General features: G+C 49.4%; 3 protein-coding genes, 2 long non-coding RNA genes and 1 other non-coding gene across 9 annotated transcripts; 3 read left to right on the forward strand and 3 right to left on the reverse strand.

Annotated features, from left to right (window-relative positions):
* The first annotated feature begins 2,904 nt into the window (after positions 1 to 2,904).
* ASAP3 (ArfGAP with SH3 domain, ankyrin repeat and PH domain 3) lies at positions 2,905 to 54,019 on the forward strand. The gene is given in 27 exon segments (XM_061393553.1): positions 2,905 to 3,084; positions 4,105 to 4,260; positions 27,869 to 27,941; positions 28,024 to 28,169; positions 31,124 to 31,198; positions 32,769 to 32,818; positions 40,419 to 40,530; positions 40,778 to 40,863; positions 41,281 to 41,356; positions 41,538 to 41,624; positions 41,806 to 41,915; positions 43,051 to 43,120; positions 43,439 to 43,526; positions 45,396 to 45,444; positions 45,576 to 45,766; positions 45,848 to 45,981; positions 46,263 to 46,357; positions 46,542 to 46,719; positions 47,889 to 47,974; positions 48,142 to 48,257; positions 48,873 to 48,940; positions 49,034 to 49,141; positions 49,270 to 49,465; positions 50,417 to 50,642; positions 51,187 to 51,215; positions 51,218 to 51,276; positions 52,634 to 54,019. Coding segments are annotated over 27 exon segments (2,808 nt in total). The 5' UTR covers positions 2,905 to 3,057; the 3' UTR covers positions 52,751 to 54,019.
* LOC133236435 (U6 spliceosomal RNA) lies at positions 23,047 to 23,153 on the reverse strand. The gene has a single exon (XR_009732891.1). It is a non-coding gene; the product is annotated as a U6 spliceosomal RNA (small nuclear RNA).
* LOC133233647 (uncharacterized) lies at positions 48,050 to 59,569 on the reverse strand. The gene is made up of 2 exons (XR_009731792.1): positions 59,174 to 59,569; positions 48,050 to 48,508 (listed from the first exon to the last, which is right to left on the reverse strand). It is a non-coding gene; the product is annotated as an uncharacterized LOC133233647 (long non-coding RNA).
* On the forward strand, positions 58,188 to 103,859 carry TCEA3 (transcription elongation factor A3). 3 transcript variants are annotated; one of them, XR_009731788.1, is made up of 13 exons: positions 58,188 to 58,342; positions 60,116 to 60,178; positions 64,833 to 64,895; positions 65,661 to 65,766; positions 66,217 to 66,361; positions 74,404 to 74,466; positions 88,399 to 88,562; positions 88,735 to 88,790; positions 92,781 to 92,936; positions 99,358 to 99,504; positions 100,881 to 101,037; positions 101,177 to 101,248; positions 103,746 to 103,859. XR_009731788.1 is itself a non-coding variant. In XM_061393624.1 (12 exons), exons 1-12 carry the CDS (start codon positions 58,274 to 58,276, stop codon positions 103,752 to 103,754), a joined length of 1,113 nt encoding a protein of 370 aa, XP_061249608.1. In that variant the 5' UTR covers positions 58,188 to 58,273; the 3' UTR covers positions 103,755 to 103,859. The 3 variants fall into 3 exon arrangements, 2 of the variants coding, with proteins under 2 accessions (XP_061249608.1, XP_061249620.1); XM_061393624.1 differs by lacking the exon at positions 100,881 to 101,037; XM_061393636.1 differs by lacking the exons at positions 60,116 to 60,178; positions 100,881 to 101,037.
* Positions 103,860 to 106,356: 2,497 nt separating this feature from the next.
* Positions 106,357 to 112,128, reverse strand: LOC133233644 (uncharacterized). The gene is made up of 2 exons (XR_009731791.1): positions 111,937 to 112,128; positions 106,357 to 111,171 (listed from the first exon to the last, which is right to left on the reverse strand). It is a non-coding gene; the product is annotated as an uncharacterized LOC133233644 (long non-coding RNA).
* A 165-nt stretch (positions 112,129 to 112,293) lies between these two features.
* ZNF436 (zinc finger protein 436) lies at positions 112,294 to 121,433 on the forward strand. Of its 2 annotated transcripts, XM_061393601.1 has the most exons (4): positions 112,294 to 112,778; positions 114,087 to 114,179; positions 114,967 to 115,093; positions 117,708 to 121,433. In XM_061393601.1, exons 2-4 carry the CDS (start codon positions 114,147 to 114,149, stop codon positions 118,958 to 118,960), a joined length of 1,413 nt encoding a protein of 470 aa, XP_061249585.1. In that variant the 5' UTR covers positions 112,294 to 112,778; positions 114,087 to 114,146; the 3' UTR covers positions 118,961 to 121,433. The 2 variants fall into 2 exon arrangements, with proteins under 2 accessions (XP_061249585.1, XP_061249595.1); XM_061393611.1 differs by lacking the exon at positions 114,087 to 114,179.
* The last annotated feature ends 10,939 nt before the right edge of the window (positions 121,434 to 132,372 follow it).

Consider the following 132,372-nt stretch of genomic DNA (forward strand, 5'->3'; position numbering starts at 1 on the left):
TTCTGACTTTACACAAATTAGCAACCCCTCTAAGCCTTGGTTTTTTCCATCTCTAACACAGAGACAGGAAGAATAATGTTCCCCACCTCCTTGGGCTGCTGTAGGTATTGAGTGAGGTATTGCTTGTATAGCCCTTGGCTCTGTCACTAGTACATAGTAGAAAGAAAGTAGCAAGTGAAGTTGCTCAGTCGTCTCCGACTCTTTGCGGCCCCATGGACTGTAGCTTGCCAGGCTCCTCCATCCATGGGATTTTCCAGTGGGTTACCATTTCCTTCTCCAGGGGATCTTTCTGACCCAGGGATCGAACCTGGGTCTCCTGCACTGCAGGCAGACTCTTTACCATCTGAGCCACCAGGGAAACCAGAGCATATAGTAAGTGCTCAATAAATAAGTGGGCCGGAAACCCAGACCAGCAAATAGATGATTACAGCGGTTTGCCATTTCCTTCTCCAGGGGATCTTCCTGACCCAGGAATCGAACCTGGGTCTCCTACATTGCAGGCAGATTCTTTACTGACTGAGCTATGAGGGAAGCCCCAGTACCTAGTAAGTGTTCAATAAATAAATGGGCCAGAGACCCAGACCAGCAAATAGGTGACTACAGCCTTCAGTGAGAAGTGCTGGGGCAAAGGGTACTAAGTCCAGTGGGAGTCCCAGGAAAAACATTAGGGAAGGCTTCCTGGAGGAACTGACATCTTATCTGAGCAGCTGAAAGGAGGTTGGGATATGTTATGGGAAGAATAATGAGAAAGCTGGGTTTCCCTGGTGGCTCAGATGGTCAAGTGTCTGCCTGCAGTGTGGGAGACCCTGGTTCAACCCCTGGGTCTCAGGAAGATCCCCTGAAGAGGGAAATGGCAACCCAGTATTCTTGCCTGGAAAATCCCATGGATGGAGAAGCCTGGCAGGCTACAGTCCATGGGGTCGCAAAGAGTTGGACATGACTGAGAGACTTCAATTTCTACTGTCTTTTCTTTTCAGTTCATGGCAGGCGAGGAGAGATGAGAGGTAAGGCTATAAATGGCAGGAGCAAGAGATCATATAGGACCAGATAGCCATGAAGAAGTTTGTCTTTCACGCAGAGAGCAATGGGGGTCACTGGAGAATTCTAAGGAGGGGAGCAGCTGACCAGATATGCAAGACTGGGGGCAGAGAGACTGGTGAGGAGATGAGAGGTGGTGTGATCTGAACTAGTGTTGGCCAGGAGATGGAGAAGTTGGCCATGTTTGTGAGACATTTAGGAAGTAGTGATAATGATTGAGTGAAGGCTGGTGGAAGGAGATGGGGAATATGGTTTTCAGGGGGCACAGTGGTGCCTTCCACCAAGACAGGGAGAGAAGGAGTAAGGTACAAATTGGCCAGTTTAGTTTTGGACACATAGACTGTCTGTGAGATAGTCACATGAAACCATCCCATAAATGGTTATATACATAGATCTTAAGCCAGAGAAGGTTCCAGGCTGGAGAAGGAGTCTTGCAAGATGTGATAGGCTCAGTAATGGCCCCCAAAGATACCCAGGTCCTAATCCTTGGAACCTGTTATAATCTATGGCAAAAGGAATATTGCAGAGGTGATTAATTTAAGGATCTTGAGAAGGGGACATTATCCTAGATCATCTGGATGGGCCAAAAATGTAATCATAAACATGCTTATAAGATGGAGATCAAGGGAAATTTGACCACAGAAAAGAAGGTAATATGACACAGAAGCAAGATGGCCTTTAAGATGTGAACTTTGCCACAGGCCAAAGAATGCAAGGAATGTAGTTCTAGAAGCAGAAGATGAGGAAACAGATTCTCCTCTAGAGCCTTTGGAGGGAGTATGGCCCCACTGATACCTTGATTTTCAGTCCAATAAACCTCAGACTTCTGACCTTCAGGACTATAAGAGAATAAATAGGTGTTGTTTTAAGCCACCAAATTCGTGGTAATTTGTTACAGAGGAAATGACTATAGAAGACATCAACATTAATGGTGTAAGGAGAGCTGTTGGGGTTGCATGAAGGTGTCCAGGAAGCCTGGGTGGAGTGAGAAGAGCAAGGGGTCCAGCCTTTAAGATACACACAGAGGGATTTCCCTGGTGGCCCAGTGGATGGGAATCTGCCTGCCAATGCAAGGGACATAGGTTTGATCCCTGATCCGAAAGGATTCCATGCAGCATGGAGCAACGAAGCTCATGCACCACAGCTACTGACCCCATGTGCTGCAACTGCTGGCTAGCTAGATAAGCTTCTCAATAAGGCAGTGGGGTGAAATACCATGAAGTCATTTCAAAAGGGGGGAAATTCAAGCTTAGAGAAGCAAGCAATTTATTCAGCTGTATACAGCTTGGTCCACAGCAGTGCCAGGATGGGAACTGAGATCTGACTCCAAAGCCAGTGTTCTTCAGCGCAGTGCTTCCTGATATTTTCTAGAGGACCTCATGCTCCAGAACTAAACCTAAGTGGATTTTTATCCTGAACACCATCCCTCATCCACCCAAACATATTCGTCCTTTCCCAAGAGGCAGAGTTTAGTGGGTGCGAAGGAATGGTAGTCTTGAGCCTGGTCGGGATGGTGAGTCGGTGAAAGGCAGGAGACTGAGCCCAGAAAGAATGAAGGTGTGGGTGAGAGGGCTGGGTAAGGGGTGGTGGGGAACCAGTTCCTGAGCGCCTATTGTGTGAGGCTCCCTCCTCCCCAAATCACAACTAAGTGGCATTAGACTTCCCATTCTACAGAGAACGAAACTGAGGTTCCAAGAATGGACGTACTTTTCCTTAAATCACAGCTAGCTAGGTCACGAAGACACACAGACCCCGGATGCACGGTCCACGGTTAGGGACGGAGCCAAGGGGCGGGTGTGGGCGGTCCTGGCCGAGCAGAGGCACAGAGACTGGTGTGCCGGGCAAGGGAGGGGTGGGGCGATCCGGGGCGCAGGCAGGGCATCGAGAGCCCTCCGATCCCGGGCTCGAGAGAGAGATGACGGGCCGGGTGGGGGATAAGGCTGAAGGGTGATATCGTGAGGGCTGGGAACCAACAGACAGGAGAGGAAGACACAGGGTGCATTCAGGAGGGGTGCGGAGATGGGGCCCCGGGCTTTGGGAGCGAGGGTAAGTTCAGAGGCCCGACAAAGGGGCGGAGCCCTAGACGCGCCGAGAACGAGGCCGGGCGGAGGAGCTTTAAGGGAGGCCGAAGGACCCGGCAGAGAGGCAGGGAGAGGGGACGCGGAGCCCTCTGAGGGGCCAAGGGCGGGGACGCGAGCCAGGGGCGGGGTTCTCAGGAGCAAGGAGGCCAGGGGGCGGGGTCGATGGACCGGGGGCGGGGCAATGAGCCAGGGGCGGGGCTCTTAGGAGCCGGGAGGCCAGGGGGCGGGGTCGATGGGCCGGGGGTGGGGCAGTGAGCCAGGGGCGGGGCTCTTAGGAGCCGGGAGGCCAGGGGGCGGGGTCGACGGGCCGGGGGCGGGGCAGTGAGCCAGGGGCGGGGTTCTCAGAAGCCAGGAGGCCAGGGGGAGGGCCGATGGGCCGGAGGCGGGGCAGTGAGCCAGGGGCAGGGCTCTTAGGAGCCGGGAGGCCAGGGGGCGGGGTCGATGGGCCGGGGGTGGGGCAGTGAGCCAGGGGCGGGGTTCTCAGGAGCCAGGAGGCCAGGGGGAGGGCCGATGGGCCGGAGGCGGGGCAGTGAGCCAGGGCCGGGGCTCTCAAGAGCCGGGAGGTCAGGGGCGGGGCCTATGGACCAGGGGCGGGGCAGTGAGCCAGGGGCTGAGCTCTCGGGAGCCGCGAGGCCAGGGGCGGGGCCGATGGGCCGGGGGCGGGGCAGCAAGCCAGGGGCGGGGTTCTCAGGAGCCAGGAGGCCAGGGGCGGGGCCTAGGAGCCCGGCGAGGGCCGCGGCCGGGCGGTCCCGGCTAAGGTGCGGAGTCAGGCTGGAAGGCCGTGGGCGGGGCTGAGAAGCGGGCGGGGTGGGAAAGGTCTGGGCTCCCGGGACGCGAAGGGGAACGCGGCTGTGCCGGGCGAAGGGGGCGGGACGGGGCGGCACGGAGGGGGCGGGGCGCGCCGAGTCCCGGACGGCTCTCGCGGCTTGCGGAGAGGCCAGCCCCGCGCAGTGCAGCAAGCGCCCCCCGGGCCCCATTCCGACAGCCCCGGCGCCCACACCTCGCGCCCGCCATGCCCGAGCAGCTCAGCGTCGCCGAGTTCCTGGCCGTCACGGCAGAGGACCTCAGCTCCCCGGCCGGGGCTGCCGCCTTCGCCGCCAAGATGCCCCGGTGCCGCGGGGCAGCCCTGGCACGGGAGGAGGTGAGAGGAGGGCCGCGGTAGGAGGGGTCTGGGGTCCTGGCAGGGCCTTTCCTTGACCTTCACAGGCGTGACCCGAGCAGTGATGGTCCTTACCGCGCCCCAGAAACCTGCCCCTTCTCTAAATCTTTGAGAACCGAGTGCATCTCTAACATCTGCGTCCTCCCCGTCGAGTGCCTGGGGCTGGGGCCGGGGGGCGAGGAACCATTTGCGGCGCCTCGCAGTCACCTCGACGACAGACTTACCAGGTCGAGGGACATACCCGCAGTGTTCTTGATGACCTGCAGCCCGGTCGCTTGCGGGTTTGCTCAGCGCCTCACTGCATCTGTTTGGGTTTTCATCTTTGGAGCCCCACAAGTTCGGCTCCTAAGTCACTCCCTTTCTGGAAAGTCTACCTTCCCGCCACAGTCCGGAACGAAACTTCTCCCTGGGAACAGGGAGGCCCCCTCTCCCGCAGACTGCTGGTTCTGAGATTTGGCTGGTGTGTGAATGAATGCGGAGGAGAAGGCGCCAGGAGCTGGGGTTCACCTTGGCCAGGCTGTTGAGGAGTTTACAGTCTCCTCTCCCCTCCCCTCTCCTCTTTGTCTTTTCCAGCATTGCCGTCCCAGGCCTTTCCTTTGGCCTTTGCAGGCTGCCCCACCCCATTCCCCTGCTCAGAGGAGTTCGTTCGTTTTCTCCAGACCCACCGCACTTTCCTGGGCCTCCTCTGCCGGAATATTCTAGGGCAGACACCCTGAGGCTTTGGGCCAAAGGAGAATACTGTGTTTTTGCAGCTCCCTTTCAGAAGATGCCCTTAATTTAGGTGGCGTTTTGGATCTCAGAAGTGGCTCTCCCCTTCCATCCTTCACCCTGAGAATATTGAGCACCTACTGTGTAGCAGATAAAAAGATTAGTAGTCCTCATACTCTGGGCCAATGTCTTGGGGAATCTCTCCTCCTCCTCCTCTCCCCTGCAGTCTGAACCCTCATCCTAGAGTAGTGATAATAGAGGACTGTGGAAAGATCATCCTCTTTGGGGAGTGTGGTGGACCTGCGTTCAAATTCTGGCTCTGCAGTTTGCCAGCTGTGTGAGCTTGGGCATGTGACCTGATCTGTTTGTGTCCGCACTTTTGGCATCTGTAAAATGGGGATAATAATGTTTGCCTCACAGGACTATGGTATTGTATGAGGCCACGTAGGTAACGCATGCATTTTGATTAATGAAATGATTATAGGGTTAATTGACAGACCTCTTTAGACGGGGATGGGTCTCTTTTTGTCCTCATGTCTTTCACAGTTCAGTTCAGTTCAGTCTCAGTGGTGTCTGACTCTTTACAACCCCTTGGACTGCAGCACGCCAGGCTTCCCTGTCCATCACCAACTCCCAGAGCTTACTCAAACTCATGTCCATTGAGTTGGTGATGCCATCCAAGCATCTCATCCTCTGTTGTCCCCAGCCTAGCCTAATGCTTTGCTATATATAGTGGAGGAGGGGCAGTACCTGTTTGAAGCAGCGATGACCTTTGGCTTCTTTCCTTGAGCAGAACCAGTAGCATGGAACCTAACACCTGTGAATGTAGGATGTATTTTACTGGAGGCTTACAGGGAAACTGCCCAGAACCTCCTCCTGAGGAGAGAGAGCCTCCAGAGGATTGTCTTCATTTTGTGACCTGGAAGAGGTCAGTGTGATCAGCATCCTTAGGGCTTTCACAGTTCATACTCCTCTTGGGGTTGTTCATTAAAATGTTAAATCAGAGCAGGATCTGGAGAAAGGGCTGTACTATGAACCTTTCTCCAGGGACAGAAATGCCCATTTATGCCCGTGCATCTGGCCTTGCCCAGCTCCGTGTGGGTAAGCACTTGTGTGTGCCTGGGGGAGAGAGTCCTGAGAATGGATCTGGAGGCCACCGCAGGCTCCTATCAGGACTCTGCCTTGGCTCCAATGTAGGCCTGACAAAACTCAAATTTTTGCCTTTGAGACTTTAGTTTGGTGCATGCAAGGGTTCATTTTTGCAACAGAAAGGTTTCTGACACCCAAATTCAGCTTTTCTCTTCAGCATGTCAGTGCCTCAAAAGTTAGACTCTGACCTTTGGACTTTTCTGAGGTTTCCTGTTTGGCTTTGCGTTTGTGTTTATATTTACATGCAGTTTGATGCTGGCATTTCCCCAGTCTCAGTTCTGGGCATGACTGACCCCCAGGCTTGAAGTTCCATTTGGCTGAATCCAAATTTGACCGATTCTCAAAGCAAGTCCTCCAGCTGGTTTCCTGGGAATCACTAAGGGCTCTGCCCTGGGACTTGCAGTCTTTTTTTGCTGTCCTGCTAAGAAGCATCCTGGGTAGGTTACAGGAAACAAGAATATCAATGCTGAGAAGCGCTTGAAGGTCGAGATCACCTAGGAACTCCCATTTAAGATGCGGAGGGGACACATGTATACCTATGGCTGATTCTTGTCAATGTTTGACAGAAAACAACAACATTCTGTAAAACAATTATCCTTCAATTAAAAAATAAATAAATTAAGATTAAAAAAATAATAACTCTGAAAAAAAAAAAAGATGGGGAAACTGATATCCAGAGAGTACTATAGACTTGTCTAAGCACCCACAGCTAGGGAGTGGAAGAATCAGCATTTCCACCCAAATGTTCTAACCCTTGGTCCTATTCGCTTTCCTTCTAAAGTCCCTATGTAATTTCTCTGAACCTCAGTTATTTACCCTTAAGATGGGTCTAATAATCCTTCCTTGCTTGCCTCTCTGGGTTGGTAAAGGTTTTTGTTTTTAATTTAAAACTGTTCATAAGGGAGTATTAAAACAGATACTCATTCTATCAACCACCTTCTTCCTGTCCTGGGCCATTGTTACATTGATATTCACAGTAATACAGGTGAAAATGGACCTAGGGAGATTAAGGCAGTTGCCCTGTGTCACAGAGTGGATCTGTCTGACTTTAAGGCTGTTCTGTGTAAGTTCTCCATGCTATTTCTCTGCTAGGCACCAAGAACATAAAGATGCTGCTCAGGTTTGCCGACTGATAAGTGGAACCCCAGGAGTCTATCCAGAGTACACAGAGAAAGATAATGGTTAGTGCCATAAGAGACCAGTGGAGCAAGGCAGGGAGAGAGACTGATGTAGTCAGGGACAGCTTCCTGGAGGAGGTGACACTTCCAGATGAGTTTGGAAGGATGGAAGAACTCTACTAAGTGGAGAGGACAAGTGAATGAATATGGAAACAGATGGGAAGAAAGCATATTCAGGAAGCAAGTAGGCCACTATGACTTGTAGTGGGCCACTAAGTTTCACTGTGACGATGCCGAGACTTTATGCTATGTCATGTGTCTTAAACTACCAATGAACTTACAGTGGGTCTTGGATGAATCAGTCCACCACACATGTGCTTGTGTTTTGTATATGTTTTTGGAAATGTAATGAAGTTTTCATTGAACAAAAGACATACTGATTTTTAATTTAAAAATTTAAAGACAACAGAAAAGGCTACAGTCACCTCTGACCATGTCTCATGATTCCTGTCCTCTCTCCAGAGGTAACTGCTATGTAAATGTGCGTGCTTCCCAGTATCTGTCCTCAGAAAATGTGTTCTCAGTAAAGGGGTGGTGGTGAAGAGGGATATTTACCTAAATCAGTATCATGTCTTATAATGCATAGTTTTAAGTTTCCTTGGAGTCAAATCAATCTTTTCCTTTGTAACTTTAGCGTTTTTGAATCTAATTTTAGAAAGGGTTTCATTCTTAATTCTCAGTATTCTTGTGAATTCTACATTCTGCTTTGTCATGTGTCGATACTTGTTTCACCCAAATAATAACATTTTTGTTTTTAAAAAAATGGTAAAAATTATGTAATCTTAGAGATATTTTTTGTTTGCAAGAACCAGAAAGCCTCTTAAGTTTATGCTGAAGGTAAACTTGTTTTAAGGAATTAGAGGTGCTTTGTGGTACTGAGCATCAGTAGACCTTACCCAGGCCTCACCAAGGCCCCACTTGAGGCTGAAAAGTCGTCAGGAACAAAAGTAGCTGCTTCATCCTTCCCATCGCCTCCGGCCTCTGTTTCTTTCTGCACCTCTGAGCAGTGCTTTTGCTCACTCGTCACCCAGGCCCCCAGGGGCATCACACAGTCTTCTGGGAGGCCAGGCATCGTTAGCCCCCACCTTCACATGACCTCACTGGTCCAGCTTCTAAAGGGAACCACGCCAGTCTTGTGTCCCACTTCCAAGTTCCTGGTAGGTTGGTGGCCCCGCCCACCAACTCTCTGGACTGGTTCCAGAAGCTGGGTCTCCACCCCTGGTTTCATCAGCAGAGGTCATGAAGGGATAGACCCAGGCAGGGAAACCCAGCCACAGAGACCTACACTGTGGGAGGAGACATTTCTCAGAGAAGAGGAGCAGGACCTGGAAAGTCCCCACCCAAACCCTACTTGTCCATGGCAATCCATTTGGCACAATTTAGAAGGCAATGGCACCCCACTCCAGTACTCTTGCCTGGAAAATTCCATGAATAGAGGAGCCTGGTAGGCTGTAGTCCATGGGGTCGGGTTGCTAAGAGTTGGACACGACCGAGCGACTTCCCTTTCACTTTTCACTTTCACGCATTGGAGAAGGAAATGGCAACCCACTCCAATGTTCTTGCCTGGAGAATTCCAGGGACGGGGGAGCCTGGTGGGCTGCCGTCTATGGGGTCGCAGGCTCCAGGGAGAGGCGCTGTGTTCATCCTGTTTTGTGCCTCTGGTTATCCAGGTGAAGAGGAACCCCAGTTTGGAAAACTCAGCCGTAGTACAATTAAAAAAGATGGTGAGCTGAGGCTTGCAGCATGACTTGGAGGGTCTTGAGTGTCATTTAGGCATTTGGGCTTTTTGCTGGACAGTAGAGACAAGTGGACCAATCATGTTGTCTAAGGATTGGATGAGGTTGTCCCTGCCGAGGGACACAGTGGCCAACATGGTGCAGGGAAACTGCTCCGTGCCAGGCCCCACATTAGGCCCTGGGTAGACACATTGCTCATTAAAAGAGACACAGTCTCTGCTCTGCTGAGCTTATAGTCTTCTGGGAAAGACAGACAGTAAACAGGTCAGTAATTGCACATGTCATGAATGTCATGGAGGCTCATCGTCCCTGTCTAGGCCTGCCCTGAGGTTTGGTTCTGGGTCCTCATCTCTGCAGGCAATCTCATCCATGCACATGGGTTCAGTCTTCTGTCTTCAGGTGACTCACATAAGTGTACCTTTAGCCCAGACCCTCATGTCCAGCTGCTCACATGGCTGTTTCCCTTTCACTTGGTCAGTGTGTCCAAAGCCATGTCACAACTTCTGCCCCAGGCTAGCCTTTCCAGTTTTCCCTTTCGGAGAAAGGTCCTTCCCTCTCTTCTGTTACACAAGCCAGAAGCTCCATGTGCCTCAGCACCAAAGGTCATCGGTGTTAGCTTCTAAGCATCTCTGTCCGCTTCTCTCCATCGCGCCCCTGGTCCACGTCACTGTCGCCTCTCCCCTGGAATGCCGCGCTGCTCTCCTAACTTGTCTTCCCACTTTACTCTGGCTCTGCTCTCCCTCACAGCCCTGTGTCACTGTCTTTGGCAGCATACACCCTAGATACATTTTACATTTCTTTGCATAATTACTTGGTTAAAATCTGATTTTTCACTAGATTTCAACTTCCGTGAGACAAGAACCTCCCTCACCACTGGATCCCTAGTGTTGACCGTAGCACCATAGTAGGAGCTCAGAAAATATCCGTGGAATAACAATGAAAAGAAGAAACCTGAAAAGGAGCATTACTAGAGAATGATGGGGTGAGGGTGCTCTAGTTGGAGGGAACACCTTAGGGAACATCTGAGTTAGTAAAGAGCCTAAAGTGTTTGTGACACTGAAAGAAGGCCAGAGGAACAGAAGCATAGCCTGGCAAATGGAAGAGCCACCCCAGATGAGTTTGGGAAGCAAGGGCCAGATGATCTTCAAGGTTGTAGGTCCTGGGGCAAGTCTGGATTTTATTTATTTTGCAGGCAAGCAACATGACCCAATTTATATTTTTTATTTATTTCTTTTTAATATTTGCTTCTTTTAATATCTGTTTATTTATTTGACTGCCCTGGGTCTTAGTTGCAGCATGTGAGCTCTTAGTTGCTGCATGTGGGATCTAGTTCCCTGACCAGGGATTGAACCAGGGCCCTCCTGCATTGGGAGCCAGGAGTCTTAGCCACTGAACCACCAGGGAAGTCCCCCTCAACTTGTATTTTAGAAAGATCGTTATCAGCTGCTGCATGGAGACTGGATTGGAGGAGTCAGGAGAAGACCCAGGGAGGCTGTTGGCAGTTGGCAGTTGTTCATGGAAGAGCTGATGGTGGTTGTGGGGAGAAGTGGTTGGGGCTGTGGTTGGTGGAGAAGTGGGCAGATTCTAGAAGGATTTTATAAGCAGGATTTGTTGATGGAATGCATGTGGGGAGTGGTCAAGAATGGTTCCCAGATTCCTAACAGAAGAATGCCATTGCCCCTTCCTAGGAAGAGAAATCTGAGACAGGAACAGGTTTGGAGGGTAGTCAAGAATTCTGTTTTTACATCTTATAGGTTTTTGAAGCATTCAAGTGGAGAAGTCAAAAAGACATTTAGATATATTCATTTGAAGGTCAAAGGACTAGGCAGGAGATACACATCTGAGAGTTGTCAGCACTGAGATGGGCTTCCCTAGTAGCTCAGATGGTAAACAGAAGACCTGGGTTTGATCCCTGAGTCGGGAAGATCCCCCGGAGAAGGAAATGGCAACCCACTCCAGTATCCTTGCCTGGAAAATTCCATGGACAAAGGAGCCTGGTGGGCTATCAATCCATGGGGTTGCAAAGAATTGGACATGACTGAGTGACTAACATACACACACAGCATTGAGATAATGGGTTTCAAACTTGGATCTGTGTAAGCATCACCTGGCATCATTCCCAGAGAGTCCTACTGAATAGCTGTTTCTTACTTAGCCTTCTTATTGCAAGTAACAGAAACCAACCTGAGCTGATTTAAACAGAAAAGAAGTTCACTGAAAGGGAATATTCAGTAGTTCACAGGATTTCTGGGAAGCTGGAGAACTGGGGCAAGGCAGCAGACAGGATCCCAGCCAAGCCACTCTACTGAGCCAGTTTGGCGAGGACGCTGCTGACATGCATTAAATGCCGCAGCTTGTACCACTGCTGTGCTCTGGGGACTGGGTACCTTCGCTGTTGCTGTTGTTATTCAGTCGCTCAGTCGTGTCAGACTCTTTGCGACCCTAGAGACTGCACTATGCGATGCTTCCCTGTCCTTCACCATCTCCCGGAGTTTGCTCAAACTCATGGCCGTTGAGTCAGTGATGCCATCCAACCATCTCATCTTCTGTCACCCCCTTCTCCTCCTGCCCTCAATCTTTCCCAGTATCAGGGTCTTTTCCAATGAGTTGGCGCTTCAAATCAGGTGGCCAAAGTATTGGAGCTTCAGCTTCAGCATCAGTCCTTCCAATGAATATTCAGGGTTGACTTCCTTTCGGATTGACTGGCTTGATCTCCTTGCTGTCCAATTTTGCCATCAGTATCAGAATGATCTTCCACTTTCTCTGCTCCTGATTCAGTCTGCATTGAGTGCCTCTGATTGGCCAAGCCTAGCTCCTGCATTCCTGTACCCTAGCTTCAAGGGAGTCTGGAAATCATGAATTTGGTCTTGGCAGCTTTTGTAGAAGGCAAGCTCTGCTGAGGCTTGCGTAGCAAGTAATTTCCCAGGTGTAGGAAAGAGGTTTAGATACCAGTCTGCAGAAATGAGAAATGTCCTTGGCAGGTTCACCAGCCTGCAGGAGAATGTCTGGGAATCTGCTCTTAATCAGCACCCCAAGGAGATGCTCATGTAGGTGGTCTATGAACTACATAATGCATTTAGTGCATTTAATGCATTTAGTGCATTTAGTGCTTAAAGAAGTGGGAGTAGGTAAGATCACCCAGGGAGAGGAATGAAGACAGTCTGGGCTCAAGCTCTGGGGAGCTCCAGGTCTGACAGGTTAGGATGGGAAGAATAGTTAATAAGGGAGCTAGAGGAGCTGCCAGGGAGGAAGGAAGGAAATCAAGAGAGTACAGTGCCTCAGAAGCCAGGGGGAGGAATGTTTCGATGAAGGAGCAATGCTCAGCTCTGTCAGATGTCCAGAGGTCAAATAAGAAAACGACAGAGACATGACTCCTAATGTTGGCAGCTTGGAGGTCATTGGTGACCTTAAGAACCTTAAGTGCTATTTTAAGGTCACCTTAAGTGACCTTAGTGCTGTTTTCCCCTCCACACCAATTTTCCTGAGAAGGGAAGTAGAGACATGGATGCAGACCAGGGACCTGGGCCAAGAGGGTTTTCCAGGCCACACTTAGAACCCGGCTCCGTCTGAGCCCAGCCTCTTCCCACTCCAGGCTGCCTCTGCACAAGGACACAGGGTCCTTCTGGAGTGTCAGCCTCAAGCCCAGTCTTGCAAAGTCTCCTTGCCTCCCCAAATTTCAGTCTTTGGGCCCAATTTCCTTGCTTGGTATTCAGCTGTTTCTGGCCACCAAGGTGACACAGGCAGGTTTGGGGACAGAAACTGGGGTTTTAGGTCAGAGTAGAAGGGCAATGCTTTCTGCAAAATCAATTTGGTAGTATAGTCCTCAGATATCTTTGCCAGAAGATTCCTTTGATAGGCTCAGAGTATATGCAGCAGTGAAGCCCACAGGGGCACAGTGAGTTCCCCAGACTCTGGGGCAGGGCTTTGGGCCCCCTTTGTCCTGGGAACTTTGGGAGTGGGCCTTACCGTGAAGGTACAGGAGGCTAAGCTGGGAACAGCTGCTAAAGGTTTTCTTTTTTAAAAATTATTTTATTTTTTTGGCTGCACTGCATGGCATGTGAGATCTTAGTTCACCAAGTGGGGATCAAACCAGCACCCCTTGGTTTGGAAGCACAGTGTGTTAACCCCTGGACTGCCAGAGAAGTCCCTGCTAAAGGTTTTCTAACTGGGCTTGGTTTTGACTTTGAGCTTTCAAGAACTTCAGATGCTGTTGGCTCCACCCAGACCTACAGATCAGAATCTCCCAGCGGTGAGACTTGGGCAAGGGAACAGTCAGAAGTTCCCCAGGCAACTCTGATGAGCAGTCAGAGTGGAAACTATTATGGTGCTCACTTAAGGTTTGTTATTCATTAAACACTATTTATTGAACATCTGCTGTGTACGAAGGTGAAATGGTAGTCTCTGAAGGCATAGAGATGGCAAGGTACCCACCTGGGAGGGAGAAGAACTCATGCCCGTGGAAGGATGACCGACAGCCCGCAGCATAAAGAGGTGTGGCTGAGATCAAAGGAGCGAGTCCTGTAACTGAAGTCAAGCAGACTTGGGTTTGAATTCTCATGGGTTATGTGACCTCAGGCACATGACTTGAATTGTCTGAACCTCAGTTTCCCTATCTGCAAATCAGGATGATGATAACTGTCTTACGGGGTTTTTTTTGAGGGGATTACATATGAAGCCTCTACATCTACCTGGCACATAACAGATACTTAATTTTTTAAAAATTTCTTTTACTGAAAACGCAAGTATCCCTGCTTATAGAATAGTTAAGTAGATTAGTAGCCACAGAGAAAAGGAGAAGATCATTGCAATAGGGATGAGGTAATTACTGTGAGTAAGCACTAAAATTGTGTAGTTCTGGCACCGGAGCAAAATGAGAAATCTTGTGTACCTTGCGGATGTCCGGGAATGAGTAGCTGAGCCTGATTCTGGATGAGACGGGTTGTCCCCTCAGCTCTGCCCTTTGCTCTTTCCCATCCATTTCTTTCCACATCAAACATTTGTTGAGAGCCGTCTCCATTCTCAGTCCTGGCTGCACATTACAATCCCCTGGGTTGCTTTTAGGTCGTTTTTTTTTTTTTTTTTTAATAGAGATAAAATTCATATGACACAAAATACACCATTTTAATCATTCTAAAATGTACTGTTCAGCAGTCTTTATTCACAGGGTTGTGCAATAATTGCCACTGTCTAATTCTAGAACATTTCCATCAGGCCAAAAAAGAAATACTGTGCTCATTAGAAGTCATTCCCCACTATGACTCCCTCCAGCCTCTGGCAACTTTCAGTCTCTATGGATTTGCCTATTCCAAACACTTCACGTCAGTGGAATCCTACAGTATATGGACTTTTGTATCTGGCTTCTCTCAGTTAGCTTACTGTTTCAAGGTTCTTCCATACCCACCAGGCAACGTTATAAGCATTTCTCATGTACATATTAACTCTGGTAATCCCCATCAGAGGCACAGACAGATGAAATAGCCCAGGAAGCAGAATTGCCAAAGCACATACAGGATGTGCATGCAAGATTTGCAGCATACTTACAGTAAGAAGTATTCACTGATTATATGGAATTCTAATGTAACTGCATGTCCTGTATTTATTTTTGATACATTTGGCAACTCTGCTAGCAGTAAGTGGCCAAGCCAGTTATTTGGACCTGAGCAGTTCAAAGCACGTGGGAGTGCCTCACCTCTCACTCCCCCGGGGACTCTGACTTAACAGGATATTAAGTCTGAAGTGAGGCTCTGGCTCCCTTATTTTTTTAAGTACTCCAGGTCTTTCCCCTGATAGCCTGGGGTTGTGTCTCAGGCCCTGGGAATGCGGAGATGTCTGCTTTCGTCTTCCATGCCTCTTCTTCCTGGCTGTCATGCAGCCCTCCTTGTGTGCCTGACACTGGGCTGAGTGCTTAAATGCCTGATGGGATTCAGCCTTATGAGCTAAGTACTATTTTTATCGAACAGATAGGGACATGGAGGCTCAGAGAAACTGAGTCACTTGCCCCAGGTCACACAGCTAAGAGAATTAGAACTAGAATTTGGACCTCAGAACAGTGTAATGTCCTGAGTTCTTAAGCCCTGTTGCCTTTTCTGTGTTCCCATAGGGCCCTGCTAGTATTCATTTAGTCATTCATTCATTCCACGAAGGTTTACTGCTGCTCATGTGCCAGGCCCTGTGCTGGGTGCTGTGGATATGAAAGCAAATGAGCCCATTCCTGCCCTCCCCTTGTAATTAATTGATTTTTAAAAAATTCTGGCGGCCCTGGGTCTTCACTGCAGCGCGCGGGCTTCTCATCACAGAGCAGTCTCTAGAGCGGCTGTTCAGTGGTTGCAGCAAATAGGCACTCTAGTTGTGGCATCCTTAGTAGCTCCAGGCGTGTGGGATCTTAGTTCCCTGACACCAGGATCAAACCCCGGTGCTCCCCCCACCCCAACCATCCCCCACCCGCTGCTGGCAAATTCTTATCCTTACCCTTTTAGTGTTTTCAGTGTCCGTAGAGAGTCAGAAGTGGTAAGTAAGGGCCATGATTGCTCTGACAGAAGCCTGTGGTGGGCCTGGGGTGGCATAAAGTCAGTTCTGTTGTGGTGGGGGGCAATGACCTGTAAGCTGAGTGGGGAAGGATGGAGTGTTTGCTAGGCAGCATGGCGAAAGGTCTAGCAGCTGGAAACAGCCAGAGCTGGGGAAGACCGGGGTTCAGGGGGTTCGTGGTGACCGTCAGGTGGGGGCAGGGGAGGATTCACTCAGGCCCACAAGAGACCCCAGAGGATGGGAGGCATGGGGCCCCTGCTGCCCTGTCCCGGGGACAGGCTGCATTCTCCTCAGGGTTGGGTGGAATTCAGGGCTCAGAGCCAGAGGTCAGATGGGATCTACAGCGATCCTCGGGCAGAGTTCCTGCTATCTTAGCTCATCTCTGCCGAGCAGTCTCCCGAGGAAAATCCCAGCCAGGAAACTTGGGGTTTGTGGAGGGCTCGGTGCACACAGAGGGTGCGGCTCCCTTCCTGCAACCCCTTTCCCCCCCCCAACCCCAACCCCGCTTCCCATCCCACCACCCTTCGGCTCTCTTCCTGCAACCCCTCTCCCCCACCAACCCCAACCCCGCTTCCCATCCCACCACCCTTTGGCTCCCTTCCTGCAACCCCTCTTCCCCCCCCCGCCCCAACCCCGCTTCCCATCCCACCACCCTGCAAGGGGCAGCTCGTGAGGCTGAGTTGGCAGGGCTGGCCAGGTGCCCGGGCTGGGGAGACGGCTTCAGGGGCCCGACCGTGGGGGCACACGGCCAGCCACAGTCTCCAGCAGCGCAGGAAGGAAAACAGCGAGAGACTGAGGGACCCTGAAATAATAAATGTCGGAGCTGGCAGGAGCCTTCCATGTCACCGCCCAGCCCCTCGTTCCAGACAAGGAGTCGGCCCAGGGAGGGAAGGAGACTGACTGCTCGAGGTCACAGCGGGGGCCGGGGCAGACCTGGGACTGGCAGTGGAGCCCCTCCTCCGGACCGTCCCCGCCCGGGTGCTCGGGTGCTGGGGATGGGGGCTTATCCAGATGAAAACCATTTGGAGACATTTGCTCCTGCTGGTGGGGCTTCCCAGGTGGCGCTAGTGGTAAAAAAATAAAATAAAAACTCATCTGCCAATGAAGGAGATGTAAGAGACACAGGTTTGATCCTTGGGCTGGGAAGATCCCCTGGAGGAGGGCATGGCAACCCATTCCAGTGTTCTTCCTGGAGAATCCCATGGACAGAGGAGCCTGGCGAGATACAGTCCATAAGGTTGCAAAGAGTCAGACAAGACCAAAGCTGACTTAGCACGCATGCATGCTCGTGCTGGGGGCCAAGCTTGGCGAAGCCTTACCGAAGATGCTTAACTCAGCTCTGAGTCCTGGAGCTTTGACCAGGAAGGGTCATGTCTGCAGGTGGGGAAACTGAGGTACAGACGGAGGGAGGAATTTGCTCAGAGGGATACAGAGGGGCTGATGGCAGAATTGAGCCTAAAATTCAGTGCCCCCCCACCTCCTTTCCCTCAAAATGTTTCTGCATCACTTCCAAAGATGCCTGACATCCGCCGTTAGAAAAACCACGACCTAATTTATTAATATTCTTTACAGCCATCCTTACAGAGCTGAGTGGAGCTCAGAGAGGGGTGCAAGTGAGAGAAGGCTCTGGAGCAGAGGGCACTACTTACATGACTCTGAGCCAGTTGCCTCGCTTCCCCCAGCCTCGGTTTCCTCATCTGTAAAATGGGGAGTATATTAACTACCTCACAGGAATAAACAAGGAAACAGAAATAAACCAGCATTCTGTAAGTGGGGGTGGTGGCTGGATTCATGTAAGTAGATCCCCCGGGAGCTTGGAGCCCAAGTGTTTCCTGTTGGTGATCTGCTTTGGGCCGGGCTGGGCTGTGCTCTCCCATCACCTAGTCAAGCCTGAGGTTCAAGGTTGCACCCCTTTTCTCCCGCTTGGGCCTGGGTCTGCAGATGTGTCCCTGAGTCAGTCTTTCTACCACAATAATTTTTGTTTTGGCTGAGTCGTGCGGCTTGCAAGATCTTAGTTCCCTGACCAGGGGTTGAACCCATGACCTCTGCAGTGGTAGCACAGAGTCCTAACCACTGAACCACAAGGAAGTCCCATCTACCACGAGAATTTATCGGGTCACTCTTCTCTTGTTCAGAACTCTGCAGAACCTCCCCATCACTCGTGGGCTAAAACCTAGAGGTTTGGGTTAAACGCATGGATTCTGAAGCCCGATACCCTGGGCCTGAGTCCAGTCACACCACTTACCAGCTATGTGAGCTGGACAAATGCCATAACTTCCCCGGGCCTCAGGTTCCTTATCTGTAAAAGTTTCTGGGGATGTTGACAGGATTGTGTGAAATAATGCAGAATCTGTCACGTTCTTAGAAGAAGCCTGGCACATGGCAGTGATGTAAAACCATCCCCTGGCTTCTCACTAGGAACATGGGCTCCCAGTGGGTCACGCAAGGTCCCGCTTAGCCTGAGGCCTCACTACTCGCCACTTCCCCACCCAGCCTGGTGGGTGCCTGCCACATAAGTTCCAGGCAGTTCCCCAAATGTGCTGACGCTTCAACCCAGGGACTTTGCCAAGGCGCCTCTCCCCTCTTTTTTTTTTTTTTTAAGTGAAGTAATTGGGCTGTGCCGGTTCTTCCTTGAGGCACAGGGGACCTTCGATCTTCATTGCACCATGTGAGATCTTTAGTTGTAGCCTGTGGGATCTAGTTCCCTGACCAGGGATCAAACCCAGGCCCCCTGCACTCGCAGTACGGAGTCTTAGCCACTGGACCACCAGGAAGTCCCCTCTCCCCTCTTAGAATGGTCTTCCCGTCCTGCTTTTCTCCACCAGTGTCTCCTCATCTTTCCAAGGCTCTGGTGAAGGCTTCATCCCAGGGTAGGGTGGGCACTCCTGTGCCCCCCTCCCCCCAACAGGCATCTCTTCTGCTCCAGCCTCGTCCAGGCCGCCTCAGCCCTTGGCTGAGCACATTCTTGTCTACGTTTGGCCTGACCTCCTCTCCCCAGCACTTGCACAGTCAGGCAGAGCACAGCTGGACGCTCAGTATGTGTGGACAAGCCCCTACTGTATACTGGCGACTCTGTTGGAGACCTTACCCCAGCCCCTGCCTCGGCCCCACTGGGCAGAGAGGGGCAGCCTTCAGATTTGAGGTCCCAGAGTAGATGCTGTTCAGGGAGTAGAACTGAGCTGGGATTGCCTGGAGGTGGGATGCTATTTGAATACTTCCCAGTCCCACCTTGCCCCTCCTTGCTGGCCACCCATGAAGGGCCCTGTGGGGCTCCCTGCCTTTCTCTGGATCTGCTGGTTGGGCAGGTGGGTGAGCAAAAGCAAACTTAGAGCACGATACGAACAGGACAGCTCACATTTGCAAGGGCTACAAACTTAGCCAGTCTTTATGATCCAAATCCCAATGGAAAGTAGCTGAAGCAGGAGTTACTATCATTCCCATTAAAAAAAAAACTATTAATTTATTTAATTGACTGCGTCAGGTCATGTGGGATCCTTCATTGCTTGGACTCTCTAGTTATGGCACACAGGCTCCAGTTTGGGTCCCAGGTTGGTCTCTGCCACTTTCTGGCTGTGAGCTCAGGCAACTTTCTTCACTTCTCTGAGCCCCACTGACATCAGCCAGATGGGAATAAAAGCAATACCTGCCTTATCGGGATGTTGTGAGTCTTAAAGGGTGGATGTCAACTTGCTTTTCAAACTGTAAAGCCCTGTGCAAGTTTTGGATTTATTCTTCTCTTAGTTTGTTTGCATTTCCAGTGAGAGCTGGGGCCAGAAATCACCTGAGCTTTTGTTCTGCAGTCTGTAAAATGAGGAGATAATGTTAGATTATCTCCCATATTCTGTGATTTCGTCTCACAAGGGACGACATCATGGTCCAAAGCAAAGGTAGAAAATGGTTTTCATCTCCTGTGCCAATTATAGTTTGATAGGTAGAGGCTACCTGAAGAACTGCCTTAACAGAATGATGAAACAAAGCCAGTCAGTGGGGAAAATACTGTGGTGGATTAATCATGGCTCCAGCGGTCATGAAATCCCACAGAAGAGGTGCCTGTGCCCTGTACTATAATAGTCCAAAGGAATGAATGTCCAATGGTGAAATTTAATCTGCAGCTCCCAAGGCCTTAGCTTTAGCAGCTCTGCCCCCTGGATTGGGTCGCCATGGTTACCGCAGCTGGTTCTGAGAAACCACAGGCCTGAAGAATGGCTCCTATTGATGAATCCTGACCCAGGAAGGGGACATGCAGAAGGCCCTTCCAAGCAGGGAAGCTGGGCACGGCCCTAGTGCTGCCGTCTGTGGTCTCTTGCTGCAGTGAGGGAGAGCACAGTGTGTGTGTGTGTGTGGGGTGTGTGTGTGTGTGTGTGTGTGTGTGTGTGTGTGTGTGTTTATGTCTGGGTGGGGTGGGGAGCAACATGGAGCTGTATCACCAACTGGAATTCAGACTTTGTCCAAGCCCAGCCAGGCAAGGCTGCCCGAAGGACTCTGGTTGATTTTCTAAGTTCAGACTTGTCCCTGGTACTCTGAGTTTCGCCTCCCTTTGCCCAGTGCCTGCCCAGACTCTTGCGTGAACTCTTAGCTTTGAGAGAAATCTAAATGGCCATCCCTGCTGATCCAAAATCTGAACCACACTCTTCTACCACCCGAAATCCCTGAATACTTCAAGCTTACACCTTCCAGGGTAGCTTATTCTTCCTTAGGAACTTCTTCCTCTGTTTGAGCTGATGTCTGTTTCTGTCTCTCTAACTTCTACCTGTCAATCCAGGGAATCCTCTTCAGGGCCAACTTCAACCAATCTGTTTTCTCTCTAGTAGGACAGCCCTTGGAGAAGGCAATGGCACCCCACTCCAGTACTCTTGCCTGGAAAATCCCATGGACGGAGGAGCCTGGTAGGCTGCAGTCCATGGGGTTGCGAAGAGTCGGACACGACTGAGCGACTTCACTTTCACTTTTCATTTTCATGCATTGCAGAAAGAAATGGCAACCCACTCCAGTGTTCTTGCCTGGAGAATCCCAGGGACGGGGGAGCCTGGTGGGCTGCCGTCTGTGGGGTCGCACAGAGTTGGACACAACTGAAGCGACAGCAGCAGCAGCAGGACAGCCCTTGGAGTATTTGCAGTGGGGGTCCAGCCGCTATTGTCAACTTCCTTTTCTTTGGACAGGTCTCCCTCTGTCGCTCCCTCCTCCCCTCCTGTGTTGAGGGGATGTTGAGGGGATATGATAAAGATGCTTGAGCTGAGATTCAGGCTCAAAGGCAGATCCAGCTCCAGGATCAAAGGAGCCGTGTCTCGGTGGGGCTGCTTGGTCGTATTGATAGAACATTGGCCCTGGACTTGGCCAGACCTGGGTTTAAATTATGACTCTGCTGCTCTGCAGTGTTACGTGACCCGGACAAACCTGGACATGCTCCTTCCCCTGGCATTTTCATCTACAAAATGCAGATGGTGATGCCTACCTCAAAGGGTGGCAGGAAGAGTGACAAGTGAGAGCCTGGTCCCGAAGGCTTCCTCAGGCACTCAGGACGTGTAACACCTTGCACTCTGGCTGCCCAGTGGCAGAGGTTGCACTGTGGTCCCTCGGCACTGTGGTTCCCACATCTTGCTGAGCAGGCTCATGGGTCGAGGGGAAGTATCTTCAATTAGCTCAAGGAAAGTTGAGAAATCCTCAATCAAATTCAGTTTCATTTTGAAATGGATGATATTATTATCAATCAAATAATAGTATTCTAAGCATTTTACCTATGTATGTTCATTCCATTTCCCCAATAACCCTAAGTAGTAAAAACTATTATCATCCTCATTTCATAAATAGGGAAATTGAGGCACAGAGAGGTCACATAGCAAATATCTAAATGGAGCTAGAATTCAAGACCGGGTAGTTTGGGGCCAGCCTCATGATTTTGCCATGATGATTTACTGCATCTCTGAAAGGGTAGAATTAAACCGGTGATCCCCAAACTTTAGCATGTGTCTGAATCACCTGGAGGGCTTGTTGAAACACAAATTGCTGGACTCCACCTCCAGATTTTCTGATTCAGCTGAAGAATTTGCATTTCTAACAGGTTCTCAGGTGATGTGATGCTGCTGACCCCACCTGAGAATCACTGACTTGGGGATTAAATAGACCCCCTTGAGTCCAGAGGCTAATTTTTGTTTTTTTCCTAACCTATCCAATCACAGGAATGAGGAAGGAGGGCTGACCTCATACAGAGGCAGAAAACAAACCACTGTAAAAATCATACTCATATTTTCCAACTGCCTCAAGCCTTGGCACATGCTGTTATGTCTGCAGTCTCATCTGAGCCTTACAGTAACTCTGTGAGTGAAGTGGAGAGTGGATTTTTTTCCCCATGTGATACGATCTTTCTCCTATTTTAAAGAAGGGGGGATGTGGCTGGGCTAGTGTCACCCAGGGAGACAGTCTCCAGGAGACTGGGGCTAGAATCTCAGCTTGTGTCTCATCATACCCTGGTAGCCTTGTTACAGGAGCTCAGAAACCTCTGTGCCTTTCTCCAAATCCCATCCCATTCCTAGGCTATGATCAGAACTTCCTCCTTAAAAATGGGCTTCCCAGCTGGTAAAGAATCCACCTGCCAATGTAGCAGATGCAAGAAATGTGGGTTCGATCCCTGGGTGGGAAAGGTCCCCTGGAATAGGAAATGGCAACCCGCGCCAGTATTCTTGCCTGGGAAATCCCACGGACAGAGGAACCTGGCGGGCTACACTCCAAGGAGTCACAAAGAGACATAACTGATCATACACATGCATGACAGAGGTCACACTTCCCTTCTTTTTTTTTTTTCTTTTATTAATTCTTTTTTCTTTATTTCTTAGAGCAGTTTTAGGCTCACAGCAGAACTGAGTGGAAAGTATAGAGAGTTCCCACATACCTCCTGGCCCTACACATGCACAGCCTTCCCCGCTATCATCACCATCCCACACTAGCATGGAACATCTGTTATAATCGGTGGACCTGCACTCACACACCATCATCACCCAAAGTCCACAGTTTGCATTAAGGTTCTCTCGGTGGTGAACATTCTGTGGGTTTTGACAGCTGTACAGTGAGATGTGTCCACTATCGTAGCATCAGGCAGAATGGTTTCACTGTGTAAAACTCCTTTGTGCTCTATCCACTCGTCTCTCCCTCCCTCCAACCCCTGGCAACCGCTGACTTTTTACAGTTTCCATAGTTTTGGGTCTTCCAGAAAGTCATATACTTGGAATCATATAGTATATAGCCTTTTTAGATGGGCTTCTTTCCTTTTAAGTTTCCTTCATGTCTTTTGTGGCTTGATAGCTTTTTTTTTTTTTTTAATGTTTTCTTGACTTTTTATTGTTCTATTTTCAATTTTCTTGACTCATGTACAAATGGTAGCATTTCTATTTTTTTTCCTTTTAAAAAAATTTATTTATTTTAATTGGAGGATAATTACTTTACAATATGGTGATGGTTTTTGCCATGCACCAACATGAAAAAATATGGAACACCTCACAAATTTGCGTGTCTTCCTTGCGCAGGGGCCATGCTAATCTTCTCTGTATTGTTCCAATTTTAGTGCATATGCTGCCGAAGCGAGCACGATAGTTCATTTCTTTTCAGCGCTAAATAATAGTCCACTGTCTTCCAAGTTTTGACAGTGATGAATACAGTTGCTATAGACATCCACGTGCAAGTCTTTAAGTGGAAATAAGTTTAACTCATTTGAGTAAACACCAAGGAGAGCTGTTGCTGGATCATATGGTAAATGTCTGTCTGGTTTTGTAGGAAACTGAAACTGTCTTCCAAAGTGGCTGTGCCATTTTGGGTTCCTACCAGCAATGTGTGAGCGTTCCTGTGGCTCCACTTCCTTGCCAGCATTTGGTGTTGTCAGTGTGTTGGGTTCTGGTCATTTTAATAGGTGTGTAGTCATCCCTTCCTTTTAAAAAATACTTGCTGAAAGCTAACTAATGAAATATCCGTTACATACCATTGGTCAGAACTCTGTCACATGACCACATTTCGCGGCAAGGTAGGCTGGGAAATGTAGTCTTTATTGTGACTGGCCAAGTGGCCATTTGAAAAATCAGGGTTCTAATTGCTAAAGGAAGAAAAGAGAATGGGTTGAGAGCCAACCAGTAGCGTCTGCCCTACTGCAGGGAAGACAGACCCTCTTAAACTAATTTGAGCTGTCAAGGGAATTTGTTGGGTAGATATGGGGGTATTTCATGGAGGCCTAAGGACAGGAAGTATGGAAGGGCCTCTGAGAGTGAAGGACCTGGAAAGTTGTTGGAAACCAGGGCAGCTCTTTTCTTGTGCCTCTCTATGGCAGGGTGGGTCTCATTTGCTTCTTTCTACACATCTACTTTGTTCTTTTCCCTTTGCCTATGGTAGGGAAGGTGTCCCAGCTTAAACACTTCCAGTCAATTAGCTAGCTTTCCAGAAAATGAAAAAGTGAAAGTGAAGTCGCTCAGTCGTGTCCGATTCTTTGTGACCCCATGGACTGTAGCCTACCAGGCTCCTCCATCTGTGGGATTTTCCAGGCAAGAATACTGGAGTGGGTTGCCATTTCCTTCTCCAGGAGATCTTCCTGACCCAGGGATTGAACCCTGGTCTCCCACATTATAGGCAGATCTTTACCATCTGAGCCACCAGGGAAGTTCAAGCTTTCCAGAGCTGATTCCAAATTTCTTGGAAAGAGAATCTGATTGGCCTGGCTTGGGCCAGGTGTCCACCTTGGTCCAGTCAGCTATGACAAGGACAAACAAGGCAGCAAGGGCCCACCTGTAGGGAGGTTGTCAGACAATATGTGTCAGGGGATAGGAGGACTCCCCAAAGAGTAGCTAGAGCATGGACATAGACCGCTCAGGTCTGTGTCCCAGGGCTTTGTAAACCATCACTCATTTAGATAAACAGTTACTGAGCGCCTTCTGTGTGCTTGGCACACAGATCTGCCTTCTAGGGAGTTTTCTAAATCTCTCTGGAATTTGTTCATATCTTTGTTGTTGTTCAGTCAGTAAGTGGCATCTGACTCTTTGCCACCCTATGGACTGCTAGCATGCCATGCTTCCCTGTCCTTCACTGTCTCCCAGAGTTTGCTGAAATTCATGTCCATTGAATTGATGATGCTATCTAACCATCTCATCCTCGGCCTCCCCCTTCTCCTTTTGCCTTCAGTCTTTCCCAGCATCAGGGTCTTTTCCAGTGAGTCAGCTCTTTGCATCAGGTGGCCAAAGTATTGGAGCTTCAGCTTCAGCATCAGTCCTTCCAATGAATATTCAGGGTCAATTTCCCTAGGATTGACTGGTTTGATCTCCTTGCTGTCCAAGAGACTCTCAAGAGTCTTCTCCAGCACTACAGTTTAAAAGCATCAATTTATCGGTGCTCAGCCTTCTTTAGGGGCTTCCTTGTGGCTCAAATGGTAAAGAGTCTGCCTGCAATGCAGGAGACCCAGATTCGATCCCTGGGTTGGGAAGATCCCCTGGAGAAGGGAATAGCAACCCATTCCAGTATTCCTGTCTGGAGATTCCCATGGACGAAGGAGCCTGGTGGGCTTACAGTCCATGGGGTTGCAGAGAGTTGGACATGACTGAGCAACTGATTCTGTTTCACTATTTTCAGCCTTCTTTATTGTCCAGCTGTCACATCTGTACGTGACTACTGGGAAAACCACAGCTTTGACTCTGTTGGCAAGGTGATGTCTCTGCTTTTTAACATGCTGTCTAGGTTTGTCATAGCTTTCCTTCCAAGGAACAAGCATCTTTTAATTTCATGGCTGCAGTTACCATCCTCAGTGATTTTGGAGCCCAGGAAAAGAAAATCTGTCACTGTTTTCACTTTTTCCCCTTCTATTTGCCATATCTTTAACCTGCACTGTCTTTTGGAGTGAAGTCCCAGTTCCTTACATTAATCAACTCTTATCTTTCCCTTTTCACATTTCAAGGTGGGACTCAAGGACTTTGGCGAACACGTGTCTCCCAGCCTACGTCTTCAGGAACTACAGACCTGTCTGCGTTCTCTCCTCTTGTCTTTGTCTCTCAAGTAGAAGTGTCTTAGTTCTTCAGCTGAGTCAGTTATGGCCTCCTCTCCCAGTCTCCCTTATTCCTCAGCTTGCTTTCTTTTTTCAGCCCTGGGATGGGCCTCTACTGGTCCCAGACATGAAAGTTATCTCAAGGCCATAGTTGGGAAAGAGACTATTTGGTTTATATTACCTGGAGGAAAAGTACCTAGAATTTGATGGGTACTTTCTAGCATCAGAGCGACTGCTGACTGTTCATTGAGGACACAGTCTGTGCTTCACACCAAAGTGAAAGTCACTTAGTCGTGTCCGACTCTGTGACTCCATGGACTACACAGTCCAGGAATTCTCCAGGCCAGAATACTGGAGTGGGTAGGCTTTCCCTTCTCCAGGGGATCTTCCCAACCCAGGGATCAAACCCAGGTCTCCCGCACTGTGGGCAGATTCTTTACTGGCTGAGCCATCAGGGAAGCCCAAGAACACTGGAGTGGATAGCCTATCCTTTCTCCAGGGGATCTTCCCAATCCAGGAATCGAACCAGGGTCTCCTGCATTGCAGGCAGATTCTTTACCAACTGAACTATTAGGGAAACCCAAACTAAACCCTTTATGTGCATCCTCTCATACGTACAATCCTCATAATTGTCCTGAGAGGTAGGCATTATTTCCTGCATTTTACAGATAGCTGATCAGGGAGCTCGGAAAGAATAGGTGCTTGCCCAAAGTCACACAGCATTTGGGCAGTGGAACTGCACTTCAAGACCAGACCCCTCTCCCTCCAGAGGCTACTCACATCCCCAAGGCTTCCAGAACACTCTGTTGCCTCCAAGATCTGCCCCGTGCGTGTCCTATGAATTTCATTTAGAATCTTTGCAGATGCCGTTCCAAATATGTTTGCTAACTCTTGTCACATTGAAGTAACTCTTTGGAGATCACATTTTTATTCCATTATAGTCACTGAGGAAACGCAGGGGCCTGGGGTCAAGATGGGGCCATCATGTGCGGATGGAGCACTGTCCCAGGGCATCCCCTGAAAGCCCAGCTCAGCCGTTGTCCCACTGAGCACTGTCCCAGGGCACCCCCTGAAAGCCCAGCTCAGCCGTTGTCCCACTCTGACTCTGGGCAAGACTCCCCCGTCTCTGGGCTGTGGTTTCCTCACCTGTGGATCTGTGGGCCCTTTGCAGCCCTAATTCTGTCTTTTCCCACTTCACTCTGCATTTCATGAGGGTTTCATGAGACTGGCAATTTCTCTACCCCACTAAAACAGGAATGTGTCTGGGAGGTTTCCATCTGGGTTGAGCCCCCAGGAAAATGTGACTCCTGCTTCTCCCCATTACATCTTCTGGTTTCCCTACAGTCTGACTTTGTTCTGCAACCCTTAGGCTTTGGGGTTGGGTTGCCTGATACCATCCCACCAATTCTGTCCAGAGGGGGCTCAGTGTCCCCTCTACCCTCCTCATCTACCCCACTCCACTGGTATCCTGGCCTCTTCCTCCTCGTCCTCACATGACTGCTTATTGAGCCTGGGGTGTGGGGAACAAGTGTTCCCCAGCTGAATCTTTCAAGAAGATAAAGATGTCGGGACTGCCCTTGGTAATCGAGTGGTTCAGAGTCTGCCTTCCAATGCAGGGGATGTGGGTTCAGTCCCAGGTCGGGGAACTAAGGTCCCACATTCTGTGGGACAACTAAACCCACGCGCCACCAACTAGAGAAGCCGGCTTGCCACAACTAGAGAGAAGCCGGCGCACTGCAATGAGAGATCCCACGTGATGAGAGATCCCACAAATTGTGATGCAACAAAATTACCCACGTGCCACTGCTAAGACCTAACCCAGCCAAATAAAATAATAAATAAGAATATAGAGATGTCCACGTTCTTTCCTCTGGTGTTTTGCTGTGTCATGTATATATTCATCAAATCATTCATTCTCTTAGCAACTCTGTAGTGTCATCCTCATTTTGCAGACCAGGCATCCGATGCTCAGAGAAGTGAACAGTGTGTCTAGGTTGACACACTAGTTAGTGTCAGAGCTGACATTCAGACCCAGCCTGGCATACCCCACGACGCCATGTGCCTTGGCATCACTGCCTTTACTTGTCCCGCAAGTCTTCCTGGAGGGGTGTGACTGGCCCGTGGCTTCCTGTGTGGTCTGGGTGAGGGAGGGTGGTCTGTTTATGTTTGGTGAGGCTGCAGGGGGCCCCTAGGGAGGAAACTCTGTATGTGTTTGGAGGGCGGGATCACAGAATCGGGCAGCCCTCCCAGCCGAGCGTCCCTGAACCTCTGTCCACATTTGCTTCCAGATGCTGGAAGGAGACCAGGCCATCTTGCAGAGAATCAAGAAGGCCGTGCGTGCGATCCACAGCTCCGGCCTTGGTGAGTGAGCCTACCGGGAGCAGCCTGGCCAAGGCAGCCCCGTCCCTGGCCCCAGCCTGGACCTAACTCTGCGCCTCCACAGGCCACGTGGAGAACGAGGAGCAGTACCGAGAGGCCGTGGAGTCCTTGGGCAACAGCCACCTGTCCCAGAACAGTCATGAGCTGTCCACCGGCTTCCTGAACTTGGCCGTGTTCACCCGCGAGGTGGCCGCGCTCTTCAAGAACCTGGTGAGGCCCTGCGCCTCCCCGTCGGCCTCAGCCCGGGCTCAGGGCAAATCTAATCTGTGGCTTAAAACTCTGGCTGGGAAAGGGCTGGTTTCCATCCTTCTTTCAGCTTGTCCTTGACCTCTAGTCCCCCTTGACCTCTGACCCATGACCCGAGGTCCCTTTCCACTTCTGACCTCCCGTTTGCTTTCTTCGTCCTCTCTGACTTCTTGTCGGTGTCTCCCCTCCCCTTTCTCCCTCCCTGCCTTCCTCCTCCTCCTCTGTGGTGAGCACCCAGGAGCAGAGAGGTCTCACAGCGGGGAAGAGCCCACGTGAGGGAGGGCTCCCTGGAGGAGGCCTGAGAGAGGGGAAGGCCAGCTCTGCTTCCTGTCTTTGCACCACCGCCTCTCCTTCACCTGCTTTGTACTCTGCTTTCCTGAGCACACCTACTTTGCCCTCAAAGCCTAGAACGTGCCTCCTCTCAGTAAACTTCTCACTCCTGCACGTGGCCCAGTGGCCTCTGGTTCCTTCCTGAGATGGCTTTGTTCCCTAAGTCCGCACCTCGAGGCCACCCCAAGACCCCAGCTCTTCCCGGGCACAAGCACGGCTCTCGGCACTTCACGTGTGTCCACATGCACCCTGGCGCACAGCTCTGTGGGGTTGGTTTTACCACTGTCCCCTCTGCACGGGCTAGGAGACTAGGATGTGAGGTTAAGTACCTCCCCTGAGGTCACGCAGGTGGATTTGAACCCAGCATCCGAGTGTAATTAGCCTGCTGGTACTGCCTACCAGGAAAGCCCCTCTCCCCGCCCTAGGCTCCATAGCTTTAGGGCTGGCTTTCATGGCTGAAGTACCACCAGGGTCCTCCCTGGCAGGCGAGGACCACATCATCTCTGTAAGGCAAGCTGCTTAGTGATCAAGCACCCAGACCTCAGGCTTAGACTCGGGCCTTGAGTCCCTGCTTTGCTGCTCACGAGGTGTATGACTCTGGGTAAGTCACTCAGTCTGCCTGAGCCTCATCTGTAACAGGGGGATGAAAGGGACCTCCGTGGTGGTCCAGTGGATAAGACTCTGTGCTCCCATTGCAGAGGGCCAAGTTTCAATCCCTGGTCAGGGATCTAGATCCCACATGCCACAACCAAGACCCGGCAAGCCAAATAATAAATAAATATTTTTAAAAATTAAAATGGGGATAACCATGGTCTCCACCTCACAGAGCAGGGATGAGGATTTCTCAAGTTGAGTGCCTGCTCCAGGGAAAGCACTCAGTACACATTAGCTGATGCCATCTGTCATCACTTTATCTCTGGGTAGCACTGCCTCGTGGCCTGTCCTGCAAGTAGAGGCCTTTAACAGTGTTTGGGTTCAACTGAATCAGTGGACAGGGGCTCCTTTGTCTTCACTCCTCTTCCCCTTGTTTTGGTCAGACTAATGTTTGTTGAGGCTCTACTCGGTGGTGGGCACTGTACCAGGGGCTGTGACACAGGGAAGAGTCAGGCTCTGTCTTGGAGAGCCATATAGTCCAGGAGACGGAAACTGAGGTGTGAGATGACACCAAGCAAGATTAGCAGCGTGGCACAAACTCAAGGACCCAGCAGCTTGGGTCAGAGGCCTTGAACTGCCATGGCTCAGAAAAGAGGAGATCAGCACAGGCCATGGGAAGAAGTAGTCAGGAAGGCTTCCTGGAAGAGGAGAGACTTGAGCTGTATCTTGAAAGGTGGGCTGAAATATCAGATAGGCTGTTTTGAGTTGCCAAATGACAGAAATTCAACTCAAACTAGGTTTTTTGTTTTTGTTTTTTTAATAAGTCTTTTTCTCTCTTCCAATCTTTTTTACTTCTTTTGGTCATGCCACACGACTTGTGGGATCTTAGTTCCCCGACCAGGGATTGAACCTGGGCCCACCTGGCCCTGGCAGTGAAAGCACTGAGTCCTAACCATTGGACAACCAGGGAATTCCTCAGGTTAATTTTTTGTTTTATTTTATTATTATTTTATTTTTGGCTGTGCTGGGTCTTTGTTACTGCACTGGCTTTTCTCTAGTTGCAGAGAGCAGAGGCTACGCTAGTTGCTGTGCCTGGGTGTCTTACTGCAGTGGCTACTCTTGTTTCAAAGCTCTTAAGCTTCAGTACGTGCAGCACCTGGGCTCAGGAGTTGCGGCTCCCAGGCTCGAGAGCACAGGTTCAATAGTCGTGGTGCGCAGGTTAGTTGCTCCGGGGAATGCCTGATCTTCCTGGATCAGGGGTCTAACTCGTGTTTCCTGCATCGGCAGGCGGATTCTTTACCACTGAGCCACAAGGGAAGCCCCTCGAGGTTGATTTTCAAAAAGAGAATTCACTGACCCCTGTAATGGGAAGATCAGACATGCAGCTGGTTTCAGGCTCCTTCTCTTTCTCTTAGGGTTTCTCTCCGTCTCTGCTCAGGGGGCAGGATGGCCCAGCAGGCCCAGCTTCACACCTTGCAGGAGAAAGACAGTCTTTCTCTCCTGACTTTGGTAGAAGAGTCCCAGAAGGTATCCTGATTGGCTGGCTTGGGTCACGTGCCTGTTCCTGAGCCAATCACAGTGGCCCCCCATGAAGCACTCTGGTCAGCTCTGACTTCGTGTTCACCCCATGTGACCATAGGGAAAGGGTTCTCACATTACAGGGGAGTGGAAAAACAACAGGTGGGCCACACAGGTGGACCTCGGAGCGTCAGAAAGGAGACGTGAGGGTGTCCCTCTGGCCAAGGAGCAGAGAAGGGCTGACCGTGGATGCAGTGGAGCGGGCAGTGGAGGGATGAGGCCCATCAGTCAGGGGAAGGCAAGAGCTTTCCAGGGAGGCCGACCCGCCACCCCAGTGTACCCTTCCACCTTGTCTTTCTCTCCCCTGCCTCCTTCACCCCAGTGCTGTTCTGGTGATGCCTCACTGTACCCTGAGCCCTGTGGGGCTGGACAGGCATTCGCTCAAGGTGGGGTGTGGGGGTCTCTGCCTCTTCCAGGTTCAGAACCTGAACAACATTGTCTCTTTCCCCCTGGACACTCTGCTGAAGGGGCAGCTGAGGGACGGACGGCAGGTGAGTTTCCATGTGGGGAGGGGTGCCCAGAGGTGGTGAGATGGAGCGAGAAGTGGGGCAGGCAGGAGACCATAGTGCGGGACAGGGCTGGGCTGAGGACGGAGGCCAAGTGAAGCTGTCATAGTGGGTGTGCTGCTGCTGCTGCTAAGTCGCTTCAGTCGTGTCCGACTCTGTGTGACCCCAAAGATGGCAGCCCACCAGGCTCCTCTGTCCCTGGGATTCTCCAGGCAAGAATACTGGAGTGGGTTGCCATTTCCTTTTCCAGTGCATGCGTGCATGCTAAGTCACTGCAGTCGTGTCCAACCCTGTGCAACCCCATGGACAGGAGCCCACCAGGCTCCTCTGTCCAGGGAATTCTCTATGCAAGAGTACTGGAGTGGGGTGCCAGTTCCTTCTCCGTCACAGTGGGTGTGCTGTCCTCGTATTATTGATCCCCAGAAAGACAGGAGGGCCCGGGTCTGGGGTGAGCCTAGGTGAGCCAGGGCCCTTTTGGAAATAGCTCATGGAATCTTATAACAGCCCCATGAGGTGTGTCCTGTAGGTGCGGTCATCCCCGTTTTGCTGTTGAGGAAACTGAGGCTCAGGCGTTTGATAACCTGCTTACAGTCTACCCCGGAGAAGGCAATGGCACCCCACTCCAGTACTCTTGCCTGCAAAATCCCACGGACAGAGGAGCCTGGTGGGCTGCAGTCCATGGGGTCGCTAAGAGTCGGACATGACTGAAGCGACTTAGCACTTAGCAGTACAGTCACCCAGCTGGTCAGTAGAGGAGCCAGTGTGAGGCCAGGGCTCCTGACCCCCCTATGCTTGCTGCGCTATCTGCACCAGGCAGCCCCTGGCTGGAGGCAAACCGGAGCTCAAAGTAACAGGATAATCTCCCTGGGAAGTCTGCTCCAGAAGGCCCAGGGGAGGAGCCATCACCCCTGGCTAAGCACCAGCCTGGGAACCACCCAAACCAGACCGGCAGCTTTTCCACCTGGCAGACCGAGACACCTTGAATGCCGGGGCTGACTGTTCTGAAGGGTGTGAGCAGCCCGCTGGATGGGGCCTGGGATCAGCCAGGTCTCTCTGGCTTGCTGTGTGGCCTTGGGTAGACTTCTTGGCCTCTCTGTGCATATGTCCCTCAACCTGTACCTTCCTGTTGAAAGGATGAGCTAGAACCAGGCAGGAGAACCAGTGGGACAGAGTTAGGGGGAGGATTCTGATCTTTATCCTCCCTCTTCTTCCTCATGGTGATCTCCATCTTCTAAGAGAGGGGACTCAGGGCAGACCTCCCCCCAAATAGCCCCAATATCCTAGGCCTGAGCCTACCAGTTCAGACTGATTACTGGCAACTGTGGGAAGAGGTCAGTTGGCAGGAGGGCCTCCGCTCTGAGAAGTGGGGTCAGTAGGGTTTATTTTGCTGATGACGTTTGCAGTCAGGGCTAGTGTGAATACGGGCTGGTTGGAGGGTGGCTCTCAGCCTGCAAACACAGGGTCCCCCTAATTGTAACACAGTGTCCTGTTGATTCCAGACCCCAAGACCCTCTTTGGGCAAATTGTGTTTGTTTGTTTTTTTCCTGAACTACAGGATTCCAAAAAGCAGCTGGAGAAGGCATGGAAGGACTACGAAGCCAAAATGTAAGTGACTGTGGCCAGGGTGGTTGGTCTAGGAGAGTGATGCTTCTGTTGCAGCAGGGGGCTGGATGTGGGGAAGAAACCAAGCGCTACCAGGGCGTGTCACCCGGAAGTGCATGACATCTCGCTCTCCAGAAATGTTTACGCGAGGGGGGTATTTATGCCCAGACCTTGAAAGGAGTCTGGGGGCTTGACCATGAGACAACCAAGGAGGAGCTATTGTGAAAGGACCCCAAGATGCTCCTCTCAGAGACCCTTCTGCTTGGTGGTGCCAACATGGGTAGAGAGACAGAAAGGAGCATCCATTTACCGAACACCTCCAAGTGCCAGACATCCACCCTCACACTCACCCAGCCTCTGAGGGACATATTGGTATCCCAGTTATCAAAGGAGGAATTAGAGGTTCAGAGAGGTTAAGTTACTTGCCCAAGGCCACACAGTTAGGCAGAGGCAGAGCTGGGACTCATGTTTGGTGATCCTGATTCTGCAACACCAGGGAGTATCTGTAAGCATTTAGTTGGACACAGAGGAGGAAAGGCCATACCCAGGCCTCTTGTGTGCACCAGCCGGGTTTCTCACTAGCTACTGGGACATTATGGCGACAAGAGTCCCAGGTGCCCAGTGACCAACTCTTCCTGAGTGGGGACTCCTCGGGCTCTGCCTTCTAAAGTCTGTCCAAGTCCCGACCCCAGCCCTCTGCCCCGGCCCAGCCGGGCCCACTGAACCTCAGGGCACTGTTTACTCTTCTTTTTAAAATGTTGGCTTCTCTTGCAGTTTTCAAAAGCAATATGTGTTCATTATGAGTAACTTTGAAAAATACAGGGAGGTAGAAGAGGAAAAAATTTAAGTTATCCTTAGGAGATTAGGGTCCTGCAGGGGGATATCTAGTACTTCTCTATTTTTAGAATTTTTCCCATAGTGTGGGTAGCACTGTAATTTCATCATTTTTAAAAAGTGGAGGAGGGGGAGTTCCTGGGTTGGTCCAGTGGTTAGGACTCGTGCTTTCGCTGCTGTGACCCAGGTTCAATCCCTGGTTGGGGAACTAAGATCCCACAAGGAAATAAGATCCCACAAGTTGTGTGGCATGGCCAAAACAAACAAAACTTGTGTGGGGAGAGGAAACTACCGAAAACCAGGAAGAAGAGCCTTCATTTCTTTTCTTTCTTTTTTGGACATTGATTTTTATTTATTTGTTTATTTAACTGTGCCAGGCTAATGAGTTTGCAGCATACAGACTCTTAGTGGTGGCATATGGGATCTAGTCCGTGACCAGGGATCAAATGCAGGCCCTTGAATTGGCACTGGACCACCAGGGCAGTTTTGACCCTTTATTTCTAAGCTTAAAGTATTAACATCTATCTAGTCATTTTTCTATGTATAAAGAACTATTTTTACAGAACCAATATCATAATTATACTGGGGGAGGTTGCTTAAAAATACATCATGACCATCTTTCTACATCATTACATATTTTTACGTACAATGTTACATTATCATTATTATTTAATTATTATTTTTGGCTGCACTGCGTCTTCGTCGCTGCACTCAGGCTTCCTTTAGTCGTGGCAAGCCGGAGCTCCCCTCTGCTTGCGGTAGCTTCTCTTGTGGAGCACAGACTTTAGGGTGTGCCGGCTTCAGTAGCTGTGGCACACAGACTTAGTTGCCCTGTGGCACATGGAATCTTCATGGACCAGGGATCGAACTTGTGTCCTCTGCATTGGCAGGCAAATTCTTCACCACTAGACCACCAGGGAAGTCCAATAACGTCGCTTAAATGGGTGCACTGTGTCTCAATATATGCACCCCCACCATGTATTTAATCTGCCCTTGTTGTTCGGGAGGCATCCTTGGAACTGCATCCTTGCTCCCACCCATGATTATTTCTGTAGAACCTTTCCGAGAAGTAGTTCCTGGAGCTTTATTGTTCCTCAGGCTCCCAGCACCATGGGGACCTCCCTGAGTCTGATGGAAGGCTGAAACGGCTCCTCCACCAGGGCCTCCATGTGCGCCCCAGCTGTGGGTATAGAGCTGGTGCTGGAGGGTGTGGGGCTGTGATGGGCGTGGCCACCCGTTCTCATCAGCACCCGGGGAGGGGTGTGGACACGCAGGCGGAAGACCTTTCTCTTTCTGATTTGATGTGGGATCACATAGCCTTCATCTTCCTGAGTTACCCTTGACGGAGCCCCTAGCCTTTCAGGAAATCGTCTACTACAAGTGTTCCCAACCCCCAGTACCAGTCCTGTTAGGAACTGGGCTGCACAGCTGGAGATGAGTGGTAGGCAAGACAGTGAAACTTCAGCTGTGTTTACAGCTGTTCCCCATCGTTCACATTGCCACCTGAGCTCTGCCTCCTATCAGATCAGCGGCGGATCAGAGAACCCTAGATTCTCATGGGAAGGCAAACCCTAACCCTAAAGTCAAGGCAGAACATCCTGAGAGTGCCGCAGAACAGAAATAAAGTGCACGATAAAGGTAATGCCCTTGAATCACCCCCAAACCATCCCCACCCCTGGCCCCTGGAAAAATTGTCTTCCACAAAACCTGTCCCTGGTGCCAAAAACACTGGGGACCACCGATCTACTAAGTAGAATAAGCCCTACGCAATGCTGACCTCCCCAAGCAGCTGGGCCTTTACCAGATTGATATATTGATCTTGCCTGTGAGGTTTCATTGAAAGAAAAGTCTGTGGAATGATGGGGAAAGAGGTTTGGCTGAGGTTATGCAGTGAATTACCAACAGGGCCTAGGCTAGAACCCAGGATTTCTGAGTCTGGTGCTCTTCCGGTCACTCCACGTAGCCTCCTGTCTCTTTCTCATGTTACACAGTTTGAGCCATTATGTCCTGGCACAGGTGACTGTGTGCATTCCTTTTACGAGGGCTCCAGGTATAGCTAGATATTAGCAAACCAAAAGTTGCTGTGTAATTGCACTTCATTCTTACCAGACCAGTCTGGGCAGCAGCTGCAAGGACCCAGGGCCCTGATAACATCTGCTGATCACCACCAGCTTCTCACACACTGGCTGTTGCTGTAGAAGGTCCCCTCCCCACCTGGGGCTGCTAAGAAAGGCATCCCAGGCCCTGGGCAGCAGACACAGTTACCTAGGCTATTCCATTTTCAGGGCTGTTTCCTCATCTGAAAAATGGAGCCAACATTACTTTCCAGGGTTGATGTGGAGACGAGACAGCCCCTGGCACTGCAGGTCAACACGTGCTTATTTGCCCTCTTGCTGAGCCAGAACTGGGGCCAGAATAACACCACGCGGTAGAGAGGCAGAAGCCCAGACCTCTGCTCCCAGCATTTCCCCCACCAGCCTGGGATCTTGAGCCATTACCTCCCTTCTCTGGGTCTCAGCTTCACCTTCTGTAAGATAGTTTCTGACCGTGATCTATCAGAAGAGACACTGCGACTGTCACCAGCTTGGGGAGACCAGCCAGGGAAGGAGGGAGGGGATGAATCTGAGCCACAGTGTTGGCTACCAGCACCCTCCATAAGGCTCTAGCATCAGGCAGACTTGGGTTCAAATCTTGGCTCTAGTTCTTAGCGGCTGTGTGGCTTGGACAAGTCACTTACCATTTCAGCCTCAGGCTCCCTGTCTATAAAATAAAGTCATGATTCCTGCCTTGCGGGGTTGTTGCTTTAGTGTGTGATGGGTCTAGCAGAGCACACAGTACAAAATTATCGCTTAAAAATAATTATTAAGGGACTTCCCTGGTGGCCCGGTGGCTAAGACTCCATGCTTCCAATGCATGGGGCTTGGGTTCCATCCCTGGTCAGGGAACTAGATCTCACATTCCACAACTAAAGATTCCACATGCCTCAACTGAGACCCAGTGCAGCCAAATACATCTTTTTCAAAATAAATATTAATAACAGCAGCTAATAATACTTCCTTAAGAGCTTCCTTTGTGCCAACTGCTGTGATAAGCTTTTTACATCAGTTATCAGTTTTGATTGTTGTTGGAAGGGAAAAGGGGCTGTCATCCCCAATTTCTAGGTTGAGTAGTGAGGGGAAAAAAATACCACCACAATCCCTGCCTTAGTGGATCCCACTGGTTTGTTAGCAAGAAGAAAGTCCCAAAAGAATGAAGATACAAAGTAAAAGTGCTCTAGCGATGGTATCAGCACAGAGGCGCAGAAGGGGCAGGCGGTTTTGTTTGGGTGGAGAGAAGGGTGATTGGAAAAGGCATCGCCCGAGAGGTGGTTCACGGGGCCAGGTTGGCAGGTGCACGGTTCCTTTTGATTCCTTCCCTCTCCCATCTCCCCACCCCGACATCCTCACTCTACCGGTACCTGTCTCTCATCCCCTGGATCACATTAGACAATGGCTGTGGTCCCCTTCTCCAGTTGTCTCTGTCTTCTTAGTAACTAGCATTTCAGCACTTTTCACTATTTTATTTCACTCCTGCTGCAACTCCATTCAAAGGAAATAAAAAATATTCTTAAGGTTTGAAATGTTTAAGAAACACTGGTGATCCTTTGAGGACAGGGAGGGAATGGAATTTGTTATTTTCTGGGTCGGGGTGTGTGTGTTGCAATACAAGCACTCCCAGCTATTAGTGTGAGGTGATTCGGGTCATCTTGGGTGACTATATCAGACTTTGTAGGGAAATCTCTATAATTACCATAGCTGAGGCTGAAGGACAAAGCTATGATTAATCACAAGGCCCTGTATCATACTTTACAGCTTATCTTCATCCTGAACTAAATAGCTTCTATCCTTTAATCTCCATTAGACCGGCATTAAAAAAAAAAATTATTGGAAGTGAAAGTCACTCAGTTGTGTCCGATTCTTTGCGACCCAATACAATACAGTCCATGGAATTCTCCAGGTCAGAATACTGGAGTGGGTAGCCTTTCCCTTCTCCCGGGATCTTCCCAACCCAGGAATAGAACCCAGGTCTCCCACACTGCAGGCAGGTTCTTTACCAGCTAAGCCACAAGGGAAGCTCAAGAATACTGGAGTGGGTAGCCTATCCCTTCTCCAGCAGATCTTCCCAACCCAGAAATCGAACCAGGATCTCCTGCATTGCAGGCAGATTCTTTACCTACTGAGCTATCAGGGAAGCCCTAAATAAGAAGTGAGTGAAGTCAGTGAGTGAAAGTCGCTCAGTCGTGTCCAACTCTTTGCGACCCTGTAGACTATACAGTCCATGGAATTCTCCAGGCCAGAACACTGGAGTGGGTAGCCTTTCCCTTCTCCAGGGGATCTTCCCAACCCAGGGATCGAACCCAGGTCTCTCGCATTGCAGGCGGATTCTTTACCAACTGAGCTATCAGGGAAGCCTACCCTACACTAAAAAAAAGTATCTAAAGGAATCACCAGGTTATTACTCTAATCATCAGTGTCATTAGCAGCATCATAGTCCTGCCGTTTACTGAGGGCCTTACCACAACCAGGGACTGTACTAAATGTCTCCAATGCGTTAGATCATTTGAGACCTAGGCAGTATTAGTCTTATTTTTGGAAATGGGGAAGGTGAGGTTTAGAAAGATGCATAAAGGTTAAATAAGCAAGGGAGCTGCCATAAATCCAAAATCCACATTTCTAGCCACTGTACTGGGCTTCCCTTGTAGCTCAGCTGGTAAAGAATCTGCCTTCAATGTGGGAGACCTGGGTTCAACCCCTGGGTTGGGAAGATCCCCTGGAAAAGGGAAAGGCTACCCACTCCAGTATTCTGGCCTGGAGAATTCCATGGACTGTAGAGTCCATGGGGTTGCAGAGAGTTGGACATGACACTTTACCGTGGCTTCTTTTTCGTCCGTTTACTCTGGAGCAGGCTTTCCAAAACGTCAGTGTATTCCCCATCCTTTTTTAACAGCTGCATAATATCCCTATGTGTGGTCATAGCATAATTTATTTAACCACTTCCCGTTGATAGATATGTAGCTCATTTTTTCATTTTTCCCTGTTTACAGACATGGTAACAGTGAAGGCAGGAGCCCCCCTTGCCCTCTCCCAGTTGTTCTGCCCCCACAGTCCCCCGTCCTGCTTAATGAGCTGCCGGGCTCATTGTTGTTCAGGCCTGGCCATCACCTCTCTCTGCCACTCATCTTCAGATCTCAAAAAAAGCATCTGCCTGACCCTCAAGCCTGTTCCCAGGGTCAGTCCCCACCTAACTCCACTCTCCTGCCATAGACTCCCTCCCGGGGTATTATAAAGCTTTAGCGAAATGAAGAATCACCACTTCAAAGAAAATTAAAAACAAAACCACTAAAAACCCTGCAAAAGTCTGCTCTCAGAGCAGTGGCTTTCACACGGGGTGATTTTGCACCCCCACCCTATCCCCCAGGAGACATTTCTGGTTGTCACAACAAGGGAGATGCTGGTGGCATCTAGCGGGCAGGGGTCAAGGGTACTGCTAAACAGCCTGTGTTCATAGAGCGGCCCCCACATCAGAGAAGTATCTGGTTAAAATGTCTGTAGTTCAAAGGTTGAGAAACTGCTCTTCAGGTCTCCAGAGACAGAGTGTGCAAATAAGCACCATTCCAGAGGTCTGAGGTCAGTAAAGCCTAGAACTAAAGACTGAGAACTCAGTCTAGGCCATTGCTTCCTCCCTTCGTAGATGGAAGAACTGCAGCCGAAAGAGGCCTGTAGCACAGCTGCAGAGTCTTCTGTGTGTTCAGTCTTTTGCATCCTTTATCTCATCTGGGTACAGATGAACAGCCCCATTTTCCAGATGTGGAGACTGAGGCTTAGAGAGGGGAAGTAATGCAGATGTAAGGTTATCCCACATCTGTCTTCTTTGACACCCCCTTGGAAGCAAAACTGTTATGCAAGTCGTCTCCTTCACACAGGCTCATGGGTCCAGCCCCAGGTGTGGAAATACTCTCCTGGTTGGGAGTGGGTAGTCTAATGGGTGTGGGATTTCCAGGAAACTAATTGCCCACAGTTCCACCCAACCCCAAACAGGGGAAACCACCAACCCTGAGAACAGGAGGGGAAGGCCCAGCTTACTCTCAGCTACAGGGTAGGAAGTGCTTTCTTTCTTCACCTACAAAAGAAAAGAATCAAGGTTTTCTAAGCTCTAAATGGAAGCTCTTGGCTCAGAAGAATGAAGGCACCTTGTGGTGCCTCCTAACCCCCATGGTCCTAAATCCCTTCCAGCAAACTCTAATTCCAATGCCACCTGGCCCTATGGGAACCCATCCCCTCCCTGCATTAGAAACCCTTAACTCCTTCCTATTGCTCTTGAGACAAAGACCGAGAACCTCAGCATGGTCTGAATCAGGCCCTGGAAGCACCTCCCTCCATCCCTGCTGTGAGCCCTGTCTCTCTTGTCTGCAGCTGTCTGATCCTCCCACCAGCCCTGGCTTCTTAGACTTCAGATCTCAGCTCCCATATCCTGAGCAGCCAGATGAGGTCGGATGCCCATTTTACTCTCCCCTTATTCACTGCAAGGCTGTGATTTGATTCATGTCTTTCCCCGCTACCAGCCTGTAGATTCTCTGAATCCACCTTGTTGACCATTGTACCTCAACAGCTGGCACAAAGGAGGGTCCCCCTCATCCTCGTGTGCCCATACAGAGAGCAGCGTGTAGGGGTGGTGGGACATGCAGGGGCTTAGGGAGAGTTGTTCAGGCCTCTCTTTCCTTGGGGTCTAGGGCCAGGCTGGAGAAGGAGAGGGACCGGGCCAGGGTGATAGGAGGGAGCACCGGGGAGGTGGCCCAGGACACACAGAGAGAACGACGTGTCTTCCAGTTGCACATGTGTGAGGTAAGGGGGCCCCAGGGTGAGTCTGGCCCCAGGGTGAGGGTGGGATAGGATGTGTCTTCCAGTCTACATCCCTGAACCCTCAGGGGCCCAGTCACAGTCTCAGCCGAGGTCCTTGCCAGATGGCCCTTGAGATGTCACCCAGGTTCAGTCCTGGCCAGGAAGATTAGCTGGGGATGAAGACAGCAGCCTCTTGTCCCCAGGATTCCGTCTTGCTCACGTCACACACTTTGCCCTGCCCTCTCCCCAGTATCTGCTGAAAGCCGGGGAGAGCCAGATGAAGCAAGGTCCTGATTTCCTGCAGAGCCTCATCAAATTCTTCCATGCTCAGCACAAGTAGGTTCCCCTGATGTCCCACCCGTATCCCCACAGTCTCTTGCCCCTTTAACCCTTCAGGCAACCCAGAACAGGGTCATCTCCAGTGTCTGGCAGACCCTCGAAGTTTCTATGTGTGAATGTATGTCATTGGTAACGCTTTTTGCAGCTGCTCTTTATTGAATGTTCATCAGGTATCAGGCACTAAGTACTTACACAACCCCCTTGAGCAGCTACTGATATTATTCCCATTTTACAGATGCAAAAACTGAGGCTCAGATTTACTAAGATCACATAGCTAGAAAACAGGATCTGGACCATCAAACTGTACCACCCCCCAGGTGCCCTGGGATCTTTAGAGCACCTTCTCTCATACTTCATCTCTCATTTTCATCTCTCTCTCTCTCTCTCTGGTCCCGTGCTTGGCCTCAAACTCAGCTTTTTCCAAGATGGCTTGAAGGCAGCTCAGAGCCTGTCTCCCTTCATCGAGAAGCTGGCAGTCTCGGTACACACAGTAAGTCAGGCTTCAACCCTGAGCGTGTGGTTAAGCCCCCTGTCCTCCTGGGAACATCTGTGGCTGTGGAAGAGCTGGCTCCTGCCGAGACAGCGAGGCTGCTGCCCTGCTGCTCTGGGCATGAGCTCCGTGCCTGGCACAACTGCCAGCTGATAACTGGGTCCTGCCCTTCATCCCATAGCTGCGTCAAGCCCAGGAGGAGGAGCTACAGAAGCTGACCCAGCTCCGGGACTCCCTCCGAGGGACACTGCAGCTCGAGAGCAGAGAGGTCAGCCCCCAAATCATCCCCAAACAAGTGCCCACCCCCTCCCAGGCCCACCCTGGAGGGAGGGAGATAAAGGAAGACCCCACAGGGTCCCCTTGAAAAGGTCTCCCTGAGCGAGACCCCTGCAGAACGGGGCTCTTTGCCCCACATGCCCTGAGGTCTCCTTCACGTGTCCAAGCAACAGGAGAGTCTGAGCCGGAAGAACTCGGGAGGTGGCTACAGCATCCACCAGCACCAAGGCAACAAGCAGTTTGGGACAGAGAAGGTTGGCTTCTTGTATAAGAAAAGTGACGGGTAAGTGACTCAGAGAGCTCGAGTAACTTGCCCGAAGCCACACAGACGTAAATGATAGGGTTGAAGGAGGCGCCTGAAGGGCTAGTTCCTATTATTTGTTGAGGGTTCCAGGGCCCTCCATGCTGCAGTGCAAAACCACCAGAATCCTGGGCTCATGAACTCTGCTGAACGTTGCAGTTCTTAATGGAAAGAAGGAGAACAGCAGCGCCAAACACTTTTTGGGCAGTCTCCATGGCCCCACTCTTAACCGTTGTAATATACTGAATATGCCTGGACATGAAAATGTTGGCTGTGCCTTGTTCCCTCATGTGAAAAACAAAAATCAGGCTGTAAATGCAAAAGCCTTTATGGGATCCATTCATTAATTTTTTTTTTTTTTACTAACTAATCAGTTTTTATCAGAGAAAAATAACTTGGTTAAACCAATTAATATTTACCTCTTATAGGAAAAGTGTTGAGTAGCTTTGACTATGGATTTGCTCATTTTATTTCGCATGCTAAGTTGCTTCAGTCGTGTCCAACTCTTTGCAATCCTGTGGACTGTAGCCCGCCTGGCTCCTCTGTCCATGGACTTCTCCAGGCCAGAATACGGGAGTCATGCTCCCCTGCAGGGGACTTCCTGACCCAGGGATTGAACCCGCGTCTCTTATATCTCCTGTATTGGCAGGCGGGTTCTTTAACACTAGTGCCACCTGGAAAGTCCATCTTATTTTGGGAGTCTCGGTGTTTATCTTGCTTGGTCTTTAATCACAATTCATCTCTCATGGTCAAGAGCCTATTCCTTCTCTCAGACTAGGAGCTCCCTAAGGTTGCGAGCTGTGTCTCTTCCATCAGACCGGAAGCTCTCAGAGGACCAAGGTCACATGGTCCCCTTTAGAATAAAGACTCTCAGAGAGTGGGGCTGTTTCCTCATCTGACTGGGAGCTTTCTAAGGGCAGGGCTGTGCCTCCTTCATCGGAAGGGAGTCAGGGAGTCAGGAGTATAGGGGTCGGAGTCAGGGGACAGAAAAGGTAAAGAAGTGGGACTGGAGGTCATACAGGTGGGGTCGGAGACCTGGTCTAGGACCTTGTTCACCAACATGTTCACACCTAGTGTGAGCCCTGGGTGATGGTCTTTGTATCCCTCTGGGCCCTAGAATTCGAAGAGTCTGGCAGAAAAGGAAGTGTGGAGTCAAGTATGGCTGCCTGACCATCTCACACAGCACGGTGAGGCCTGGAGGATGGGGATCTCAGGGCATGATGGGTCCTCTCCTCCTGGTGTTCAGAACAGACAGGTAGCAAGCCCTCCCTCTAAGATGCAAACCTGGACCCAGGGAGCGGGAGACCCTCCGCAGGAGGAAGGATGGGCTCCAAAGCCCCCAAGCTGGTCTTGGCCCACCCTCCACATCCTTGAGGTGCTGGGAGAGGGGAGACATTAACTGGAACATGATTATTATGCCCATTTAACAGATTGGGAAACTGAGGCCTAAGAGTTTGGGAGGCCCAGAGGGTAACTGTACATCCTCCATCTGCAACCTCCCACAGATAAACCGGCCCCCAGTGAAGCTGACCCTGCTGACATGCCAAGTAAGGCCAAACCCCGAGGAGAAAAAGTGCTTTGACCTGGTGACCCGTGAGTAGTCCCTGCCCCCTACACCTCAACTGGCCAAGCCTTCTCTAAGAGACCAGTCAGTCCTGGGAGGCTCCAATTAGGGGGTCTGTGTCCAATTCCACAAGTGAAAGTTGCTCAGTTGTGTCCAACTCTTTGTGACCCTAGAATTCTCCAGACCAGAATACTGGAGTGGATAGCCTTTCCCTTCTCTAGGGGATCTTCCCAACCCAGGGATCGAACCCAGGTCTCCCGCATTGCAGGCGGATTCTTTACCAGCTGAGCCACAAGGGAAGTCCATGAATACTGAGTGGGGGTAGCCTTTCCCTTTTCCAGGGGATCTTCCGGACCCAGGAATCGAACCAGGTCTCCTGCACTGCAGGTGGATTTTTTTACTGCTGAGCTTCCAGGGAAGCCCCAAGTGTTTATCAAATAGCCTACCACAGGCATACAACTCTTTAAGCCCTGGACAGGCTATTTAAAAGCTTCACTCTATATCACATTAAAGATTAAAATGCACCCACATGCATGCGTGCGTGCTTAGTCCCTAAATTGTTTTCTGACCGCATGGATTGTAGCCCACCAGGCCCTCTGTCCGTGGGATTTCCCAGACAAGAATACTGGAGGGGGTTGTCATTTCCTTCTCCAGGGGATCTTCCCCACCCAGGGATCGAACCTTCATCTCCTGCATCGGCAGGCAGTTCTTTACCACTGAGCCACCAGGGAAGCCCAAAATATATTCACGCACCACTCTGAATATGATTATTTCTGTAAAATATATTTAAATGGATTTGGGTAATTTGGCTTTCAAAATTATTATTACTTAAAAATGTTCCATTTTCATCATTTGGAGTCTTTGGTGACAGGCATCTCACGGGGGCCAGCACAGGCTGAGAAAGCCCTAGATCTGGTCCTTGGGGAGCTCTGCCTGGCAGGGGTGTAATGTGGAGACCCAGGACTACAAGGGGATGGGAAGTGTCCAGAAGAGCGGTGCAGATAGAGCCCCCTCAGAGATTAGAGGACAGAAGTCCTACCCTGCCATGGGGGAATCAGGAAAGGCTGCTGGGAGGAGAGAGCTCTAGAGTCTGACCTTGAAGAACCCAGAACGTCAAGTCTAGGGAAGGACATTTCAGGAGACAGGACCTGGTGTGGCGAAAGGCATGGAAACAGGAGGGTGGGCCCACCAGTTTAGCCAGGGTGCAGGGTTCACATAGGAGCAGTGGGAGATGAAGCCTGGGAATTTCTCTTTTTTTATTTATTGTTTTTATTTGGCTTAGGTCTTAGTTGCAGCATGTGGGATCTAGTTCCCTGACCAGGGATCGAATCTGGGCTTCCTGCATTGGGAGTGTGGATTTTTAGCCACTGGGTCACCAGGGAAGTCCCTGGGAATACCTCTTAAAGATTTGGACCTTCTTTCCTGGAAGGAGGGAGCCACAGGAGACCTTGGAGCAGTGAAATGGCGTGATTAGGGCAGAACCTCGGGCCCAACCATCTGGCAGCTGGTGCAGGCGGGTAGGGGCGCGGGGACAGGGACAGGCCAGGAAGACCAGAAGGGAGGCTGTGGACCTGGGGCTGAGTGGGAAGGTGGTTGTAGGTTCAGAGGATACTCTGCTTGTGGGCTGAGGGGGGTCTTGTGCCCTGGGAAACGGCACCTGACCCTGGAAGCTGGTTCACACAGAGGGGCCTTCTTGGAATTGGACTTTGGAGACTGCTGAGAAACTGCCCCCTCTGCTGGCCACTGTCATCACCCTCCCCTGGTAGCCTAACCAAGCCTGGCCCCACAGGGACAAAAGCTCCCTCTGGACTCAGCACTTGGGATGACATCTTCTCGGGCCCAGGGAGGTAAGGCCAGCAGGATCCCTGTGGCCCAGACAACCTCTCCTTTCCCCACAGACAACAGGACGTACCACTTCCAGGCGGAGGACGAACATGAGTGTGAGGCGTGAGTGCCCCCTGAAGTCCAGCCAAGGGGTGGGGGTGAGGGGGGCAGCCTCCGGCCGTGATACAGAAGCACCCCCCCCCCCCAATCACCCGCGGCGTCATCCCCACGGTGTGGCTCGCCCGGCTCCGCAGGTGGGTGTCAGTGCTGCAGAACAGCAAGGACGAAGCCTTGAGCAGTGCCTTCCTCGGGGAGCCCGGCAGCGGCCCGGGGCCCTGGGGGGCCGCCGGGCTGGACGGGGAGCCCCAGGACCTGACCAAACTGCTCATCGCCGAGGTCAAGAGCAGGCCCGGGAATGGCCAGTGCTGCGACTGCGGGGCTGCAGGTGCGGCGGGGCGAGGAGAAGCGGGTGGAAGTGGAGGGGCGGGGCCCACGCCTCTGAGGCACGAGTGCCTCTATTTTGCAGACCCCACCTGGCTCAGCACCAACCTGGGCGTGCTCACCTGCATCCAGTGCTCGGGCGTCCACCGCGAGCTGGGCGTGCGCTTCTCACGCATGCAGTCCCTTACCTTGGACCTGCTGGGCCCCTCGGAGTTGTTGGTGAGGGCGGGGTGGGGCGGGGCCAGACGGGGTTTGGGGCGTGGCCTGGTTAGGGGGCGGGGCTTGGGCCCGTTGGTTCAGCTCCGCTGGAGCTTGTGGGGTTGGGTGAGGCCCGGCCGATTTGGGGCCAGGACCCAGACAAGCCCGAAAGAGGATGGTCAGGAGCGGGGCCTGGACCAGGAGGGAGCCTGAGGGGCGGGACCTCTGGGGGCTCAGTCCTCCAGGGGTGGGTGTTATCCTAAGCTCCGGGTCTCAACCCCATCACTTTCCCGCGAACCCAGCTGGCCCTGAACATCGGAAACACTCGCTTCAATGAGGTCATGGAGGCCCAGCTGCCCTCGCACGGCGGCCCTAAGCCCTCCGCTGAGAGTGACATGTAAGGAGATTCTCAGATGGGGGCGGATGCCGGCCGGGGAAATTCTGCTTCCCCAGAGCCCAGGGAGAAGCCTGGGGAAAGAGGAGGCTTCGGTCTGGAAGAGTCCAGGACATGTGGGATGGTCTCAAGGGTCAGCTGGGTGGAAACAGTCCTTGCTCTGACATCCCGCGGTTATTTTTGGCAGGAGCGCCCGCAGGGACTATATTGTGGCCAAGTATGTGGAACACAGGTTTGCCCGGAGGTCCACCCCTGAGCCTCAGAGACTCTGTACAGCCATTTGCAACCGGGATCTCCTGTCTGTGCTGGAGGCCTTCGCTAATGGGCAGGACTTTGGACAGCCACTGCCAGGGCCCGAGGGGCAGGTGAGAACCTTCTCCAAGGACCACTTACAACCCAGACACAATTAGCACACCCTGTCCTCCTCCAGGACTGGCTATTATTACTGCCCCCTGCCCCCACCTCTGTGTGTGTATGTGTGTGTTAGTCACTCAGTCGTGTCCGACTCTTTGCAACTCAAGCCCACCAGGCTTCTCTGTCCATGGAATTCTCTAGGCCAGAATACTGGAGTGAGCTGCCATTCCCTTCTCCAGGGGATCTTCCCGACTCAGGGATCAAACCCAGCTCTCCTGGCTTGGCAGGTGGATTCTTTACCATCTGAGCCACCAGAGAAGCCTGTGCCCCACCTCTGACATCTGCTCAAACCCTGCCATCAGAGGGGTAAATGGGAGAGCGCAGCTTCAGTCAGGCAATCTTAAGGCCAGATCCTGGCTCTGTCTTCCTAGCTGTGTGCTCCTGAGCAGGTTACTTAACTTCTCTGAGTCTTTTTTCCCTCATCTGTAAAACAGGTTAATGATAGCACCCACAGGGTTGAGGTGAGAATTAAGTCATGTATGAAAGGGCCTGGTGCATAATATATGCAATAAATGTTAGAATCTTTTCTTTTTTTCTTGAAAAGCTTTAGAAATGGGTAGGAGTGATGAGATCAGAGCAGGGGAAGACCATCACATTGGTGAATCTAGTAACAAATATCATGTGAGCTGGGAAGGAAAGGATAACACAGACTTTTGAAAGATTAAATGGACACTAATTGGGCACCAGTAATTGGGTGCCTTGTCTTTGAGCCTTCTGCCTGGTATCTTGGTGGAGCTGTCCAGGGGCCAGGGTGGGTGCAGCACTTAGACAGGCTAAGAATTTGGAGCAACTTACATGCAAATGATAGCTGAAAGCTCAAGGTTATTTGTGGTCTTGGGGGTCATGAAAAGGAGGAGCAGAGAGAGGAGTGCAGAGCCAAGAACCAAGTTTGGGAAACACCTTCTCCTGGGGGAGGAGGAGGCAGAACCACTGAAGGAAGGAGTGAAGGAATGGCCTTGCACCCCGCTCTGAAACCTGAGGTTTCCCCATTCAGTCTCCTCTCACCGGGGTTCTGGCACTCTCATATCTGGAGGTGTCAGGGGGCAGCAAGCATTCAAGAGGGTAATGTTGTGAGGGCAGGTGAACTGGGGGAAACTCAGAGGTGTGGACGTGTATTCAGGCACCTGGAGAGCTCGCCCTGCACCTGGCTGTCAGAGTCGCCAACCAGGCCTCCCTGCCCCTGGTGGATTTCATCATCCAAAATGGGTGAGAACCTTCCTGCCCGCCTGCCCACCTCCTCACGCTCCCCTTTCCTTCCTCTTCTCCCCGTCTCCTCCCTCCTTTCCTCTCCCTCTTTTGCCCCTGACTCTGACCCCCTCACCTGTCTGTTCCCTTCCTACCTCCCTACATCCCTGACCCCCCGACACCCGCAGTGGTCACCTGGATGCCAAAGCTGCTGATGGGAACAGCGCCCTCCACTGCGCTGCCTTCTATAACCAGCTCGACTGCCTCAAGCTGCTGCTGAAAGGGAGAGCCTCAGTGGCCACAGGTGGGGCTCGACAACTCCTCCATCAACCCCCCATTCCTGGCTACCCCTCGTGGCGGACTTCCTGGCTTATTCCCAGACACAGAGCACTTGGAGAGTCCAAGCACTGCAAATGGACTTTGCAGACAGACTTGGGTTCTTACCCTGGCTTGCTTCTGACCGCCTTTGTGATGTTGGAGTTTGTCTGTTCATCTCTTGAACCTCGGCTTCTTCATCTGTAGAATGGGCATGCAATCACTGACCTAGTAGACCTGCTAAAAGGATAAAATAAAATGTTTCTGAAAGTACCTAGTCAAGTAAACATTAACTAAATCTGAATAATAGTGCTTAGAATAGCTACAATTGACTGTTTAATGTGCACCTGATAATGTGCCAGGTTTTCTATGTCCATTAACTTAATCCTTACAACAACCTCATCAGTAGTTAGTATCATACTCACTTTATAGGTGAGACAGTTAAGGCCCAGAGAGGTTGAGTCACTTGTCCATGGTCACACAGCCATGAGGTAGCAGAGCCAAGATTAAAACCTAGACAGTTTTGATTCCAAGACTCATCTTAACCTCTGTGTTATAATGCCTCTTTGACCCTAACCATGACCGCTGTCTTTATCCCTCCTAGTGAATGAGGCAGGAGAGACAGCTCTGGACATAGCCAGGAGGAAGCAGCACAAGGAGTGTGAGAACCTGGTGAGATCTAGGGAAGGAGAGGGAGCCCCGACCCCTCGTCTCTCTCCACCGAGCCCCTGGCCTTCTGAACTACAAAGGTTTTGTGTTTGGCAGCTGGAGCAGGCCCAGGCCGGGACCCTCACCTTCCCCTTGCACTTGGACTACGCCTGGGGAATTTCCACAGAGCCTGGCTCCGACAGTGAGGAGGATGAGGAAGAGAAGGTGCGTCCCAGCCTCTCGGGTCTCCAGACAGCCCAAGGGAAGAGTCAGATGGGCCCTGAGGTGAGGAGGGGTGGGGCTGAGCACGGGGAACCAAGGCCATCTTCCCTATCACCATTTTGCCCCAGCAGCGCTGTGCACTGAAGCCCCCAGCCCAGGCCCGCTGGACCAGTGGCAGGCTGGACATCAGCAACAAGACCTATGAGACCATCACCAGCCTGGGACCAGCTGCCCCTAAGAGCCAGAGTGAGGATTGCCCCCCACCTTTGCCGGTCAAAAACCTTTCTCGGACCATGGCCCAAGGGCGTGTGGGACATGCCAGTGGAGGTATGGTTGGTTGCCCAGAAAAATTCTCTCATGCCATTCATTGAGGGCCTGCTATGTGCTGGGGGACTGAGCTAAGAGCGTTGTGTTAGTCCATGTTATCCTCACCATCACCTGGCAGGTAGGGGTTATCATTTGCCCCTTATAGGTAAAGGCAGAGAGATGTTAAGTAACATGCCCAAGATCCCACAGCTAAACCCTGATGTGGGCTTCAAACCCAGGTATGTCTTATTCCAGATTCCTCAGTGCTTCACTTAAATAAAAGAGAGGGAAGAATGTTTTGAGCATCCACTGTATCTCAAGTCCCTTGGGGTCTACTGAGATGCAGTCTAGAGAGGGAGATAAAAACTGGAGGCTAGCTCATTATAGGAGAAGGCAATGGCAACCCACTCCAGTACTCTTGCCTGGCAAATCCCATGGACGGAGGAGCCTGGTGGGCTGCAGCCATGGGGTCGCTACGAGTCGGACACGACTGAAGCGACTTAGCAGCAGCAGCAGCTCATTATAATATAAGGCATAGTGTGACATAGGACATAAATCCCAAAAGGAAAGAAGCAAGCTTTGCTGACTATTTCTCCAGCACCTAGCACAGTGCCTGGCTGTTGTCAAGAACTCTTGGTTGAATGAATGAACAAGCTTGTTCTGGGAACTCAGGAGAGGAAGGGAGCTGACCCTGTTAGGATTGGTGTGGGGGTTAGGAAGGCTTCTTGGAGGGGGCAGCATCAGAGCTGAGCCTGAAGGATGAGCAGGAGAGTCCAGATTGAGGAGAGGGTGTGAGCAGAAGCAAAACAGTGAACAGTGTGAGCCATGAGACTGAAGCATGATGGGGAAGAGTTAAGTGCTGGAGAGGTAGGTGGCGGGGTGGGGAATTGGGAGAGAACCATGATAGGTCCCCAAGGTCAAAAGTTCCTTTGCATAAGTGATGAAGACAGGCTTTATCACTTCTGATTTCAGATCGTTCTGAAATTCCCAGCCTGAGCTCAGAGTCCCTTGGGGCCTCTGAGAACCTGAGCAGCCCAGCCTCCTCCTCCTCCAGCCTCACAAGCCCTGTGGAACCTGGGGGTCCCAATGAAACCCTACCCAGCTCTGAAGAGGGCCCCTGCGAGCCCCCAGGCCCCTCCCGCCCCAGCCTGACATCTGGAATCTCCCCTGCAGAGATGTATCCCCCAGTGAGGTTCAGGTTGGTGAAAGCCCGGCTGTGCAAAGTAGCCAAGTCTCCAGACCTCTCTGAGCCTTCATTTACTTCCCCACCTCTAAAGGGTGCCTGCCTGAAGCCTGAGATGCCTCCCAGCTCTGAGGCCCATGAACGATGTGGAAATGCTAGACCTTAAGTGGAGGGCGACTGGACCTCTTCCCCCTTCACACATCTGCTCCTGAGTCTGGGGCTTAGGCTGAAAGAGCGAAGGCCTTGTCCCACCTGTGTACTTGTTCTGGGGTTTCACAGTGGGGTCTTCACTCTGTCCCCACCTCCAACCCAGGATTCAGTCTTGCCTTCCTTGCAGACCCTTTCAGTTTGGAGTTTGGGGAATAGACATGGGGAAATTTCCAGTGTGGAGGTCAGTTCCAGGCCTCTGAGGCCTGTGATGGACTCGGCCTGGGGGCCTCATGGACTGTCTACCCAGCCATCCCAAGCCCCCAGCCTCGCTCTCTCCCTGAGCCTTTTCCCCCAACTTCAAGGGGCTCTCTGGGCACGGGGGTCACGTTAGCCTTTCCCTGTCTTCCAGCTCCGAGAGCACTCGCTCCTATCGGCGAGGGGGCGGAGCCTGGAAGAGTGTCGCTCAGCCCGGCAGCCTGTACCCGGAAGGAACGTGATGGTAGGACATGCGGTTTGCAGGATGGTGACAGGGTGCCTGGGCTTCCCAAGTGATGAAGTGCCAAAGAATTCACCTGCCAATGCAGGAGACGTGGGTTCAATCCCTGGGTTGGAAAGATTCCCGGGAGTAGGAAATGGCAACCCACTCCAGTATTCTTGCCTGGAAAATCCCAGGGACAGAGGAGCCTGGTGGACTACAGTCCATGGGGTTGCAGAGAGTTGGACACGACTGAGCGACTGAGCAGGCATGCATGCACAACAGGGTGCTTGGGAGGCAGAGTTGGTCAAGAGTGAGTGTATTCGGGCAGGAGATCTCTCTCCAGCACTGGGGGGCAGCCTTCGTCTGGCCAGTCCCTTTCCTCATGGTCCTCCTCCCTGCTGCAGCCCTTGATGGGTGCAGCTGGGGAGAGCGGTGGCCTTGAGAGACGGCAGAGGTGGCGAGGCCCAAGTTCTGGCTGCTCCCCTGGGGAGGATAAGCAAAGCAGTGTCAGCCAGCCTGATCACTGAGAAGGGGTGCTGCTTCCCTGCAGACGAGGTAGGATTAGGGTGGCTAATTAGGTGGCTGATTAGGATTAGGATTAGGGTAGGATTATGGTACCAGCCCTTGGTTTGCCGGACTCTCCCCTTGCACAGGAGTCTCCTAGAATCTGCTGAAACTTCTAGGCATTCAGGGATGTGCTATCATCTTCTTGCCGTGCTATCACGGCAAGAGCTGTCATCCCTAATCCAGCTTCTCCCTGCTGAATTAGAGTCTCGAACAATCATACATCTTTAGATGAGGAGCCTTGGGGTGGGCAGAGGACAGAGGCAAGCATGCCGAGAAGGAAGCCACCTCTGTTCCTGGTTCCCCTGGGGATTCACCAGGGATGGCATCAGTTGTCTGTGTTGAGAGTAAGGGATGGGAGGAACTGGGTCTCTCTGGGGAATTGTCATCCTCAGTCCACCAAAGGCAGGCACCAGTCACGAATGTGTGTCTATGGCCACCATCGTCCATTACCCGCTTGATGCTCGTTGTTGAGATGTGAGAATAAGGACCTGCTTTGGTGTGTGGAGGTCTTGGAGAAGTGGTGTTTCACTTCTTCAAGCCTCAGTTTCATTCTCTAAAATTGGGTATTTCATTCATGATAATTTCATTTACCTACAACAGAACTGTTTGAAACTGAGTGAGATAAACAGCTGGGATATAATAAGTGCTTGTGTGCGTGCCAAGTCCCTTCAGTCGTGTCTGACTCTTTGTGACTCTATGGACTGTAGCCTGCCAGGCTCCTCTGTCTGTGGGATTCTCCAGGCAAGAATACTGGAGTGGGTTGCCCTTCCCAGTGCTTAGAAGATATCAATTTTCATCCTTTCCTCCCCAGGTCGGCTTCCCTGAAGGAGACGGCTCGAGGACTGGGGTTCTCCTGCCGAGCTCTGTGCAGCTTTTGCAGGACTGGCTCCTTGCTGGCCCTTGCATGCCTGAACCACCCTTGTGCTGAAGCCCAGCATTAAGAGCTAGGACTTCAGTTCACCAGACAGGAGCTGAGGTGCTCATGCCCTGGGGTCTTGCTCTTTCTGTCCCTTGTGCCTCTGTGGCTGGCCTTCCTCCTTGCCGTGAGCCCCTGCCCCTGCCAGGAACACTGGGCCCTCTGTGTTAGGGCCGACGGTGGTTTGTTTTCCTCTATCTCATACCTGCCAGGGACAAGGGAACCCTATTGTCTGGACCCTAGTGCTCCTGACTTAGCTCCAGCTGCAGAACCCTAAATCTTTCATCAGAGCAGGACTGTGTTTCTTCCATCAGTCTGGGGGACTTTAGCTCACATTCATCATTCTATAGGCCAGGGATTCTGCCAGACTAGGGACTGTCTTCTCAGTCATTCATTAGCCTAGTATTCTTTGACTGAGTTCTGGCTCTTTGTCCATTCCTGAGCCAGGCACTGCAGAGGCCACAGGAATAAGATACAGGTCCTGCAGCTGAGGTCCCTTTCCCAGCAGCTGGTCCCAAGAGTTAGGCTTGGGAATGGGCAGGGCCGTTCCAGAGGATGCTTCTGGGCTCAGGGGCAGACTGACGATCAGCTGGCTTATACCCAAATGGTATTCCAGTTGTCTGCCGCCTGCATCCATCCTGGTTGGTCAATGCCCATCCTGTACTGGCTGTTAAATAAATATTCTAAATATCACTCCTTCTGAGGGACAGCACAGCCTTGCTGTGGACCTCTGCTAGATCCCCAGCCAGGAGGTAGGGTAGGGCTCACCCCCGATTTGCCTACTCTCCTTGATTTAGCCAGAAGGAAAGGCGTGGTCTAGGATGATTATCATCGTTTCTCTCCTGTTTCTCTCAGTCAGCTCAGGAGCCTTCCAGTCTTGGGGGAAGCAAAGGGCCAAGAAAGGAGAAAGGAGAGTGATAGAAATGGAGGGTGGAGACTTAAAGGTTCTGCTTCCTAGCATCAGAAATCCCACCATCGCTTTCAGGCCCATACTGGAAAACAGATACACCTACACCATCATCAGTCTCTAACACATCAGTTCTGTGGGCGCTGGGCACTGGGCCCTGGCAGGGTGGACCGGGATGAGCGAGGGCGGCTGGAAGATGCCAGTGGCCAACACAGCAGCCTGGCCAGGGAGGCTGGGCTGTTTACCCTGGAGACCCGGCCAGTCTGTGATCCCACAGGAGCAGGGTTGTCTTCAGAGCCCCCAGTGACTGGTTTTATTCATCTCAGATCTGTTATTATTTCACTCATCTCTAATAAAGGATTTTTTGGAGTAAATTTCAGTGGTATCATTTATGTGCTCTCAAGAGCCATAGGGAAGGGGAGAGATTCTTAGGGCTTGGAATTCTTGCTCTAGACTTGGAAAAGGGACAGCCTGGTGCAGAGCAGTAGATGGTGACCAGAGTGATTCTCCCCCCAAGGCCATATGGCAAGGCAGAGAAATCTTTTACTGTTCCCAACTGGAAGGTGATGCTGGCATCTAGTGGCTAGCGTTCAGGGCTGCTGCTTAACATCCTTCAGTTCACAGGCCAGCCCATCAAAATAATGAATTTCCAAAATGTTAATAGTGCTGAGGCTGGGAAAACACAGTGTGAGGGAGAGCACTGGCCTGGGAGTCTGGAGACCTGCAGTGTAGCTCTGCTTCAGTCCCTGCTTCAACTTCATCTCCCCTGAGACAAAGATTGGAGAGGGTAGTTTATTTGTGAGATCGTCCTAGGAAGCACAACGAGGGAGCAGGGAAACAGAAAGTCAAAAAACAGCGAAGGAGGAACTTCCCTGATGGGCCGGTGGTCAAGAATCTGCCATCCAAGGCAGGGGATGCGGATTCCACCCTGGTCGGGGAGCTAAGATGCCACGTGCTGCAGGGCAACTAGGCATGCACGCTACAACTCCTGAGCCCGTGTGCTCCAGAGCCCACACGCAACTAGAGAGAAGAGACTCCAGAGAAGCCCGCGCGCCCCAACGAAGATCCCACATGCTGCAACTACGACACAGTGCAGCTAAAGAAAGAAATATTTTAAATACATTTACCTATTTATTTGGCTGCCTTGGGTCTTAGTTGTGGCATGTGGGATTGAGTTCCCTGATCAGGGATCAAACCCTGGCCCCCTGCATTGGGAACACAGAGTTTTAGCCACCGGACCACCAGGGAAGTCCCCTAAATAAACACATATTTTTAAAAAGAAGGAAAAAAGCAGTAAAGGGTGTGTTAATGAGTTACCACCCTGAGAAAAGAAGGGAACTTCTGACAGATTGTATTAATTAGAACATGCCTTCAAGTTGTCCCATGGAGACTGAAGGACTGGTGTATTTACCCCCAACTCTAGTCTCTCACTGGTTCAGGGGTCCTTTCTAGGAGTGCCAGTTCTTAATTCTCAACTTCCTGGCTGCTCTGAAGCCTTCAGTCAGATGCAGGAAGCTGTCAGAGATGTGTTTAGGAACCTGATGCAAAGAACTGACTCATTTGAAAAGACTGATGCTGGGAAAGGTTGAAGGCAGGAGGAGAAGGGGATGACAGAGGAAAAGATGCTTGGCTGGCGTCATTGACTCAATGGACATGAGTTTGAGTAAACTCTGGGAGTTGGTGATGGACAGGGAGGCCTTGGGGCCAGTCCATGGGGTCGCCAAGACACAACTGAGTGAACTGAACTGACCTGACCTCCACGGTGGATGGGTAGGCAGAGGGGAGGTAGTGGGTACTAACTGGTAACGGTTAAGCAGTGCAATCGTAGTCCTCACTGGGTCTCAATCTTCCCATCTGTACAAAGAAAGGGTAGGACTTGATGTTTTCTTAGCGTCCATTCAAGCCCTGATGAAGGTCTTGGCTTCTTTTGATGTCAGTTAATTCACAGTGGGAGTTGGGTGGAGATTTGAGAAAACTCAAATCTGCTTTTTTAAAAAGACCAGTCGTAAGTAATTGCAGACAGCTGTCTCTTCAACCCAGAGGGACATGCTTGGGTTGATAAACCCTGAAAGTGGCTCATAGTGTTTTTTATGATCAGGCCGCTCCCCCTCTGCACACACCTCTCACCTCTGTGCTGTGGCCACAGCAGTTTCTCAGTTCCTTTAACCCTGACAGGCCAAACACTCTCCCTTCCATAAGTTTTGCACATTTGGAATTCCAGCAGAATTGATTTGTACCTCTTGGGATGTTCAAGGCTAAACGTGCATGGCACCTAGTAGGCGCTCAGTAAATACACGTATGAATGAATGTTTCTTGTTCTCTCTCTCTCTTTTTTCTTTAGTATTTATCTATTTGGCTGTGCTGGGTCCAGTATTCTTGCCTGGAGAATTCCATGGACAGAGGAGCCTGGTGGGCTACAGTCCATGGAGTCACAAAGAGTTGGATCTTAGTGGTGGCACTCAGGATCTTTGATCTTCATTTCACCATGGGGGATTTTTTTACTTGTGGCATGTGGGATCTAGCTCCCTGACCAGAGATCGAACCTGGACGCCCTACATTGGGAGCACAGAGTCTTAGCCACTGGACCACCAGGGAAGTCCCTCTTCTCTTATTTCAAAACTCTCCTCCTCCGACCCACCAACTCCCACTGAGTACATCCGCCCAAAGTTTAAACGTCATTTCTTCAGAGAACATGACATGCCACATGGTATAAAACCCCTCAGATATGTCTGTAAAGTATCCTCTACTTCCTGACCCTCACCCTAGTTGTGATAACACAGAAGTGATGGTGTCCACATTTGTTTTAAGGTTTTTCTTACCCAGATACTGCCTCAAGCTTGCTGGGACTAGATCTATTTTGTTCGTTGCTTGGACATTCAGTGTGTATCTGTTGAATGAATGAAAAACCCACCCCTTCCTACCTTGGTCCCAGGTCACACAGCAGCAGTTAGAAGTTTTAGCCCAGTTTTAGAAATGGAGACCTGATTGATTGGGAAAAAAGTTTTTTTATTTGGGTTTTAGTAGCTCTGTAGTCCTGGAGAAGTGCATGAACTGTGTTCTGCAGGACTTCAGAATGGGGCAGGCGTATAAAGGAGAAAATGGCTAAGTTATAGTCAGTTACATGAGCTATTTATCAGGAATTACAATTGCAGCTGGCCAGAAGTAAAGGTGCTTATGAAGTAAAGATTGGTTGCGATCCAAAATGGTTGCATAATTACAAGGGGAGACCTTGAGACAAAAAGGTTTGCAGCTGGCAGGTATTGTTCTGAGCACTCTGGTGATGTTCTTGGAGCTGGTACAGCTCAAAGAGAGCTTAAGGGTTTTGTTTAATCTTTTTTTTTTTTTCTATTTGGCCGCACAGTACATGGCATATGAGATTTTAGTTCTCCAACCAAGGATCGAACCCATGTCCCCTACAGTGGAAGCAGAGTCTGAACTACTGGACTGCCAGGCAAGTCCTGAAAGTTCAAGTGTTGAATGGTGCAGAGATGTGTCTGATACCAGATCCTCAATGGCCACCCGACTCCATATGCCTGAACTGTGATCATGTATTTTAATTTCAGTTTGTCATCAGAAGCCAGATGAGTCCACTCAGTCATCCATTCTCTGAGGTTCTTTCAGGAAAGTCTGGAGATTTCCCTTGAACACCCCCAGCTACAACTCCCCACACCCCACACACTGTGAACCATTTTCCCTGATTCCCCTCCAGGCCCATAAACACCCTCACACACACACACTGCACACACGCAAAGATCATTTTCTATCAATTAAACTCACTCCTTTAGGAAGGGATGTGGGTCAGCTAGGGGCACTGGAAGGGTCCTTCCGCAGGAACACAGACGTGTGCACAGCTGTGGGGGCACAATTTTGTTTCCAGACCCAATCTCCTTGGGGAGGCAGCGTGCAGATCCTGAAGGGCACTCATGCATCTGGATCCAAAGTTCTCAAAGTCGGGCGCACTTAGGGATCTCCCAAGCCCTCACCCTCACTAGAGTGCAGTCGTGGGACCAGAAATGCAAAACCTCGCTTTAACAAACAAAACTGAAGGCCACGGTGGGCCTGGATACACGCGTATGTGCGCAGGCCGTGTGCGCCAATGAGTGAGCACGGAGATGGGACAGAACTGGATTTCACGATCCTGCAAAAATAAGGGGATTCGAGTATACCCAATTGCCTCCACCTGGGCATCGGCGCGAAGTAGGTGCGCCGGGTTTGAGCTGCAAAGGTTGCAGAGAGGAGCCCTCCTCGCCTCGACGGCCGCCCCCACTCGCCGGAGCGCCCTCCTTCCCGAATCTTCCTTCCGCTCCAGGCCCCCCACCCCGCCCCTCCAGGACCGGCCGGGCTCTCGCAGGCTTGTCCCTCTCCCGGGGAGGCCGGGCTGGCGGGCGCGGGCAATCTTTGCCCGGGCGAGTCCTTGAAGTCTATATTTAGTGCACGCCGCCCCTCCCCCACGTCGGGAGGCCCGCGGCCGAGGGGTGGGGGGAGCCCCGCCCCCGCCGGGCGTGTGTGTCGGGTGTGTTTGGGGCCCGAGCGGCTGGCGCGCCCTCTGCCTTTTTACGCCTCCGGCACCCCCCGCAGCCCGGCTGCGGCCCCTGCGCCCCTAGCCCCGCCGGGCGTCGCGGGCCAACATGGGCCAGGAAGAGGAGCTGCTAAGGATCGCCAAGAAGCTGGAGAAGATGGTGGCCAGGAAGAAGACGGTGAGGCTGCAGAGTTCGGGCTGCAACCCCCGCTCCCCACTCCGGGGCAGGCGCGGGGCGTGCGAGCTCCGAGGAGTCCCGGGGGCGCGTGCTGGCCCGGCGCCCGGGAGGCGCGCGCGGGACTCGGGGACCCGAGGGAGGAGCGGCTGGGGCTGGGATCCGCGCCCCAGGGGGGAAGACTGGCATCTCAGGGTGGGCGTGTGCGTGGCCCCAGGGCGCCGGGGGTGAGGTGGGGGGGGGGGTGTTGTGGGAGCACCGAGCTAGCCCCCGAAGACCCGAAGGCTTCTTGTGCACGTCCGTCTGGACCTGCAGGGTTGGGGGCCCTCGGGTAGGTCGTGCGGGGCCCGGGAAAGAATGGGAGACAGGAGCTGGAAAAGGACTTTCGGAACCCCTGGACTCTGCGTGTGCAAAAGCCCGGGGGGAGCTTTGGCGACCGCGGAACGGGAGACCCGGAGATAAGGGTGGAAAGAACTCCTGGGTGACCCGAGAAGTGGGAAGAAACTTGAGCTGATGAGGGGTGCTGAGCAGTGTGTACCCCCGCACCCCGGGAGTGGAGCTGACCCAAAAAGAGCCAAGGGCCTGGGTTCCCGCAACCGCACGGCTAGAGGCTCCAGGAGCTGTTGGCCACTCTCGCTTTCCTTGGCCGCGGGGTGGGGCCCGGGCCCCGGGCGGGGGCCTAACAGGTGTCGGGCAGCCGCTGCGCCCACGGGGCCCGCCGGGAGGGGGAAACGGGGACCGGCTGGCGGCCAGGGCTGGGGGCGGGGGCGGCGGCGGCGGCGGCGGGGACAGCGGAGCCGGGAGGTTGAGAAGAATCAGGACTGGGAGCCCTACCTGCGGATCCCTGAGCGCTCAGTGCCTGGCTTGAAGTTAATATTTGATCCTTCCGTGATCTTTGCCTCAAGTTGGCTGCCGCTGGATTCCTAGCCAAGCAAACTTGGCCTTGGGATAGGGAGGGCTGGTACTCACCCAGAGTGGGGTGAGAGGGGAGGGTAGCCTGGGAGGGTAGCCTGGCAGGCAGTCCCCCCTCCCTTTCGACCCTGTCCCAGAACCCTCTTCCTTCTGCCATCCAGGGGCACATGTGGAAGCAGGACTTGAATATCCAACACACTCTGTAATCCTAGAAGCTCAGGAAAGGGCTGGACCCTAAGGGTGCCTTTAGAGCAGGGACAAGGGAGGGATTGCTGGACCCATGGGGTGACAGGGAGCCCTCAAGTAAGACATGGGCAGTATTGAGTTGGTGTCCATCTGAAGACCAGAGCCTCAGTTTCTTCATCTGTGAGATGAGATGACCTACCCCCTGGGAAGGATTGTCAATGGATTTTTTTTGTCTCTGCTGGTGATGGTGAAGGTGGAAGAGATGTGAAACCCTTAGGATGATCTGGGCTGGCACTTGGGAAGGCTCAGAGAGTGACACGTGCTTTTGCTCAGCCAGAGGAAATGCAGAAACCTGCAGATTTTAAGGAGTCTCCATTCCAGGATGCTCCAAAGTCAGTGAAACTGAGCCTCAGGTCATGGGACTCAGCTGGGCGAGGCAAACCCCAGCCTGGGTCTCTTGAACCAGATTCCACCTCAATCAGACAAGTTGTCCCAGCCCTGCCAGTTGCTGACCCCCGACTTCGGCCAGGAGATTCTAGGCCTTTTGGTGAGAGAGCAGGAGTGGGAAGCTTAGGAGACCTGAGACAAGGCAGAGTGGCTGAGGAGGAAGGGACCTGCCCTGGCCTCCCCTCACTCCTTTTATGGCTCTAGACCCACCACTCTGCTTTCTCTCTCTAGCCCTGGATTTCTTCTTCTGTGAAATGGGAAGAAGAAATAGTGTCCTTTGGCAAGGAGTCCTGTGTAAGTACCCAGAGCTCTCTCCAGGAAAGATGCAAGTCTGGCCACAGGGTCCCTGGAACACAGAGCCGGTCTGCAGCCACGTCTGCGCCTGGGTTCTTGGCAGCATCTGGGTGGGCACAGAGCTCTGGGCATGTAACCTAGAAAGGTGGGGCCTGCTCTGGGAGCCAAAGTGGGCCCGCCCAGTGGTGGTTAGGGGGAGGACACACTTCCTGTAAGAAGACGGATCTTCCACGTTGCAGCTCAGGCCCGGGATTTACTGCCAATTACTGAAGTCCCAGCAACTTAGGGCTTTTGTCAGATGCTGTAAGCGCATATCTTCTGTACCAGCCTCAGACATACAGCAAAATGCCGCACGATCACACACAGACATAGCTACATGCAGCCACACACCGTATGGTTAAATGAGCAGCTGTGAACATAAATAACTGCACGACAGATGTGCTTACTGACCCTGACACGACCGACACACTGACCATTATATTTTCAGAAAAAGACACGAAGACAACTGTACACATGTTTAAACGTGTGCGTGTGCACCATAAGCTGTGCCCCGACGTGCAAAGCTATAAACGTAGCAAACAGCTGCACTTACGTGTCCAGACGGGTTGCGACATAGACGTCATCCCACAAAGACAAATAGACACATTATATTGGGTTGGCCAAAAAGTTCGTGCGGGCTTCCATGACAGCTTTTTTGGAAAAACCTGAACGAACTTTTCCATCAGCCCAGTCCTCTGAGCGGCATACACACAGCAGCTCCCCACCTGAGCTGGAGATTCTGCTGGCTGCACGTCCCGTACGTGCATGCCAAAAGACGTGCCTGGCAACATTTGCCCACGGCATTGTGAGTCCAGTACAGCCGGCGCGCACGGCTGTTCTCCAACATGAACCAGTTATATATGCAGTGTGACCTACACAGGCACACACCCAGTGGTGAGCTGGGACTGGTTTAATGCTGGTTGTTGAACTTTCAGCATTGTTGTTAAATACAGAAATTGTTTTTAACATTAAACTATATGCTTACAATTAAATTATGTTAAAAACAAATGTCATAAATACTCCAGAGTCATCAGTTCAGTTCAGTTCAGTCGCTCAGTCATGTCCGACTCTTTGCGACCCCATGAATCGCAGCACGCCAGGCCTCCCTGTCCATCACCAACTCACTGAGACTCACGTCCATCAAGTCAGTGATGCCATCCAGCCATCTCATCCTCTGTCGTCCCCTTCTCCTCCTGCCCCCAATCCCTCCCAGCATCAGAGTCTTTTCCAATGAGTCAACTCTTCGCATGAGGTGGCCAAAGTACTGGAGTTTCAGCTTTAGCATCATTCCTTCCAAAGAAATCCCAGGGCTGATCTCCTTCAGAATGGACTGGTTGGATCTCCTTGCAGTCCAAGGGACTCTCTCAAGAGTCTTCTCCAACATCACAGTTCAAAAGCATCAATTCTTCAGCACTCAGCCTTCTTCACAGTCCAACTCTCACATCCATACATGACCACAGGAAAAACCATAGCCTTGACTAGACAGACCTTTGTTGGCAAAGTAATGTTTCTGCTTTTGAGTATGCTATCTAGGTTGGTCATAACTTTCCTTCCAAGGAGTAAGCGTCTTTTAATTTCATGGCTGCAGTCACCATCTGCAGTGATTTTGGAGCCCCCCAAAATAAAGTCTGACACTGTTTCCACTGTTTCCCCATCTATTTCCCATGAAGTGATGGGACTGAATGCCATGATCTTTGTTTTCTGAATGTTGAGCTTTAAGCCAACTTTTTCACTCTCCACTTTCCCTTTCATCAAGAGGCTTTTGAGTTCCTCTTCACTTTCTGCCATAAGGGTGGTGTCATCTGCATATCTGAGGTTATTGATATTTCTCCCGGCAATCTTGATTCCAGCTTGTGTTTCTTCCAGTCCAGCGTTTCTCATGATGTACTCTGCATAGAAGTTAAATAAGCAGGGTGACAATATACAGCCTTGACGTACTCCTTTTCCTATTTGGAACCAGTCTGTTGTTCCATGTCCAGATCTAACTGTTGCTTCCTGAGCTGCATATAGGTTTCTCAAGAGGCAGATCAGGTGGTCTAGTATTCCCATCTCTTTCAGAATTTCCACAGTTTATTGTGATCCACACAGTCAAAGGCTTTGGCATAGCCAATAAAGCAGAAATAGATGTTTTTCTGGAACTCTCTTGCTTTTTCGATGATCCAGCGGATGTTGGCAAGAGTCATCACTTCCTTATTATTTTATTACTTTTTTCTGTCATCTATGGTCTGGAGGCTATTTATTATACTGTATTGTATCAATATGGGGCTTCCCTGGTAGCTCAGCTAGTAAAGAATCAGCCTGCAATGCAGGAGACCCCAGTTGGGTCTTCCCCCTGGGTTGGGAAGATCCCCTGGAGAAGGGATAGGGTACCCACTCCAGTATTCTTGGGCTTCCCTGGTGGCTCAGACGGTAAAGAATCCACATGCAATGCAGAAGACCTGGGTTCGATCCCTGGGTTGGGAAGATCCCTTTTTAAAGGAGGGCATGGCAACCCACTCCAGTATTCTTGCCTGGAGAATCCCCGTGGACAGAGGAGCCTGGTGGGCTACAGTCCATGGGGTCACAAAAAGTCAGACACGACTGAGAGACTAAGTACAGCACAGCATATCAATATGGTCTGTATCACTCATTTCTTCCCAGTGTCTCCAATTCAGGGACAGCATGCTCTAGCTTGACATTGCTGTAGGGAGAATATTGACGCCACGGAAGTTGACAAACACTACAAATCACTTTTTTCCTTTGAGAACCTGCTGTTAAACATTCACCAACATGCCACTGCACTTACCCACGTTGATATTTCATGACTGCAGACGTCTCGCCAGACCTAGGTCCATACCTACTTGCACGGTTGTATAGTGGGTCAAACCCAAATGGTTTGAATCCTCGCTCAGTTCCTTATAACACTGAGAAAATTCACTGCTGTTTCTTGGATTTCTCTTCTGTGAAAATGGGATCTTGATTCTTTAAAAATGAGAATAGTTTTAGGACCAATCTCATAGAATCATTTCGAGAGTCAGAGGAGATCATGCATGTAAAATATTTAGCACCGTGCCCAGCAGATAATAAGCGTTTAATTAGTAGTACACGCAGAGTTATATGCCCACAAGTTCACACGCACACACATCCGCAAGTCATTCCTCTGAAACATACTATGAACCCAAGTTCTAAGGGAGACTGAGGGCTGACAGAGGGCAGTGGGGGGATGTGGCCCAGGAAGCCGGGTAGGGTAGGGTTGGCAGCTGGCACTGCACAGTGGGGCCAGGGCACAGGACGCACAGGACACGGTCAGCTGGTGCTTCCCAGGGACCTGATCAGGACAGGAGGCTGGGGCTGGCTTCTAGGAAGTGGGTGGCAAGACAGAGAAGACCGAAAGAGGACGGGGGCGGTTCAGGGCCTGGCAACCAACGGGGTTTCACAGCTGCGTCTCTTGTCTTCTCCCTCTTCCCCTTCCCGCCTCTGCTTTCTGCTTTATCCATTCACTCAGGGAGCACTGGGCTGTGTGCTGAACTCAGAGGTCTCAGAGATTACACAGTCCTCTCTACCCAAGAGAAAAGAAAGTACATATCTTCAGAAAAACTCGAATGCTCCCAGCTGCCTTATTTGCAGCAGGCCCAAATCAGAAACTGCCGAACGGTACCATTCACAGGTGAATGGGCCGACAAACCGTGGCCTCTGCCCACAGCGGCAAACAGCCCAGTAACAAAAAGGAGCTGTGGCTCTGCGCAGCAGTGTGCACGGAACCTCAGCATGGTAACACCAAGCGAAGAAGCCAGCCAAAAAGTCCATTACAGTCACATTCTGTGACATCCTTAAACATGCAAGAAAGTAGACTAGTGGTGCCTGGGGTTGGGGGTGCAGAGAGGGGTAGATTACCAAGGGGTGCCAGGAAAACGTCAGGGATGCTGTTTGTTTGGGCTGCGCTGTACAGCTGGCAGGATCTTATTTCTCCAAACAGGAATTGAACCCATGTCCCCTGCAGTAGAAGCGCAGAGTCCTAACCCCTGACCACCAGGGAACTCCCTGACTATGCTCTTATCTTGATTGTGGCGATAGCTTCATGGATGTACACATTATGTCAAAACTCACCAAATTGTAGCTTACAATATGTGTGGTTTATTGTATGCCAATTATACCCCAATAAAGCTGTTTTTAAAAAATAAAATAAAAGCTGCAGTCCTCAACCTACAGAAGGTCATGGTTGGGAAGTGAAGGGAGGCAGATACAGACATAAAAGCAGAAGCAGTAAAGCATGAGGTAATTAACTTCAGAGGAAGAGATGGGGAAGGGGAGAGCATTCCCAGTGGAAGGACAGCAGAATGAGGGGGTCAGGGGGTCAGGGTGAGTGGGTAGGGCTGGACCCTGCTCAGACGGGCTGGAACCCAGATGCGTGGCGGGAGGTGAAGTCAGAGAACTGGTTTGGGGCAGAAGCTGGCCCTTCTCTGCTCCTCCTCTTCCTCGCCTCGCCTCTGACTGCTTGCCTGCCTGCATCTGTCACTGGAATAGCCGCCTTCCTTACCTCCTGCCGCCCTCCCTCCCACCAAGACTGCGCAATGGTCAGAGAGGGGCCTGGGCAGACCCCCCCGGGCTTCAGCCCTGACCTTGTGGCCTCCCACAGGAAGGGGCCCTGGACCTCCTGAAGAAGCTCGGCAGCTGGCAGATGTCCATCCAGCTGCTCCAGGTGGGTGGCGATGGGCAGCCCCTGGGGCAGTGCCGGCGGCAGGTGGGCGGCCTTGTGCAGGAAGGAAAGACCTTCATGGGGGAACCCTCCCAGGAGGGGGTCTTGGAGGGATTTCTGAAGGGAAGGCAGCAGGGGGGGTCTTGAGGTACTCTAGGTGTGGGAACAGAAGCCTGCAGATGGCAACGGAAGCTTTCTAAGCCCTCGGGGCCCTCTGGATCTAGGGACAAGACTGACCCGCTTTCTTTGAACCCCCAAGTTCCTAAGACCCGAGGTTTCTGGGATCCAGGAGGCCAGTGTCTCGGGGAAAGGTGAAAGCCTCCCCTGTTTTTGCATTTTCCATGTGGCCTCCAAAACTCTGCCAGAAGCTCTTGGCCCTGAAAAGTTAGCACATACCCAAGCTGTAAAGTAGCCAGAGTTGTGTCTTAGGCTAAAATTTGAACTCCAGGACACCAGAGGGCAGAGAACAGGGAAGAGTCCTGGGCACCAGCCAGGCCTGTGGCCCCCAGCGCTGCCACCCCAGCTTTACTTCAAAGCTTCAGTTACCCCTGCAGGCGGGGGGCCGGGCCTTGGGCACAGACCTCACTCAGGGCAGCAGGTCCATTATAAAGTCAGGGTGATAACCTCAGCCACAGTTCCAGGGTGAAGCCCTGGGGAGCCTGGGCCAGGGCAAGGGGATGGGTGCCCTGGAGCAGGTCTTGCCAACCGGGACAGCCAGTCCAGCATGTCCTGATTCCCAGGCTGGCTCCTGACCTTCTCCCTTTGCAGACCACCAGGATTGGAGTCGCCGTGAACGGGGTCCGCAAGCACTGCTCCAACAAGGAGGTGGTGGCCTTGGCCAAAGTCCTCATCAGGAACTGGAAGCAGCTCCTGGGTGAGGGGGCCGGGTCCCCGGGGCCGAGTGTTTCTCCCCGCACCTGGGTGCTGGCTTATAGCAGGTACCCAGAGTATGGCTGTTGAATGACTCAGCTACGACCCCCAGTGGGAGTGCCAGGGTTTGTCTACTCCACAAATGTGGGGTAGTTTTAATGATGGGTGAATTTTTGTGTCTGTGTCCCTCTGTGTGTATTTCTGTGTGTTTCATGTGTGTGTACACATCTGTACATACAACATTGGTGTGCGGAGATGTCTTTCTGTCCCCATGCGTGAGCTTGAGCTTGCACCCACGTGTGCACACTGTATGTGCATTCGTCTGTAAACGCGCACTTGTTGGGAGAGGGGTGAGGCTGCCCGCGTCCCTGCCCTTCGCTCCTTTCTCCCCCAAAGTCTTGGGTTTGGCTGAGACAGAGTGAGTTGAGGAACAATGTCATGATTCTGTTTTTAGATTCCCCAGCAACCCCCAAAGGAGAAAAAGGAGAGGAAAGAGTAAAAGCCAAGAAGAAGGAAAAAGGGCTTGACTGTTCGGATTGGAAGCCAGAGACAAGTCTTTCTCCACCAAGGAAAAAACGGGTGGAAGAGCCCAAAGACAGGTACTCGTTCTGGGATGGGAGAAGGGGGCTGACGCTCAACACGTCCTCTGACAGCGCTCCTGTTTGTATAACGTCTTTTCGTCTTCACGCACCAGGAGGTGGGTATTGTATTTCCCTCTACAGTGCCCCCTCTGGGGGCCTTCTTGGCCCCGCCAGACTGACTCACGAGACTCAAATAGGCCGTCCCTGGCGGGGCTTCACCTTGAAGGATGCAGGGACAGGAGATGCAGCGTGCCAGCAGGGCAGCTTCTCATCACCGCGGTGTTCCTCATCACCAAGACTTCTCACAGGGCAGTGGTCCCCAACCTTGGTTGGCACCAGGGGCCAGTGTCATGGAAGACAGTTTTCCCATGGGTGGTGGGGTGGCAGGAGGGGAGAGGAGGATGCTTTCCGGATGATGCAAGCACGTTACACTTATCGTACACTTTAATCTCCATTACTGTTACATCAGCTGCACCTCAGGTCATCAGTCCTTAGATCCTGGAGGTTGGGGACCCTTGTCATAGGGACCAGGCTGTGTCCAGAGCTGTTCTCCTGCCCACCCGGATGACATTCCCAGGTGCAAAGAATGAGACCACCGAGGGCGGGAACTCGCTCCACATACTGCAGTGGATAAGTCCCATAAACCAGGTCTCCAGGATTCCAGCAAGGGCAATGACCAGTTACAAGATTCACAGCACTCGGGGTAGCCCCAAGCTGCGGTTTTTCCGTAAATCGTTGATAGTTCTTTCATAGTCCTTTCCCATCTAGACACAGTTTACCAATCAGGGCTCCTTTGCTCTAGACTCGGTGTCACTTAGGGATACAGCTTGACGGTCCACCTTCGTCAGGGTTCCAGGTGAATGGGGCTGGAAACTTACTTGTCCACAGAGAAGGCGTATTTTGCTGGCTTTTTAGTTAAAATCGCCTTCAGCAATAAGGAAGCTGAAGACTGGGGAGCAGGGCCTTTCTCAGGGTCACACAGCCATTATGTAACAGAGTGGGAGCCCCATCTTTGTCAGACCCTCAGACGTCTGCTGAGGTCTCAACTCTGTGTCTGTTCCCCCTTGCCCACCCCAGCCAGGGTCTCCAAAAATGCATGACTTTTAAAAAATATTTATTTAGCTGTGCCGTGTCTTCATTGCAGCATGTGGGATCTAGTTCCCTGGCCAGGATTTGAACCCAAGGCCCCTGCATTGGGAGCACAGAGTCTTAGCCACTGGACCACCAGAGAGGTCCCAGAGCATGACTTGCTGATCAACGCAAATGGCGTTATCCACGATGGTAGATAAAAGCCTTCATGGACGTATTAGTAGGTCCTACCTGTTCCCTACATGGCTAGTCAGATCACTTAACTCCTTCGGAAGGAGGTCATTTAATAGATAAGGGACTGAGACTAGATGACACTGATTAGTAAACGATGGTACTAGGTACAGTCAGTATGACTTGTGATCTACCAACATTTTAAACTTTTAAAAATTGTATTCATTTAATTAATTTATTTTCGGCTACGCTGGGTCTATTGCGGTGCGTGGGCTTTCTCTCCTTGCAGCATGTGGGGGCAGCTCTCTAGTTATGGTGCTTGGGCTTCTCACTACGGTGACTTCTCTTGCTGTGGAGCCCAGGCTCTAGGCACAGGGGCTTCAGTAGTTGCAGCTCTCAGGCTCTAGGGTGCAGGCTCAGTAGCTGTGGCACACAGGCTTAGTTGCTCTGGTCCCAATCTTCCGGGGCCGGGGATCGAACCCATGTTGCCCGCATTGGCAGGTGGATTCTTAACCAGTGGACTACCAGGGAAACCCTGTAACATATTTTTATCACCCTTGTTTAATTTTTGAAAGTACTGTAATTCTGGGACTTCCCTGGTGGTCCAGTGGTTGAGAATCTGCCTTGCAATGCAGAGGATCCGGATCCCTGGTCCGGGTACTAAGATTCTGTCTGCCTCAGGGCAACTAAGCCTGTGCACCACAAGTACTGAGTCTGAGCTCTAGAACCCACAACCCACAACTACTGAGCACATGGGCTACAACTGTAGAGCACGTGTGTTGCAACTACAGAAGCCCTTGTGCCGGAGAGCTTGTGCTCCGCAACGAGAGAAGCCCCCACAGTGAGAAGCCTGCACGCTGCCACTAGAGCGTAGCGCCTGCCCACCTCGACCAGAGAAAGCCCTTCCCCAGCAGCGAAGACCCGTGTGGCCGAGGATAAATAGATAAATCTGTTGTAGAAATCATGGAAAAGATTTAAAAAGTATGAAAAAATCACATTCCCACCACCCAAAAATAATCACTGGGAATACTTTGGTATATGTTTTTCTCTGTTTTCTATAGTTACCATCAATTCTGTAGCCCGCTTTTTAAGATGCAGTACTTGTCAGCTTGGAATCTTCTGAATGTTCTATTCCTTTCATTCTGCTAATTTTGCAATCATATCCCACTTGGAGGAATGGTCATTGGCATTTAATGTTTCACATGGTGTGTTTGGTTTTCCCAAAGGGATTAAAAGGCTGGCCTCCAGGGATCCTGTGATCCCCCATGCCTAGCATGGAGTGAGCATTTACTGAGCATTGCCAGGCCCAGCTGTACCAGCACAATCCCCTGTGGAAAATTCATGCTCTGGCTGGTCTAGCCATGTCGGGAGCACCTGTTTGGTTCTGAAAGTGAAAGTGTTGGTTGCTCAGTCGTGTCTGACTCTTTGTGACCCCATGGACTGTAGCCCACCAGGCTCCTCTGTCCATGGAATTCTCCAGGTAAGAATACTGGAGTGGGTCATCATTCCCTTCTCCAGGGGAATCTTCCCAACCCAGGGATCGAATTTGGGTCTCCTTCATTGCAGGCAGATTCTTCACTGTCTGAGCTACCAGGGAAGTTTGGTTCTAAGTACCTTGGCAAATAAATGAAGGACCAGGATCTTGTGATATACAGTTGAAGACTAGAGGCTGAAGTGTTGGGCGAGGAGAGCAAATGGGATATGGGACTAGTCTGTGGAATAGGGAGTGTAGACACCTGGGTACAGATGGTAGCTTGGGCATGGGTGTTTCCTTTAGCTCTGTCCCCAAATCCCACCTAATGATCAGCAAAGGGATTTCCTTTAAAGGCCTACTGAGATGACAGGTGTGGGCGAGGAGACAGTTGGAAAGCAGAAAGCGAATTTCTAGGCTGAACTTAATCACTTACATCCTTAGACTCTGAGATTCACTGTTGTGACCTGAAAAATGACTGTCATTATCTCATTATATATAAAGTTTATATGCAGAGCTCAGTCCCTCAGTCGTGTCCCCTCTTCACAACCCCCATGGACTGAAGCCCACCAGTCTTCTCAGTCCATGGAATTCTCCAGGCAGGAATACTGGATGGGTTGCCATTTCCTTCAGGGGATCTTCCCAAAACCCACATCTCCTGCGTTAGCAGGCAGATTCTTTATCACTGAGCCACCTGGGAAGCCCTAAAATGTATATAACTATAAGCTAGTGATAAGTGAAGTCGCTCAGTCGTGTCCGACTCTTTGTGACCCCATGGACTGCAGCCTCCCGGGCTTCTCTGTTCGTGGGATTTTCCAGGCAAATGTACTGGAGTGGGTTGCCTTTCCCTATATGTGTGTATATGTTTATAGCCTTCTAGGCTTTTTCCTGTGCATCTACCCTTGAAATACTTATTGTATTAATAAAATGGAATTAAACTGCATATACTATTTAGCAGCCTTTTCACATCATATATTTTTTCCAACAGTGAGTCACATTTAGAGTAAAAAGTTTAGAAAGTCAAACACAAGAAGAAAATAACAGAAATGATCACTGTTAACATCTTGATGTATATCTTTCTCATCTTTTTAAGAACATATGTGTGTGTGTATATATATATAGAGAGAGAGTTATATTTTCTTAGAAAATTAGAATCACACTATAATACTGTTTTATAACCAGCATTTTACATTTAACAGCATCCTGGGGTGTTAAATTGTTGATGCCAGCTCACTTTTCACAGCTGGAGCTATGAGATGAAGTTGTCTCTGTGGCTGAGCAGAGAGTGGGGTGGCTGTCCCCCTGCCTTGCTGGGAGAATCCAGTGGGCAGGGGTCCTATTTCGGTTCCGTTGGTGAAATTCCTTTCTTTTAAATTTTCCTAATTGACTATTATCATATATAAACACTATAACCACATTATTATATAAACACTGTAACCACATTACTAAAATTTAAAATAAGAATTAAAAATATTTCTCCACAGTGTGCCGCTTCTGAAAAAGGAAACAGCTTGTATTTTCTTCCTCTTCCCTTCCAGTCCTGATCTACTTACATAATTTTACCGTTCCTGTAGACACAAGGGACAATTACATCCCTGTTTATTTATCTTCCTAATGTATTCTAGGCATTTTTTCATGTTCCTGAATAGTTTTCATAATGATCCTTCTCAAAAATGGCAGAATTTTTCTGGTTTGTTCTAAAAAGCATTGAGGAAAGGCCAGAAAATGGGGAGTCCCAGGGAGAGGAGAGACCCATGTCTCCCTTCCTTTCTCCCATTGCAAGAATCTCAGCTCCCAGCTCTGCCTGCACCTGTCCATCCCCGTGGGGCAGTCAGGGGGGACCCCACAGAGGAGCTCCCAGGGCCCAGTGTGGGACTGGAGGGGACATGCAGAGGAAGGTCTCTGCCCCCTCCCTCTCTGCTGCCTCCCCCCTGTGTTTAAGCTGGGGCAGAGGTCCACAGGATCGTTAAGAGCTGGCACCTGAAACTTTCTTACCTGCTGTCCCCCAGGCCACGTGGGGAATGAGATGGGAGCTGGAAATCCATGCAGGAGCCTTATTGTTATCTGGAAAAGAAGAAATCAGATACCTAGGATTAGGGAGCATTGAGGAGTTCTTCATGGTGGGAACTGCAGTAGGGACGTTAATGATCTAGTCTTCCTTCTAGCCAGCCCACAAACATAGGTCCTTTTCCCGACATTTGACAGATGAGGGAGCTGATGCTCAAAGAAGATGACCTGCCCAGGGGCAGGGCTGGGACTTCAGCTCACGTCACTGTCCTGTGCTCTGTGCACCGCTCCACTGCTCGGCCATGTCCAAGTCTTTGCAGTCCCATGGACTGTAGCCCTCTAGACTCTTCTGTCCAGGCAAGAATACAAGGGTGGGTTGTCATTTCCTTCTCCAGAGGATCTGCCTGACCCAGGGCTCGAAACCATGTCTCCTGCATTGGCAGGTGGATTCTTTACCACTGCGCCACCTGGGAAGCATGTCACTGCCTCCCTTTTTAGAGTGTAAATGTCATGTATGTTTGTATGCATGAGAAAAAGATGCAGAGGGAAGGATCTTAAACGTAAATGATCTTACCTCTGGGGAGGTTTCTTTTTCTACATTTTTAAAAAAGCATTTCTTTACTGTTTGACTTCACAGCCTTCAGCAACAAATATTTATAGAGCACCTACTCTGTGCAGGCACTGTTCTGTTCACGTAGGAGAAGTCAGTTGAGTTGAATATATTAGATTGGGCTTCCCAGAAGCAAACCCTGAGATATGGATTTAAGTGCAAGAGGTTTATTTGAGAAGGGATTTCAGGAAATGCAGACAGAGGAGAGAGGAAATGAGACAGGTAAGGGAGGGGAACCGGCACAGGGTGTGTTCCTGAGCAGGTTACTGCCCTGAGTGGTGGTGGTTGAATCACTAAGTCGTGACTCTTGTGACCCCATGGACTGTAGTCTGCCAGCTACCTCTGTCCATGGGATTCTCCAGGCAAGCATACTGGAATGGGTGGCCATTTCCTTCTCCAGGGGATCTCCCCAATCCAAGAATCGAACCCAGGTCTCCTGCATTGTAGGCAGATTCTTTACCATCTGAGCTACAAGGGAAGCCAGGGGTTAAATCCTGCTGGAGATGGTGGAGGACACACTTCAGTCGATCCACTAGAGGGCTGAGGAAGCTGGAGTACTTGCCCATCTATTCCCACTTGTTTGGTGGAGGGCTGCTCCTGGGGTTGTTAACTCCCCTGCGATTTCTGCCCATCAGCCTGCTGGCGCTGGCTGGCACAGACAGAGCCCCAGGGGATCTTGGAGAAGGAAGTCCTTGGGTCCCAGTGCATTTGGGAGGAGTGCCCAAGGGATGATGGGGACTCGGCATAGACAGCGTCCACCACGGGGAACAAAGCCCACCATATTCTGCTCTTGTGATATTTACCTGGTAGGTTGCTTGGACAAAGCATAAAATAAGTAAGCAAATTATGTGGTCTGTTAGATGGTGACACCTACACTGGAATTAAAAAGGAGAACTGGGGACTTCCCTGGTGATCCACTGGTTGAGAGTCTGCCTGCCAGTGCAGGGGGCATGGGTGTGATCTCTGGCCCAGGAAGATCCCACATGCCCATCCATGCACCACAACTACAGATCCTGCAGCCCTAGAGCCTGTGCTTGCTGATAAGAGAAGCCACTGCCGTGAGAAGCCCGAGCACCACAACTCGAGGGTAGCCCCTGCTCATTGCATCTAGAGGAAGCCCGAGTGCAGCAGCGAAGACCCAGGGCAGCCGAAAATAAATAAATAAATGATTTAAAGGGGAAAGAGAGAGAGAGCTGGGTAAGTGACATGGGGAACAGGAGTTACAATTCACAAGCAGATTAATGTGACAAAAACTATGAAAGGGGAAAATACATTCTATACAGTAAAAAGGATGTGTATAAGTGTGCTCGATCGTGTCTGACTCTTTTTGAGGCTATGGACTGTAGCCCACCCAAGCTCCTCTGCCCATGGAATTTTCCAGGCAAGAATACTGCAGTGGCTTGCTATGTCCTACTCCAGGGGATCTTCCCGACCCAGGCTTCTTACCCGCGTCTCTTGCATCTCCTGCATTGGCACATGGATTCTTTACCACTGTGCCACCATGGGAAGCCCTAAAAAGAATGTAGCTACATGTATTTCGTAGAATGGGGCGGGGGGGAATTTTTCACTTCTAATCCCATCACCCCGATATAACTACGGCTAGCGTTTGGGCTGCCGTCTATGGGGTCGCACAGAGTTGGACACGACTGAAGTGACTTAGCAGCAGCATTTGGTTATGGGCTTCCCTCATAGCTCAGATGGTAAAGAATCTGCCTGCAATGCAGGAGACCCTGGTTTGATTCCTGGGTTGGGAAGATCCCCTGGAGAAGGGATAGGCTACCTAATCAAGTATTCTTGGGCTTCCTTGTGGCTCAGCTGGTAAAGAATCCACCCTCAATGCGGGAGACCAGGGTTTGATCCCTGGGTTGAGAAGATCCCCTGGAGAAGGGAAAAGCTGCCCACTCCAGTATTTGGGCCTGGAGAATTCCATGGACTGTATAGTCCATGGGGTCGCAAAGAGTCGGACACGACTGAGCAACCTTCAAAAATGGAGAAGGAAATGGCAACCCACTCCAGTATTCTTGCCTGGAGAATCCCATGGACAGAGCAGCCTGATAGGCTACAGTCCACGGGGTTGCCAAGAGTCGGACATGACTGAGTGACTTCAGTCACTCAGCATTTGGATGTATTTCCTTTTCGTCTTCTCCTCTGCTAGGCATTAGTCCTCTTGCCTGGCCTCAGACCCAGTATGCATCTAAGTTTGCACCCTCCTTTCTCACTTCCATTTTAAACCCAGTTCTTGCAGCTCTGAGGCCCACCTCCTTCTCCCCTCCTCTTAAGGTGCCACAGGGGAGGCTGCGGCTGATTTATTCCTACTCCTCATGAGAAGTGATCATCCAAGGAGTTCAGTCCATCGGTTCCAGATAGCTAAGGCCTGCCTGACAGCTAGGAGGAAGGGCCTGCTGAGAATTAGTTATTATAATTAGTAACACACGACGTAACACATGGGCCACATCCGACACGTATTTGGTGCTTGGCAGATCTTGGTCTCCTTCCCTCCTCTTACCTCATTTGATGGTGGGTAGGTGAAGGGGACCAGCCAGTACCTCCTGGGGCTCCCCCTGCCAGGCAGCTGGGGTCCAGGTGGACTTGGTCATCCCCAGCCCAGCACTCCTGGCTCTGGGATGCTTCCTCCCCAGACTCGGATTTCTCTAGGCCAGCACTGATGCTCACCGACCAAAGCATCTCATCTCCACTTTCTCTTCCTTTCAGGAGAGACTCTGTGGACTCCAAGTCATCAGCCACCTCCTCTCCAAAAAGACCGTCGATGGAAAGGTAAAGGCAGCCGTGGACCTCTGCACCCCAAAAGTCCTGTTCAGCGTGTGCGTGTGTCTCTCTGTCTTACTGGAGGAATCCCGAGGCAGGGAAAAAGAGGAAGCTTCCTATGTTGCACTGACTCCAATTCCTAGGACCCACACAATAAGGGTGGCGGGGGAGGCCTCTGAATCAGAGGCATGGTTCCTTCACTGGGGTGCCTGACCAATCACTGTTATCCCATTGCTGTCTGGGGAACATCCTCAAAGTCAAGTTGAACCCAATGAAACAGGTCTTGAGAGCCGGTACCTGGATTGGGACCTCTGGGTTTGGGGCAGAAATGGTATCAACCTTGAATTATCATGTCACTCATTCATCAAATATTTATTGAGGGCCTACTGTGTGCCAAGAAGTATTCTAGGTGCCAAGGATATAGCAGTGAGCAAAAGAGACAAAATCCTTGCAGGTATGAGGCCTTTATTCTAATGGGTGAAAGTGAAAGTCACTCAGTTCAGTTCAGTCGCTCAGTCATGTCTGACTCTTTGTGACCCCATGAATCGCAGCACACCAGGCCTCCCTGTCCATCACCAACTCCCGGAGTTCACTGAGACTCACGTCCATCGAGTCAGTGATGCCATCCAGCCATCTCATCTTCTGTCGTCCCCTTCTCCTCCTGCCCCCAATCCCTCCCAGCATCAGAGTCTTTTCCAATGAGTCAACTCTTCGCATGAGGTGGCCAAAGCACTGGAGTTTCAGCTTTAGCATCATTCCTTCCAAAGAAATCCCAGGGCTGATCTCCTTCAGAATGGACTGGTTGGATCTCCTTGCAGTCTGAGGGACTCTCAAGAGTCTTCTCCAACACCACAGTTCAAAAGCATCAATTCTTCAGCACTCAGCCTTCTTCACAGTCCAACCCTCACATCCATACGTGACCACAGGAAAAACCATAGCCTTGACTAGACGGACCTTTGTTGGCAAAGTAATGTTTCTGCTTTTGAATATGCTATCTAGGTTGGTCATAACTTTCCTTCCAAGGAGTAAGCGTCTTTTAATTTCATGGCTGCAGTCACCATCTGCAGTGATTTTGGAGCCCCAAAAAATAAAGTCTGACACTGTTTCCACTGTTTCCCCATCTATTTCCCATGAAATGATGGGACCAGATGCCATGATCTTCGTTTTCTGAATGTTGAGCTTTAAGCCAACTTTTTCACTCTCCACTTTCCCTTTCATCAAGAGGCTTTTGAGTTCCTCTTCACTTTCTGCCATAAGGGTGGTGTCATCTGCGTATCTGAGGTTATTGATATTTCTCCTGGCAACTTTGATTCCAGCTTGTGTTTCTTCCAGTCCGGCGTTTCTCATGATGTACTCTGCATATAAGTTACATAAGCAGGGTGACAATATACAGCCTTGACGTACTCCTTTTCCTATTTGGAACCAGTCTGTTGTTCCATGTCCAGATCTAACTGTTGCTTCCTGAGCTGCATATAGATTTCTCGAGAGGCAGATCAGGTGGTCTAGTATTCCCATCTCTTTCAGAATTTTCCACAGTTTATTGTGATCCACACAGTCAAAGGCTTTGGCATGTTTTTCTGGAACTCTCTTGCTTTTTCGATGATCCAGCGGATGTTGGCAATTTGATCTCTGATTCCTCTGCCTTTTCTAAAACCAGCTTGAACATCAGGAAGTTCATGGTTCACGTATTGCTGAAGCCTGGCTTGGAGAATTTTGAGCATTACTTTATTAGCATTCAGTCGTGTCCAGCTCTTTGTGACCCCATGGACTATACAGTCCGTGGAATTCTCCAGGCCAGAATACTGGAGTGGATAGCCTTTCCCTTCTCCAGCGGATCTTCCCTACCCAGTAATTGAACCAGGGTCTCCTGCATTGCAGGTAGATTCTTTACCAACTAAGCTATCAGGAAAGCCTCATATTCTAATGGGGGAAACTGGTAATACATATGATAAGTAAATATTGTTGTTTAATCGCTTAGTCATATCCGACTCTTTGCGACCCCATGGACTGTAGCCTTCCAGGCTCCTCTGTCCATGGAATTCTCCAGGCAAGAATACTGGGGTGGGTTGCCATGCCCTTCTCCAGGGGATCTTCTCAACCCGGGGATCGAACCCACATCTCTTATATCTGCCTGCATTGGCAGGTTGGAAAGGGTGGTCACTGCAGTGGTCAGGAGAGCCCTCATTGAAGAGATGACCTGTGCGCAAAAACATGAAAGAAACGAGGAGTTAGCCGGACACTGGGGTCATTCCAAACAGAAGGCCTGCAAGTGGGAGTGTGCTTGGCAGGGTCAGGGAGCGGTGAGGTGGCCGGTGGGTCTGGAGTGAATAAGTGAAGGTGGGAGTTGGAAGATGGTGTGAAAAGGAGCCCCTGGAGGGTACTGAGCGTGGGGATTCTATGAGTGAATTTATCAGAATCCCTCTTGCTGCTGTGTTAGGTTGTCAGGGCCACAGACAGAAGCAGAGACCAGCCAGGAGGCTGTTTCAATAATTCGGGGAAGATGTGAGGGTGGCTTGGATCAGAGTGACAGCGTGGAGGTGGGGAGAAGTGGGAGACCCCGGGTAGATGTTTTAGCGGGGCCGTACCCTGCATCATGTGGAATCTTAGTTCCCCAACCAGGGATCAAACCCTCGCCCCCTGCAGTGGAAGCTGGAGTCTTAACCACCGGACCACCAGGGAAGTCCTGACCCTGGATATATTTTGAAAGGAGAGCTATCAGGATTTCCTAACAGATTGGGTGTGGAGTACAAGAGAAGAATAAGTGTCAGGATGCCTCCAGGACTTTTCATGTGAGTGTCTGTGAGGATGGAGATACTGTGAACTGGTATGGGGAAGACTCTGTGTCGGTCAGGCTTGAGGTGGGAGATCAAGGGGTCACGTTTGGATATGTTGGATTTAGGGGTGTACAAACCACTCAGGTGAAGAAATTGAATATGCAGTAGGTTATACCACGCTGGAATTCAGGAAGAAAGCCTGGGCTGGAAATACAAATTTTAGTCGTTAATATGTAGCTCGCACTTGAAGCCGCTAACCTGGATGAGATCAGCAAGGAGAAACTGTGGATAGAGGAGTGTGCATTGTGGCCCGGGAGGGAAGTCAGAGGTCAGAGCAGAAGAACCAGAGCAAAGGGAGAGCAGGCCAGGCCAGGAAGTGGCTTAACGGTGGATCAAGGCAAATGATTAGGATCCATGGGCCATATTGGATGCTCGGGTGCCTGGAAGGAATGGTAAGTGTATTGACTTCTAGGGGAGTATGTTTGGAAGCTGCCCAGTTCTTTTGGGCTTTTTTGTTGTTTAGTTGCTCAGTCATGTCCAACTCTTTCCGACCCCATGGACTGCAGCATACCAGGCCTCCCTGTCCATCACCAACTCCGGGAGTTTGCTCAAACTCATGCCCATTGAGTCAGTGATGCCATCCAACCATTTCATCCTCTGTCATCCCCTTTTCCTCCTGCTCTCAATCTTTTAGGCCTAATGTACCAATAAGACTAGGTCAGATTTGGAGAAGGAAATGGCAACCCACTCCAGTGTTCTTGCCTGGAGAATCCCATGAACAGAGGAGCCCGGCAGGCCATGGTCCATGGGGTTGCAGAGAGTCGGACACGACTGATGTAACTAAGCACGCATGCACCAGTAAGACTGACATTGGAAAGAAAAAAGGGCACAGAAATTAGGTCATTTAAGGTTTTATGAAGATCAAACAGGCCTGGGATGTTGATGGGGCAGCTGTGCTGAGCATCCCCACCGTGGCAGCTGAGTGCCAGCTCCAGCCGATGAGTAGAGGCTCTCTGCTTGGAGCACGAATCTGAGGCTACATCCTACCAGGGAAGAAGAGAGTTCTGTGATCGATTGGCATTGTCTGCCACAGGCGATGCCTCGGAATTGAGGCATAGTTCTTGGTTCTAAACTAATCAGTCCTGAATATTCATTGGAAGGACTGATGCTGAAGCTGAAGCTCCAATACTTTGGCCACCTGATGCCAAGAACAGACTCATTGGAAAAGACCCTGATGCTGGGAAAGATTGAAGGCAGGAGGAGAAGGGGACGACAGAGGATGAAATGGTTGGATGGCATCACCGATGCGATGGACATGAATTTGAGCAAACTCCGGGAGTTGATGATAGACAGGGAGGCCTGGTGTGCTGCAGTCCATGGGGTCGCAGAGAGCTGGACACAACTGAGCAACTGAACTGAATGAACTTCCTGGTTTGCAGACAGCCGCCTTCTCACTGTGTCTACACGTGACTGAACTGAGAGAGACAGAGAAAGAGGGAGATTTCATGCTCTGGTCTCTCTTCCCTTTTTTTTTTTTTTTGGCTGTTGACATGTGGGATCTTAGTTCTCCCTACCAGGGGTAAACCTGTGCCTCCTACAGTAGAAGTAGAAGGCCTAATCACCAGGGAATTCCCTGTGGTCTCTTATTCTTCCGAGGACATTAATCCCATCATGGAACGTCACCCTCTTAACCTCATCTAAACCTAATAATGTCCCAAAGGCCCCACCGCCAAATACTATCACACTAGGAGTTAGGGCTTTAGCATATGGATTTTCGCCCGAGGGACACAGTCTATACTGCAATGTAATAATGGGAGGGCAGGGAGGGGTGCTTCTGGCATTTAGTAGGCAGCGGCCAGTGATGCTAGATGTCCCGGAATGTGAAGGACAGCCCTGCATCAAGAAGGATTGTCTCATCCAAAAATGAAACGCTGGCCAGTAACCCATTTCTGGGTTTGATACTATAAGAAGCACATTGGACATTTGCGTCAGGGTTTATACCTTCAGGCTCCTCTCCGTACTTTGCCCTGTGGCCTGGAAGTCTCTTGGCTCCCTCGAGAATGCCTTCTTTCTCCGAGGGTTGGTCAGGCAGAGTATGTTTGTCCTTCCAACAGCTGTGCCATTTCCTGCTGCTTCAGTACTAGGGGTGGGCACCCCAGAGGGAGAGAAGCAAGTCTTGTAAACTCACTTTACCCACCACTCAGACTGTTTCCTGCGCTCTTTACCTCCATTCCTTCTTTGTCTTCCATTCATTCGCTCATTTGTTCATTCATGCATTCATCCATTAAGTCAGCACATTTGGTTTTGTTTGTTAAATATTTTATTTTTAGCTGCACTGGGTCTTAGTTGTGGCATGCAGGGTCTTTGATCTTTGTTGCAGCATACAGGATCTTTAGTTTCTGCATGTGAAATCTAGTTCCCTGACCTGGGATCGAACCTGGGCCCCCCTGCATGGGGAGCGAGGCGTCTTAGCCACTGGAACACCAGGGAAGTCTCCCAGCAAGCACGTTTGTTGAGCACCTCCTTACAAACTCAACATCTTCCAGGGGTCGAGGGCATATGGACACCTGGGTGACTAGTGGAGAATACCTGCCGGTCTGAAGGGGGCGCCCACTACCCAGCCCCAGCTGGTGGTTGCTTTATCGATATGACACCCAGCATGCCATCCCTTCCAATTTTTTAAGGAAAGCTGGCCAACTAGATTTTCCTAAGAAATTCCCAGTTTTATGTGTTAGCAACATATTCCTATTTTCCTAAGATGCAGTAGCTCAGACAAAACTCATGTGTAGCCCATCAGTTTGTGACCTCCAAAGCTAAGCAAGGAGACACCAAAATGCTTGTTTTTTGAAGCTCTTAACGCATAATAACACAGTGTCTCAACATGACTGGAGAAGTCAAAGGAGACTTCAGGGAAGAGAGAGTATTTGTGCTGAGAACTGAAAGATGGATTGCCTGGTAGACCAGCCAGTTGAGGGCATCCCAGGCGGAGGGAATGGCACGTGCAGAGGTGTGGCGGTATGAGGAACTGTAGCAGGAGTACCAGGAGACAGACCGCCAAGGGCACCCCTGCGACAGAGAAGGTTGCACTTTGCCAGCTGCCCTTCGGTTTTCACCCTAGCAGTTTCGGCAGGCTTGGTGGTGCAAGTAACCAAAATGCCCTCGAGGTGGCGCACAGGAGCAGCAAGACCGGCCTCCAGGTGCCTCTGCTCAGACCTGGTTGGTGAGGATTTTTTCAGAGCTTGGTGATGTCAGACCACATGCTGGTGCTGGCCCTGGTACATCCGGGGAGCAGAAGGAAGCAGTTGACAAATCCAACACCCCCACCCCTGTCATGATACCCTCTCTGCAGTTTGGCACAGTTCCCACTCACGTGCATTGAAAGCAAATGAGCCTGGCTGCCTGATTTGCCACCCAGACACGAATCCCAGCCAGCCAGCCAGCTCCTCTCCAAGAGGAGCGACCAAGGCTGGGAGTGCCCTGCCAGGGAGGTGAGGAGGGAAATGCAACAGGCAGCCCAGCCTGGCCCAGGAAAGGGGACTCTGGAAAGCTCTCTGCCTTTTAGAGGAACAGTGAGATGTGTTGAAAAGAATTTGGAAGGCAGACAGACATAGATGTGTGGTCTGTCTCTCCCATTTGCCAGTTGGATAACCTTGAGTACATAAATTCAGTTCTCTGAGCCTCAGTCTCTTGAACTGTAAGATGGGGATAACTATGACCCCCACAAGGTCACTGTGAGACTCAGATGAGGTAATGAAATGCTTAGCACCATCCCTAAACCAAATGGGTGCCCAGTGGATGCACAGCGCTTAGTAAGAGTGCTCACATTAGTGTGGCCATCTGTGTAAGTATTATCGAATAGTCTGTTGCTGGAATTCTCTTAGATGCTTTAATATTCTGAGCAACTCTATAAGGTGAGCACTGTTGTTCTATTTAGATATGAGAAAACGGAGGCACCTGGAAGTTAAGGAACTCATCCAGGGTCAAATGGCTACAAAGTGGTGTTATTGGAGGTTGAATCTGCGAGTCTGGCCCTGGAGTCTGTTGTTGTTCAGTCACTAAGTCACGTCTGACTCTTTGCAAGAACATGGACGGCAGCATACCAGGCTGCCCTGTCCTTCACTCTCTCCTGGAGTTTGCTCAGATTCATGTCCATTGAGTTTGTCTAACCATATCATCCAGTAGAAGTGATGCTGTCTGACTGTTTCATCCTCTGTTGCCCCCTTCTCCTCTGAAGCCTGGGCTCTTCATAAATACACTACCCCCAAAACTGACAACTTTTATTAACATTACTATGCCTCCTTCCAAGCAGTATGCTGTTGACTCCTCCCTTCCTGGTTCCCCACCTATGAGTCTTAGACACTGAGGATGTGGTGATGGGCACACAGGTCCGTGAGGGGCAACACCAGGAAGAATCTGGGCTCCGTCCCAGCTGTAGGAGATGGGTTGGTCCAGGCTGTGGGAGTTGACAGATGCTGGCTCAAAGGGCCCTCTGTTAATCCCAGAGCAGTTGGGCAGCTGGTTTTCCAAAGAGGACCTATCCCCTGCCCAAGTCAGCGCTGTCTAGACCCCTGGATGTGCCTTTCATTTCTGTGGCCCACTCCCTCAATTCATCATCTGTTCATTCACTTGATAAAGATCCATCAGGTGTCTACCTAGGGCCTTGTCACAGGTGCTGGAAGACAGTGGTGAGCCCGCAGATGGGGTCCTGGTTCTCTGGAACCTGTAATCTGGAGATGGAGGCAGACAGTGTTTATAAACACAAACAAGTTAATTACAGATTGGATAAGTGCTGTGGATGAAAGAAATTGGGTCATGTGCTAGAGAGTTCCAGGGCAGGAGAGTTGGCTTGGCTGGGATGGTCCAGGAAGGCCTCCCTGAGGATGTGACGTTGGAGCTGAGACCTGCCTGGCAGGAAAGGACCCATCATAAGAAAATCTGCAGGAGGAAGGGCCTTCCAGGAGGAGGGGGACCAGCCCTGTGGTGGGAGTGATGGGTGCGCTTAAGAAACAGAAAGCAGCAGTGCAGGGGGGTTGGGCTCCAGTGACCTGTGGGGGGAGTGAGGTGTGAGATTAAGTCAGTAGGGGAGGCTGCAGCCAGATGTTGGGGGGACGATAGGAGGCCATGGTGAGGAGTTTGACTTTATGCTGGAAATGATTGGAAGCTGTTAGACAATCAGAAGCAGGGGAGTGATGGCATCAGCTGTGGGTTTTTGTAGATTGTCGGGGTAAGCAGGGAGAGCAGCTTGGGGTCTCCTGTGGTCATGCAGGTGAGAGCCCAGTGGCCAGGACTGGGTGCAGGAAGATTCGTGTTGGTTCGCAGGCAGCCCCTTAGACTCGAATTTACCCGCTTCCCAGCCTTCCCTCGGAGAAGGCAATGGCACCCCACTCCAGTACTCTTGCCTGGAAAATCCCATGGACAGAGGAGCCTGGTAGGCTGCCGTCTATGGGGTCGTGCAGAGTCGGACACAACTGAAGCGACTTAGCAGCAGTAGCAGCAGCCTTCGCTCACCTGCACCTTGACTCCTGCTGGAATCTGACTCTAGGACAAGACGCTTGGATCTCAGTTTCTCTGTCCTGTGCTCTGCTGCCAGGCCACCAGTTGTGAGGCAGAGCTGGGCAAAACCCAGGATGAATTAATCTAGAATGGTGAAGTTCAAACTGAATTTAAAAAAAATAATAAAACTAGGGAATCCGTTTGGACAAAATTTGGGGGAATTCAAAATGTACACCTTGGCAGTTTCCCGGCCGTCCGGTGGTTAGGACTCAGGACTTCCAATGCCATGAGTCTGAGTTCAGTCCCCGGTTGGGGAACTAAGATCCTGCAAACTCTGCAGTGAGGCAAAAAATAAATAAACCTTAAGAGGACGGAGCCTTCCCTCCTCAGACCACCCCACTCTGTGGCAGCCCTGAGACACCTTTAGGAACCTCAAGGCTCCAGAGAACACAAAACTCTCAGTGGCCCAAGGGCATCTATGGTGACAAGAGTCCCCTGTGTCAAGGTCAGTCCAAAGTAGCAGGAATTGGGGGACAAGGAGGTGGATGGCAGAATTCACACTGAACGATGGGATTATCTTGTCACCCCAGGTTTTAAAATTTTATTTATTTGGGTGTGCTAGGTCTTCGTTGCTGCGTGCAGGCTTTCTCTAGTTACGGAGAGCTACTTAGGGTGCATGGGCTTCTTACTGCAGTGGCTTCTCTTGTTGCCCAGCACAGGCTCTGGGGCTTCAGTGGTTGTAGCGCACGGGCTTAGTTGTCCCTCGGCATGTGGAATCTTCCTGGAGCAGGGATCGAATCTGCGTCTCCTGTCTTAGCAGACTGATTCTTAACCACTGGACCACCAGGGAAGTCCCACCCCAGGTTTTTTAACACTGGGAAGCTTGGGCTACTCAACCAGCCTCACTCCCAGACAGAATTTCTTGGGCTTGACCTTTGAGAAGTCCAGCACCATTTTCCTGAAAGAAAGAAGTGCATCCATATCTCCAGAGCTGCCTAGGACAGCTGCCCAGGTTGTGCACTGTACAACTTCAAGAGGTACCCAGGTGACAATGAGGATGGTGCCCCTTGGAGTTTTGGGAAACAGCAGTCCTTTGGGCCCTTCCACAAGGGGTCAGCATGGTGGAGTGGAAGAAGTGACTCACTTCTTCAACTCTGATGAGTCAGTTTTTCCTTGGAAGCATGAGGACTGACTGGCAGATCCTGATGGGTTACTGAAAGAGGAGAGTGGGAAGAGCCAAGAGAAGAAGGCAGAGAGGTCTTGACTGGCCCCCACCCCAAGAGTAGTGTGGAAACAGCTCTGAAAGGGAGAGTGCGGTACAGTTATCTCTCCATCCTCTGGTATGTAAAATGGGGCCAGTTACTTATGACTCTCAGGGTTATGGAGTGGAATAAGTAGCAAACAGGCAGTAAATGATGGCTTTTGTTATTAGCATCTTTAACACACTCCAGAGTCTGGCCAGAAATCCTTTTTCCCCAGCTCCCTCGCTCTCCTCCTTCAGCTGCCCTGAGCCCTTCAGTCCTGCCCATACAAACCATGGACTTCCACGCTTCCACAAATTTCTCCCAAGAATTCGTTTTCCCATCCACTCCTCTGGTGGCCAACTCCCGGCCCCATCCCTCGCTGAATTTCTTGGGCCACATTACAGGGTCGTATGACCTGTTTGACCCTTCTCATGCCACTCAGGAAGGCCTGACATTCTGATGCCTGGGGCCACCACCAGGAATCTAGGTGATGCTCTCATTGTACAGCCCAGCACCTGCTCACAGGAACCAAAAGCGACCGACAAGCGGGTGGAGTCTGAGCCTCGGCCTGGTTTTTTTGGTTACGTGTATCGGCACTTCACTCTTTTTTTATACAGTGGTAAAGTAGTATATCTGGAGAAGGGAAAGGCTACCCACTCCACTATTCTGGCCTGGAGAAGTCCATAGACTGTATAGTCCACAGGGTCGCAAAGTCAGACACGACTGAGCGACTTTCACTTCAAAGTAGTATATATAACAAAATTTACCACTTCAAACCCACCACCCTTTTTTTGGGCCATCACGAAACCTGTGGGATTTCAGTTCCCAGACCAGGGATCGAATCCGTACCCTCAGCAGTGAAAGTGCAAAGTCCTTAAAGTCTGGACCACCAAAGAATTCGCCACTTTAACCGTTTTTTTCCTGCATCATGAGACCAAAAAAAAAAAAAAAAAGATATTTCATCATTTCCAGTGAATTAAGATTTAGCAAATGGGACTTCTCTGGCAGTCCAGTAGTTAAGACTTTGCCTTTCAAATGCAGGGCACGCAGGTTCTGTCCCTGGCTGGGGAGCTAAGATCCTACATGCCTTGTGGCCCAAAAGCCAAAACATAAAACAGAAGCAATGTTGTAACAAATTCAAAAGACTTTTTAAAAATGGTCCACATCAAAAAAAGAAAAGATTTGCCAAATATGGGGTCGGCCAAAAAGTTCGTTTGGATTTCTCAGTTATGTCCTATAGAAAAACCTAATGAACTTATTGGCCAACCCAGTATTTAAAACAGATTAGTTGCCATCACTTATTTCAGGGTTTCTGGCTGCTCTTATTCATTGAACTTACTATACAGATTTTTTTTTATTGTGGTAAAATATATATAACATAAAATTTACCCATTTTAATCATTTTTAAGTATACAAATCACTAGTATTAAGTATGCTGACATTTTTATATATCCATCACCACCTTCCATCTCCAGAACTTTTTCATCATTCAAAACTAAAACTCTATCAGTTCAATTCAGTTCAGTTGCTCAGTCGTGTCCAACTCTTTGAGACCCCATGAACCGCAGGACGCCAGGCCTCCCTGTCCATCACCAGCTCCCAGAGTCCACCCAAACCCATGTCCATCGAGTCAATGATGCCATCCAACCATCTCATCCTCTGTTGTCCCCTTCTCCTCCTGCCCTCAATCTTTCCCAGCATCAGGGTCTTTTCCAGTGAGTCAGCTCTTCACATCAGGTGGCCAAAGTATTGGAGTTTCAGCTTCAACATCAGTCCTTCCAATAAACACCCAGGACTGATCTCCTTTAGGATGGACTGGTTGGATCTCCTTGCAGTCCAAGGAACTCTCAAGAGTCTTCTCCAACACCACAGTTCAAAACCATCAATTCTTCGGCTCTCAGCTTTCTTTATAGTCCAACTCTCACATCCATACATGACCACTGGAAAAACCATAGCCTTGACTAGATGGACCTTTGTTGGCAAAGTAATGTCTCTGCTTTTGAATATGCTGTCTAGGTTGGTCATAACTTTCCTTCCAATTAAACAATAACTCTCCATTCTCTGTTCCTCCCAACACCTTTCTGCATTCTGTCTCTATGAATTTGACTACCCTAGGTACTTCATATGACTTCATATGAGTGGAGGCTTACAGTATTTGTCCTTTTGTATTTGGCTTATTTCACTCATCATAATGTCTTCTAAGTAACATGTTTCAGAATTCTGTTCCTTTTATAGCTGAATAATATTCTGTTGTATTACATACCACAGTTTGTTTATACATTCATAAACTGATGGACAGACACTCAGCTTTATGTGTGTGCTCAGTCACTCAGTCATGTCCGACTCTTTGTGACCCCGTGGACTGTAGCCCGCCAGGCTCCTCTGTGCGTGGGATTCTCCAGGCAAGACTACTGGAGTGTTTTGCCATTTCCTTCTCCAAGGGATCTTTCTGACCCAGGGATTGAACCTGCATTGGCAGTTGGATTTCCCATCACACCACCTGGGAAGCCCTGGACACTCAGGTTGCCTCCACTTTTACTGGAGAACAGGAAGACGGGAAACTTCCTATCTGAGCCATCAGCACAGAGGGACCACTCATGATTGTCAAATATTACAAACCAAAAAGAAAGGTGTGTCTCATGACAAAAGCAGATATGTTCTTTAGGGCAGACTTAGAAAATATGTATGTGAAAGAAGAAAGTGAAAATCTCCTGTAATCCCATCTAAGAGAGAGAATTGCTATTAACCTGGTGTTAGGACTTCACTGGCAGTCTAGTGGTTAAGACTCTGAGCTTCCACTGCAAGGGGTGTGGATTCAGTCCCTGGTTGGGGAACTAAGATCCTGCATGCCATGCAGTGCAGCCCAAAAAAAAAAAAAAAAAGTTTTTGAAATGGTGTTACTGTTTGAAAGTCTGTGATTTCCCAGAATTCATATGTTAAAATCCCAACCCCCCCCAACATGACTGTATTTGGACATAGGGCCATTAGGGAGGTAATTAAGGTTAAATAAGGTCATAAGGATGGAGCCCTGATCCAGTAGGATTAGCGTCCTTAAAGGAGATAAGTCCTGGGTGTTCATTGGAGGGACTGATGTTGAAGCTGAAACTCCAATACTTTGGCCACCTGATGCGAAGAGCTGACTCATTGGAAAAGACCCTGATGCTGGGAAAGATTGAAGGCAGGAAAAGAAGGGGACAACAGAGGATGAGATGGTTGGATGGCATCACCAATAGAATGGACATGGGTTTGGGTGGACTCCAGGAGTTGGTGATGGACAGGGAGGCCTGGCATGCTGCAGTTCATGGGGTTGCAAAGAGTTGGACATGACTGAGCAACTGAACTGAACTGAACTGAACTGAAAAGACACTTCAGAACTTACTTGCTCTTTCTCCACCATGTGAGGGCTTAGCAAGAAGGTGGCTGTATAAAGCCCAGAAGAGAGCTCTGGCCAGAAACCAGATTAACGGACACCTTGATCTTAGACTTCCCAGTCTCCAGAATTGTGAGAAATGAATTGCTGCTAAGTAACGTAGTCTATAGTATTTTATTATGGCAGCCTGAGCTGACTAGGAAACATGGTTATCCCTCCAGTGCATATATATTTGTGGCCTTTTAAGCCAAAACCAAAACGGGATGATTCTTAGGTGGTGTATCATAGGAGTTCAGAGCACAGGCATTGGAATCAGATAGATCTGGTTTCAAATCTTAGCAGTGTAACTTTAGGCAGATCTGTCCCTTGTTTCTTCATCTGCAAATGGTGGTGATTACAGTATCTACCTCCAAGGACTGCTCTGAGGTCCAAATTAGAAAATGCTCCTAAAGGGCCTTGCACAGTTCCTGACACATGGTGAAAGGCAATTCAGTTCAGTTCAGTCAAAAGCCAATTAACTGGTGGTAAATTCATTTTTCACTGGACTATAGCTCCTTGAGCGAAGAACTCTTCTGACTTGTCTGCTTTATGCCTTGTTCTCAGTACAGTACCTGGAGAATAGATGCCTAATATTTATCGAATGAGTAAACAGACGGTTCTATGAGAGCAGATGAGAGAGAGCAGCTAGCATGGTGGGTGATAGAATTATTGGCGTCGAACAGTGCTCTGCAACCTCTCAGCAGAGCACAGCGGTTGGCTAAGTGCCTGGGTACCAGTGTTCACCCACCTGGGTTTCAATTCTGGTTCTGCTGGTTTCCAGATGTGCACATCTCTCTCTCTCTCTCTAAAACACACTTAAAATACAACTCTAAAGTGGGGATAAGTATAGTACCAACCTCAGAGGATTAAATGAGATGATCCATGTCAAGTGCCTAAAATAGCACCTTCCTCATAGAGTTTTTATGAGGATTAAAGGAGATCATCCATGAAAACACTGGTGCTCAACAAAATGCTTTATTCGCTTGTTGTCAACATGTCCGTTACTGGTTGTCATCCTCAGATCAAACAGCAGCAAATCAAAAGCGGAGACCCCCAGAACACCCAGCAGCCCCTCGAGCCCCACGTTCGCCCCCTCCGTCTGCCTCCTGGCGCCCTGCTATCTCACGGGGGACTCTGTCCGGGACAAGTGTGTGGAGATGCTCTCTGCGGCTCTGAAGGCGGATGGTGAGAGAGCCTGAACCAGTGGCCGGGGAGGGAAGGGCTCCCCAAGATCTGGGAGAGGTGGTTTTTCTCCACACCATGAAAGTGGTACAAGATGCTGGAGTCCCCTGTACAAACAGGCTTCACTGCCAAGGTCATCTTCAACTGATGCCTATGTTTCCCGAATCTCTTTTAGATGATTACAAGGACTATGGAGTCAACTGTGACAAGATGGCATCAGAAATTGAAGATCATATCCTTGAGCTGTGCCAGGGCTGTGGGTACCTAAACTGTCCAGCAGCAGGTGTCCCAAATGCAAGGGATCCAGGACAGTGAGTGGGCTAGGCTGTTTAGAAGCAGTACCTCATTTCATGTGGAGAGCAATCTCACAGGGAAGGTTCCCTCATTTTACAGGTGAGGTTAACTGAGGCTCAGAGCAGGTAAGTCCTTGCCAACGCCCATCAGCTAATAGTACTGGCATAATTAAGATTTGAACCCAGCAAGTGTGACTCTACAACCTGAAGGTTGGGACTTCCCTGAACATCCAGTGGTTAGGACTCCACGCTTTCACTGCCAGGGGCCTGGGTTCAATCCCTTATCGGGGAACTAAGATCATGCAAGCTGTAACAGCCAGAAAAACAGCCAAAAATAAAAAGAACCCGAGGGCTCAGGGCTCAGAGAGGCTGTGTCTTGACAGGTCTGGGTTGTGACATCATCGAGGAGGTGAGACACAAAGAGAGGACAGCATTCCTCACGTTCAGCCTTCCCTCTCTTCCTCCTCTGAAGATAACAACTCCCGTCTTTGACCCCCCAAGTATCAGGCTCTGTGTCTTGGTCAGTCGACACTTCCTACCTCTGTAGATTGCCGGGAGAAATATCAATAACCTCAGATATGCAAATGATACCACCCTAATGGCAGAAAGCGAAGAGGAACTAAAGAGTCTCTTGATGAAAGTGAAAGAGGAGAGTGAAAAAGCTGACTTAAATCTCAGCATTCAAAAAATGAAGATCATGGCATCAGGTAAAAAAAGTGGAGAGAGTGACAGACTTTATTTTCTTGGCTCCAGAATCACTGAGGATGGTGACTGCAGCCGTGAAATTAGAGGACACTTGCTCCTTGGAAGAAAAGCTATGACAAACCTAGGCAGCATATTAAAAAGCAGAGACATCACTTTGCCAACAAAGGTCCTTATAGTCAAAGCTATGGTTTTTCCAGTAGTCATGTATGGATGTGAGAGTTGGACCATAAAGAATACTGAACATCAAATAATTGCCGTTTTTGAATTGTGGTGCTGGAGAAGATTCTTGAGAGTTCCTTGGACTACAAGGAGATCAAAGCAGCCAATCCTAAAGGAAATCAGTCTTGAATATTCATTGGAAAGACTGATGCTGAAGCTGAAACTCCAATACTTTGGCCACCTGATGCAAAGAGCTGACTTGCTGAAAAAGACCCTGATGCTGGGAAAGATTGAGGGCAGGAGGAGAAGGGGATAATGGAGGATGAGATGATTGGTTGGCATCATTGACTCAGTGGACATGAGTTTGAGCAAACTCTAGGGGATAGTGAAGGATAGTGAAACCTGGCGAGCTTCATGGGGTCACCAAGAGTCAGACAAGACTTAGTGGCTGAACAATAACAACCTCTGTTAACACTTACAACAATCTCTGTGAGGCAGGGGCTGTTGTTCCCAGTTTACAGATGAGGCAACTGAGGCTCGGGAACTACTGAGTGTCAAAGCTGAACTGAAAACCTTAGTCTTTGGATTCCATGTCCTGAGTTCTTCCCCTATATGCCATGCTCCCACCATCTGAAAGCAGCCTTGTATAGACAGAGGAGATGTCTGCGGTGTGGTCTGGCCAATTGAACTGAAAGTTTTTTTGTTGCTTTTTTTGTTGTCTTGCCGGGAAAGTCCCACGGGCAGAGGAGCCTGGAAGGCTACGGTCCATGGGCTCGTGGAGTTGGACAAGACTGAGTGACCAGGAGTTACTTACTGACACTTACTTGCTGTGTTGTTTTAGCAATGCCTTGAGCTTGCTGGGCCTTAGTTCCCCAATCAGGGATAGAACCCAGGCCCCCTGCACTGGAAACATGGTGTTCTAACCACTGAACCACCAGGGAAGTCCCAAGATTTCTGTCTTGAGAGAAGAAGGGCCTCCACACTGTGCCCCACTGAGTGAATGCATAGAATTCCTTTTACTGGAGACAAATCTTTGCGTATCAAAGAAGTGTGGAGGCTGGGGACGGACTCCCCAGGGAACAGGGGTGTGAGTGTCCCATTGAGGCCCTTTCCTGGCCTCCTGGGCTCTACCTAGGGGCTCAGCAGGTTAGGGAAGGTACAGGGGCCAGTCTCAGAAAACAGATTTGCCTCCCTCGATCTCTTGCCTAAGAACCACCCTAATAGCCTCCAACACATCTCCTGGGAGTTTCCCTCCACCATCATTTGGTTATTAACCAGCACTTCTTGAACTAATCTCATTCCTGTCCAAATTCACTCTCAAAATTTCTAATTAATTCAGGAACACAGAACACGAGGCATCAGAGCTATTACGAGCTTCATCTTTGTTTTCTCCCGAACAGTTGTCCCTCCGAGAAGGTCCCTCCACCTTCAAGCCCAGTTAGAGAAGATGACCCAGTGCATGGCCTCCGCTGATGGCCTTCCGTCCTCTGAATGACCCTCTTCTGAAGGAAAGGCCATCAGAGCTGCACCAACAACCCTTCAGCTCTTTGTTCATAGGTGGTGGGAGGTCAGAGGGAGGAGGAGTTTGGGGGCCTGGACGAACATGGCAGCCTTGGGGCTCACGTGTGCTCATGTCGGGGTGGGGAGGAGGTTGGGGGGAGGGGGGGCAGGAGGTCAGTGATGCCTGGGTCTGCTCCGCCTCATCCTCCTCTGTGACCTTGATGAAAGGAGGCAGACTCAGGAAGAGGCGGACGAAAGGATCCTCAGCCCTGCTGTCCCCACTTATCAAGCACATCTCCACTTCCAAGGATCCCAAACACATAAGATTTTTAAACAAATACTGGGGCTTTCAAGTGCATGAGAGCATATTCTTCCTTCTCAGATTTTATTGTACTATACAAACAAAAACAGGAAAAATAAATACCACCACCTTCCCTCCCACCACTTGGAGCTAGCCAGCTGTGTCCGTTTCTCCACATTCCCCACAGTTTCTTTCTCGTATATATAGGGGTTTTCCCAGAAAAGGCTTCATCTTCCTGATTCTTCTTGGCTTCGCGGAGGCCAAGAAAATGTGGCTGTGTTCCCTGAGCTCCTCTGGAGGAGGGAGGAGGGGGAGGGAGCAAGGAGGAGGCCCATCTGGGATGCAGCTTCTGGACAGAGAACTCCCTGTGGTCGGTGGCCAGGGGTGACTTCCTGCTGGGTGAGTGGAGAAGAGAGTGTTACCGTCAGGAGGGAGTCTGGCTTCCAGCCCTGCCTCTGCCGGGAATGTGCCCTGTGACCTTGAGCAAGGGCCTGTACCCTTTCTGAGCCTCAGCTTCCTCATCTATTAATGAGCAAAGTAACTGACCAGCAATTCCCAAAGTGCGTTCTGCAATAGGTATTCCTAGAGAAAAAGAGAGGAAGGGGAGGCTGTTCTGTGTTGTAATGTGCTCGGACACCAGATGAAACAAAAGCCAATGCGTTCTTTATTGTAATACTTCCTAGAGCCTTAGACACGTGGCCCCCAATATGATGTTTTCCTCTGACAGCTGGACTTAAAAGTGTCCAGGAGCCCTTCCAAACTAGGGGGTCATCGTCATCACTATCATCTAAGCCCCTAAAAGTTGAGCATTTGACGCGCCCCAACCACCACACGAGTGCAGCGTGCAGCTTAGCTCAGGGAATCCTCGTGACAACCTGTGTTTTATGGAGAGGGAAGCCGAGGCACAAAGAGGTCGTGGGCTCACCTGAGGTCACACAGGAGGCTCAAACAAACCCAGACTGCCCATTCCTGGGGTCCCTGGCCCCACAGCGCTTGTGATGACCCGATCTCACCTTGAAGGCTGTTTCCTGTCCCCGATATGTGGCTGATCCCAAATGCCCACGTGAGGACCCTGACTTGGGGAGTCAGAGGCCATGAAGGGGTCTGACCCCTGTCCAAGTTGGGGGTACTCACTCGAGCACTTGGGGTGAGGCGAGTCCAAGGAAAGAGAGAGATGGCCTTGGGGCTCCTCAGGCTTCAGGGACTGGCTCCCCATGCTCCCGGGCCCCTCTATGAGTGGCTGGCTGGCCCTTGACTGTGTCACATATCTACCAGGAGCTCAAGAGCACGGACATGAAGTACCGGAACCGCGTACGCAGCCGCATCAGCAACCTCAAGGACCCCAGGAATCCCGGCCTGAGGCGGAACGTGCTCAGCGGGGCCATCTCCACGGGGCTCATTGCCAAGATGACAGCAGAGGTGAGGGCGGGGCCGGGGCCCCTCCAGTCTTGCCCAAGGCTGAGAGGCAGAGGCTTGCGACGCAGTGATAAGCCAGGGGCTACCTTAGCTAGGGACCATCTCGGACGCCCCATCCCTCAGGGCCTCTGGGTCAGAACAGTGAACACAGCTACCAGGCATTCAGCATTGCACTCATCGCTTCAGGCACATGGGCCAGTTTAGCTTCACACCAACGGAGGCAGAAATGTTTATCATCTCCAGTCTTACAGGTGAGGACACTGAAGTTCAGAGGATTTAACTGATTCGCCTGTGCACACAGCCAGAAAAGGGTGATGCCAGGAGCCAAGCTGTTCAGCCTCGGAGCATCTGCTCCTCCCCACTTTAGTTCGTTTGTTTGCTTGTTTTTGTTTTGGCTGCGCCAGGTCTTCATCGCAGTGCAGAGGTGGCGCTCGGGCTGTTGCTCCGTGGCACGTGGGGTCTTAGCTCCCCTGCACCTGCATCCGCCACATGTTGTTCAGTGGCTCGGTTGTGTCTGACTCTGCGACCTCGTGGACTGCTGCATGCCAGGCTTCCCTGTCCTTCACTGTCTCCCAGAGCTTGCTCAAACCAATGTCCATTGAGTCGGTAACACTATCCAACCATCTCCTCTTCTCTTTCCCCCTTCTCCTCCTGCCTTCAATATTTCCCAGCATGGGGGTCTTTTCCAATGAGTGGGCTCATCTCATCAGGTGGCCAAAGTATTGGAGCTTCAGCTTTAGGATTTCCTTTAGAATGGACTGGTTGGATCTCCTTGCAGTCCAAGGGACTCTCAAGAGGCTTCTCCAACACCACAGTTCAAAAGCATCAATTCTTTGGCTCTCAGTTTTCTTTATAGTCCAGCTCTCACATCCATACATGAATACTGGAAAAACCATAGCTTTGACTAGACGGGCCTTTGTCAGCAGAGTAATGTCTGTGGTTTTTAATATGCTGTCTAGGTTGGTCATAGCTTTTCTTCCAAGGAGCAAGCGTCCCCCACATAGGAAGGCAGCTTCTTAACGACTGGACCACCAGGGAAGTCCCTCCTCCCTGCTTTGTGATCTGCCTCCCTCTTCTGCCTCGTTCAATCCTACATCCCATTCCCCAGCTCTGGGCCCAAGTCTGAATCAGTCCCTGACTCTATGGAGCACAACAGACATGTATACAGATATATTTCATACAGAGGTGGTGGCTGCCATGATAGAGCCACTGTGGGAACTTAATAGGAAGGAAGGATTGACCCAGTGTGAAGGAGTCACTAAGGGAAGGAAAAGGGAACAAGCTTGTTTGAGGGAGTATGTGCAGTGGTTAGAAGCTTGGGAGCTGCACCAAACTGCCCTGGTTTGACTTCTGCCTCTGCCGCTGAGCTATGTGATCTTAGACCAGCCACTTTACCTCTCTATGCCTCAGTTTTCTCATCTGTAAATTGGGAATAACAGCTATCTCACGAAGGACAGAATGAGTTAACATATGTAAAGTGTTTAAAGGGGCTTCCCTGGTGGCTCAGAGGTTAAAGCGTCTGCCTGCAATGCGGGAGACCTGGGTTCGATCCCGGGGTTGGGAAGATCCCCTGGAGAAGGAAATGGCAACCCACTCCAGTATTTTTGCCTGGAGAATCCCAGGGACGGGGAGCCTTGGTGGGCTGCCGTCTACAGGGTCACACAGAGTCGGACACGACTGAAGCGACTTAGCAGTAGCAGCAGCAGCAACAACATATACCCAGGGTTACACATGCAACTTGGCTTAACAGTATCCTCTTTCCTTGTGAGGTGGCGCTGCAACTTAGATGGGAACCCAGCCTGCGTTTCCATCTGCCTCTCACTCTGTGGCTCTGGGGTCCCTTTGCCTCTGTGCGTGTGTCATGAGAATGCTATCATCAGAGTGTCTTACAGGCGGTCGCAGAGACATTGGGAAACCGGGCCCTGGAAAACCAACAGCAAGGTGTAGACATGGGTGTGAGCCACGCCTGGCAAGTTCCCAGAAGCCCGAGGCTGGAACAGAGCTGGGTGCCTGAGTTAGGACAAAGGCTCCAGAAGTCTCAGCAAAGTAACCAGCCAACTCTGGCCCCATCCAAGGACTATTCACTAGAACAGGGCAAGAGAATCAGGTGATCAACAGGCCCAAGAAGAGGCTGACCAGGCCAAGGACAGCAAGCCAGGACCACACCAGGCCTCCCCGGGGATTGCCAGTGCCAGCCACCAAAGGGCCTCCGCCAGCACCCCAGGCAACAGAGGTCCAGAGGGCCTTCTTCTTGGGGTCAGCTTCTACTCTAGGCAGGAAATTTCTATAAGAAATATAGGATCAGGGCTTCCCTGGTGGCTCAGTGGTAAAGAATCCACCTGCAATGCAGAAGTCATGGGTTTGATCCCTAATCCGGGAAGCTCCCATGCTGAGGAGCAGCTAAGCCCGTGGGCCACAACTATTGAGCCTGTGCCCTAGGGCCCAGGAACTACAACTACGGAAGCCTGTGTGCACCCCAGAGCCCATGGTCTGCAACGAGAGAAGCCACTGCAGTGGGAAGCCCAGGCACCACAACGGGAGAGCAGCCCTCACTCACCACAACTAGAGAAAAGCCTTCGTAACAACGAAGACCTAGCACAGCCAAAATAATAATAATGAAATACAGGACCATTTTCGCTCCAATAAGAAAAATAACAGCTTGGACTACAAAGAAAGCTGAGTGCTGAGGAATTGATGCTTTTGAACTGTGATGTTGGAGAAGACTGGAGAGTCCCTTGGACTGCCAGGAGATCCAACAAGTCCATCCTAAAGGAAATCAGTCCTGAATATTCATTGGAAGGACTGATGCTGAAGCCCAAACTCCAATACTTTGGCCATCTGATGCAAAGAACTGACTCATTGGAAAAGACCCTGATGCTGGGAAAGATTGAGGGCAGGAGAAGGGGACGACAGAGGACGAGGTGGTTGGATGGCATCACCAACTTGATGGACATGAGGTTGAGTAAACTCTGGGAGTTTGTGATGGACAGGGAGGCCTGGAGTGCTGCAGTCCTTGGGGTTGCAAAGAGTCAGACACGACTGAGCGACTGAACTGAACTGAACAGGACCATTGTTGCTCCAATAAGAAAAATAACAGCTTGGGGTTGGGCTGCCTGCTATGCGGTGGCTCAGAAGACAGGGGCTCCCATCAGACAGAGCCTGGCGAAGCGGATGCGCACGTGTGACTGGCCATCCCTCTCTGCCTCCTGGGTCTCCCTAACTCCTTTTCTATGTCTCTTTCCTGGTCCACCTGATGCCCTCATGTTTCCTTCGTTCTGCTTTTCCTCTCACACCCAGGTGATTCAGAAAATGGGGTGGATTCTGAAATATCCCTTAGAACTGTTGAGTGGATACATTGACAGCCTGCAGGGAGAGGGGCTTTGTCTGCTCCCAGCGTCAAGGCCAGTGCCTGCTGTGTCTTACTACTACTACTACTACTACTACTAAGTCCCTTCAGTTGTGTCCGACTCTGTGCGACCCCATAGACGGCAGCCCACCAGGCTCCGCCATCCCTGGGATTCTCCAGGCAAGAACACTGGAGTGGGTTGCCATTTCCTTCTCCAATGCATGAAGGTGAAAAGTGAGAGTGAAGTCGCTCAGTCTTAAGTGCTCAACAAATATGTTTCAAATTCACCTTGTACGTGACGTGAAGATCCAGTGTCATCGCTTACTTCCCTCATTTTCAACCTTATTTTTCATATTACTGTACTTACTCCATGTGTCTCTGATGTGCTTCCTAAATAAGGCAGGCAAAGATAGGTAAATGGATTAGTGAGTGGATAGATTTTTTTTCCTGTTCTCTCTCTCACTCTCTTTTTTAATTGAAGTTTAGTTGATTTCCTGGTCTGTTTCTTAGCTGGAACAGTCTGACCCTGGCCTGGTCTCCCACATTCCTCACCTTGAACCCACCCCAAATACCCTTCCCCAAACACATTAGTCTTGTCCTCTGATCTCTCACATCTATTATTCTCTTCCTCTGGAATGTGCCATGCCCCTTGGGAAGTTGCGCTTATCTTTCAAGTCTGGTGAAGGTGTCAATTTCTTTAATGAGCCTCCCTGCCCCCAGGCAGTTAGCCACTAGTCAGGCTTTCCCTGCACTTTGCAGACCTTTGCTTTAGTTCCAAAGACCCTGATGCTGGGAAAGACTGAGGGCAGGAGGAGAAGGGGGTGACAGAGGATGACATGGTTGGATGGCATCACTGACTCAATGGATGAGTCTGAGCCAACTCCAGAAATAGTGAAGGACAGGGAAGCCCGGTGTGCTGAGTCCATGGGGTCGCAGAGTCAGACACCACTGAGCAGCTGAACAACAACACTGTCTTGAAATCTTAGGTGAATGCTTGGAGACAGGAACCAAATCATCTCTCAGTCCATAGGGCTTAGGGGCAGTGGTGCACTGTCGGTGCCTACCAGCTCCAGAGCGATGATCGTGTGTAGCTGTTCCCAACTCTGTGTTCAGTTACATCACATCAGTAGCTTGAAAGGCTGTGGTGGGATTGTTTACGCCATGGAAATTGGTGGATGCTACAAATCAGCCACCCGCCGTGGCCAAAGCCAGTTTACCAGCGTGTCAGTGCTGTGAAAGGCATTCAAGAGATTGATATCCAATACCCTTTGAAAGAACAAATATAGTATGCTCTGGAAAGTCCCCCAACATTAAAGTCAGCTGCTTTTTGCTTATATAGCCTGGGGTTGACTTGTGGGCTTTCCCAGTGGCTCAGCAGTAAAGAATCTACCTGCAGTACAGGAGCTGCAGGAACCGTGGGTTCGATCCCTGGGTCGGAAAGATCCTCTGGAGAAGGAATGGCGACCCATTCCAGTTTTCTTACCTGGGAAATCCTATGGACAGAGGAGCCTGGCAGGCTACAGTCTGCGGGGTTGAAAAGAGTCGGAAACAACTGAGCATGATGACTTGCTTTGTCTACCCTGCCCGTGGTTAGGACCTAGTCCTTGCACTTGACACACTAGGAGTTAAGCTTTCATGTACACAGGATGACTTGGCTGCTACTGCTAAGTCGCTTCAGTCGTGTCCAACTCTGTGCAACCCCATATACGGCAGCCCACTAGGGCTCCCCCATCCCTGGGATTCTCTAGGCAAGAATACTGAAGTGGGTTGCCATTTCCTTCTCCAATGATAACTTGGGGGCACTAGTAAAAATGCATATTCCTGGGCCTGCCCATAGAGTTTTGGATTCATAGGAATCTGCATTTTATCAGGAAACACAATTGGTTATAATGCAGAAATCAGCACACAAGATTTGTTTGACCTTTAGGCCAACTCTGTTCTCCACGATTTAAGGGGTCAGGCTAAATGGTAGTAATTAAAATGTTTAGCCAGTGCCAAATCCTCTCTTATTATTTTTTTTAAATTTGGTAAATGCCACGAGGTGTGTAGGATCTCAGCTCCCCGACCAAGGATTGAACCTTGTCCACAGCAGTGAAAGCACCAAGTCCTAACCGCTGGACCACCAAGGAGCTCCCCAGATTCTCTTTTAACATTAGGTTCAGGGGATTCCCTGGCAGTCCAGTGGTTAGGACGCCACACTTCCACTTCAGGGAGCATGGGTTCCATCCCTAGCAGGGAACTAAGATTCTACATGCTATGTGCTGAAGCCAAAAAAAAAAAAAAATTAGCTTCAGCCATCTTCCTCCCCCTAAACCGAGGCTAACTAGAGCTCTCTCCAGCTTGGGTGTCCCCCTCTCTTCTGGAAGAAGGTCAAGGCAAGTGAGATGTCTAGGGAGATAGACAAAACAAAGGGGAGGGCCTGGATAATGCATAGACTGGGTGTCTACAGGGAGCTGACAGGAGATAGGAGGCTCTATTCTATAGGAACGTTATAGAAAAAGATGTTCCATGATGCAATCACAGGTGAGCAGTCAGTGGTGTGAACCCAGGAGCCTCAGGTCCTGCTTGGGTGGGGTAGCTGCAGTAAGTTGTAGAGAGTTGAGGCCAAGGTTCCCACCAGGCACAATGGCCTGGCTGAATGGTAATCACAGCTTAGACAGGCTTTCAGTCAAGTCCAGCCCGGAAGGACACGGGAACATCACAGATCACGAGGTCAGTGGTCAAATAAGCTTAAGCAGGAAGGTTCAGGCAGGTTCCTGAGGTCCTTGGCAGGCGTTGTGAGCACCAGAGCTGAGAAAATGTACACGAGATTGTTGACTCTGGGCGGACGCTGTTTGTCTTGTGCTGTCCCGTACTTGCCCTGCTGTACTTGGCCTGGTCAGAGCCCGGGGTTTGACCTGCCACCCAGAGGCAGAACGGGGACTCTTCCGGTAAAGCCTTGCCCCAGCCGGGACAGGGCCAGGCTTCCTTCCAGTCCAGAATGTCCCCCTTCCTCTGTTCAAGCTCCCTGAAACCCAGGTGTGGGGTAGAGCTCCTGGGGGCTCCCTAGCCCTGAAGGGCACACTCCTTTTTCTCCAGGAAATGGCCAGTGATGAGCTGAGGGAACTGAGGAATGCCATGACCCAAGAGGCCATCCGTGAGCACCAGATGGCCAAGACCGGCGGCACCACCACCGACCTCTTCCAGTGCAGCAAGTGCAAGAAGAAGAACTGCACCTACAACCAGGTATGGCATGGGGGCGGCGACCAGAAGGAGCTGAGGGACACGCCAGCGGGAGGAGGGGCTACAATGCTAGGCTGCGGAGAGGGCACATCTTGGTTCACCAGCATGGTACATCTGTGGCTTCTAGAAAAGATGCAGAGAGAAGCACCCAGATCTGTGTGAGGTGCGACAACATCTGTCCTGCAGCCAGCATAAGAAGACCAGACCTACAAGGGGCACAGAACTTCTGCAGAGTCACAGATGGTTGGAAGAGAACTTGGCAATAAAAACTCTGCTTCCTCACTTCACACACGGGGAGACTGAGGTCCAGAGCGGACAGGCTTTGTCTAAAGCGGCAAAGACGGTTAGTGGCAGAAAGAATAATAAGCCCAGATCCAGACCTTTCTGCCTCCAGTCCAGCCAACTTGGTGGTAAAGCCTAAGGGACTGAGCCCTGAGTCCTGAGGGTGAAGACCACTGCCCTGGCCTGGCCTCCTGTTTCTGGGTTACACATGTTATGCCCTTGAGGCACCAATATTCTTGGATTTGGATTAGTGCTCAGTTATTCTGGCTCAGACGGTAAAGCGCCTGTCTACAATGCGGGAGACCTGGGTTCGATCCCTGGGTCAGGAAAATCCCCTGGAGAAGGAAATGGCAATCCACTCCAGTACTATTGCCTGGAAAATCCCATGGGCAGAGGAGCCTGGTAGGCTACAGTCCATGGGGTCACAAAGAGTCGGACACGACTGAGCGACTTCACTTTCTGTTATTCTAGAACTCTATTCATTCCCCCATCTGCTTGTCAAGCAAGCACCTTGCCCCTGGGGACATGTGGTTGCAGCAGGAATAGTCAGCCCTGCCTTCCAGGAGTCCCTTGGAGAATTCCCATGCAGGAATCCAAAGATGTGTGTGCAGGTTCCTGCTGTCTGCAGAGTTCTCTCTGCTGGGGTGTCACTGCTCTGCAGTGACAAGGCCGTGCTGTGCTGTGTCCTCCTGGCCCACGGCTGGGCACACTCATTAGCCGGGGACTCCCTCCCATCCCACAGACACCAGCTGACACCATTCACAGCTAAGAGTCTTCAAAGCCACAACTTGCTACATGTCATGGCCGTCCAGGGTGGACTGCAGAAAATCAGAACAGCAGTTGTTACATCCAGAAATGCCTGGGATTTGCTGGGGCAGACCTGGTTTCTGGACCTGAACGGTCTAGTTAAAGGGATAAGAAACCAGAAAACAACACTAAATATCCCCCATGACCTTCAAATCCTCTTTCCTCTCCGGGCTTCTGTTCTTCCACCTGTAAAATGAAGAAGAAACGGAATGATCCCTAAGAGTGCTTCCAGCTCACTCAGTTCTGATCAGAGAGGTACATCCAACGGGATGTGTTCATTTTTCCTGTAGGAGATGAGTCTTGAAGCAAGAGAAGAGAGGTCAGTCAGTTCAGAAGGATCAACAAGAAGAGCGCAGAGGTCAGGCTGAGCCAGTGAGATACTGGAAGGGAGCCGACAGGCCCGCGAGGAGAGAGGAGAACATGTGCACACACAATGGAGTCTCAGTGGTGAGGGCACTGCCAAAGTGGCGTGGGAATAACAGCGCCAGCCTCTGTGATTTGACCTACTTCTACAGTGGGAGCCGTGGCAGGTCCAAGAGCGGGGTGGGCGACTTCACGAGTGGTCCCGCTCTCTTTTTTCTCTCAGGTGCAGACACGCAGCGCTGATGAGCCCATGACAACCTTTGTCTTATGCAACGAGTGTGGCAATCGCTGGAAGGTCTGTATGTCTGTATCCTTCTTCCTCCCCTGTCGTCCTCAGGCGCCGCCCCACTTAAGAAGTAGTAGGCACACAGCTCCAAACGGGGGCTGGGGGAGCAGTTTGCCAGCCTGCACAGAGCAGGTCTGCAGAGCTGGAGATAGCGGTGCATTGTTGGGAAGGCAAGGCCAGAGGACACATGTGTGTGCACGTTTTTGTTTTGGAAAGCACCCAGCTGGGGTGGGGACAGCAGCCGGCATTTTATCACAGGATGGGCAAGTCTGTCATTTGAACACAGATGGAGATCCTGAGATCCCCGGGGTTGCGGGGAGGGCGGGGTGGGAAGGAAAAACAATAGCCCTCTGCACTTGGACCACACCTCTCTGCAAAGTGCTTCCACAGATGCTGTTTCCTTTGAGCCCGGTCACAGCCAGGGGACGACTGAGCCCTGTCAAACAGGCACTGCTCTCAAATGCACCCAGGTCGTCCTCCCCTCCTAAGGCAACTCTGGAAAAGCCTTACGTTACCCCAGGCTGTCACCCAGGCAGCCCCAGCTCCCGCAAAGGCGGCCTTTTTGTCTTCAGGCATGGGAGCCAAGCAAAGGCTGCCCCTGGAGTGCTCCTTCCCACCCCGTCTTCTGAACCACCTGAGTGTGGTCACATGATTAATGTCCCATTCCAGTGCCGTCTGATTTGAATGTGTGCTGTGTGCTGTCTGGGTCACCGGGCAGCCGGCAGGTGCTTCAAAAGTTGTAAGGTCCTTAGCGAGGACTGAGCGTGAGACTGGAGTCAGGAGCCCTGGTTTCCCATCTCCACGCTGCCCTACTCACTGTGTGAGCCTGAGCATGTCACCACCTCCCTGAGCTAAAGGGTGATGCTAACGCCTTTCTCCCGGGCTGATTATGAAGACTGTTACATACATACACATGCTTTGCAACCACTACGAGAAACGTTTCTTCATAATATTACTCTCACTTTGAGATGAGGAAATTGAGCTACTGAAATGGTTAATGAGCATAAAGTCAAGCAGTTTGGAGCACGGAAAGACAGTGCTCCAAATTCCTGACCTTTCTATGACTTTATGAAGGGCCTTGACGGCCCTGGGGCCTCATAAGAACTGCCATGTTTTTTTTAGGGTAAAAGTCAGATGATTATGTATTTTCTTCTTTCATTCACCTGTTGAGCACTTAGAGGTGAAGCCAGGATAATGGCATACTGGTTTCAAGCACAGGCTTGGGTATCAAGCTCAAATCCTAGCTTTATCACTCACAAAGTGACTTTGCCAAGTGCCCTGAACTCTCTAGGCCTGGATTTCCTCATCTATAAAATAAGGGTAGGAATATAGCCCACAGAGCTATTTTGAGGATTAGAGAAGGTAATACATGTGAAAAAAAACAGGGCCTCTGACAGCTCAAATGGTATCTTTGTCAAATTAGGGAAAGGTGTTCTTCCTGCAGGTAGATGTAGCCTTGCACTTGGGTCCAGAACTTGGGAAACAGCAGGGATGGAGTTTCAGCCCCAACCTGCTCCTGTGGGGAGGCTCTCTTGTGAACAACCTGTACAACCACATAAAAAGTCCCGAGCATATATATGCCTGGTGCCTAGAAACCACCATTCTTATTATTCACAGTTGTTACCTGTTAGTATCATGGGAGCTCGCAAGTCATTTAACCTGTCTGAGCTACTTCTTTCCCTGTGAAAATGCAAGTATTATAATGGTGCTTATCTCACAGGGTGACTATGAGGAGGAAATGAGTTGATGTATGTTAATACTGCTTAGCCCAGAGTAACTGCTCAATAAATAGTAGCTTTTATGAGTGTTACTGTTGGGCAAAAGACATTCTACATGCTCCAAACCCAACTCCTCCTCCCTGATTCCCAGAGAGAAACTGGAATTTGGAAGTTGGAGAGGCAGGTCCCACTAGAGGTGGCAGCTACGTGGCTTTGGACAAAATTTCCAGGTAGCGTCCGCTGCCATGTGGGAGGCCTGCTGTCTAACCAAGCTATGAGTAATAATCATGGTGGTTTCTGACCATAAATTCAGAGCCCACCACATGTCCGGCATCAAATTTCCATTCATTGCTTATCTTTTTCTTCATGGATCGGCATTATGGTCCCATTTTACAGATGAGTGATTTGTTCAGGGTTGTGCCGCTAAGAGTGACAGGGCAGGGATCTGGACTGCTCTGTGTGGCTCCAGGCTTCCCGGGTGGCTCAGTGGTAAAGAATCTGCCTGCCAATGCAGGAGACGCACGTTTGATCCCTGGGCTGGGAAGATCCCCTGGAGGAGGAAACGGCAACCCACTCCAGTATTCTTGCCTGAAAAATCCCATGGACCAAGGAGCCTGGCGGGCTACAGTCCACGGGGTGGCAAAGAGTCGGGCACGACTGAGTGAATGAACACAATCCTGCGTGGCACCAGACCCCACCTTCCCTTTCACGTCCCCTCCACGTGCCTTTACCCTCTTTGAGTGGCGCAAAGAAAGTTCTAAAACGCTGTTGCCTTCTTGGTTTTGTAGTTCTGCTGACAGAACCACCAACCAGGATTTCAGTGAACAAGGTGAGGAAGAACAAAGAGAAACCACCAAGCCCTTCGTAAACTGGAGAAAAATAAAAATTAAGATGAAGAGAAATGCTGAACTCTGAATGGGGCATTAGGGATCAGAGGGAGAACTCCTTTACAAATTACTAATCATTTATCAATAGGGATGGGCTTCCCAGGTGGCTCAGTAGGGAAAGAATCCCCCTTTTGATGCAGGAGTTGCAGGAGACGCGGGTTCGATCCCTGGGTTGGGAAGATCTGCTGGAGGAGGAAATGGCAACCCACTCCAGTATTCTTGCCTAGAAAATTCCACGGAAAGGGGAGCCTGGTGGGCTTCAGTCGATGGGGTCACAAAGGGTCGGACACAACTGAGCACAGTAGAGCAGAAGCACATTGACAGGCCCTGGCGAATGGGGGAGGCTAACGGGTGATTCTAAGTCCATGTGGACAGACCTCTTGCAGAAAAACTCAAGACTTCAGAGCCCCAGAGCTAAGGGGCAGTATATTTGATAGTAGCTGGCAGACCTTTGCTTTGAGTTCCTTCCCTCACATCTGAACCTTTCAGTCTTTTCTGAGTTGAAAAATACCAGACTGACTCAGATCTTACCCACTCCACTGTGAGTCACACTTGCGGAACAGTTGGCACACGGCATCAAATTTGGCTAAGGCAGACATGACTTCCACACCATGTAGGAAGATCTCTTCCCCGCCCCTCATCTCTTCTCAAACGTTCTGCTCTTCCCTATTCCTAGCTGATGTGGGGGGCAGGGCTCTGAGGACTCCAGACCTGGTCCCTCTAGGTAGGCCATGCATCATCTTGAGCTCAGAGTTTCTGAGTGAAGAAGCAGTGCCTGAGTTGGTGGCCCCCGGGAGATCCTGAGCCTTGGAACCCGTCAGGCCCAGGCAATGCGTTCCTCACAGCTCTGTTGTGCCCTGAGCTACAGAGGAAGTCTTCAGGGCACAAGGCCCCTGTTGTGCTTCTCCCACGATGAAGTTGGCTTGCTTTTTAAGCCAATAGGAAACTTTAGGCAAAGCTGGAACCTTCTGAAAAAGCCCTGGGAGCAGGTCTGGTGCATCTGTCCTGAGTCTCAGTCTCTGACTGTCCCTGGCCTTCCAGCAGCCCTAGGCTGAGCCTCCTGGACACTTGTTTCCTGAAATAGCTAACTCGTAAGAGCTTGTGAAACAAAAAGAGGTTTCCCGGGTGGCTCAGTGGTAAAGAATCCACCTGCCAATGCAGGATACATGGGTTCAATCCCTGGGTTAGGAAGATCCCCTGGAGAAGGAAATGGCAGTCCACTCGAGTATTCTTGCCTGGAGAATCCCATTGTCAGAGGAGCTTGGCGGGCTCTAGTCCCTGGGGTCGCAAAAAGTAGGACATGACTTAACAACTGAGCACGCAGGAGCTTGTGAACTCCTGGGAGCTTGGGCAAGTCCCTTAACCTCTCTGAGTCATTTACTTACTCGTTAAAAGTGGGAGTGGGCCTAGTGCCTGCTTCACAGCATTTCCATCTGCCTTGGGGCTCACTCTTAGGGCAGGTTTTTGGGGTAACTTCAGCTCACGTTTCTTATGTGCCCTGGCATCATCCACTCTGGAATTTGTGATAACTTTCCTCTTTCTATCCAACCGCCTCTTCCTATAGATGAAGCCTGTAAATAAACTACAGAAACCTGCCACCATCTCCAGCTTTTTAGCAGTCAGATGTAGGATGGGTCCTTTGGGAAGATGGAAAATTCACTCACAGAAGATACAATACCCAAAGCTCACAAATATCAAATCCAAGACTGAAACTCTGGTGGTCTGCTTCCTGTCATTGTGCTCGAGGCTATGAGAGATGCAGGGGCAGACACAGCGCTCTGCCCCTACCTTCCAGGAACCCTCAGCCTGGCAGGGAAAGAGACCCACAGGCACAGACTCCATACCAGATGGGATGATGGCATGTGATACATGCCTGAGGTATGAATATTACCTGCAGGAAGGCAGAGGGACGTTGTTTAAGATACCCAGGTACTTCTTCAGCTGTCATAAGGGTGGGAATCCCCTGAGGATCATGTTAAAATGCAGATATTCTGATTCAGTGGGTCTGGGGTGGGGCCTGAGATTTTTTTCATTTCCAATAAGCTCCCAGGTGATTCCAATGCTGCTGATCCACAAACCACGCTTTGAGTAGTCATGGTTGAGATATCTAGACTTTTCTCTGCAATATCTTAAGCCTCCCTCCAAATGTCTAGAAATCAAAAGCAGAGGGCTTCCATCATGGCTCAGTGGTAAAGAACTTGCCTGCCAATGCAAAAGACATGGGTTCGATCCCTTAGGTTTGATCCCTGATTTGGGAAGACTCCACAGGCCATGGAGCAACTGAGCCTGTGCGCCACAACTATTGAGCCCATGCGCCCAGCTACTGAAGCCCAGGAGCCCTAGAGCTGGGGCCCTGCAACAAGAGAAGCCACTGCAAGGAGAACCCCGCACACCGCAACCAGAGAGGAGCCCCCACCCTCCGAAAGTAAAGCCCACGCGGCACAACAAAGAGAAGCCCCCGCTCACCACAACTAGAGAATGACTGAGCAGAGTAACAAAGTGCAGCCAAAAATAAAAATACATAAATTGTTTTAATACATAATTAAAAAAAAATAGAAGGCAAGGGAATACTCGATGGATGATGGAAGTATGTCAAAAGGACACAGAAATCACCTGGTCAAGGCTCCCATTGGGAAAATAAGGACCCCTCCCCAAATGGATTCAACAACAACAACAAATGCAGAACAAACTATCAACCACTACTGATATAATAATGTCAATAAATGCTACTTTGGGGCTATTTAAAGATGGCAGCCTGGGCGATCTTCAGTATTCACTTCTCCATCTGAATATCCATTGTGCTTCTGCTGTCACAGGGATTTACAGCAAAGGAAAGAACACAAAACTGAATCTCCACCCTGAATAACCTGTTTACAAAGGAGATGAGTCAGAGTAAACAGCAGAAGAACAAGTCGTCTCCAGTTCCCACATCTATGCAGTTCACATCTACGTTCACGAGAGGACACAGAAAAGCATGAATAGGCCTCAGACTGTCGGTCAGCAGGCATCAGGACCTTCCCAGCCAGTCTTCCTGTATCCACTCGGGACCCCCTCCAATTCATGCTCTCCACGGCACTGACCAGAATAGGCTTTTTGAAACTGCAAATCTGATCACGTTGCAGCCCCCCTCTCCATCAGCCCCCTTTACAGCCCTCCATGTTTTCCCACTGCTTGTGGCAGAGCCTACCGGGTCCTGCAGTGCTGCCTCGGCCTCTCCCTGACCCACGGTGCTCCAGCCACACTGGTCAAGCTGTGCTCTTTATCACGTGGGCTTTGCATTCACTGTTGTCGGGAACACGTGGTTTAATCCATGCCCTCCCTAATTTCAAAGATGAAGAGAGTGTGAGCTGCAAGGGAGTCAGTATTAATTCTACCTCCCCCGAAGGCTTCCTAGGGGCAGAGAATGCTACCTTTCCGAGGGGTGGTTGGGGGGGGGAGGCAGGCGGTGTTGGGGAAAGGATGGCCTTAGGGGAGACAGAAGCAACAGTCTCACCAGGAATGCTAGGGCCAAAAGACCTTGAAAACCACAGTCAAGATCCTACAATCAGTTTAGATGATTTCAGGCGTTACAGAAACCTGAAATCCTATAGAAAAGCCTTAGTCTTATCCAGACTACCAAATTCGGTCTTAGATCTGGGGGTCTGGTTTTTTCTTTTTTTTTGAGCTTGAGACTTAAGTCTCCAAGCGCCTATCTGGTTTCTCCTCCAAGTACCCCACTGGCCCTCTCAGTCCAGTCCGTCACAAACTGAGTTCACATCTTCTCTTTCTTAAATCCTGTCTTGTCTGTTTGTCAACTATTTCCTTACTTAGACCCATCTTTGACCCTCTCCCCTTGTCCTCTTCATCTTATCAGTTATCAGTTCTAGAGTCTCCCTTGCCCAATCCTTCTCTCCACTGCCACCATCAACATTTTCTCTCAGGTGGCTTTTTTTTTTTTTTTTGGATTGATGCAAAGGCCTCATACTTGACTCAAAATACTCCCAACTCAAAACACTCCCTACCTGGACTTCCTGGCAGTCAGAGGTTAAGACTCCGAGCTTCCAATGCAGGGGGCACAGGTTTGATCCCTGGAGAGGGAACTAAGATCCCACAGGCTGTGCAGTATGGCCATAAAAATAAAAATACACCCCCTACCTTACCTGCACGAGCCATGCGTGGCTCTAAGCATCATTCCCTCAGGCATTTTCAGTGGATTTTCACCAGCTGTCCTTGGTCTGACTTTAAAAGTTCCTGCCTGTCTTTAGTGGTTTACCTTCTCCCCTTGCTGCCTCTTACGATATAGCCAGCCTAAGGGAGCTATTTGTCCTGTTCTTGCAAACCTGACGGACCTTCCCAACTGTGGCTGCCTATTTTGACCCCACCCCCATCCCAGTCCAAATCTTAGGCTTTCTTCGAGGCTCATGTCTTCTATGAAGTCTTCCCTGATCCCCTGGCTGAAAGATATGGTTCCTCAGAACTTCTACAGTACCATGAAATGCTATTAATTTTTACACAGCATTCTACCATGACAAAGATAATTTCTTTGTATGACAGTGTCAATATTATTTATTAATTATTGAGCATTTACTAGCTGAGTATCTTGGGCACATTATGTAAACGTCATGCCTTCATCCTTCATTTGTAAAATGATGGAAATAATAACACTGAGCTCATAGGGTTGTTGTGAGCATTCATTAGAATCACACCTGACACAAAGCACCCAGTTAGTGAGTATCAGCTATTGGTATGAGTATGGGGCGGGGGGTGGGAGGGCGGTACTTTATATTGTCTCAACTAACCCTCAGACCCCCCTGAACTAGGTTACTATTATTATACTGTTTTGTTTAAAACTTGTGGGTTGAGAACTGGTGGGTTTTAAATGAAGTTGTGCGCAAAAACAACAAAATTAAAATTGCGGGGAAATACACGTAACAAAAACTTAGCCATCTTCACCATTCTTAAGTGTGCATACAGTCCAGCAATGCCAAGAACATCCACACTGTTGCTCAGCCGATCTCCACAACTTTTCGTTTCGCAAAACTAAACTTCTGTACCTATTAAACAATTCCCCATTTCCTCCTTCCCTAAGTCCCTGGCAAGCCCTATTCTACTTTATGTCTCTATGTACTGTATTATTATACTGGTTTTACAGACCGAGAAATCCAGGTTCAGAGAGTGATCTGCTTGTAGGAGACAGAATCTGGCCTTGAGCTCGGGGCCCCACGCATACTCTGAGTCACTCTGAAGCACGGTTTCACCTGAGACAGCGTCTGTGCTGCGTTTGCCTCTCCCATGACCATCGTGGCCACTGGGTGCCAGGGCCCTCCTCTGGGCCCCTGCGCTTTGCAGCCGTTCTCATGTGTAATCCTCACGGCAGCCTTGCAGTCACTGACGGGCAGTGTCCTATCTCCCAGCGCCAAGCTGATATAGGACAGATACACTGTAAATGTGGAATCAGGCCTGATGCCTGTCAATAGAGGAAACAGTACTAAATAAGCCTGTGGCACATTTTTAATGCAACTGTTTACATTTTTTCAAAGTAGTGACACTCTCAGGAGAAAACCAACTGAAATGCATGAGGTCAGAAAGAGCTTCCCAGTCCCCGCCTCCCCCCTCTCCTCCTGCAGAGTCAATCTGCTCTTCTCACCCCAGGCCACCCCCCACCCCATCTGCACCTTGTCACCAGCACTGCTGACCCACACTCAGAGCCAGAGGCAGGCAGGCGGGCGGGCAAAGGGACATAAGAGACCGTGCCTGCTCTGCTTCCTCCCCTGCCACTCCACCCCCACGTTCTTCCCTCCAACCATACCCAATCCTGACCATTCTGAAACACGCTCTGTCCTTTCACGCCTCCCTGACTGCGCACATGCTGTTCTGGAAGACTGGAATGCTTTCCCTCCCCTCGTTCTCCACCTCCAAGACTCCTACGGTCTCTGCGAGCCAGCTCTGTCGCCTCCTCTGTGAAGACTCCTCCCCTACCCACCTCCCCAAGCTCTGAGTCCGCCCCTGTTTGGAGCAGACTAGTTAGCTCATCAGAGTGCTCTCGCATCTGGACTGAAGTGACCGTCTGTAACTCAGTGTGTTCCCCACGCTCCCAGCTCCTTGTGCTAAGATGAGGACATCTTCATCTCTGCTCCAAGCAGGGGTAAAGAGGATTTTGGATCACTGATTTTTATTTTTTTAATGTTCTTGGTATATTTCAAAATGAAGAGGCAACAAGATCACAAATATTGAGGCATCTTTTTCAAGGTCTAGCAAATGAATACTTCCAAATACAAAAAATTATAATTGTGCCGCTCACAGATAATTATATGATTTATTAAGATATATTAATAAATATTAATAAACATATGATTTATTAAAGCATAAGAAATATAATATTTTGTATTATCAGTTCAGTCGCTCAGTCGTGTCCGACTCTCTGTGACCCCATGAATCGCAGCACGCCAGGCCTCCCTGTCCATCACCAACTCCCGGAGTTCACTCAGACTCATGTCCATCGAGTCAGTTATGCCATCCAGCCATCTCATCCTCTGTCGTCCCCTTCTCCTCCTGCCCCCAATCCCTTCCAGCATCAGAGTCTTTTCCAATGAGTCAACTCTTCGCATGAAGTGGCCAAAGTACTGGAGTTTCAGCCTTAGCATCATTCCTCGTATTATATATTTATATAAATATCATATATTGTATTTATACATTATATATACAAGACTTATTAAGATATAACAATTTATAGTGCTTAGTAGGCACAGCAGTCTGTTAATAAGAAACAAGCTTCAGGATATGTAAGGAGGCTCTTTGATCAAATTGGTCAGTGGATGTGACATAATGTAAAACCCCATTTGGAGACATTGTCAAAAGCCTAAATTGGAGACCCTGATGAAACTGTTCACCTGGCCCCCTCCTCCAGTGGCAGGCTGTGCTGCTGCCTCTGCACACAGTAGGTGCTGACTGTATGCTGAAAAATGGGAACACAGCTTTCCAAGTTAGTTACTGAAAACCCACCCACAGTAGTATTCAAGAAAACAATGAAGTCCTAACAATGGGGCAGGAAGCCACCTCCTTCTCCAGTGACCCCAACCCTCGGAGTCCAGCTGAAGGCTGCAACAGGAAACCCCTCACCCAGTGTCTTTCCTCCCCCTCTTCCCCACCAAATGCACTCATGCTTTCCGTCCACTCTCAGCCCCCCTTCTTCTCAACCCTCTGGAGGGTCCCAGGTGAAAAAAGAGAAAAGCACTTACTCATAGGAGGAGGCAAGCAGCCAAGCTGGGCTTGGAGAGTCGTCCTGCCCCCAGGCAGGCCTGAGGAATAAAAGAAACGGCGGCGAGAGGACAAAGAAGGACTTAAAGCTCTGGAACAAGGGGAAAGAAAAGGCCTAAGAAAGTTTACAAAGCAATCTGTCAGAGAAGGGATGAAAAGGGAGCCCCACTGAGCTGAGGGGCTCGGGCACTCACCTCACCTTCGCCCCAGTTAGAAACCTGCAAACTCTGAGCTGATCTCTCTCCCTTGTCCCAGAGCTTTCCCTGGGAGCGTGATGCCTCACCTGGCTGGGTTTTTGGTAGCCCCAAATACTTCTGCTCTACTTGGCTCAATACACCAGTTCTCTTGAACTCAACAGACTGACTCAACTGCCAGCTCCCTCTGGATTTTCACTGAAACACTCTGGATAATAAGGTTACCAGCAGATCTCCAAAGCTATCCAGCCACTTTGACTTCCCAGATGTTCTAAGCCAGTGAAAATATCCACAGGCTTTCTGAAAGTCTCTCCTGCCACCAAAGGCAGGATTAATAGTAATATCAACGATCATCTGAGTGCTTTCTCTGTATGGAATGCTTTAAATCATCTTACTGCTCACCACCACCTTAGGTACAGATTACCCAATTTCACCAGAAAGGGAAGTGGGCCTGGAGCGATTAAATGACTTTCCAAAGGATACACAGCCTGGATTCCAACCTAGGTCTGTCTGACCTTGATGCCCACACACTTCCCACTCAGGACACCGCCTCTTGGGGATCCTCTACAATTCTATTTTGTGTGTGTGTGTGTGTGGTTCCCATATTAATTTTAGATGGGGGAGGGATGGTACAATTCTGTGGTATCTAAAAAATTTCTTACCTCACAGTTGGCAATGTAGAGTGGGGAGTGGGAGAGTCTGCCTCCTGGCTGGGTAGGGTCCTGAGTTCTTTTTAAACACTTGATTAATTAACCATAAATAACTGGGCACTGGGAACAGAACACTCACTAATAAAAGCGTAGCCTAGAGTCACGTTTGATGAAAAAAATTCAAGTCACTTGGTGGATGGACATATCTGCAAAACAAAAGAAAAGCCCCTTTCCCAGCCCAGGCAGAGAAGTCTCCTGTACAGTTAGAGACAACAGGCTTCTGGGCACGTGGCCAAGGTTCTGGGGATATTTATAACTTGAAGAGGGTGGGAGTCCCTAATAAGCTGCTATATTCTTTTTCCATCACTTCCCTCTCCAAGGCTACAGCGAGCTCGGAGCTCTCCTTCGCGCAGAATGCCTGCTCTCCCTAGTGCTCCGCTTCCATTGTCTCATATTCTCATCCTGGCTGGGGAAAGGGAAGGCTGAAAGTCCTTCCGTTCGGAAGAGCTCCAGTTGAATGCAGCTTAGCTGCTGGTGGTATTTCTTGGCTAGCTGCTGTGGTCTCGGAGATCTGCCTAGGAGCCTGTGGTTTCTCTGAGCTGCCTCAGAGTCTGATGTTTCGGGAATTCTGTGAGTCTCTGGGAACCGCCTACCATCTCTGGGCTTTGCCTGCATGTCTACGGATTCGAGATCTACCTGCAGATCTAAGATATCCAGGATCTGCCGCTGATTCCTAGAATCTTTCCAAACGTCTGCAGTCTCAAGAGAACTCTGCCTGAGGATTTGAAATCTGTTTTGAGGCCTCTTGGATCTTTTGAAGCCAGAGACCTAACGCATCTTTTGCTGGCCAGGAGGTGAGTCTGTTGGTTCCCAATTCGGGTTTTCGGCTTCCTGCCTTCAGTCGGTCAGGGGCTGTTAACATCCTGAGAGCCCGCTGGGCTTAAGCCATTAGAGGCCCACGATCCCATCGACGCGGGAGGCTGCCAGGAACTCTTTTAGCAGGCAAGCCCTCAGGGATAATAAGGACAGACTTTCCGAACCCCGGGGCCCGGCTCGCTCCACCTTACGCGCCCTATAACCCACCCTCTCTTCTGATTTCGCTCCGGCTTTTGCCTCCCCTCCGCTAGGCGCAACTCAGCCGGCCCCTCAAGGGGAGCCCGTTTTAGAAGGACGCGGTCGGACACCCCTACAGGGTTAACAGCGATAGAGCCGAGTCCCAGCCGGGCCCTGCCGCGGACCTCTCTCTCCTACGGAAGGGCTGCGCGGTGTCTCCTGGGAGTTGTAGTCTGCGCAGCAGTGTGAGAATGCCGCGGTGGCTGCTGGGAGATGTAGTGCGTGGGTGGAGCTCAAAGTTCCAGCGCGGCCGCCGAGTCTCCCCTGGGGAGTGGGCGGCTGCTGCTTTCCTCTCAGGCCGGGGTCGTCAGATGAGAGCTAATTCCAGAGGAACCCAGCACAGGCTAGCACTTATATTAGGCTCGATGTCGCAGTTAAGCTTAATTTAAGCTCGACTCCAGATAAACTTCAGGGGTGTGAGGAGAAGCAGGGCAACCTCTCTGGCTTAATCCGACTGCGCTCTCCAAGAGAAGAAAGTGAAAGATACTCCGCCCTGGCTAGGAGGACGCGATTTTTTTCTTCACCCTTTTGTTCTTTCCCTCCGTGTGGCTTTTGGCCTCTTGACTGGCCTTTGTACGACAGAATGGAACTCCAACTCCCGACAGGCCACGGGGACGGGCGCAGGCGCGCTAAAGGGGCTCTGCCGGGCTACGAGAGGCGGGCCTAATACTCGGCATCTAATTGGCAGAGCGCTTTGGGAGCTTCGCTCGCTGATTGGCCGAGGCAGCTGCCGGAAAGGGCCCAGCCTCGACATGGAGGAGCAGAGGCGTTCTGTGGGCTGGGCTGAGAGCCTCCTCCCTGAGAGAACATCGGCTTGACCCCCGGGTCCGGGAGGGACCGAGCCAGGGGGTTGTCTTATTAAATTGTGGCAGCCTCCACCCCTTGGCGTCGGAGACACAGAGGGCGGGTCGCGCTCGAGGGTCAGGAAGGAGAGTGACCCGGCCCGGGTTCAGGGCCCTCCCCACCCGCCTGGGCGGCCAGAACTCCAGCCCTGGGGAGTGGGCAGGGCCTGTTTCCGTGCCTCACGCCCTGCTTTTCGCCTCCTATAGCGCTGTCTGCTAGCTGCTTTTCCTGCTCTCTCTCCTGGGAGGCGAATCCTTGAGCCCGAGATGGCAGCCACCCTGCTCATGGCTGGGTCCCAGGTAAGCCGGGGGTGGCTTCTTGGACCCTGCCTGTGCTTAACCACCTCGTCCCCGCGTTTCTTTGCTCTGCAAATCCCTGTGGGAAATTCCCTGGGATTAGTAATTCGCTTGCTTGGCCATTCTGCCTCCAGAGACCCAGTATCAGGACGGTATAGCCACAAACAAGCATTTATTGAACACCTGCTGTTTGCCTTTCAATACTAGGGAGACAAAGATGGATGGAACGTGCCCTCCCTGTTTGCTCACAATCTGTAGGAAGACAGATGCATCCGGTTAGCCATGAAACTAGCGTGATAAAAGCACTGTTTTCTGTAGGAGCAAGGTGCTGTGGGAACCAAGAAGTGCGAGTATTCTCTCTGAGGTGTGGGAGGAGGAGTGGAGCAGAGCGGCGGAATGGGCGAGGGGTGGGGACTGACGAACAGCTGGTGCTGGAACAGGGTTTTAAGGAAAAGTAGGATTTCACTAGTCCGAGGAAGATATTCCAAGAAAAGGGGAGCGTTGTAGGTAAAGGTATGGAATGATGTAGATGCTCGATGTGTTCTGAGAAGAGTACTGTTAAGAGGAGGGCAGGGGTATCCGGCCATGGGACCAAAGCAATCTGCTCATAAATTGCTCTCTCCTGAACCACATCTCTTTGTTGCTTACTTATTTCTTCTTTGGACTCTACATATCAGACCTAATGCCTTTTGCCTTCTCAACAATTCCAGCCATGTCTCTCATTTCAAGAAGAAAAATTGGTACTAACTTCCTAGATACCCAGTATTGAGGAAGCAATGTGTGATTTCAGGCACCTGTGACATTTGAAGATATGGCCATGTACCTCACCCGTGAAGAATGGAGACCTCTGGACCCTACACAAAGGGACATTTACAGGGATGTTATGCAGGAGAATTATGGAAATGTTGTCTCATTAGGTAAGAATTCTCTTTCTCCACCCCACGTTTTTTGAGACTATCAAAAATGCCTTAGCTCTTTCAACACAAACTAGTTACTTGACTTTTAAAGCACCTAATTAGATTTTGGCGTGGGCTGAGCCCTCAGGCAGATCTTTGAGTGAGGGAATATCAAGGTCATATTGTCTAGGATGAAAGATTGTTTCTGCACATTTTAGAAACACTCAGATTTCTTGCGCCCTGAATCATTTGCCATTCTCCAGCCTGTTTGTACAGATCACTGACCAAACAGGTCTGACATAATGGTACTTGCCAGGTTATAAATGCCCCTGTAAATGGTGCTTTTACTAGAAGATGAAGGGGTGCTGACCGAGGTTGACAGGAGGGCAAAAGCCACCTTTTTGTGTTTGTTTTGGCTTCAGAGCCCTAGCTTTGCCTCAGGTCCTTTATTTATCCAGAGTAGGTACTTGTCTAGAGATGTTTCAGAGTTGATCATAGATTTTGAGTGTGTCAGATGCTGTTCCAAGAGAATCCTGAACTAAATGAGATCACAAATTCTATTAAAGAGGGAAGCTAATCTTTTTTTAATGGCCTGCAAACCTGTCTTTTCTCTGAGATACCCTTTTGTCTGGGTGCAACTAGAATAAACTGTTCTTGAGCCGAACAGTCTTTTGACTCACTTTGTCTCCTGTTAGGACTTGACAGAAGTTCGCAACCATGTATGGTTCACTAAGTTATCTGCCATTCATTAGGATTATTTCTTTTTCTGAAAGCTTTATCCCCATAACTTTTAACAAACAAATGGCAACTCTGAAGGGTTTCCTATTTAACCTGGACTCTCTCTGATGTCTCAACTTTCTTGGATCCTTCCTTTAGAAATGCAACTATAAATGACGCTCTCTACCCAGATCTGATGTAGTCAGGAACCCAAGTATTCCACTTATTCCAACAAAAACAAGAAATGAGAATCTTAAAGAAATGTGAATGTATATGTCAGTTGTCCAGCCCAACGAATGCTTGTTAGAAAGATGGAAACATGGAAGCACCAAAAAAAAACAAACAAGTTTCTTGCCCAAATAAGTTTGGGAATAGGTTAAATAATGTTACGAGACTTCTTTACCTTCAGACTCCTCAGAACCTATAATCTGGTATCAGGGCATTTTGGATTTCTGAGAAGAGGATGTTGTAAGCACCATTTACCAAACTAATTTATCCATGGACCTTTTTTCCCCAGAATACCTAGTAACCTCTTTCTAAAAAGTGTACCAAGAGACACAACTTGGAAAAGCAGTGACTGGTAGAAAGTTTCTTATACATAGTGACTTTGTGTATTTTGATTTTCTTTTAAAGTCTTTACCTAGTCAATGCCAAGAGTATTCTGAGCCAGGCATCTTTTTTGCCTTCTCCAACTGTCTCACTTCTGTTTGCATTAAAAGGCCAGTGAGGGAGACTTCCCTGGCAGTCCAGTGCTTAAGACTGTGTTCTTCCAATGCAGAGGGTGTGAGTTCAATTCCTGATCAGGGAACTAAGATCCCAAAAAGCTGCATGGTGAGGCAGGAAAAAAAAAGTACCAAAAAAAAAAAAAAAAGCCACTGAAAAGTAGCAAGTAACATTTGGCAGTCATTTTTCCTGTCGAGTGAGACTTGATATAGATTGATAAAAATCTGTTTTTCTCCAATGCTAACCCAGTAAGTCCATTTTTTTCCCCTAGTAGGTGCTTAGTAGATATTAAATAATGCTAATGATGAAGACAAGTTAAGAACATACAATACACACACACATGCGTTCACATGTAAAATATCTAGGCTCTTGGCTTTTAGAAGCTCTAATTTAGAGTCTTTTCTATTTCTTTTATATATATGTTGATTTATCTGGCTGTGCTGGGGCTTAGTTGTGGCACACGGTTTTAGTTACAGCATGTGGGATCTAGTTCCCTGACCAGGGATCGAACCCTGGCCCCCTGCATTAGGAGCTTGAAGTCTTGGCCACTGGACCACTAGGGAAGTCCCTAGAATCTTTTATATTTCCTATTTCTGGTTTTCTTCTTTTGAAACACCAGAAACATATATACTTTGAATAAAGAACCATTAACTGTAGTGATACAAAGCATTAACTTTTATCAGACACCTGGATTTGTATCTTAGCTTCACCATTTACTACTGTATAACCTTTTGTGAACCACTTCGGTGGACCTTGGATTTCTCATTCATAAAGTGGAAATCATCATGATGTCTGGAGAAGGCAATGGCACCCCACTCCAGTACTCTTGCCTGGAAAATCCCATGGATGGAGGAGCCTGGTAGGCTGCAGTCCATGGGGTCGCAAAGAGTCAGACACGACTGAGCGACTTCACTTTCACTTTTCACTTTCACGCATTGGAGAAGGAATTGGCAACCCACTCCAGTGTTCTTGCCTGGAGAATCCCAGGGATGGGGAGCCTAGTGGGCTGCCGTCTATGGGGCCGCACAGAGTTGGACACGACTGAAGCGACTTAGCAGCAGCAGCAGCAGCATCATGATGTCTGGTGCTCAGTGTGGTTGAAGTAATTCACATAAAGAACTTAGCACAGTGCCCACCCCACAGTAGATCATTTTTGTGTGTGTTTACCAATAATATTCTTTACCCTTTATTACAGATTTTGAAATCAGGAGTGAAAACGAGGTGAATCCAAAGCAAGAGATTAGTGAAGATGTAGAATTTGAGACTGCATCTGAAAGACCTGTTGGAAATACTGAGGAAAATCCTGAAAGTGAAGAGGCCTTTGACAACAGGGATAGATCAGAAAGACAATGGGGAGATTTAACCGCAGAAGAGTGGGTAAGCTATCCTCTCCAACAAGTCACAGATCTGCTTGTCCACAAAGAAGTCCACACAAGCATCCGATATCATATATGTTCTCATTGTGGAAAGGCCTTTAGTCAGATCTCAGACCTTAATCGGCATCAGAAAACCCACACGGGTGACAGACCCTATAAGTGTTATGAATGTGGGAAGGGCTTCAGTCGAAGTTCCCACCTTATTCAACATCAAAGAACACACACTGGGGAGAGGCCCTATGACTGTAATGAATGTGGGAAAAGTTTTGGAAGAAGCTCTCACCTCATTCAGCATCAGACAATCCACACTGGAGAAAAGCCTCACAAATGTAACGAGTGTGGGAAGAGTTTCTGCCGGCTGTCTCACCTCATCCAGCACCAAAGGACCCACAGTGGGGAAAAACCCTACGAGTGTGAGGAGTGTGGGAAAAGCTTCAGCCGGAGCTCTCATCTAGCTCAGCACCAGAGGACCCACACAGGTGAGAAGCCTTATGAATGTAACGAATGCGGGCGAGGCTTCAGTGAGAGATCTGATCTCATCAAACACTATCGTGTCCACACGGGGGAGAGACCCTACAAATGTGATGAGTGTGGGAAGAATTTCAGTCAGAACTCTGACCTCGTGCGCCATCGCAGAGCCCACACGGGGGAAAAGCCGTACCACTGTAATGAATGTGGGGAGAATTTCAGCCGCATCTCACACTTGGTTCAGCACCAGAGAACCCACACTGGGGAAAAGCCATATGAATGTAATGCCTGTGGGAAAAGCTTCAGCCGGAGCTCTCACCTAATCACACACCAGAAAATTCACACTGGAGAGAAGCCCTATGAGTGCAACGAGTGTTGGCGAAGCTTTGGTGAAAGGTCGGACCTGATTAAACATCAGAGAACCCACACAGGAGAGAAACCCTATGAGTGTGTGCAGTGTGGAAAGGGATTCACCCAGAGCTCCAACCTCATCACACATCAAAGAGTTCATACGGGAGAAAAGCCTTATGAATGCACAGAATGTGAGAAGAGTTTCAGCCGGAGCTCAGCTCTTATTAAACATAAGAGAGTGCACACTGACTAAGTCCTGTAATTACGACTGGGAAATGATTCATTTGAAGGTACAATTGTATTTGATATCAAAGAGCTCTCTCAAGACTGAAGCTTCTCTTACTGTACTGAATTTCTTTGCTGTGGGTCACCATTTAAAACATCACAGAAGACAAGCCACTTGAAATTCTGACCCATGGCTTTGGGAATATTATTCCCTTTTCCAAAATAGTGATTTGTATTCATCCAATACTAACGAATTATTTCATCAAAATCAGCCTCACAAATAACTGGAAATCTGAAGACCAGGTGATAAATGCTGGTAAATGCTCAGGCCTGGAAATGGAGTAAATCTTTCAAAGTAATTTCTCCCATCCTTGACCCAAAGAGCTATACTAGGAGAAATGTTGAACTGTGATAGGGTGGTCACAGCTGCTTTGGAACAAAACAACCAGAGACTTTACCTGAATTGCCACACCTATTCACTCACCATCATATCACACATCTTCCCTTCAAAGGGCTTTCTCCTTGAGTTGCTCATGCATTTGTATCTTTCTATCTTCCTGAGAGCAGGATTCTGCACGGTGAAGGCAATGATCATTGCTTTTCTCCTCATTGTTTCTAATTAACTTTTTTTAAAGCTTTCCTCTTTGTGAAAGCTAACTGAAGATTCAGATTGAAAGGAAAAATGAGACACAGATTTGGGGACCAAGGACTCATCAACAGTGGTGATTTTAGCAAGAGATGCCCACTGTTGTTATTGCCATTGATCAGAATTTATGTATTTTCTTTGGGGATCACTGTAGGGAATATTGTAGGGAAAATATCTTCAAGGAAAGCTAGGACCATAAGTGATGGTGGAGTGTAAGGAGCAAGTGGAATTGACTGGGGTAGGAAGCATAGAGTTCCTTCCCAAGGAATCAGGTCGTTTCTGTGTTCTTTCACCTCTACCCTATAAGATCAAGTCTCCCTATACTGCTAACTCTAGGATTTGATAAGGGCCACATCCCAGTGTTTATCTTAGCTTGCATAAGGGCATGTGTATGTACAGTGAAATGTGTATTCTTGATGTTTTTCCAATAGCAGAAACTGAATTCACACTGAATTAGCATGCTCTTGGGTGATGTTGATCATGTGACAGAAAAACTGACATAACTCTAATGTGAGAAATGTCCTTTTGTTCATTCTTTATGAAAAAAATTTAAACACTAGTGCTCTTGTGTGCACTCTCCTGAAAGATCTGTACAGAACCAAGCACTTGTTTATATGTATTAGTCTGTTGGAGATAATTACCAAATAGGTTGATTGTCCTAGTCTCAGACTGAATGACTTTCTCTTTGCCCTAGTCACAAGGAATTAATAAACCTAGATAGGAATGTATTTCCATTCTCTCAGCTTACAAATTTAAGTGGTTTATGTCAGCGTTGACCCAATTTAAGCCCAGTAATGTCAGTTCTCCTTATCTGAGCTCAAATAGGAATTAAGAAATATCCCGAATGTTGATGCTTATCCAAGCATTTGGGGGTGGGGGTGGGAGGGAATTGATGTCCAGGAATGGGGGCTAGAGTAAGGAATATTTTTTTTTTGAGTCTGCCCCAAATACTGTGCTTTATTGTGAGTGTTGTAACATTTGAAAAACTTGTGCCATAACTCTTTGGGACTTGGTGTTAAAAGAGCCAGTGGTCTTTCTTGGGTAGTGTACTATAGTGATTTCCTGTGACCCACCGCCCTGTGGGTCTGCATCCTTTGCAATAACACAACCTCAGAAGTAACAGTGAAATACTCCACAAAGTAGATATCTTTCTGTTGGCACTCCTATTTAAATACAGAATCGGGCAGGGAGCATGTTCTTTGTTCTATACGAAATCTAGCTGTGGGTATTCATATTTTAATTGTTGAATGACTTACATGTTCTTGATGACTAAACTCAAACATGTCTTTTTCCCATATCAGTGTTGCTGATGGTTTTAATGAATATCAAAATTCCCCTGTTGTTTCTGTGAGCTGCTAGGGGCATTAGCTTCAGAGTGGCCAGAGAAGACATCATCTCCATGACCTAACTGTATTTTACCCGCTTTTCTTTCCCTATTCTCCTGCCTTACCCCCAGCCTGTTCCTTCTGCTGCTCTTGGCTTCTAAGTGCCCCAGCCTTCTCTCCAGACATGTACACTCCAGTTGGGAAGTTAAAAGGGCAGAGGGCCAGACCAGCTCTATCCTCTCTTCCTGCCAGTTGTTGCCCATTTGCTGCATTGAACTCTGTGTAAAGTTATGCATCAGTCTCTCTTTGCTAAAGCTTTCTGCATGCCTTCTGCTCCCAAGTCTCTGGCTGCTTCTGCACATACCCTGAACACATTGTGCCTGTTTTCTATGATTGTGGAGAGTGAGTGAACAAGTTAAGTATGTAGCACAGTTTTCCTTCTGGTATTGGTCACAGTTATATTAGTGTCTATCTACATCTGTATTCTAACAATATTCTGTAATTAAAAGTAAAATTTTTAAAATCAAAAAGTGAAGAATTATTTTAGTAATTCAGCACCAATTCACAAAACAGCTTTTCATCAGATTCATTAAAATTGGGCACAATTGGTTTTTTATATTGATGCCTTTGTACAGATGTTCTTGTGGGAATCTGGGAAGTGTCTTCACATATTGGTCAGCCTTTTGGATATTGCCATATTTGGGGGAGATGCAAAAACCTAGACATTTCCTGTGAAGATTAGGCTGATGACAAAGCAACATGGAAATATTTGGTATGGGTAACTCATTAACTTTGGGGAAGGAAAACAAAAGCAAAAAAAAAAAAAAGGAAAAAAATGAGGGGAGGCCATATTGCTTGAAGGAGATATTTTTGGGTATCTGTTAATACTAAAACAGTTTCTACTAAATTAGTATTAGGATCCCAGAACAGAGAGATGTCTTAAAAATAGTCAGAGACTCTCAATTCATGACAAAATTTCACAGTGTGCCTAAGGCAGTGATTATTTTCTGGTATTTTGTGGCCACAATCTTCAAATTTCTTACAAGTAATTTTATCTTGGGAAGCCTTTTTTTTTTTAATGGAAGACCAATTTAGACAGAGGTAGGGAGTAGAAGTGCTTTAAACTGGGGGAAAATACAAATATGAAAGAAAATTTTTAATTTACCCTATAGCCAAGACTGGAAAGAGATTTTATAAATTATCAGACTTTTTGGGGGTGGGGGTGATGGGGGGCTGTGCCACATGGCTTGTGGGATCTTACTTCCCCAACCAGGGATGAAACCTGTGCCCTTGGCAGTGAAAGCTCAGAATCTAACCACTGGATCTCCATGGAGGCAGTTGGCATAAACATTTCTTAAAACTTTTTTTCTCCTTCCTACATGTTCAGCATTTTTTATTTCTGGAAAGGAAAGTTCAAGGAAAATGGTGGAGAAATTGACCTGGCACTTCTCCTTCAGGGTATTTAATATATTAATATTTTACCATTATTCTAATAGAGGCAGATTTCCTTCCCTGAATTTTCTCTAGGTGGCTAGCCCTTGGTTAGGGCTGTGCTTCCAGGCCATTAGGACTCCACTGAGTCCATTGAAATGATAATTTGTTAAATGGTTTCATAGTGTTTCAAAGGTTAGTGTTCCTGCAAAAAAGGAGTTCCTGTGCCTCAGGAGAAACTTACTCTTTGAAGCATTGGTTAGATACCCATCTCTGTACAGCAGAGGAGCAGCCGACTGGGACCTCCTTATCTCTAGGAGACTTCAAGATAAAAAGGTTGTTAGTGAAAAACAACTGAGGGGTAAAACGGATTGAAGAAAATTACCCTGTAATGACCTAAAATGGTGTCATGGTGAATCTCATTGTATTTATCTGTTTTCCTAAATGGTTCATATGCAAAGTCTGTATCATTTTTACCTTCTTCAAAGGTGCTTTTGTTTTTCCCTTTGGGAGAGACCGAGGCTGATATCAAAATCTCACTTTGAATTTCATAGCATCCCCTGTGGGCTGCCTTGTAGACATCACTTGGAAATTACCCAGGCAGACCTGAAACTGAATCTACCACTTTGTTCTATCACCATCATCACCTTTCACCTGCTACTTCTGTACTTCCAAACTCAGTCATGGTCTAGTCATCCATGCTAGAAACTTATATTTCATATTTGAAAACTACTCCTTAAGCCACCCTTCCAACAGCAATCATGAAAATCAGTTGCATAATTAGTCTTCCAGTCATTACCTTGCCACCTCTTAAATATTTCTCAAATCTATCTACCTGCTTTCTCTATTGCCCTCACTTATCATGAAACCTTGGGCAAGTTACTTAGCTTCTCTGTTCCTTGGATTTCCCATCTGTAAAGTGGTGGGTAATTATACCTACCTCATAGAATTGCAAAGATTAAATGAAATAATAGAGCTTAAAATATTAGTTGCAATTATTTAGACCATCCCCAAGCTACATCCTGCTTACTGAAACAACCTCTTAATGGGTCCTCTCTATTTTCAACCCCCTTCCAACTATTCTCCCTAGCTGCAGCTAGAATGATCTTTCTGAAGGGCAAACCCATTCTTGCCATTCTTCTGTGCAAAACTTTCTCATGCTTTCCATTGCCAGTGGCACAGCGTGTGATGTGTGAGGAAGTGAACAAGATCTGGCCTCTGCTGCCCTCCTGAGCTTCTATTCTCTGCACTTTCCCTGCACTTGCAGCACTCTCCAAGCTGCATCTCTTTCTCTCCACTCTTCTGATCAACTTCTCATCCTTCAGGTCTCCATGCCTAGCTTGTTCCAGAGAACCTTTCCTGATCCCACAAGACTGAATCAGGTGTTCCTGTTCAGTGTTCCCTGGGTTTATCCCAGTCAAAGCACTTTATTCCTGTTTTGTAAATGACCGTTTACTTCTTTGTCTCCTCCACTAGATTTTTATATCCTCCAAGAAATCACTGTGTTTTGCTCACCATTGTATCTTCAGTCCCTAGCAAATGTTTGACTGAGAATAGGGAGGCAAAAAAACATGTCTTGGATAAATGAAAGGAGTTGATGTATCAATTTCATTCCCTTTAGCAGGACTGGTGACTTCACTTCTGATTTTTCACCACACAAGCCACTCATAAAAGAAAGTCTGTAGAAACGGGAGGTATTCTGTCATTGCATATCCGGGGGGGCCTCATGCAAGAGGAAAAAAGGTTCCCAGAGGCTATGTGATCCTCCCAAGGTAAAACGAGGATAAAATCACCTACTCTTGAAGCGTCAGTATTTGATGAATCATTGTCATCTTTGGAGGGTTATCTAGGATTAGACATTATGGCAACTTTGGTAAAATGTTGCAAGGCAAGCTCTCAATACAGGGAGCTGGGGCAGGATTCTAAACTCCCAGCTGTACATTTGGCTATTGGTCAACCTCTGAATTCTCCAAGCTGATAATTCTCCAAGTTGAGCATTATAAACCAATAGTTGTTAATATTTTGAGGAGGATCCAGATTCCTTTAAGAATCTAATGAAAGTTTTGACTCTCTTGAGAGTTCTTTATATATTTTGGTTACTGGACTTCCCTGGTGGCTCAGGTGGTAAAGCGTTTGTCTACAATGTGGGAGACCTGGGTTCGATCCCTGGGTTGGGAACATCCCCTGGAGAAGAAAATGGCAATCCACTCCAGTACTATTGCCTGGAAAATCCCATGGACAGAGGAGCCTGGTAGGCTACAGTCTATGGAGTCGCAAAGAGTTGGACACGACTGAGCGACTTCACTTTCCTTTATCAAATACATGATTTGCAAATATTTCTCCCAGTCTTTGACTTTTTATTACCTTAACGTCTTTCAAAGAACCAAAGTTTCACATTTTGACGAAGCCCTGTGTTCTAATAGGATTTTTACCCAAGATTTCCTTTTCTAAGTCTCCGTATTGATAGTTCTCAAGTTACAAGACTCAATCTTTGTTTTTTAGACGAGGGAGGAAAGAAGCACACTTTCTAGATTTCACTTTCATTTGGTTATATCCACTCTATTGGAATGTGGGTTTTAGCCCAAGAGAAGGCAATGGCAACCCACTCCAGTACTCTTGCCTGGAAAATCCCATGGATGGAGGAGCCTGGTAGGCTGCAGTCCATGGGGTCGCGAAGAGTTGGACACCACTGAGCGACTTCACTTTCACTTTTCACTTTCCTGCATTGGAGAAGGAAATGGCAACCCACTCCAGTGTTCTTGCCTGGAGAATCCCAGGGACAGGGGAGCCTGGTGGGCTGCCATCTATGGGGTTGCAGAGAGTCAGATACGACTGAAGTGACTTAGCAGCAGCAGCAATACTGCCACTATACCAGAGCAACAGGGCCATCTTTCTGAGCCCTGTATGTTAAAGGGCCCTCCTCCAGTTGTACCTTTCCCCGTGGGAGCAGAGGAACATGACATCTAGAGCTCATACTCCTGCCTCCCCTTCTAGATCACCAACTTCAGTTGTCTAGGACATTGGACTCCTTTTCCCCGACAGCCCACTTCAGGCCTCTTCCCCAAGTGTGTTCTCTTGAAGGCAAACCAAGCTCCATGTGTGTACCCATAGCCCTTGGTTTGGGAAGATGGACAGAGACTGGACTTGCAGCCACACAGGTGACCATGAGGGCCCTCCTGGAAGAGGACAAAGCCAGAATAGGAAGAGCAGGGGGGCAAGCTTTCATTTGTACTCTAGCTCAAGTCCTAGTCCCAACCTCCAGGCACACAGTTGTTTCCACCAGTGACCTATTAGGGGTCAGAACCTATGATATCCAGATTTCTGAGGTGAGTAATTTGTTGGATGGAGTGGATGTGAGTGCAACCCAGGCACACAAAGAGGAGAAATCTGGTCAGGGTACAAAGGATAGAAGTTAATTCATTTAATAAAAACTTGTTGAGCACCAACAGTATACTTGGTATAGGACTGAATGAGATGAAGGCTCTGCCCTTATTGAACTTGTCTTCTGTGGGGGAGACGGACAAAGGCATACATAACATCAGGTGATAACAAATGCAATAAATAAAAATAAGGGAAGTGGAGTGAAGAGGGACTGCTATTTTAGAGAAGATAGTCAAGATAGTCTAATGTCACTCTAAAGTGACATTAGAGCAGAATTCTGAAGGTGTCAGGATATCTGGAGGAAAGTGTTCTAAGTTCTTAATTTACTAAAGAGCAAATGTGAGGGGCTGAAGCAGTGGTTGGCATACTGGAGGAATAGCACCAGGTTGGGGTGGGTGGAGCTCAGTGAGGAAGAGGGCACATGATGGGAGATAAAAACCATTTTTAGAGACTAGTCATGGAGTTCAAAGAACCTCTTAACATCCAAACACACTCACATGCCCAGCAGGTAGTTGAGAATATGAGTTCAGAGCTTAGGACCCAAAAGGGGCAGGAAGGTAAGTAGGCATAGTGATGGGGTTTCCCTGGTGGTCCAGTGGTCAAGAATCCACCTTGCAACGCAGGGGACACTGGTTCGATCTGTGGTCTGGGAAGATCTCACATTCCGTGGGGCAACTGAACCTGTGTGCCACAACCACTGAGCCTGGGGGTTGCAATTACTGAAGACTGCACGTTCTAGAGCCCATACTCCATAACAAGAGAAGCCACCGCAATTAGAAACCCATGTCCCAAAGCTAGAGAGTAGCCCCTGCTCGACACAGCTAGAGAAAGTCTGAGCACAGCAATGAAGACTCAGCACAGCCAAAAATAAATAATTTTTTTAAAATTAAAAAAAATGAGAACAGTGAGTATGGAAACGAATAGTGAAAACCATGCACGTGACTGGGGTGGCCTTGATAAGAGTGTGAGAACAGCATCAAAGATGGAATCCAGGGAGCACCCATATGCAATGATGGGCAGAGGAGAGGAGTATTACAGAACACACAGAGAATCAGGAGAGGAGCGTCACAGGGCAAAGGCCATACGTTCAAGATGTTCAAATGTAGTAGATATCTAGTGAGTTACTCTATTTGAAACTCTTTGTAAATGTAAAAACTTTATGCAAACATATTAGTATTAATGATAATTTCAGAGCACTTTCCCGCTTATTCTAATGGATATTTTTTCCTATTTTTCTTTTTTAATTTTTTGGCTGTGCCATGCGGCCTGTAGGATCTTAGTTCCCCCACCAGGGATTGAACCCAAGCCCCACTCCATTGGGAGCTTGGAGGCTTAATCACTGGACCACCAGGGAAGTCCCTCTAATGGATATTTTAACTTAAGGGTAATGAAACTTTAGCTATACACATTATTGTCTATTTGTAATCAATTCTTAATATTTTATTACACTCTTAAAACAAAAGTTATACCTAGGGAGCAGGACTCACAATCCCTGTTGAATCTGATTTGTGTAACAGTATATTTAACTTGCATATTGGAATACGGGTAATAATACTTAGGATTCTACTGGATTCAGTTAAAAGCTTATAGTAACACTTCCTAGACGATTTGCCACATATAACTCTTCTGTCTGCTCATAGGGAAGCAGACAGATAATATCAGATAAAATAATCAGAAGTCAATGGACCAAATATTACGTTCAACAGTCTCCTAGAATTTGATTTCTTGAATTTAGGTGGAAGCTGCTACCACCGCCTTCCCAATCTCTTTACCAGCTGCAGAGTTCAGTGTCAGTGCAAAGATGCACCAAGGTCCTGGTGGTGACTCTCCAGGGAATTCTGCTGTGGCTAAGCAGAACAAATACGTTAAATTCCTCCAAAGACTGAGTGTTCATCACTCTAAAATTGGACCCAGCAATCCTAATTGGCCTTGAAATTTGATTCTTGCTATCTTGAGTTTGACTGAGGGAATGGAAAGCTGGAAAGGAGAGCTCATTTTGCTATTTTTCCTTTTCACTTTTTCCATGTTCCCTCAACAAAACTCCAGGAAAGCAGAGAAATCATGAAAAAAAAAAAAAAAGTACAAAAAAGAATTTAAAAATCAGAGACTACCAGGAATTCCCAGGTGGTCCAGTAGTATGGATTCCATGCTTTCACTGCCTGTGTTCAATCCCTGGTCTGGGAACTAAGATCCCACAAGCCATGAAATATCACCAAAAGGAAAAAAAATCAGAGACTACCAACAACAAGTTTGGAAATATGAAGTCTTGGACGACCCAGAGGGAGGGTATGGGGAGGGAGGAGGGAGGAGGGCTCAGGATGGGGAACACAGGTATATCTGTGGCGGATTCATTTCGATATTTGGCAAAACTAATACAATATTGTAAAGTTTAAAAATAAAATTTAAAAAAAAGTGAAGATTTAACTTTATTGGTTTTGATTCAATGACTCAAACCAATTATGCTCTAGCTGTGTAGCATGATTCAGTCAGTCGCTCAGTCGTGTCCGACTCTGCGACCCCATGAATCGCAGCACGCCAGGCCTCCCTGTCTATCACCAACTCCTGGAGTTCACGCAGACTCACGTCCATAGAGTCAGTGATGCCATCCAGCCATCTCATCCTCCGTCGTCCCCTTTTCCTCCTGCCCCCAATCCCTCCCAGCATCAGAGTCTTTTCCAATGAGTCAACTCTTCACATGAGGTGGCCAAAGTACTGGAGTTTCAGCTTTAGCATGATTACAAGACTGTAATCTGGACTTACATCATAGTTTGAGCCTCAGCTCTTACCTGGGAATTAGTTTTTTCATTTGCAAAAGGGAAATGATGCCTTTTGCTACTTGCCTCATATATTGTTGTGAGCATTAAATGAGATAGCATGGTAGGTGCTTTAAAACTGTTAACTAGTCTTGTGAAGTCTATATAGGTATAACCTCTATGGGAAATTTTCTAACAAAGCTACTCAAATGGCTGTTACTCCTCAATGTTGACATTTTGTGAGGCCACAATTTTGTTCTTTAATACTGTTGTTCCTCAGAATGTGTTCAAATTGCACTGAGAAGCCAATCTGCAAAGGACATAGGAAAATGTTCTCATTATCTTATATCACAGTTTGCTTTTGGCTCTAAATAGTATTTTCTAACTTATTCATCATATTGGGGCTTCCCTGATGACTCCCAGTGGTAAAGAATCTATCTGCACTGCAAGAGACGTGGGTTCGACCCCTGGGTTGGAAAGATCCCCTAGAGAAGGAAATGGCAACCCAGTCTAATATTCTTGCCTGGGAAGTCCTATGGACAGAGGATCCTGTCAGGCTACAGTCCATGGGGTCACAAAAGAGGTGGATACTTAGCGAGTAAATAACGACAACAAATTCATCATATTGACAATGATGGTTCTTTTTCTTTTTTGGTTGTGCTGAGTAAAAACCAGGCGTGGGCTTTCTCTGGTTGCAGTGAGCAGGGCTTACTCTTAGTTGCAGTGCTCAGGCTTCATGCTGCAGTGGCTTCTCTTGTTGCAGAGCACAGGCTCTAGAGCATGGGCTAAGTAGTTGTGGTGCATGGGCTTTAGCTACTCTGTGGCATGTGGAATCTTCCCAGACCAGGGATTGAATCTGTGTCTCTTGCAGTGACAGGTGGATTCTTAACCGCTGAACCACCAAGGAAGCCAAATGATGGTGTGTGTGTGTGTGTGTGTGTGTGTGTTTGACTGGTAAAATATCCATCTCTACAAATGACGAGTCTGCCAACACTAGGACTTAAATCGAAAAGGAGCTTGATGAAGTAGCTCACACCTGTGTTTGAGTCTTAATTCACCTGTGTGGCTTTGAGCAAATGTTTTAACCTCTCTGAGCTTTGTTTCCTCAATAAAATGGAATGTTACCAGTCCTTAAGTTTTCGTGTGAGAATCAGCAACAGCATATATAAAGCACTCAATACACAGTAGTGTTAGTCAATCAGTCGTGTCTGACTCTGCGATCCCATGGGCTGGAGCCCGCCAGGCTTCTCTATGGAATTCTCCAGGCAACAATATTGGAGTGGGTAGCCATTTCCTTCTCCAGGGGACCTTCCCAACTCAGGGACTGAACCCAGGTCTCCTGCATTGCAGGGAGATTCTTTACTGTCTGCGCCACCAGGGAAGCCCCAATACATAGTAAGAGCTCCATAAATGGTAGTGATTACTGTTCAAAACACTGTTGTCACTAAGATGGAGAGACACTCTTCCTGTTTTAAAACAGTTGGATGAATTTGAGAATTGAAGGGAAGTCGATGGACCAGCTAGGATAATTTTCAAGAGAACACTGTTGCAAAAATGATAAAGCAGGCATGCAGTAAGATCTTGGAGTTAGTTGATTATAAGCTATTGCATGTCAGCTAGATGGCACTTTATTTTTTAAAAGAAGGGTAATCCTAGGAGGTATAAACGAGACACAATCTTTAGCTCTGGTCAGTCTTGATTGGAGCACTACCATTTTGGAAAGTGGCTTAAAATGATAATTATTAAAGTTTGATCGAGGAAATAAACAGTTCTATTTGACAGTGGGAGAATTCCAGGTAGAACTGAAGTTTTCTAACTAGTTTTTTCTAACTTATTCATCATATTGGGGCTTCCCTGAGTAGACACCTCTTGGCACCTAAATGTTAACAAGGGTTGGTTGTTGATATCCTTTCCACTAACATTCTATACATGGTATTTCTTCATTTTCCATTTTTCTCTCCTCATTCTTACTTTCTATTTCTTTTTCCTTTCCCCTAGGTGTGACCTTGAACTGTGGCTGAGTTGGCTTAATCTCATTAGCAGCAAGTGAAGGCATTTTTGAAGAGGCTGAATTGATGTAATCTTGTTTGGAGTCTGAGGAATAGACTACTTCCTTTAGAATCATGAAAGGGACAAGTAAGACAAAGATTAATCTAAGGATCCAATAAAAAGGTTTGATAATTTTAAACATTCATTGTTACTTCAGGTTGTAAGTAGTAAAAGTCAAAGCTTCAATTTGAGTATTCTGGTGCTCTGTAATTGTTTAAAGAAGCAAAAGCATGTTGTTCATTGACATACCAGTTAGACCACAGATTTGTTCTGTGACAGGGAAGAGCTGTGGACTGGTCTAGCTGTGCTGTGTTGCCTCATCTTAAAAAGGTTAGAAATATAGCTGGAGCGCTCCCTAGCAATTCATTTTATTGTATTTATTTGTATACTTGCCTTGCCTTGTAAACTGGAATGTAAGCATGTAGAGGACAGCAATTGTGGTTATATTTCGGACTTCCACACAGTGATTTATACGTAGAGGGCACACAACAAATATTTGTGTAATATCACATTCATGAATACACACACACACATACAATTTTTTTTTAAATGCAAAGTTCAGATGCCCATATTTCCCAAATTTAAAAAAACCAAGATACATAGTCTGAAAAGGTGGAGTATACTTAGGACCATACAGGTGAGTATTTGACCTCAGAAAATACTGGATGATAGAATCACTTTACTTACAGTATTCAGTCCAGGAGTTTTCATTCTATGTTAAATGGAGAAGGGTCTCTGACTGGAATTCACTGGTACTTCAACTTGAAAGAAAAAAAAAATAACTATTTTCGTTAATATACTGCTGAAATTAAGCATTTTCCCCCACTGTGAATACAGGAAACAAACCACAGTTAGCGGTAACTTTCACTCTGTCACCAATAGGAATAACAGATATTTTCATATTTCATTCCAGTTGTGGGATTTCTTGAAATACCTTCTTTTTGCTTTAAAATTTCAGTAGTTTATCTTGCTGCAAGATCTTGATGTTTAAAGAAAAACATTCAGTTCAGTTCAGTCGCTCAGTTGTGTCCGACTCTTTGCGACCCCATGAATCGCAGCACGCCAGGCCTCCCTGTCCATCACCAACTCCCGGAGTTTACCCAAACTCATGTCCATCCAGCCATCTCATCCTCTGTCGTCCCCTTCTCCTCCTGCCCCCAATCCCTCCCAGCATCAGGGTCTTTTCCAATGAGTCAACTCTTTGTGTGAGGTGGCCAAAGTACTGGAGTTTCAACTTCAGCATCAGTCCTTCCAATGAACACCCAGGACTGACCTCCTTTAGAATGGACTGGTTGGATCTCCTTGCAGTCCAAGGGACTCTCAAGAGTCTTCTCCAACACCACAGTTCAAAAGCATCAATTCTTCAGCGCTCAGCTTTCTTCACAGTCCAACTCTCACATCCATACATGACCACTGGAAAAACCATAGCCTTGACTAGACGGACTTTGTTGGCAAAGTAATGTCTCTGCTTTTGAATATGCTATCTAGTTGGTCATAACTTTCCTTCCAAGGAGTAAGCGTCTTTTAATTTCATGGCTGCAGTCACCATCTGCAGTGATTTTGGAGCCCCAAAAATAAAGTCTGACACTGTTTCCACTGTTTCCCCATCTATTTCCCATGAAGTGATGGGACCAGATGCCATGATCTTCATTTTCTGAATGTTGAGCTTTAAGCCAACTTTTTCACTCTCCTCTTTCACTTTCATCAAGAGGCTTTTTACTATATCACAAATGTCTTAAATATGTATTTCCTCATTGCATTTCAACATAAAATTTCTTTTATAATGCGATGTATTTTACTTTGCTCATTTAAAAACGCAAAAGATCCATAGTTTTACCAGACTGTCAAATGGCAC

The sequence above is a fragment of the Bos javanicus genome, chromosome 2, assembly GCF_032452875.1.
Source record: "Bos javanicus breed banteng chromosome 2, ARS-OSU_banteng_1.0, whole genome shotgun sequence".
NCBI lineage: Eukaryota > Metazoa > Chordata > Mammalia > Artiodactyla > Bovidae > Bos > Bos javanicus.

Bases quoted from the DNA above. Each gene is read 5' to 3' on its own strand.
- ZNF436 (XM_061393601.1), top strand. From the start codon at position 114,147: ATGGCAGCCACCCTGCTCATGGCTGGGTCCCAG. The intron at 114,180-114,966 runs GTAAGCCGGGGG...GTGTGATTTCAG, and splicing joins TGCTCATGGCTGGGTCCCAG to GCACCTGTGACATTTGAAGA. The intron at 115,094-117,707 runs GTAAGAATTCTC...CCTTTATTACAG, and splicing joins TGGAAATGTTGTCTCATTAG to ATTTTGAAATCAGGAGTGAA.
- TCEA3 (XM_061393624.1), top strand. From the start codon at position 58,274: ATGGGCCAGGAAGAGGAGCTGCTAAGGATCGCCAAGAAGCTGGAGAAG. The intron at 92,937-99,357 runs GTGAGGGCGGGG...CTTTTTCTCCAG, and splicing joins TTGCCAAGATGACAGCAGAG to GAAATGGCCAGTGATGAGCT. The intron at 99,505-101,176 runs GTATGGCATGGG...TTTTTCTCTCAG, and splicing joins AGAACTGCACCTACAACCAG to GTGCAGACACGCAGCGCTGA.